This window comes from Vulpes lagopus, chromosome 7 (genome assembly GCF_018345385.1).
Source record: "Vulpes lagopus strain Blue_001 chromosome 7, ASM1834538v1, whole genome shotgun sequence".
In the NCBI taxonomy this organism is placed as follows: domain Eukaryota; kingdom Metazoa; phylum Chordata; class Mammalia; order Carnivora; family Canidae; genus Vulpes; species Vulpes lagopus.
This window is the reverse complement of record NC_054830.1, coordinates 38460744-38604922: the sequence shown is the minus strand read 5'-3', so window position 1 is coordinate 38604922 and position 144179 is coordinate 38460744. Positions and strand designations below refer to the sequence as shown.

The 144179-nt window shown below is 42.0% G+C and overlaps 1 protein-coding gene across 1 annotated transcript; it reads left to right on the top strand.

Annotated features, from left to right (window-relative positions):
- Positions 1–28601: 28601 nt before the first annotated feature.
- LOC121494852 (RING1 and YY1 binding protein) lies at positions 28602–107799 on the top strand. The gene is made up of 5 exons (XM_041761848.1): positions 28602–28817; positions 29676–29801; positions 102994–103170; positions 103261–103359; positions 103764–107799. The coding sequence occupies exons 1-5, from the start codon at positions 28786–28788 to the stop codon at positions 104014–104016; spliced, it is 687 nt and encodes a 228-aa protein (XP_041617782.1). The 5' UTR covers positions 28602–28785; the 3' UTR covers positions 104017–107799.
- The last annotated feature ends 36380 nt before the right edge of the window (positions 107800–144179 follow it).

Here is a 144179-nt window from a genome sequence, read left to right as displayed (position 1 = left end):
CAAGAATATAATGTGAAACTTAAAGATGTTGTTTTTTTTAAAGATTTTATTTTTTTATTCATGAGAAACCGAGAGAGAGAGGCAGAGACACAGGCAGAGGGAGAACCAGGCCTCCTGCAGGCAGCCCCATGTGGGTCTCCATCCCAGGTCCGGGGGATCATGCCCTAAGCAGAAGGCAGATGCTCAACCGCTGAGCCACCCAGACATCCTGAAACTTAAAGGTTTTAAATTATTCTCACTTTATAGACATGTAAGTCACCAGAATAGTGGTTGTGAACTCTGGTTATGCATCCAAATAACTTGGGGAGCTTTATTTAGGAGTTTTATTTTAGAAATAGGTAAGCCTGGGCTTGGCCCTTGATTCTATTTCTTGAGGTCTTGAGGGTCTGGGCTGGGCAATGGTTTATTTTTAAACACTCCCAGGTGATTCTAATACACAGTGAGCTTGGAGAACTACTGAAGTGGAAAGTTGTTATTTCCAGGTTTATAGTAAATGAATGTGAGTGAGCATTTTATCCATATTTATGATATGGCTAAAGTCCAAATTTTCTAATTTCTGAATCTTAATGATGATCAAATCACCAGGAGATAACTTACCCACCAAACTGAAATACTACTGGCTGCCAATTCCAAACAGTATTAACTTGGTAATGACAAGTTTGTTTGCCCTTCAGTCTCTTACCATTTAATGTGGGCCAGCTAACATTCATGGCACCAAGAACTGACCTAAATTCTGACAGCATATTTGTGTACAGGCTTGTACTTCAGTGTCAACACTGAATTCTCAAATTCCATATGGTTTTTACTCTGGTGATTAGACATCTTGACAACACGGGTTTGAAAGAATATTGATGAGGATCTAGCAGACTGAAGTTCTAGGCAATGTTCTTTCTTGGAGTTGTCTGATGTTGGGTCAGTTTCCTGCTGTGAAAAATGAGGGTGTTGGACCAGCAGTTATTGAATCTGGCTGACCGTCAGATTCACCTGGAGGGCTTTGCAAAACCACAGATTTCAAGGCCCCAGAGCTACCAGTTGAAACTTCTGGAGTGTTTGTATATGTCTGTGTGGGGAAGAGTGGGAGGCAGTGTTGGGAAGCAGGATTTTTTTTTTTTTTAAGATGTATTTATTTTAGAGGGGGGGGGGAGGAGCAGAGGGACAGAATCTTTAAGCAGATTCCACGCTGAGCTCGATGTAGGGATCCGGAAGCAGGGCTCAATGAGATCGTGAGACCATGACCTGAGCTGAAATCACAAGTCAGTCACTTAACTGACTGAGCCACACAGGTGCCCCTAGAAAGCAGGAGTTTTAAAAGAATCCTAAAATTGATTGGGAAATTAACTGTGTATGTGATCCATTGGACAAGATAAGCTCCTACATCCTTCTCCACTCTAGGAATCTATGACGTTAGACCTTGTTGGTTAAATTCCTTTCCTTTGTCAGGAGAAGCTGGTCTAGTGGCAGGGCCTGGCCAGAGGGCTGGGTCTACCGAAGGATAAAACAGAAAACAGAACACTCACAAAAGAACTGTCATCTTTGACTGCCTCCTGCACATGTCTCAAGATTCTGTGATCATATGGCCCCTGCTCGTTTTTTTGTCACTTATATTGCTAAATGTCGAATGGCCATCTTATCACATTACCTTTAAAAAAGGTTGAAAAGGTACTTTTGGGGACTAATGTTCTTAGAATAGTTTTCCTCACTTTTCCTACTACCTACCTCACCTCGCTGCTGCTCTGAGTTTTACTGTGCAAGAGAATTATTTCTGGGATACTTGTTTAAAATACAGGTTCCGGGGCCACCTGGGTGGCTCAGTAGGTAGAGCATGTGATTCTGTCTGATCTTGGAGTCATAAGTTCCAGCCCCACACTAGGCCTAGAGCTTACTTAAAAACAAAACAAAACAAAACAAAACAAAATGCAGCCTTTCTCAGGCTCTTTGATGATAAAGACATCCTGAATCCGTCAACAAATGAATGGATAAAATGTGATGTAGCCATACAATGCAATAATACTCAGCCATAAAAAGAAGTGAAGTACTGATAACATGCTGCAACATGGATAAGTCTTGAAAACATTTTACTAAGTGGAAGAATTCAGATACAAAAGGCCACATAGTGTACGATTCCATTAATACAAAATGTCCAGAATAGGGGAATCCATAGAGACAGAACCTTGATCAGTGGTTGCCAGGAGTTTGGAGGGAGAGAGGAATGTGGAATGAGTGCTAATGGATAGAGGTTTTTCTAAGAGTGATGAAATGTTCTCAGAAAGTGGTGATAGTTGTATAACTTTGTGAATATATAAAAATCATTAAATTATATACTTTAAAAGGGTGAGTTTTTTGGCATATGAATTATATCTTTAAGAAGAGAAACAGGGGCATCTGGCTGGCTCAATCCATAGAACATACAACTATTTATCTCAGGGTTGTGAGTTTGAGCCCCAGGTTGGGTGTAGAGATTACTTAAAAAACAAAATATTTTTTAAAAAATACAAAAAAAATAAGAAAAAGAAAGAAGAAAGAAAAGAAAAAAAGAAAGAGAAAGAAAGAAAGAAAGAAAGAAAGAAAGAAAGAAAGAAAGAAAGAAAAAACAAATAAAATAACCTAGGCAGTTGTTTAAAAAAGCAGATTCCTAAACCCTACCCAAGACTGATGAGTTAGCACCTCTAGGGAAGAACCTAAGAATCTGATTTTAATAAATGCCCTATGTGATCCTTATCATAAGGGAAGTTTAAGAAAAGTTCCTTGGTACACTGAAGGCCTGAGCCATCCTCTGCATGGACTCTTGGCACTCCATCTGTGGTTGGCAGCCTCTAAGATGGTCCTCATGATCCCTGCCTCCTAGTGTTCTGCTCCCCTTGAGTGTGGACTGGGTTTGTTGACTCACTTATAATGATTACAGTACAAAAGAAGTGATGGATATTACTTTCAATATTAGGTTTTGAAAAGATCATGGCTTCCATCCAAAGAATATATACAAATGGCCAATAGCATATGAAAAGACCCTTAATGTCACTCATCAGTAGAGAAATGCAAATCAAAACCATAGTGAGATAATCACCTCACACCCATTAGGATGGCCACTATAAAACAAAACAGAACAATGGAAAATAATGTGTTGGTGATGATATGGAGAAATTAGAACACATCTGCACTCAGATGTGCTGCTATGGAAAACAGTACGGAGGGTCCTCACATATTAAAAATAGAAATACCATCTGATCCAGCAATCCTACTTTTGAGTATATACCCAAAGGAATTGGAAGCAGGATCTTAAAGAGATATTTGCACACTCATGTTTACTGCAGCACTATTCACAATAGCTAAGGGGTGAAAGCAACTCAAATGCCCATTGACAGATGAATGGATAAAGAAAATGTGCTGTAATGCATATGATGGGATATTATTTGGCCTTAAAAAAGAAGGCAATCCTATTACATACTATAACATGGATGAACTGAAAGACATCATACTTCGTGAAATAACCCAGTCACCAAAAGAAAAATACCGTATGATTCCACTTAATGCGAGGCACATAGAGTAATCAGATTCACAGAGAGCGAAAGTTGAATGGGGGTTGCCATGAGTATAGAGTGCTGGTTTTGCAAGATGGAAAAGTTCTGGAAATCTGAGTACAATGTGAATATATTTAACCCTACGGAACTGTGCACTTAAAAATGGTTAAGATGGTTAAAAAAAAAATCATAGGGGTGCCTGGGTGACTCAATCAGTTAAGTGTCTTGACTCTTGATTTTGACTCAGCTCATGATCTTGGGGTTGTGGGATTGAGCCCTGCATCAGGTTCTGTCTTGGGTGTGGAGCCTGCTTAAGATTCTCTGTCTCCCTCTCCTTTTGCCCCTCCCACGCCCACACCTCACCACATGCTCTCTCTCTCAAAAAAAAAAAAAAAAATTGTGGCTTCCATTGTAGGCTCTTACTCTCTCTTGATACACCACCCCCTCTGTGGCCCTCCAGCGCATGCCATCTTTCAGATCCCCAGCTGTCATGCTGGAAGGACACTCAGGCAGACTATGGAGTGACCCATCAGGTGAAGAGCAGAGGCCTGCCAGTAATATCTCAGTGAACTTGGATGTGGGTCCTCTGAGGCCTGTCACCATGTGAATAAACTTGGAAGTGGATCTTTAACCCCCCCAGTTGAAACTTCAGATAAATTGTAGCCCTCACAAACGGCTTGACCTCACGATCAACTTTTGGGGTAGGGGCACTCAACTGAGCTGCATCTGAATTCTGACACACGGAAGCTGTGGCATCACGATGATTCATTGTTTTAAACTGCTAACTTTTGGGGTAATTTGCTATGCCGCAATAGATAATTCATACACTATCAAATGCATTTTGCTCAGTGAGATTGTAGTGTGTGCAGACCCCACTAGGGCACTGGCTGCAATCCCATTTTTCAGGATATAAAACTGTATATATATTTTGGTAAGCTAAATAATAGGTCCCCCAAAATGTCCACATCCTAATCCCTGCAATGTGTGAATACAGTATGTCCCATAGTAAAAGGGACTTTGCAGATGTAATTAAGATTACAAATTTTAGGGGTTCCTGGGTGTCTCAGTGGGCTAAACATGTGACTGCAGCTCAGGTCATGATCTCAGTGTCCTGGGATCAAGGCCCGAGTCAGGATCCCTGCTCAGCAGGGAATCTGCTTGTCCCTCTCCCTCTTCCACTGTCTCTACACATCCCTCTGCTCATGGTCTCTCTCTCTCTTTCAGAAAAAAAAAAAAAAAAAAGATTAAAAACTTTAAAATAGATTACCCTGCATGATCCAAGTGGTCCCAATCTAATCGTATGAACCCTTAAAAGCAGGGAACTTTCTCTGGCTGGAGGTAGAAGAGATTTGGCAGAAGTAGAAGTTGGTGAGATTCCAAGTATGAGAGGGACCCCACCAGTGACAAAGGCTTGGTGGGGAATGTGAAAAGCATGAGTTTGAATGTGGGCAGTCTCTAGGAGCAAAGACCAGCAATCAACTGAAGCCAGCAAGAAACTAGGGATGTCAACCCTACATCTGTAAGGAACTGAATTCAGCCAGAATTTGAATGGGCTTGGAAGTGATTCATCCCAAAGTCTCCAAAAAGGAATGCAGCCCTGCTGACACCTTGATTCTGGCCTTTGAAACCCAGAGCAGAGAAACCAATCCAGCCAGCTGGGATTTCAAATCTATAGAGGTGCAGGATAATAAATCTCTATTACTTTCAGTTACAAAGTTTGGGGTAATTTGTTATGGCAGCAATAGAAAATGAACATATTTATGTGTATGAGATATTTATTGGTTTTCAGTCCCTTCCCACCAGGTATCATAGCTATGCAGATGGTGCACGGTATTATTTATCATTTTCCACTTATCCTGCTGAAGCAGTCATTCACTATCTTAGTACCTCTCTGTATTGCAGGCTTGAGTGTCCCATGCATTGTTTTTCAGGGATCTCTGGGAAAGACACTCATTTTTCGGGAGCCTGGCATCTGGCTAGGGCAAGACTTCGTGCATGCTGCTTGTTTCTGAGGCTACTGATCAATACTTACCATTAGGACGACAACTCCATGCATCACTAAACTTTGACCTCAGTGCCCCAGAGCAGTCCCAAGATGCCAATTGATGTCCAGGCAATATACATATTCCTCAAACACAATATCCCTTTCATTGACTTCCCTGAATTAAATTTTAGAGGCTTCAGTGATGGCAAAATAATGTTGCTAATGTACCGGCAAGCCCAGAATATTCAGAAAGGATGCTTGGATAAAAGTAATTGTGTTTATGCTTTTTTTTTTTTTTTTTTGTGTTTATGCTTTTTAAAAAGATCTTTTGGATGGGCATTGTGTTTGGATTGTTGACCAGCTGTCCCTGCCATGTATACAGTGGGTGGTGTGGGCATAAAGTGTCCCTTAAGCCCATTGTGAAAATAAGTACACACCTAGAAGCCAAAGACCTCAAAACAAGTGGTTGGCTCCCCTGAGAAATCACAAGACAGGGCTACAAAGAATTGTGTTAATTGCATTTCTTTTTTATCTACAACTTTTGGAATTTTATTTCCCCAGAAGTATGTATTTTCTAGGGAATTCTTGAGAATGGTCTCCCATCATATAACATCCTGGTGCTCTGAGTAAAAGGAGATGATACTCCTGTTTTCCTGGATCTGTTCAAATGAGTTCAATTGCCAAACAGTTGTTTGGATTAAAACCAAACGGTTAATTTAATCAGGCTTTCAAGAGGCAGTTATTTTGATTAAAGGAATCGTATCTGAATGGCCTTTGGCAGCTTCTTATCTCCAGTCAGTGGGTCTCACACATATAGCTCTTCTGTGGAACCAGGGAGCATCAATTGCTTGAGTAAAAAGGGGTTTACTGGAAGAGAAGACTCATGAAACCCCATTGAAAAAAGTGTAGTTGAGCCTCATAAGAACTGAATAGCTATTAGGAACCAAAAGGCTATTCCCTCCATCTCTTTCGTGTCTTTCTAGAGCTACCTGGCCTCCCATCATTGCTTTGCTCTGAAATTCTCTGCTTACCCACTGGTGTGCTGAGAAATCTAGCAGTCTCGAGTTAATATTACCTTTGGTATTGTACTCACCACCATGATTAATTTCATCCTGAGTCTGATTTCTAAGACACTTTTAAATTCCCTGGAAAGAATTTTTGATTGGCTTGGTCTGGTCAGTGGTCTAGCTCTGGTCCAGTCAGCTGTCCCCAGGATGAGTCAGGTGTCATAAGACATGACAGAAGGGCTGGCCCCTCCAGGTAATGGATGAAGCAGGGAGGAAATAAATGAGAGATTCTTCCAGAATTTTTTCTGAACTGATAATAGCAGATGCCCCTTTGCCATGTCTTTTGTTACCAATCTGCAAACTCTTTAAGGGTGGAGGATGTTTTTTTTCCGTCTTTATCTTCACCACCATACTTAAGCCAATACCACATCTATAGATTCTCGATAAGTAAAAAAAAAAAAAAAAGATAAAGTTGGTCATGCTCACTTCCAGTCATACATACATGGCTCTTAACATGCTGACCACCTCAGCTGGGTGCTGGGGCAAGAAGAAAAGAGGTGTCACATGGGATGACTACTCTGGAGTTCTTTCTTCTAGCACTGCTTGGGTTAATAGTAACTATTATGTATTCTCCATTTTCCAAGGGGCAAGCATAATATAAAGTGCTTTAGGTGTCACTATCTCACTTATCCACTATGATAACCTGTGAGAAAATTGGAGTTCAGAGAAGTTAAGTAACTTGCCCAGGGTCACACAGCTCAAAAGTACTGTGGCCAATTCTAAACTGAGACCTCGAGCCCACCCTCCAAAGCCTTTCATTTCCCTTCTACCTCTGTTATGAGGAGTTGGGAATGAGGCTGAGAGATGAAGCTAAGAGGAGAGGTGTTGGCTGGGTCAATGCCAATTTTGTGAACTAAATAAAATTGTTCTGTGCTAACAGTTTTTGAAAGCTTTTTGAACACGGCCTTGGGCCTTTCATGGTTCTGAGGTTTTCCAACAACTCCTCTTAATTGAGTCTTCCTAAGCTGAGCTGCTGGATTTAAGTAATGCAACAAGAAAAGAGTTCTCAGATTCTTTCTTTCGCTTTAAGCTAGGTGAGAATGTGTTCCCCACCTTTCTGCTTTTAAACCCTAGAAAACATTCTGGGAATCTGAGACAAGACCTGAATCAGTGCTGCCATTTTTCCTTGTGCTTTGCACAGTGAGGGCTGAAATCCAGGCCGCCTTCACGCATTATGTATTATATCCTGGCACCAGGTTGTATTGCTCGGAGGAAGAGGTGCCATGTTCTAATTCACATCTTAGGCCACCCTTTGGGTGCACTGTGTGCTAGGGGAGGGTCAGACAGGTATAACGTTGTTTCAGATTCCCTCTGATTTAAGTTTTGATTATGACTTGTGATAATGCCATTTCTAGATCATACCTAGTGTCTAGCAAGAGGAATCTAAATCTTGTTAGCCATTTTCAAGGGAGGGAGGGGTTGACGTTGGTGCCAGAACTGGGTTCCCACCTATTGGTGGGTGGGTGGGGTCTTCTCGCTGCTACTTCTCAGCTGGTCCTCCGGCTCTGTAGACACAGCCCTTAACCCATACCACAGGGGACAATCTTAGCAGTCTTGGGAATGGTGGGGAATGAAACAGGAACGTGGTTAGCAAAACAACTTGGTGAAGGCCCAATCTAGAGCCTATATTAACGCAGAGAAAGGCTGGCTTGCCTTAGGGTTCTCTCTTTCTGAAAAATCTCAAAGCCCCTTCACCCAACCCCCAGGGCACTATAGGCCTAGCTAAGGGGTGATATAGTATTTATGGCCTCTTTACTTTTATTTGTGGTACTGTTAAAATGCTTTTCCAACAACATGCTGCCATGATTTAATATGTATGTGTGCTCATCCTGAAATATATGCACTTTGGAATGCATTTGGAACAGAAATAGGATTTTAAAGAAACAGAAGATGGTGAGTTCCAAGAACCCCTTCCTCCTGCCTTTACCCTGGGTTCACTCAGTACCGGGAGCTGTGTATTCAGGCAGTACCTAGGGAGTCCCGGGCAGTAAGACGTTGTGGTTAGAGATGATCAGTCTGGAGGGACAGATCTGGGTGGGTTCAATCTCATCTCTGCCACTCACTAGCTATATAGCCCTAAGTAAATTGCTTAAATGCTCCAAGCTTCCATTTCTTCATCTATAAAACAGAGATGATAAGTCTCTTCTCCATAACTTCACTGTGAGGTTCAGTGAGATGTTGCCCGTGGAATGCTGAGCACAGAGCGGAGAGCAATTAGCACTGTAAGCTCTCATTTCAAGATGTGAACCTAAATTTCCAGTTGAAAACCTGTTGAACAGCCGAGACTTCTGTCCTCTTTTATTGGTAGTCCTCCTTTACTCCATATGAATGCCCTCAGAATGTAATCCTAGTCCCCCCCAAAGTCATCTGCAACTTTGCTCCCACCAGGGAGACGTTCTGGTTGCCATGACAAGCACCTGCTCCGTGAGCACGCCTTGGCCTCTGGGACGTCCTGGAGGTGCAGTGGAAGACCAGTGAGCTGGTTAACGAGGGTGTGAAGCTGGAAGGAATGGGCTGTCTGCTGGATGTGCTTTAGTTGCGAAGCTGTGTGTAGAAAATGAAATGCTGAAATCTCAGGACACTGGTAAAGAGGAAAGTTCAGGGCAGCACATTTTCCATTCTCACATAGAACTGGTTCCATCTCAGGGGTGTAACGAAACCTCCCAGTGGCTTCTTTGCATCAGAGGCAGTGGTAGAGTGTCATCAATGTGGCCACTGACTTTGGGATGAGACAGTCCTGGGTTGGCGGCTACCAGCTGAGGGACTTCAGGCAAATCATCGGACCTCCACACATAGTTTTCTCCTCTGTAAAATGGGCACATTAGTAGCATCTGTCCATCTCACTCATGTTTCAAAAATCGAGAGAACGAATGTAAGGTGCCTGGCACAGAGTAAGCCCTCATTAAGTGTACTTCACTGCCAGCACTGTCATCGCAATTATTACCTACATCTTGATATTGCTGAGTATATAAGATCTGGGGAATAATCAGCCTTTAGGTAGTCAATAAGTGGTGGATATTATTATCATGTCTCAGCTGTGAATATTAATTATAAAAGCTAATCATTCTTTTCAAAGCTCCCTAAAGGGCTTGTCCCATTCTGTAAGGCGGCTGGTGTGTGCCCCTCACCCTATGAAAAGACACTACCAGTTGTCACCCCAACTACCAGTCCCCCTTCTTCCTTGTGAACAGAATACCAATTATATTCAAGCAACCATAGGCCTAACCCTAAGGAAAGAATAATGATTAGTGCAAGCCGCTTATGGCAGTCCAGTTTATCTTCATCTTAATTGGTTTAAGAGAAGGCAGGTGATAAGATAGAAGGGAAAGTCTCCCAATGAAAGGAGAGAGGAGTGTGATGTGATCCTCATTTTGGTCCCTGGCACCTTCTTCCTGCTTTAGGTAATGTCATGTGAGGATGTGATGCTTGGAGCTGCAGCTGCCATTTTGTGACCATGTGGTTACTAGAATGAGAGTGATAGAGCAAAAAAAATAGAGTCGAGATTCTTGAAGACATTGCTAAACTGCCAGATTGACTCCGAGGCTGCTTGCCTCCACACTTCTTTTCTGGTATACGATAACTGTTCTCATGGTTTGGCCTATTGTTAATCTGGCTTTCTGCTTAATTGAGTTTCTCCTTTTCTGTTTGCCAACCCTGCAGAATATCTGCTATTCAAATTCTTCCTCAGATATAAAGACATTCTGTTCCCATTTTCTTCTTCTACATTTGGGTAATCGAGTGTTTTTAAACAAATTCCACCCTCACCATTGTAGTGAAACTGCTCTTGAAAAGGTCACCAGTGACCTCTTGATTGACATGTCCAATGGCTTCATCTAATTTCACATCCTGCTTAACCTCTGCTGCAAAATAGTGAGATTTATAGGTAGAGGTGAAAAGCGACAGCTTGACCACTTTCTTATTCTTAAAGTGAGGCCTTCCCTCCGTGGGTGTCACTGCTCTTTCTATACCTCCAGTCCATCCTCTGTGGTTTCTTCTTTTTCTGCGCCTCAACTCTGTGTGAACCCCGACATTCTGCCCTTTGTCTTCTCATCTCTTACCAGGTACTTTCCCTGAGTGCCTTCTCCACATTTAAGACTTTGGTTACCATCCTTAGGCCCTCGTGATTCCCACATCTGTGTCTCCAGATCTGCTTTTCTCCCAGTGAACAGGATGTGTCCACTTGGGTGTCCCCACAGGACCATCGACACCGTATTTGTAAACTGAACTATGTCCCCTACAAATTACTTCTCCTCTGTCACACACCTCACCACTCACACTAGCCCTCAGCTAGAAACTTCAGTCATCCTAAGCAATTCCTTCTTTCCCAACACTCAATTAATCATCAAGAATAAAAATGTCTCTATTCTCAGGAGTCTGTTGCAGCTTCCCCATGTTCACTGCCATGGCCTCCAGTCATCATTTCTGTATTGCAAAAGTCTCTCACATGCCTCTAACCCACCCCCTCACCCCCTTTCTAATCATCTGCATTGCTGTTAGAGTGGATTTTCTAAAAACAAACAGAATCATGTCACCAGATCTAAAATTTTCCAAGGAGGCAGGGGGCGGGGGGGGGGGGGGGGGGCGGAGATTGTATTAGCCATCACACCTTCCAGATAAAGTCCACACTTCAAAACGGCACAAAAAACCTTCTAGTTACTCTGGGAACTGACTGGACTTTGTGTTCTATCTCCTACCAACTCCCCTCTACCTTTCCTGCATTCTCAGCTAGAGCTCCTGGGTGGGACTCTTTCTCCTCATTATTTCAAACTCTGATTAGATGCTGGACTCCTATTCCCCAGCATTCTGAACTTCTAGCATCCTCCAGCTCTCAATCAAGCTGTACTTCTTCCCCAAAGCATTCCTCGAGCCAAGGACTAAACCAGAGTTTCTCAGCCTCAGCGTTATTGACATTTCGGGCTGGATAATTTTCTGTTGTAGAGTCTGTTGTAGGATGTTTGGCAGCATTGCTGGCCTCTACCTGCTGGATGTGAGCAGTACCCGCCTCCCCCAGTTTCCACAGCCAAAAAAATGTGTCCAGACACTGTGAAATTTTCCCCAGAGGACAGAATCACCCCCTCCCCCGGTTGCAAGCCATTGAACTAAACCAAGTCCCCCCCTTATCATCCCTTAGCCTCCTGTCCTTCTCTGATCATAATACCCTTGGTATAGTCTTGAAGTGACTTGTCTGATTGTCTCATCTGTTCCAACAGAATGTTATCTCCAAAAGGGCATCTCCCAGGGCCTGGCACCCACTAGGCATATAGTATAGCTTCATGAAAGACTGAGCTCCCTGATGGGAGCAACCTTGTCTGTTCTCTGCATAGTGCCCAGTGTGGTGCTGGCACATACAGGGCTCAATAAACATTTGTTGAAGGAAGGAATGATTCAATCATCCCATTCAAATGCTTCTCTCTCTGTGAATCTTTTATTAGTATCCCAGTCAAGGTTAGAGTCTTTTTTTCTCGTAACTCCATAGTATTTTATGCATGCCCCTGCCCCCCCAGCACTTACTACTTTGGATATTAGAATCAATTTGGTAATATATACTTGTGGAAATGAAATCATGTTCCCTGGGAGTGCTGGGGTGGCTCAGTGGGTTAAGCATTCGACTCTTGATTTTGGCTCAGTTTGTGATCTCAGGGTGGCGAGACCAAGCCCTGCATTGGGCTCTGTGCTCAGCACGGAGTCTGCTTAAGATTCTCCGCCTTTCCCTGTGACCCTCCCCGACGGTTTGCTCACACATTCATACTCTGTCTCTAAAAATTAAAAAAAAAAAAAAATCGTGCTCTCTGTATCTTCGGGTCTCTCTCTAGAAACAGAAAAACTAGGGCCATTCCTGTGCCCAAGAATGTCATGATCTACCTTTTCCTTAAATGACTACACCTGTTCTGCCCCTGGCTGCTCTCAGCCACACCCACCACACACACACTCATCCATCTTCCTTAGCCGACTTCAAAGAGGAGGAAGAGCTCAGAGCTGCTGGGCATTGAGGACCCACACATCTGCTTCACGGCCCCGTTTTGCCTCTCTCTTCCCTGACTGTGCTCCCAGCAATGGCAATGAGTTCTGAGAGGTCTTAATAACATATGGTCCTTGCTCACAAGCCTCTTCCGGGGATGGGAAGCACCACATCTGCAACATGCCCACCACCCGATGGCTTGAAATGCAAGAGGCTATAGCAAACCCCATGGTGGAAAGGAGCCGGGATACTATTAAACAAATAAACATTCACAATGGTCAGAAAGGAGATCAGCCTTCTTTTGAGAGGAGGTCTGTACTCAGAGAAGAGTAGGGTAGCTTTTTGGGCACGTAGATGGTTCGTATGCATTCTTTAGTCACAAAGTCCGGTGGGGAGAAGATGCCGAAGTGAATATTTATATTTGGCATCCAAGCCTCCGCATAAATAACAGCATAGAACCTGGTGTTTGGTTTGAGGTCAGCTCCGTTTAAACAGCTAGGCCAGGTGCAGACACACATGCTGGACCTTTGAACTCCATGTGTTGCAATCCAGATGTGCGGCCGAGGTGATGAACTTGGGTCACTGATGGTGAGAGAGCGTATGCTCTCTTCTAGCATCTTCCACGGGGAGCCCTGGACAGTAGACTTGGCCCTAAGCCCACTTTCCTCGCCAGAGTCAAGAAACAGTAGCAGCTGCAGTTGTTGCTAGGGATAAGAGATCATCCACTGGGGAGTTGAGATAGCCAGGACAGGGGGTGGGTAGCACGAGGGAGGTCACGAAATTGACCGTGCTTAGCCTCTGCCCACGTCTGAATCACTTGGAGACATTCTGCAATGGGAAAAATATTAGGCTTTTAATGACAGCCCTGACAAACATGATCCGTATGACCAAACCGGTCTCAAAAGCAACTGCTAATCATTTCTTAAAGGGGGATTTGTCAAAGGGCGTGTTTCTCCTAGGGTTTTCCTAGTCCCACACTTTGCCTCAAATATGTGCACAGAGTGAGGGGTTTGAACTTTCTGAATTTAATGCAAAGCACATATGTTGTTTGGGTTTTGTTTGTTTTGTTTGTTTGTTTTTATGGTGCAAAATATGTTATATAAAAAAAGAACCATATAGCAATAAAATGGTAACGTAAACACAAATCCTCCAAAAGCATGCAACATATTTCTAATGAAAGGAAACAACCACCTTCGCTTTATCCACAAAAAAATTAAAAATGATGAAGAGGGGCCGTTTCGTTCACAGATTGTAGAATCCTACTGTTTACTGCTCTCCAAATGAGTATTTTTGAGGCATGACTTAAAATGGGAATTTTCAAAACGAAGCAGCTCCTGGCATCGTGAAGAGAACGCTGATGTTGGTTGGCAGCCAGGCAACTTGAATTCTGGTTTTGACTGCTGACCCCCCGCTTCCTGGCTCCCAACCCCAGCACTCCACTCCAAGTGCTCTTGTCAAGGGTACCAGTGACCTTCTAATTGCTAAATCCAAAGGGCATTTTGTAGTCCACTTTTGACCCGACCTCTCTTCAGCAGATGACATAATTGCCCACTCTTTCCTCCTTGAAACCCTCTTGCTCTGTGCCTTCCATGACCCCATCCCATCCTGGTTATCCTCCGGCTTCCCCCTTCACTCCTCAGACACTCTCCAGGCTTCACTTCTACACCAATGGCTAGGAGCAGCTGCTGTGGGCTGTGGTCATGCGGGGTTTTGTGGGCATTTTCTTATCAATTCTTCACAGCAGCTCTGGGAGGGGGTACTTACTGGTTCCCTTTTATAGACAAGAAAAAGTAAGGCTCAGAGTGATGAAGGTTCAGAGTGATCTTCACCTTTTAGGTCAATGGCTAATATAAGCAGCAGGACTGGACTTCCCATCTAGGTCTGTTTGAATCCAGAGTCAAGTTCTCAACCGTTAATGCTGCAATTTTTCTTCCTCGGGTAGCCCCTTAAATAGAGGTATTCTCTGGAGTTCTGTATTTGGCTCCTTGTTCTTTCTGCTGTGTGCCCACAGGAGCACATCCACAGGTTTCATCATAGCACCTCTATGCTATCTTCAGCCAAAATCTGTCCTCTGCTCCTCATTTCCAACCGTTTCCAACATATCTCCATTTGCATGTGCCACAGTCACTTGTAGGGGTGGTGGATGATTGGCTGAAGCCAATGATTGCTTAAGGAGTAGCATGTGACTCAGGCAAGGGAGATTTCTTTTTTCTTTCTTTCTTTTCTTTTCTTTTCTTTTTTTCTTTCTCTCTTTTTTTTTTTTTTTTTTTGCAGGGGAGATTTCTGCAAATGTCTAGGAAAAGTTTTTCTCTCTCTTAAATAGACACATGAATGATGGCTTCTTTTCTCCTAGATATTGCTGTTTCTTGTAATATTAGAGTCATGACTACCATCTGTAACCATGAGAAATAGGTCAAATTCAACAAGAGAAGATGGCACCTGGGTCCTTAATGACCAGCTGACTAAATCTCACCTAGGATAGGGGCTTCCAACTATATTATAAATAATACATTTCCTTATTGTGTGTATGGGTTTTTGTTTTGTTTTGTTGTTACTTGCTGCTAAAAGCTTCCTAAGTGGTACATCAAATTCATCATATCTACAGCTCAATTCAATATCCCCTCCTCCAAACAGCCTCCCTTCCTATTACTCTAGTTCTATTGATATCACCATGGTTGACTCATTCACCCATGTCAGAAACCTGGGCATCATCCTTGACTCCTCCCTGTGCCTCACCCCCAAAGTCCAATCATGAATTAAGTCCAGGAGATTTGCAGGTGGCTGAGGACCATATTGGGGTTGAGCACAGTTAACTGTCCTCCTCTGTATGTGCAGATCCCTGCTCAGGTAGTGGGAGACAGGGCTTGGCTGTTGCAGCTCCCCAGGAGCCAGGCCATGTGGACCAACAGCCAGGATCGTGCATTCTAGACCAAGGTACTTTGGGCTGCCATGGCCAAGCTGTGCCCCAGCACCATCATGGCCATCCCCACCAAAATACTGTATGGCTAGCACTGCATACCACCTAGAGAGCCACAGCAAGGCCAAGCCATTGGCCATCTGCCTGGGCTGAGTGGCCGACATCTTCAGGTTATGCTATGTGAGAGTACCTGAGGGGCTCCTGAAAGACTTTCTACCAAGACCAGTGGCCCTGGTGTTGCAATGTTTGCAGAAGCTCATTAAGGACCTGAACCCCTTTATTTCTCTTATGGGCATCTCGATTCCTGACCATTTCTTCATGTAGGATTTGGCCCAGATGTTTGGAGCACCATTTGCTATTATCAGTGCCAACCTCAGCTTTTAGGCCAGTTCTCAGAATGTCTTGGAATTCTTGTACTTCTGCCCTCACCTGTCCCTGATCATTGATAGGGGACTAATTGAGGATGGCCAGAGCCATGAGTATTGCTTGGACAAGTCAAGTTAACATGTCTATACCTGGCAAGTTTGATATCATTCGGCCTCAAACAGAAGTACGGGCTCCTCCCTAACAGGGATCCTGCTTGCGAATCCCGGTAAAAGGAAGGGCCCAAGGATTGAAGCTGGCTGCTGTGTGTCTGTCTGCTGGTGACTGGCAAGACCTCATTTACAGAGAACAGGAGGGCTGCAACATCACTAGTCCAACTCCTTAAGGCAACATATCTCTCTGAACATTGTAGGCCAGGCCCCAAGCTGGGGTTTAGTCTCACACCTGGTGGGGGAGGTCTTATGTGTTATCTATAATTTCATATATCAGCCAAAATCTCACTAGAGACTTTACTTGAGAATATTCCTAGGATGGCCTTATTTTTTTTTTTAAGATTTTATTTATTTATTAGAGAGAGCAGGCTTGAGAGCACAAGGAAGGGGTTGGAGGGAGAGGGAGAAGCAGCCTCCCCGCTGAGCAGGGAGCCTGCCACAGGGCTTGATCCCAGGACCCCAGGATCATGACCTGAACTGAGAGCAGATGCTTAACTGACTCGACCCAGGCACCCCCTAATACATTTCTTTTTAAAAAAATATTTTTGAAAAATAATTTAAAGAACAGATTTGGAATCTAGTCAGAGCCTCCTCTCTGATGGGTAGTGGCATTTAAGGTCCCAATCAGCTAGAGCACCAGCTGGTGCTGTTTAAAAGTCTCCAGTGACTAGAGAAGGCACATGTTTGTGCATCTGAAGCTGGGACCAGGTTAGGATAAAGACTGTTGAGCCTCAGGCCCAACAATATTTCCTCTGAACTGGGGGGGCAGGGTGGGGGCAGGTGGTAGATTGTGCTTTAATGCCCGGTGGAGAGAGTCCTCATTTTGGACTAATGGTAGAAGTGAGCTCAGTTGGAAGGGGTGGGAGTAGGGAGGTCCAAATCAAGAAAAATATTGGGGGGGCGCTTGGGTGGCTCGGTTAAGCCTCTAACTCTTGGTTTTGGCTCAGGACATATCTCAGGGTCATGAGATCAAGCCCTGCATCAGGCTCTGCGATGAGCATGGAATCTGCTTAATATTCTCTCCCTCCTTCTCCTTTTCTCCTTCTGCCCCTCCCCTGCTTGCAAGCATGCTCTCTCTCTCTTTCAAAAAAAAAAAAAAGGAAAACAAATCTCTTATTTTTCTTAAAAAAAAAAAAAAAAAAGTCCAAGAGATTCTGCTTGAAGATGTCTTATTCTTTCTTCCCATTAACCCTCTCCTTGTCCCTTCCAGTTCTTTGCCATCTTTGCTGTCCTTCTGCACCCTTTCTCATTTTGAGAGGTCACCACCGTCTATGTTGCTCCCAAGGAGATTTTTAAAACTCGGTACTAATCTTCTAGCTTCCTTAATTACAATGTGTCAATAGTCTACCCTTATCTTCAAGATAAACTCTGGCCAATGTGCAAGGTGTGTAAGCTGCATCAAGACAGGGCTCACCTCTCTGTACTGTCACCTCCTCTGCTCTGATCATTGTAGTTCCAACACACCGATTTCCTTGTGGTTCATGAGCCACTGCCCCTTAGTGTCATTGCAAGTATGGTTCCCTGGGCCTGGGATGCCCTCTCTGAGGCTTCCCTGGACTATCCTGACTGGCCAGCATGTTCTCGTGCACCTTGGTTTGCCTCTCCTACGACATAGCGGGCATACATTTCAGGCATATCTTTCCTTATTTTCATCTCTTTCATCTTGATTTGTATTTTAAACCCCATCCCAAGTCAGTCTCCATCAGTCTGGGGCTCCCCTTTCTCTAGGGGTGAATCTAAGTTCTAGATACTCTAGTGTCACAGTGCTGAGGGGAGGTGGGTTCCTGCCTGGTCTTGGGGCATCTGTTCATCACAGGTTGCCATAAAGACACTCCTGGTCTTCATGGTCCCTTCAAGTTGAGGAGTCATAGAGGCAATGCTTAGTCCATACTGGGTCCCTAGAATCTGCAAGGCAGCCTTGGCATTGTCCGCATGGATACTACCACCACTGCACCTGCTCTGGGGTCCTGCTGCCTTCTTGCCCACCCCCACCCTTTGCTCTCTGGCCCTCAGCTCTCTCCCTCTAATTAACTCCTTGTCTTCTCTCCCTCCACCAGCACCTGTGAAGAGTTTTCTTGTCTAGAAAAAAGCACTCCCCTCCACTTCCTTCTTCGGGACATTTGTTTATCCCCCTACCCACACTGGGGGGTACTTTGTGAGTTTAGAATTATGGAACACAAGAGGCCGAGACTGACAGGTCCTTTTTTCTTCTTCTCTGTCAGATTTCTTCCTTAAGAGAGCACAGGCCCAATAAACTGCTTGGGAAAGGAGAAAAAAAGAACACTGATAACTATGATCACCTGGCCATCAGGGTGCTTACCACCCTGGAAATGATCTGCATGTGTACCCATTTCTTCCAGATTGTGTGCTCCAGGGGCCAAGGCCTGCCATGTCCTTTATCCTGGTATTATCAGCCTCTGGTATCAGGCCCATAGGAGGTGCCTTGTAAATAGCTATCAAAGCTAAAAATGAAAGTAAGAGGGGGAGTGGTCTTGAAAGTCAAGGACACCTGAATGAATCCTGCCAGCTCCATATGCTTGCCTCAATAGGTGGCGTGGGGCAAAATCCTTTACTTCTCTGTGCATGGGCAGGAGCAACAGGGAGAGGGCATAGAGAGGGATTGGGGGACTCTGTGCTCCTCAAAGGTCTCTGATTTCTACATTCCCTTCTTCCCAGGCTTCCCAGGTTCTGGCTCCATGTTACCCTCTCCCCTCACCCTTCAGTTGGCCCAAACTTCTATTATCACATGCCTCTCCCCCGACAAATTCAGTTTGTGCATACATAGATTTTTTTGCTTGTGCTCTTTCAGGTCGGGTCCCTTCCCTTCCTCCATTGAATGACTTTCAGGATTCTTGAGTTCCAGGGATTCCATTTGTGATGAAATGCAAAGAACTTGGAATTCTGGTTCCACCATGCCCTGGCTCTGGGATGTTGGACAAGTATCTGAGTATCAGATTCCAGATTCCCATCTTCCAGATGGGAATGATGACTAACTCAACTAGATCCTTTAGGACAAGGGCTTGGGAGCCCAGACTGCCTGGATTTGAATCCTAGCCTTGCCACTTTACAGATGTGCAACTCAGGGCTGTGACTCTACTTTGTCTTACATTCCTTATTCATAAAAAGGGCACCTTCACAGAACCCACCTCATGGGGTTTTTGTTAGCATTCATTCATGAAAGCATCTGAAGCTTTCAGCAGCACACCTGAGCAAGCACTCCATACAGGTTGATTATCACTATCCCATGGGTGGCCTCTCTTTAGCCACCTACAAACTCATGACACGTGTCCTACTAGTGTGCATGGGGTACTGTAACAAAATACAACAGACTGGGTGACTTAACAGAAATTTTTCTCTCATTGTGGAGACTGGAAGTCTGAGATGATGGTCAGCAAGGTTGGTTTCACCAAGGGCCTCTGGTTGACTTGCAGACAGCCTCTATGTCACTAGGTCCTCATATGGCCTTTCCTCTGTGTGCATACATCCCTCATGTTTCTCCTGTCTTGTAAGTAAACCAGTCACATTGGATTAGGTCCCAGTGTAAAGGCCTCATTCTAACTTAATCACTGCTTTCAAGGCCCTGTCTCCAAATGCAGTCACATTCTGGGGTCCTGGGGGGTTAGGGTTTACTCTATGAATTTGAGGAAGAACACAATTCAGTCCATGACAATGTATCAACAGACCTCCAACATTAGATGTTCCTGTGGGTGAGTCTCGTTTTTTTTTTTTTTTTAATTTAATTTATTTATTCATGAGAGACACACACACACACACACACAGAGGCAGAGACACAGGCAGAGGGAGAAGTAGGCTCCATGCAGGGAGCCCGACGTGGGACTCGATGCCGGGTCTCCAGGATCAGGCCCTGGGCTGAAGGCGGCGCAAAACTCCTGAGCCACCCAGGCTGCCCAAAGCCTCGTTCTTAGTTCAATTCTTAATGAATTCCAGGATGTTTAGGTTCCATGGGTTCCCTCTGTGGGAAAGTGGAGGGAGTTTGCCATCAGAAAAGCAGGTTTTGAAAGTTAAAACCTGCTCGTTGGGGACACCTGGTTGGCTCAGCAGTTGAGCATCTGCCTTCAGTTCAGGGCATGATCCCGGAATCCCATTGGTTTCCCTGCAGGGAGCCTGCTTCTCCCTCTGCCTATGTCTCTGCCTATCTCTCTGTGTCTCTCATGAATAAAAAACAACAACAACAAAAAAACCTGCTCATGGGTCTATGGCCTTAGGCAAGTCATGTGTCCTGCATGAGCCTCAGTGTGCACATCTTCATTCTAAGATGAACGATGGTAACTCTCACGGAGGAGAGGCATGTGTGAAAGCCCTCTGTAATCTCAATACCCCCCACCCCTGCCCCAGGTTTTTTGCCTCTGAGCTAAAAGGACACAAGTAGCTAGATTGATTGTCTTGACTCTCCATTTTAGCCTCCAAATTCTGTGACTCTGATTCTAAAGGTAGAAAGTATCAAGGACAAGCTGCTAGGGAAGCAATTTCTGTGTCCAAGGCATCAATAGATATTGTCAAATCAATGAAGGAAATCACACTATCATAGGGAACCCTCACTCTGCATATTCCTAAGGCCCCAAATGGAGCAGTGCCAAAGTGCATCACTCATTCCCTGGGTTTTGGCACACATGTCTTGTCTGATTTGGCAAGAACTCACTATAATGTGGGCTCCTGAACCAGGCATACCAGAGCCAGAAAATCTCTCTGTCTTTAGGAGGACCCTGGGACCTTCTGTCAGAAAGGGTCGCTTGAACTTCACCTTCCTCAGGCAACCTCCTAAACTGGCTGGTTCTTTGTCAATGAAAGCTGTGTTTCAGAAGCAGCACAGTGAAGACAGAAATTAAGAGGTAGAGGTGGGGGTGCCTGGGTGGCTTAGTCAAGTGTCTGACTCTTGGTTTCAGCTCATGATCTTAAGGTCTTGGGATCCAGTCTGGTATCAGGCTCTGTGCTCAGTGCAGAATCTGTTTCAGATTATTTTCCCCTCTTCCTTTCTTTCTCTCTCTCTCTCTCTCTTTCTCTCTCTCTCTCTCTTTCTGTCTCTCAAATAAATAAATAAATAAATAAATAAAATCTTTTAAAAAAAGAAAAAAGAGGTGGAGCTGCAAAATCAGATGCTGAATTTGAACTCAAACCCTGTCCCTGACTCTAGGCAAATCACTTCCCTGACTCAGATTCTTCAACTGTCCAATAAGGCGATAACAATAGTTCTTACCTCACTGGGTCCTTTGGAGCTTCAAGGGGGTAATAGATGTAAAAGTGCTTCATTCATTCCACAATACTATGTGGAGGAACATTTTCTATACTGTTCTAGGCACTAGGGATACAGAATGAAACAAAGCAAATTCACTGTCCTGATAGAAATTAAACTCTAGTGAGAGAGTCAGGCAAAAACAAAGAATACAACATGTAATGCCAGGGCATAGCGATGATGGAAAGAACAATAAAGCAGGATATGGGGGAAACTGACTGGGGGTTCTGCTGTGTCCGCTATCTCAGTCAGGGAGGTCCTCTCTGAAGGGGGGACATTTATCAGACATCTAGACAATGAGAAAGATGGAGCCATGGCAATATGTGGGGCGAACAGATAGAAAGGCCCTAGGAGGTGGTTGGGCTTGGCAGGAGACCACAAGAGGCCAGTGTGCCTGGAGCTTGGTGGGAACTGGATGAAATCAGTAAAGCCTTGAAGGCCAGGATCAAGATTCTTGATTTTAATCTAAGTGTCAGGAGAAGTCCTTAGGGGATTTTGAGCAGGGGATTGCCTTTGTCATGGACAGACTTCTGACCACTGTTTGGAGAAGAGACTTTGAAGAAATATCGTTATCATGAAGCTGACAGACACATGCTTCCTGTTCTCCACCTCCTGGGCACGTGGTCGGCTGCACTTCTTGTCACTGAGTGGGGCCATGAGCTGTGACCAGGGAACAGAAGTCAGGAGTGTCACTTATTAATTAGGTGTCAGTACAATTCTCTCCAGAACTCCTTTCCCCGTTTCTGTGACCAGCACTGCTCAAGTACTGTTCCATCAGCCTGGGTTCTAGAAGGATGAGCTACAGGACAGAGCTGCAGCTGGCCTGTAGTGGGCATGCCACTTCTGGGCATAACGTAGCACATCCAGACAGGTGCAGGGAGCAAGAGGAGAGGTAGGGAGGTCATTTAGCTGACTGAAAGGTGATCCTAGCTTGGACTGAAGTGATAGCAACAGACACAATGAGAAGTGGTCAGATTCAGAATGTGTATTGAAGATCAAGTGTGTAAGATTTGCTGATGGGCTGAATGTTAGGTATAAAGTTAAGAGAGGAGTCAAGGATGATTCTAAGAATCAGGGCCTGACTAACTAGGTGAATGACTAAGGAGAACACTCAGGAAAGCACAGGATTACCCACAGTGCTAGGCACACAGCTCAACTACGAAATGCTACCTCCTGTGGTTAATATTCTTAATGGGGGCAAGCAATATGGAATGGAGAGGCTTGAGGAATTTTCCATTCTAGAATGACAGAGGGATCAAAAGTCAGATTTAGTCAGTGTAATTTATATATCATGAAACTTTTTTTGGTGTATACATCTGAGTTTTGACAGGTGCATTTTCTCTTGTAGCCACCTCCACAATCAAGATGTAAATTGCTTCCATCTTCTCCCCAAACCCCTTTTTGCCACTCTTTCCTTGGATCAAAACCTCCCTCCACCTCCAACTCCTGGCCACCACGGATCTGTTCCCCATCCCTAGACTTTTGCCTTTTCCAGAATGTCATATAAATAGAATCACCCGGTATGGCACCTCTTGAGACCGGCTTCTGTCACTTAGGATAACGTATTGGAGATTCATCTGTGTTGCTTATGTCAGTGGTTTGTTCCTTTTTCTCGCTGAGTAGTACTCCATGGTAGGGATGGAGCCACTCTTTGTTTCTCATTCACCAGCTGAAGGACATTTGGGTTGCTTCCAGATTTGGGTGATATGAATAAAGCTGCTATAAATATCTGAGTACAGGTTTCTGTGTGAACATATGTCTTTATTTCTTTTAGTAACTTTCTAGAAGTAGGATTGCTGGCTCATATGGTAAGTGTATGTTTAACTTTATAAGAAACTGCCAAACCGTCATCCCAGAGGAACTGTACCATATTGCACTCCCACTGGCATTGTGAGGGTCGCTGCACTTCCTCCCCAGCACTTGGGATTGTCAGGATTTTTTTTGATTTAAGCCATTCTAATGTGCAGTGGTATCTAATTGTGCTTTTAATGCGCATTTTCCTAATGAATAATGATGCTGAGTGTCTTTTCATGTGTTTATTAGCCAGACACATATCCTTCTCGGCAAAATGTCCATTCAAATCTTCTGCTCATGTTTTGTTAGGTTGCTTATCTTTTAGTGTATAGTAAAAGTTCTACATATATTTTTGCATATGATTCCTTTATCAGATACGTGCTTTGCAAATATTTTCCTCCAGTCTTTGACTTGGCATTTCATTTTCTTAACAGTATCTTTCTAAAAAGAACAGTTTTTAATTTTGATAAAGTCCGAACTATCAACTTTTTCTTCTATGGATCACATGTTATGTATCACGTCTAAGAAATCTCTGTCTATCCAAGGGCACAAAGGTTTTCTACTGTATTTTTCTCCCAGAAGTTTTATAGTTATAGGTTTTACACTTGGGTCTATGATCTATTTGGAATTAATTTTTATTAATGGCATGAGCTATAACCCAGGACAATTTTGACTGGTGATATTTCCTACTGTGCCAGAAGCAGATCAATAAAACTTCATAGCTCTGATAAGCACGTGCACAGGTGACACTGGCTGGTTGCAAAATCTGGTTAAGGTTCAAACACAGATGGTCAGAGGAGCTCCACCTCTCTCTGACTCCAGGGCTGTTTCTTCAGACATTAATCCTATCCTTAGTATCGCTCTGCAGATGTCCCCAGTGATACCAGCACAAGCCTGAGTCTTTCTGTGAAATAAACTAGGTTCTCCCCAGTTCCTGAAACACTATGTGCAGTTAGTTCCTTTGAGAAACAATGTTTTCTCTTAAGCACTGAAGAACATTGAGTGCAAAGTAGGGCATTAAATCTTAGCCACTAGGGTCGAAATCTTAACCTTCCTAGTTTCTATCCTGTTTGGGTGGCTTTGTTAGTCACCAAATCATGCTGTTTTCTCCTTCCTCTTCTCTGTAACACTCCCACTGAAAGTTTCATTAAAATCGTTTAGATTTTGGTATGCTTAAAATGTCAAGAATAAAATTGGTGAGGAGAGAAGGTTAGAAAGTCAACATAAGGGTGCCTGGCTGGCTCAGTCAGTAGAGCAGTCAGTAGCCACCTCCACAATCAAGATGTAAATTGCTTCCATCTTCTCCCCAAATTCCCTTTTGCTGTTCTTCTCTTGGATGAAACCCTCCCTTAAGCACATCCCTGGGGTTGTGAGTCTGAGCCCCACACTGGGTGTAGAGATTACTTAAAAAGAAAGAAGTCAACATAGAATTGTCACCTTGTGATGTGGCCAATTGAGAACATTTTAAGAAAGACAACTAATGTCTACTATTGCCTCTATTTTAAAAAAAAGGCATTTATTTATTACATCAAGAATGATGAAACAAAAAAGCAAGAGTATTTGAAGGGGTCTGGCACTATTTCTACAAGAGTATTATGTCTTTAGTTCAAGATAGAAATATCGAATTCTTTCTTACACTGGTCTAGTGCATGAATCTGATGCTCTCATTCAACTATAAACAAGCCAAAAAGTTAATAAACCTAGAAATATAAAAAAAAAAAAAAAAGAAAGAAAAGAAAAAAGGTGTGGGGGGAGGAAAGGGGGCATTACATTATTCAACCTTCCAAGAAAAGAAAAAAGTTGGAAGGACATGATCTCATTATAAAAAAATACTCTTTCCCAATAATCAATTGTTGATAATTTACTTGAATATAGGAAAGTATTCATACATTTGCCCTTAGTTTACTTATTTTCCCTCACTGCAGACCGGTGAAAACCTCACACGGAAACCCAGTTTGGGACTCAGACCAGAATGTGAAACATGGATGGGGTGGGATAAATCGGGAGATATTTAGAGAAAGACCTTTTTCTCTTATTTGTTTATAATAGCTTTACTGGATATTCCTAAGGTTCAAAGTCCTACACTTAGTGAGTATGTAGGTTTTCTGCCTAGAAGTAGCACTTGCAAATTTAAAGACAGAAGGCAGCAGAGTCGATAACATTCCAGACCCTTCTTTGGTGAGGACCAGTTATTTTTGCTTCTTTCTTGAGCAAAAGAAAGGAAGCTGTTGGAGCTGCCCTCCTGCTCCAACTATCAGGCCAATTTAAAGGTCCTTCACGACCTCCCCCTCCAGGGGGATGCTGCTTTCTCCGAGCATCTCATTTATTAAGGCAAACTACAAACAGTCTCAGGTGCAACAAATATTCTTGGTAAACTCGTCAGTGGCTTCCATGGCACTTGGGATAAAGGCCCTACTCCTTCAATGCCTGCTTACAAGGCACTCTTCAGGGCACTTATGTAGAATAGTGGGAAGGAGAAAAACAAACAAACAAACAAAAAAAACAAAAAGAAAAAAAATCCTTGCTGTTATGGAACTTATATTCTACTGGGCAAAGATCTGCTAAACAAGATAAGTACACTACATGGTACGTAGATGGTGGTAAGTGCTAAGGAGAAGAAAGTCAAGTAGTCAAGGGGGACAAAAGTAAAGTAGTTAAGGCTTCAGGTTATGGGTTGGCGTGTGATATGTTTAGATAGGGTGCGCAGGAAAAACCTCACAGAGAATGTGACTTTTGAACAAAAACCTGAAGGAAGTGAGGCAGCTAAGAATGTGGTTATCTAGGGAAAGAGCATTCCAAGTAGACAGAATAGCAGGTGCAAAGGCCCTGGGTTGGGGAACATGAGTGTTCCAGGAACAGCAAAAGAAGCCAGTGGTCTTTTCTCCTGTCTTGTGTATCTGTGGAATCATTTGCATCGGACACTTCTTGGGGAGTGCTTCTAACCAGTGTCTACTCTAAAGACCATGGATTTCAAATAGTTTTTAAAGCAGTAGAACCTTTCCTTCAAATGAAACTGGAAATGGAAGTTCAAAATAGGAAACAGAGGAGCAGGGGAGGTGCTGTCTGTCAAATCCCAGTCATCCCTACACCTCACAGGGGTTCAAGGCAACACCACAGAGGAAGATTTGTTCCCCACACAGAGTGGTAGTGGTGCTGCCTTGAGCCAAGGTATTTTATAGCACACTGCTCCAGTAGTCTTGTTTGGCTCTTGTACCTACAAGGAGACTTTCAGTAGATATTTACCTCCAACAAGGGAATGAAATTAGAGCCTCTACAGTTACAACCACATGGTGATGTGTGGGTCTGATATGTTCCTAGAAATTAGTTCTCTATTCTGGAGCTTCTTTTTTAAAGACAATTAAAAAAAAACAAAAAACCAAAACATTGTTTTTTGAAAAGGTGAAACAGGTCAAAGAATTTTAAAAATGCACTAGAAAAGTTAATCTCTTAGGGATAACTACATTGTTTGCAATGGAATTCCACATACTTAAGCAAGCAAATAAAAGGGAACTACTGATAATAGGCAACAAGATAGAGGAATATCTCAAATATTACGTTGAGTAGATACACGAATACCATATCATATAACTCATGTCTATGACACTCAAACAGGCAAAGCAGATCTTTGGTGACTGAAGTTGGAATAGAGGTTGCCTGAGGGGAGGGGGAATTACTGGGAGGATGAAAACGTTCTATATCTTGATCCGGATGGTGGATACAGAGGTATAGTAGGTATCTATAAAAATTCACGGAGCTGAAAAATGATGTATGCATTTTATTTCGTGTTTATAATAAAGTCAGTCTCCTTTCCACTATCTCAGCTCCCAGCTACCCAGTTCCCCTACACAGAGGCCACTCCTCTAGGGATTTCTTAATGCCCCCTTCCTTTCATTACCTTCATTCATACCAGGGGTGGAGTCCTGGGAGGAAGCCAGGCAGACACCAGAGGCCAAGGCTGTGGGCACTGGGCCACGGCTTGTGTGCATGCCCCCTGGCTTTTTCTGGCCCCTTTGGCCCTCTGTCTCCCTCCTCTTCCTCCTTTTCTCCCTCCTTTCCTCAGAAAGCAGGGGTGTGGAAGCCAGGGAGGCCCCCCGCAGGTTGCTGACCCTTGCTAAATCCTGCTGTCCCTCCTGGCTCTCCAGGGTGTGCCTGCCTGCAAAGGACAGCATGTGCTGATCTAGCTTATCGTTGACACATTCATTCCCTCCCTCTTTTATTCTCCTTTCTGTTCCCTGGAATGATCCTAGGACTTCCTGCTCCTTGGGTGATTCGGTCTCAGTGAGCTTCCCCGGGTCTGGTCTCGCGCCTCCCTCGGTGATGTTTCCCTTCCAGGGGGCAGTCCTGATAACCCACTTTGTGTTTGCATATAAATATATCTCAGTAGATGCCGTGGGCCTGTCTTATCTTCCCTCCACACCCCTATCCCCACCTCCCAACTTCTGGCATCATTCTTTGACCAGTTCCCTACCCCCTACCCGGAGCTTCCGCCCAGCCGAACCTTTTATCTAATCATCTAGGGTCCTGACTCCCTGAGGGCAAAGGGGCCTGAGTCACGTTCAAGGCAATTTGGCGAGCATTCCTGAAGCTGGGCAGAAGGCAAAGGGTACTTACTATGCTACCTGTTCCTTGCCTTCAGGAATCTTCTCAAGCTGGGGGAGCCGCTCGGTGCTCAACCCAGACCCACTTAACGATGGTTCTTAACTCAATACTTTGCACTGGTCCTTCCTCAACGCCAGGCACTGACTTGCGTGCTTTTGGTGGATTATACCCGAATTTCCCAAACGGTCCCGGGAGGAAGGTTGCTTAGCCTCACCTTGCAGGCAGGCGAAGGAGCTGAGGCACAAGGTTAGGCTGCTGGCACGTGGCCGCCGGGGATTTGAACAGCAACTTCCCTAGGGAAACGCCCTAGTTAGGCTCCGGCGGGCGGGGGGGGGAGTCTCAGCTCGGGTTTTGGGGGGACCCTTCGGCCGTGCCACACCCTTTCTGCACAGTTCTCCCCTGCGTCGGGGGCCGGGGAGGGGGCTCGGGGCTGGAGCGTCTGCAAGGAGGCCGGGGCTCTAGCAGAGGCGGATACAAAGCCCCGCGTGGCGGAGCAGCAGAAGGGCGCGGGGGCACGCGGGCCCAAAGAAAGAGGCCCTGCAAAGCTCCCGGGGCACGCACGGGCCTCGAGGCGGTGCAAGCCCCCGCGGCGTGCGCCAACTACTGCGCCCAACTACTTCCCCGGGGGCGGCTCGGCGGCCCGGGGTCCCCGCGACAGCCCCGCGGGGCGGGCGCGCCGGGGCTGCAGCCCCGCGCCGCTCCCCGGGCGCGGCCACGTGCGCCCCGCCGGGCTCGCACGCTCCGCCGCGCCGGGCCGCCGGGCCACCGGCAGGCACGCGCGCCCCCAGCGCGCACACACTCCCGGGCACGCACACCGACGGCCCGGCCCACGTCCGCCACGCCCCGCCCTCCCCCGCGCCCCGCCCCCGCCCTCGCGGCGCCGGCCGCCGCGCTCCCATTGGCCGCCCGGCGCGTGACGCGCGGCGCCCGGCCCCGCCCCTCGTCAGTCACTCGGCGGAGGCGGCGCTGGCGGGGACTAGTCTCGTCCGGAGACTGGCAGCGGCGGCGGCGGCGGCGGCCGGAGCTCGAGCCCCAGCGGCGGAGGGCGGGCGGGCGGGCGCGGGGGAGGGAGGGGGGCCGGTCCGCGACGACTCCCCGGACGGCGTTTCTCCTCCGAGCGGCGCCGGTTTCGGCTTTGGGGGGGGCGGGGGTACAGCCCATCCATGACCATGGGCGACAAGAAGAGCCCGACCAGGTACCTGCTCGGAGCGGAGGGGGCGGAAGGGGCGGGAGGGCTGGGGGCGGGCGGGGGCCGGCGACGACTAGGCCCCGGAGCCACCCGGGGCGGGGGGAGGCGCTGCTAAGATGGAGATCCGGGGGCGGGGGGAGGCGGCGGCGGCGGGCGGTGGCGGCGGCGGCGGCGGCGGCGGCGGCGGCGGCGGCGGGAGGCGGTGTCGCTCCGGCTCGGGGCCGGCGGCCGTGCGCGCCGCAGCCATGGCGGCTCCTCCTCGGCCGCCCTCCGCCGCCGCCGCCGCCGCCGCCGCCGCCACTCCTCCCAGACAAAGGGAGATTTAACCAGGTGGGGAGGGAGGGAGGGAGGGCGCGAGCAGGGGAGGGGAGAGCGAAGGAGCCGGCCCACTCCCCGCCGCCGGCCTCGGGCTGCCCCTGCGCGCCCCCTCCAGATCCGGCCCGCGGCTCCCCTGCCGGCCCCCCCAGCCCCACGCTCAAGTCCACAAGTCCGCCCGCTTCCTGCGCCCGCCGCGGCCCTTCCCGGGGCGCCGCCGCCGCCGCCGCCGCCGCCTGCCGAGCGAGGCAGCGCGGCCCCGGCCCCGGCCCCGGCCCCGGCCCGGAGGTTGCAGGGTGCCGGCGGCGGGGGCGCCCCCTGCCCTCCTCCCTCGGTCCCCGGAAAGGGAGGGAGGGAGGGAGGGTGGGTGGTCGCCCGAGCGAAGTTTCCAGCGCTGGATCCCTGCGGAATCGCGACGGCTCACCAGCGCCTGTGTTGTGTTTTTTTTCTTTCTTTTTTTTTTTTTTTTTTGCCGTTTCTCCACCCCCCCCCCCCGCGCTCCTCGTCTCTCTCGCCTCCCCTGTCCCCCCACTCCTCACCCCTTCGAAGGCCAAAAAGACAAGCGAAACCTGCCGCAGACGAAGGCTTTTGGGATTGTAGCGTCTGCACCTTCAGAAACAGCGCTGAAGCCTTTAAATGCAGCATCTGCGATGTGAGGAAAGGCACCTCCACCAGGTACTTGAGGATCTGTGTTAGCTTTTGTTGAAGGACTTTTCTTAATTTTTTTTTTTTTTGTTTTTTAAAGGTGGCAGAGAGGGTACAGAGCTATACTTGGTGCCCCCTTTCCAACTTGTTGATTATGGCTTTTTTTTTTTTTGCATTTGGGGGTGGGTCATGTGTGGTCTTGGTTGTGTGTATTTCGTGTTGGGTGCAAAGCCTCCTATGCACTGAATGATTTATGGGAGGGAATTTTTCCAGGTTTTCGTCTTATTTCAAACAGGCTGGATTTATTTGACACTTGTATCCATTGGCTTATTGGTATTGGCTCAAAAAGAGAGGAAGCAGTGCTTTTGCTATGGATTGTAGGACTTTAGACCTTTTATTTTTGCCATGTGTAGAATGTTTTTAATTTGCCTGAACTGAATTATTTTTTTCTTCTCTGAGCCATTTATAGTTATCTGAGGATGCTGGTTGTTGTGTGTGTGTGTGTGTGTGTGTTTTTTTTTTTTTTTTTCCTGCCTTGAGCTGCAAACGTCTGTTATTTTCTTGGGCTTGAAAATAAATGTTGGGGATTGATAAAGTGGATTTTTTTTTTTTTTTGGAAGGTCGAGCTGTCAATTTGTGTGGTTTTTTTTTTTCCCATTAGCTTATGCAGAATGGTGATGAAGGACGATTTTGCAAAATGGTGAAATGGATAGACTGTTTTGAAGTTTTTTTTGTGTGTGTGTTTTAAAGCTTTATTACGATGCAAAGAATGTTGAAAGAATTCTTTTTCCTTCTTGGGAAGGTAGTAAATCCCATCTGGTATCAAAACGAGTTGAACTGCTCCACATTTTAACATTTAGATATATTTGGGTAAAACGTCAAAGCTGGATTTTGTAGTCTTTGGGTCATCTTTTAAACTGAATCTGGAGTTTGTGTCAGTGATGTTAGAGTTTGAAGTTAAACTATTCTTGATATTCATTTAATGGGAAGGCATTGTGGTATATGTATGTGAAAGCTGGGGAGAAGGAATGAGTTCCTAGTGGATCCTTGAAGGCTTAAGTTGATTGCCAGAAGTCTCATTTCATCAGGTACTTGTTTCTGAGTTGGTGGTGTTCCAATATGACTGTGTAGTAGTACTCCATAGTTCTAACTGGATGTTATTCTTTGACTAAATGAAGGCGTCCTGTTAGGGTTTCCTTGCTTTATTTATGGATTACATAGGATATTGGGTCACCTGAAGAATTTAATTCCGGGATGAATTATATTGGTCCAATTACTTTACTGGTGGAGCAGTTCTGTGACTTCCACTACTTAAATAATGAGTGCTTTGAAAAAAAGTACTCAAGAACTAAAAATATTTCTCCAGAAGTTGTTTTTACAGCAAGTTCATGTCCATTTTTGTATTAACCATAGAACAAATTTAGCTAAAATAAAAAGCACTTATTGGGAGCTTAATAGATTTTGTTTTGCTCTCTGAAACAGGGAATTCCATCAAATGGCATGAAAGTTTAGAAATGTATTTATTATTTAAAGCAATAGTGATTGTATTATATTTATAAGTAATGTTTTTTTACATGTAGAATCCCTCAGGGGCCAAACCTCTTTATTGTGGTTTTGCTTTGAGTGTTACCGTAGATGATGTTCAAGTAAATGACTAGGAAACTCCTAAGAACTTGAGAACTTTACTGGTGAAGAGCAAAACCAAATTCAAGTTTACATCTGATGTATTGCTGGGAATGATTGTCTTATAATGAAATGCATTTCAGTTTCTACGTGTATTTAAAAAATCTGACTTATCAACTTTTTGGAAATATGTGGGAGGTTTTGATTTTAAAAGCAATAGAAATGTTTATAAAGTTTTTTTCAGAGTTACAGATGATGACAGTGAAATTCAGTTTTTTAACAAATTGAAGACGAAATATTTTAAAGTCTGTTCAGGAACAGGATACTTTTCTCTTTAAGGGTTTTCCTGTAGTTTTTTGAGGTCTCTTATTGAGTAGAATTTGAACACAGATTTCCAAGATCCAAGGACTTAAACGCTTATCAAATTGTGATACCTGTATGTGGCCTAAGTTTGTTTCATCTTGGTTATTATCAGTGTTTGGATGTTTAAGATCTATTCTTGAAGGCATCATTAAGTGAAAAGTAAACAATATTTTGGCTTTCTTACAGTATGAATGGGTTTCATGTAGAAAGGCGAATATCACAGGTCTTCCTTCAGGCTTATCAGGTGTAGAAAACTGTTGGTTAATTTCTCTGCCATACTAGTTACTGCTGTGTGATTTTTCCTGGGTCTTACTCTTGTACTGTATTTGGTACCTCAAAGACTTTTAACATTTTCTGCCTTGCATAGTTTTAACCAGACCTGGTATTGATGACAGTACAAAACTTGTTGGGTTTTGGATGCTGAGTAATAGGCAGAAATTTGTGATTTTAGAATAACTTTTAAAAATAATAAAAGGGCTTTGTTAACCTGTGTTGACTGGTATAGAAGTTGGGTTTTATTGCTCAGAGCTGGTGTTTGGTATTCGTCTTATACAGCCTAGCTGGTGGCCTCGCCAGTGGTCATTTGGAGTTTGTTCATCATTTTTGTCATTGTTGCCATTATCTACCAAGTCAACCAAGGAAGTCAGGTTTTAATTAGTAGGTCTGGTTGGACACAACTGTATGCACTCTTTGAGGATAGAATTGATGTTACTTAATTTGATGAGGAAAATATTGAGTGTTCTACAAAGAATGTTTATTAAGCTCCTAAGATGCGAAATACTGGTCAAGATAATTGGCGAGGGGTGGGAGGGTTGGTTGGACATGTACAAGGATGATCAGAATCCAAGCTATACAGGCTCTGAGAGATGTATGAGTGAAGTGCTATGGGAGATTGGAGCAGTCTGAGTTGGGGAATCAATTAGAAGGATTCCTTCTCCCCATTTCTTCTGAAAAGGGAATTGATTTCTAAAAAATCACCTGCCAAATTTTTATGGTTATTGTCACGTGTATGTTATATATTGAATTCTGCAGGTAGATTTGTGAAAGTGATGGATAAGGCCTTTTCTTCTTGCAGCAGCATAGAGCAGAATGAAAGTCGAGGGTCAGATGCTCCCAAGGAACATGTTAGGGGAAGGAGGAAGAGATACTTAATGAAAGGCTACTTGGAGGCTCAGGGGGCAATAGAGATCTGTATTTTGGATGTGTCAATTATATGGAGGGTCTCTGGGTCTTAGATACACTCCTTTTTCTACCTATATCATCCTGCTCTCTACCTTTTGCTGGTGATTTTTTTAATAGTTTCATTGAGTTTTATATACTATAGAATTCACTAATTTTAATGTATATATGATTCATTGAATTTTAGTTATCTTAAAGACTTGTCCAACCATCACCACAAACCAGTTTTAGAAGATTTCTTCATATCATATGGTTTTCTCCTGCCTGTTCTGTGATACAACTTAAGAGATTAGAGGGGTCACCTGCAGCCTCCTCCCCGTGCTGAGAGAACTCCAGAGTAAGCCGTTCAGTATAGGAAATAAAGGAGTGTGTATATAAGGTGGCTGTGGGTGGGGAGGAAACACTATCCCTTTCCTAGGTGATAAATTGAAGATAAAGTGGGATTTCCCAACCTTGTTTGCCAGTCTCATGAAAGATGATAACCACCAGTTTTCTGAAGGAAAAACGCCTGCAAATTAACAAATTTACTTAGCCATTTTGTTAAGTTGAAGCTCTTGAGTGTTGAGCAGAGTAACTTCCTATACTTGGTGATGAATAAAATATACTTAGCTTTGGTTTTGCTACTTTTATGAATCCAACCATGTTTTTGTTGGAGATACAGATTGCCAAGACCCTGCTGCAACTCTAGCTGATTGGTGAGTGGTTCTTTGATCATAGTGCTGCATTTTGACCTTCTGCTACCGCTTAAATGACATTCATTTGAAAATGGGTAGATTTTTGCTCTGGGTAGTTACCATAGATTTAGAACTTATCCAGTCTTTAGTGCCAGATTTTATCCTGATACTGGGTTCAAATCATGTTTATTTTGAATACCATCCCCCTGAAAAGTGTACTGTTTTTAGAGCTTTTGCAGACAAGTAGAAGTGAGGAATTTACTTTAGATATGTAATAATATCATGCCATTAAAAAAAAAAAAAAGTTGGTACTCCATTTGTAAAATGCTTTTTCCTTGTTCAAGAACTCGTATTTCAAAGTTGTAAATTTGGACGTTTTCTCTTCCTTAAGTTCAGATAGCCTAATAACTGAATATCCGTTGAATAGTCATGAAGTACTTCAGTTTTAGGGGAAAAAATACATGATTTGTGGCAGTTCCGATCTCGCTTCAAAAGTGCATCACCCTGAGTTACTTTTCAGATAGGAAAACTCCCAGAAAGCAGGGGTGGGGGTGTACCTAATCTGGAGCAGAGCCAAGCCACTTTCCTATGGTTTTGGATCATCCACCACAGTGGTTTTGCTCCTTAGGTCACATTGGTTTTACTGTAGTGTTTGTCTTTCACAGAATTTCTCCATAAAATACATGGAAAAATTACCTGTCTTCCGAACCATCAAACCTTACCAAACCTTTCGGCCTCAAAGCTGGTAGAGTTTTTAAAGATCACTCTTATCCAGAAACAGTGATAATTTATTTTGTATTTGCTATTACATTGGACTTACTGATTTATTGGTACTAACTTGATCTTATGTATACTTGGTGACCTTAAAGTAAATTACCTGGGTAGTTGTGGTTATTTGACAAGTTTTTATTGAGCTCACAGCTAAATGGGCTCTGGATATACAGTAGTGGAAAGACAGACAAGGTGCTTGTTCTCATAGAGTCTGAATTACTATGGAGAAGAAGAGAAATAAACAGAAAAATAAAGTAATTTTGGCCAGTGGCAAGTGTTTTGAGAAATTAGAGCAGAATGTGGAACTATAGAGTGATGAGAACTGGGGGAGTGACTGCTTTCTAGACAGTGTTAAGATACACATTTGCCTTTTTAGGCAGCATGCATGCTGCTTTCTTTTGGAACAAGGGGATAGTTATTTCTGTAGGTTATTTCTCTAGCCTGTGCCATCTAGCTCATTGGGTTGGGGACAGTTTAGAGTTGGAACCTTTGTGTACAGGCTACTCAGCTTTTCCTTAGTTGCATGCCCTATACTGAGGCCAGGCCAGCTAACTTGTCAGTATATCCTGTTAGTTACTGGGATGGGAGTTTTGAATGGATTATTCATGTGGCATACATTTATCCTGTGCTGTCAATGCTGAAGAAATGCCAAGATTAATAAAAACTATTTTGGTAAACAACAGCTACTTGAGGAAGTTGTCGGCACTAACTCAGTTCATTATTAGTACTTCAGGTAATAGTGGGTCTCTGTCTCCTTTGCAGTTTGAACTAAAACATTCTACAGTCTTTCTGGCTCTCATTTTCTCTTTGGCTCTGTCACCAGGGCCTTTTTTTGTTTGTGGCATCTTTTATCCTCCCCATCAGAAATGTTCCCTTCCTCTTTTTTAGGTAAAGAGGTTTTTTCTTTTTTCTTTTTTTTTTTTTGGGGGGGGGGGTTATTTATTATTTGAAAGATTTTATTTATTTTGAGAGAAAGTGGGGGGAAAAAAAAAGAAAGCAGAAGGAGAGAGAGAGCGCACTTGATTTAACGGAGTGGGATTAAGGGCTCAATCCCATGACCCTAAGATCATGATCTGAGCCACTCAAGAGATGGATGCTTAACTCACTGAGCCACCCAGGTGCCCCTTTAAGTAAACTTTTTGAACTGTAGCGTACATATGGAGAAGTGCACAAATCATAATTAAAAGGCTTGAGGAACCTTCATAGGATGAAGACACCATGTATCTTGTACCCAGGTTAAGAAAACATTACCAGGACCCCAGAGTCCATTGTACACTCTTAGGACGGTCACTTCAGCCACCGTCCTAACTTCTAACGCTGGAGAGGAGTTCTGCATGTTTCTGAACTTCGTATAAGTCATACAGTTATGTTCACTTCTGTGTCTGGCTTCTTGAGATTCATCCATGTTAGTGTATGTGGTTCTTGTTTTTTCAACCAGTGTTGCTGTTTTATCCTAAGAGTATCTTAGAGCTCAACTCTGCATGTAGACCCTTAAACATTCTAGAGATAGGATCTCTCCCTGATAGCTTTTTATTACCTATTTAGTTGAACACAGTTGTTTTCTTTCAGCTGTAGTGTAAATTCACACATCATTAGGTGTAAGGATAAAATCTGGTGTGTGGAACTTTCAACAGTACAGAAATGGAGTAAACTTTTGCTTCTCATCAGATGTGGTGTTTATCAGTCATTTATATTTCAAGTCATTGGTTAAGTAAACAGAAAATTCCTGCTTTCAGAAAACCTAACAAATATTGAAAAGGTAAGACGGTAAAAAGATGTTCAGTGATGTAAAGCACCCAGTGGTGATAGGCATGGAATGAATGAGCACATGGTAGAAAGGTCTGTATGGGTACATTGGGAAAGGCCTCACTGAATCTGGAATTTAAATGAGGCCTTTATGATTCTGTAGAGTTTGTTGTACTGGCTAACAGAAGTTGTTTGCTCCCTCCTACATCCTTTTCAGCTCTTCCTCATTTCAGATGTCATCCATACCTTTCCATTTCTCCCCACAGACTGGTAATTCTCATACACTATTAATCATCCATCACCACCCTTATGCATGCATGTTCATGGCTATCAAATCCAACTGGTTTTGGGGCCTCTCCACTTGGTCAACTTATATCAGCTCCTATTCTTATTGCCTTCAAGATACAAAGTCCAAATGCTGAGTGTCACAATAGTCCTTTCTTGTTCCTTTAGGATTTCTGGAAGCAGACTGCCACCACACCCCATCTGCCCTCCACATACAGCATGTGTGTGTTTCATGCCAAACTGCTTGTTTCCCAAGCATGGGCCTATCTCATTTCCATACCTTCACACCTTCCCTTCTCTTGATTTTCTCTGAAGTGCTTTCCCTTGCTTCTGTGTCCTGCCTAACTTCTATTTGTCCTTCTAGATGTTTCAGGAGGTCTTTCCATTGCCCTCCAACCAGGTGTACCTCATCGTAACACTTGAACAGAATTTTTATTTGATCACTTACTATGTTTTCACCTTTTTGGAGGGCAGGACCTCTCTTTCTTTAATTAATTAATTTTAATTTGAGAGAGAGACGGAGATTGAGAATCTAAGCAGTCAGTCTCTCCGCACAGCCTCAGAGACCCCTGTGGGACTCCATCCATCTCATGACCCCGAGGTCATGACCTGAGCGGAAACCAAGAGTCTGATACTTAAGTGGCTCAGTTAGGTGCCCCTTAAGGGCAGGACCTTTCGTTTCACAGCTTTATTTTTCTTGAAAATCTAGTACAGTGCCTGGCACTTGACAGGGGCTCAGTAAATGTATATAGAATAATGAAGACTAAGAGTTTAAATTGGAGTTCTCTTTAAAACTGTTCCAGTTTAAAAGTTTTATCTAGGGCAGCCAGGGTGGCTCAGCGGTTTAGTGCAGCCTTCAGCCCAGGGTGTGATCCTGGAGACCTGGGATCAAGTCCCACATCAGGCTCCCTCTGCCTGTGTCTGTGCCTCTCTCTCTAACTGTGTGTCTCATGAGTAAATAAATAAAATCTTTAAAAAAAAGTATTATCTAAGAAATATGCTTTCATACTAAGGCTTGGATCGTGTATGTGTAATGTTACTGGTTTAGGGGAAAGTTGTCTTTATGAAGTATGTCCTTAAAAGTGGTATTCCTGTTTTTCTGGTTTTGTTTTTGTAAACGTGTGCTGGAAATTAAACACGAACCTTCAGCGTTGGCCGCTGTAGGCAGTGCATTTTTTTTTTTTTTTTTTTAACTTTTACGCAGTGCATTTAAAGTACTTCCTGGAGTGGTTTGGAGCTTTATAGCATTAGCACATTTACCTAAATAAGAACTGTGACGATTCTTTTTGGGTGCCCATTTGGGAACTAGATGGGTGTGCTTGTTTGTAAGCTGGCATTTAAAGGCAGTTTAAAAATGGGCACAAAACGTTTTGGGTGTTATTATTATGCTGTCCATTGTAGAAGTTGTGTTAACGTACCTATAAGTTGGAAGTTGTACTTTGTACATGGAGAATATTACTATCCTGTTGAGTAATTTGGATTAATCACTTGTGTTAAATTGAAGTTTTGACTCATTCACTTCATTTATTTAGCATTAATTTCAATTCCATGCAGTGATTGACACAGACTGTTGTGTAAAAGAAGAAATCTCAGTTAAGGCAATGAATGTAGTAAACTGCAGTGTTAGAAATCATGAATAGTTGAAATCACAAGGTAAACAGGTGAAATTTTAATTTTTCAATAGCATTTGATACTACTGCTCTCCTTCCCTGCCTCCATCAATTTAGAAAAACTAAATTATCTTTTGGTTGGAAAAAGAAATGGTGGAAGGGATATGTAAAAAAAAAAAATCTTAAAACTTTATAATTTAAGAACATTAACAATATATATTAAGATGAAGTTCACTTTGAGAGGGACAAAAAATTAAAGGTGATGTAGGATGCTAATTTCATCAGCCTGTATTGGATCTAAAACCAGTACGTGGTGGTTAGTCATGGAGGAAACCAACTTTGTGACTGCTTTCTTTTTGTTTTTGTCTTTTGAAGACTTTATTCATGAGAGACACAGAGAGAGGGAGGCAGAGACACAGGCAGAGGGAGAAGCAGGCTCCATGCAGGGAGCCCGATGTGGGACTCGATCCCAGGACTCCAGGATCACGCCCTGGGCCAAAGGCAGGCACCCAACCGCTGAGCCACCCAGGTGTCCTGGTGACTGCTTTCTAAGAAGAGATCAGATTCCACACGTAGGTTATAAGGTTTATACTTGTTCATTCCTTTATATATATTTTTTATTTTTATTATTTATTTATGATAGTCATACAGAGAGAGAGAGAGGCAGAGACACAGGCAGAGGGAGAAGCAGGCTCCATGCACCGGGAGCCTGACGTGGGATTCGATCCCGGGTCTCCAGGATCGCGCCCTGGGCCAAAGGCAGGCGCCAAACCGCTGCGCCACCCAGGGATCCCTGTTCATTCCTTTATAGAACTAAGAGTTGTTTAGTATCATAAGTCTGCCAGAATATTCAGGGTTTCAAGAAATAATTCAGCTCAAACTATCTTAAGTCAAAATAAAACAATTTTGTTGTCTTCGGGCATCTGGGTGGCTTACATGTCGGTTACATGGTTGCCTTTGAGACTTAGGTAATGATCCTGGGGACCTGAGATCTAGCCCCCACATCAGGTTCCCTGCTCGCTGGAGTCTGCTTGTCCTCCCCCAGCCCACATTCTCTCACGCACACATGCTCACTTTGAAGGAAATAAAACAATAAGGTCTTAAAAAAATTGTTTTTGCTGTCTTAACATAACCAGTAATGAGAAGGATACCATTTAAACTCATAATCAACTGCAGGAATCAGGACTCCTGTTAACTTGCCCAATTCCTGGGCCATTCTTTGTTTCCTGGAGGTTGGGACGGTTGGATTGGCCAAGGCTAAGCAGTCTGCAGAGTCTTACTTGAAGAAAAATGGAACACTTAACCAAGTGGATAGGAAAATAGCTACCATAGTAACACACCTTTGTAACCGGGTAATACTCATATTCAGTTCAAGTTTCAAACTATAATAAACAGGGTGACTGGAACTCTGTTTACCTGGTACTTACACATTTTTATCATACAGATAAAGGAAAGATTATCAGTCCTTTGGTAAAATTTAAAAAATCTGTATATGTTATAGGTTAATTTCCTGTACTATTACCTATGATCATGGTTCTCTTTTATTTTAGTTCTGAAGATGGTAATACATGCTTATTATAAGAAGTTTGAGGACAAAAACATAAGCAAAGGCCACCTATATTCTGTCACGCAGAATTTTTTTTTATTTGTTAACCAATTTATTCATGCTCTGGACCACAAATATTTGAGTCACTATAGTTCTCCATGTGCTGTTTAATATGCTAGTTCATTGAATTTTCAGAGTACTATAGGTGGTAGTTCCATGTAGGAATAGGAATGTCAGGCAGCGTGTGATACAAAACATTTAATCTCTGGTTTGAAGGATATGCATTCTGACTTGTTAGTTTCATGTGGTTTATTTTGGGTTTTTCTTCTAAGGGAAATTTTTTTTGAACACTTAATGGTTTGGGGGATTCCTTTTTGTACGAAATAAAGATAACATCCAGTTTCCAGTTTTCTTTTTGAATTGTTTTAATTTGGGGGAGAATGAAAGTACATCATTGAATTCTTAATATCTGGTGTGATTAACTTTGCTGAAGTCTTTCATGCAAAGAATAACGAAGTATACAAAGCAATCCAGATTTAATGTTTTTATATTAAATTCATCTAGAGTGGTGATTCTCATACTTTGGCATGTATCAGAATCACCTGGAAGGCTTGTTGAAACACATTACTTGATTCCCTACTCTATCCTCCACTTTCTGGGTTTTTATTAAGTAGGTCCGAGTAGGGTCTGTGAATTTGCATTTCTTAAAAGTTTTAGGTGATGTTAGTGCTGCTGGTGCTGGTCTAGGGAGCACACTTTTCAGAACTATTGGTTGAATGACCTTAAATTCTCCTAAAGAAAAGCCAACTTCTCTTAATGAAACTGGAGATAGTTTTTGATATTTGTTTTGGAAAATTTATGTGTTGGCGTTTCACTGGGATTGTAAGAGAAGTGATCAACATTCGTGTTTTTAATGAAGAGCTGGCATTGGAGGTGATTTCTTAATAAATACGTTGTGTGTAATATAGGAATATTTATAAATTGCTACCATATCAACTAGTTTCTTTTTTACATTGGAAAATCAGATACTGTCTTGTGTTAATACGTCATTTGGATTTCAGATATATGGATTTTTAAAATCTTTGCAAAATATGCTAGAACCAACTTTTACAATCAGTAAACCAACATTTCAGTAAATAGTTGCCAAAGAACAGGAATAGGTAGTTAATAAAAGAACTACAAATTAAGTCAGTAAACATGAGAAATTTACAGCCTCCCCATTACTTAAATAAATACAAACCAACATTTTTGACAAGCCACACTTTAAAGATTAAAAATTTTTTAGTGAGTCTAGGAAGAAGTGGACATTCTTACAGACACTTGGTTGCTGGGTAAGTTGCTTTAAGTTTTCTGAAGGCCATTATGACAGTTGATATCAGTTCCTTTAAAAATGTTTGTACCTTGTGACCTAACAATTCAGTTTCTAGGAATTTAGGTGATCTGCATATAAAAATATCTGTGTATATATCCTAATTACATCATCATTATAACAAAATGACTGGCAGGCTGATGGACTCAACAAGTGTTGATAGTGTGCTACATGAGGGGCAGGTCTTTTGCTAACACCACAAGGTCTTTGGCCCAACAAGTGGAGTTTGATAGTAATTCTTGCTGCAAGTTAAAAAGAAAAAATTACCTGCATAGGAATCAGCAGGGAATTGTTAAAAACTATGGGCTAGCTCAAAATATTTTGCAGATCTAAAAAATGTTTTGAGTTCTTTCATACATTTGTGTTAGAAATGTAGAATGATAAAGCCACTCTGGAAAGTAGCTTGGCAGTTGCTTGCAAAATTAACCATATGCATACTGTATGACCTAGTAGTTGCATTCCTGCGCATTTATCCCAGAGAAAGGGAAACTTAGGTTCACAGAAAACCTGTTAACCAATACTCATGGCAGCTTTATTTGTAATGCCCTAAAACTGGAAATAACCCACATGTCCTTCAGTAGATGAGCGGTACGTTGATACCTCATGGAATACTACTTACTCAAGCAGTTGAGAAGAAACAAACTCTTGATACATACAGCAACTGGCATGGATTTCAAGGTGATGATGTTGAGTGAACAAAACCAGTCTCAAAAAAAAAAAAAAAAAAGAAAAGAAAAAACCAGTCTCTAAAGGTCACGCACTGTAGGTGACCATTAACATTTTTGTAGTAACAAAATTGGAACAGATTATCAGATTATTGGTGCCAAGGATTAGGGCTGTTGGGTTGGGAGGGAGATGGGTGTGACTCTAAAGGGATACCAAGAGGGAAAGTTTTATGTTGATGAAATCTAATCTTGATAGTGGTGGTGGTCACGTGAATCAACGCATGTGATGAGGTGACATAGAATGGTACACACACATCCCAATGTGAACTTCTTGGTGATGTACTATAATCCAGAGAATGCAACCCTGCCTGGGAAATGGGGTGCAAGTTATGTAGGACCTCGTACTACTTTTGCAGTGTCTTGTGAATCTGTATTTATTTCAAAATAAAAAGTTAAGTTTTAGAGTAATAGAGAAAATGTAAATGTAATGTAATAGAGGAAATGTTCATAATATTAGCAAAAAAACAGTTCAAAATGATATGACAGTGAGATCCCACTTTATATTTCATGCCACTGGGATCCCTGGGTGGCATAGCGGTTTGGCGCCTGCCTTTGGCCCAGGGCGCGATCCTGGAGATTCGGGATCGAATCCCACGTCGGGCTCCCTGCGTGGAGCCTGCTTCTCCCTCTGCCTGTGTCTCTGCCTCTCTCTCTCTCTGTGACTATCATGAATAAATAAATAAAATCTTTAAAAAATATATATTTCATGCCAGTTAATCTACTATATACCTGGAAATAATGAGTGATCAAAATATTAATTCTGAGCAATAGCACGATGGATTTTTCGTGTGTGTGCTTTTCTGTAATTTCTGCAGTGTAGATTAGTTGGTATCACTTTGTAGTTGGCAAAACCAATTTTCGTGATAGGAAGTTCAAAAAAATTAATTCTGGAATATTTAACATTTTACATTGAGATTGTAAAGTTTTGTTTATATTGGTTACACTAATTTAGCATTTAAATAGCTATTAACGGAGATTGGAAAATATATTTATACTCTAAAACATGTTGTGTTTGTAAATTTAAAGCTGTTTTGTGCTTGTGGTATTACAAAAACATACAGTATGATGTTCTAACATCATAACTTATGCTGTCCAACATAAGTATATGCATTGCAAACCACATGAAATTATAAACTTCATTAGCTACAGTGGGAAAGTAAAAAAGCAGGTGAATTATTTTGAAGAGTTTATTTTGTTTAATCCATTATATCCAGAATACTATCATTTCAATATATGATCAGCATAAAATTGCAACGAGATATTTTACATTCTTTTTATCGTACTAGGCCATCATACTTTGGTGTGCATTTTATAATCACAGTGCAACCAAGTTCAGACTAGCCACATTTCAAGTTCTCAGTAACACATGTGGCTACCATATTGAAAGTAGTAGTAGGAGTTGAGAGCCAGGGCTTTGGTGTCAGGCCTAAGTAACACCAACTCTTACTTGCTAACCTTGTGATCTTGGGCATGTTACTTAACCTTGTGCTTCAGTGTTTCATTTGTGAATAGTAACTTCTCCATGGTGGTATTATAAGGATTAAATGAGTGAATGTGTTTAGCAACTTGGCACAGGACCTAGCACAATAAATACTGTAAAAAATGATAAAGCTGTTGATGGATTGGATTGTATTGGATTGAATGACTAATCATTTTAAAGGCACAACTGGTTTCTTAATAATATTACCAGTGAAAATACATAAGTAGTACGTGAGACATGGGTTTTCTGGAATTCAACTTTTGGGACCTAAGTTTTAAATGATGATTGAATAAATGGACAAATATTTGAGCACTTATGTGCAATGTATTGCACTAGGCACTTGAACATTTAGACTGTAAATCTTAAGATGATATTCTCAAATATTATATATTTGCATAGCACTTTACATTTACCATACCAATTTTTTATCTGTTTTCCCAATGTAATACTCAAAGCAATCCTGAGATAGAGTTGTTATTCCCACTTTCACAGTTGAGGAAGTTGAAGCTCAGAAAAGTGAAGTAACTTAGTTGATTTCATACCTAGCTAGTAGAATAGAAGAAATAGAAAGTTGACATAATTAAATGGACAAATTAATATTGTACCGAAGTGTTTTAACTGGCTTCTTTTAATTCCTTCCTTTTCTCCTTTGCTGTCTCAAGAGAGAATACTTTTCCAGGGCCATTTAAATTAGATAAGGGCAATAATATAATGTTCACTTTATTGAGAATTATCCTGAGATTTATTAGCTTAACCTTATCTATGATGTAAAAGGCTAACATAAGTCTATATAGGTTAGGTGATTTATTTTGCTTATTGTGTTTTTTTTTTTGTTTTTTTTTTGTTTTTTGTTTTAGAACGTTGACTTTTTCTCATTCTGTCTCTTGGTGAAATATACTCCAAAAATGGGCTGAGAATATGCAGTATATACTGTCTGAAAAATAAACTTTGAAGTAGTTTGTCATGTGACTCATTCAGAAAATGACACAATTCTTTGAAAGAACCTGGCATGCCGCCATTTAAAATCAGTGGTCAGAGGCAGCAGTGGGAGGTACCTGCTCCTGGGCAGAGTCTCATGGAGCACATGTCATCAGGCATTAGGTATCTGTGTTCTCTAATATGTAGAATCTGCTTTCAGTGTATGCGTGGCTGTCTGTTTGTGGGATTTTTTTTCCTCCAGTTAAGAAAATTGAGGGAGTCACAGGAGGTCTAATTTGCTGTTGAGTACTCTGGGACAAAATGTATGACAGTGAACTTATCCTGACATGTACTTTTGGTGTGTATCATTGAAATGTATTTATAAGAAGGAGAATTAGATTTTGGTGCTCAAGACAAGAGTGATAATAGGGGGAGGTGGGAAGGTAGGTAGAGTGTTCTTTGTTCCCTTGGTTTTCTCTCTGCCTTTTCTTTTTTCTGGCTCAGCATAATGTGCCTGACAATGCGTCTCTTCTTGTCTATCTAAAAGAACCCCTCAGAATTCTATATGAAAAACTCACTTCTGATCTTTGTGAATTTTAGCAATGTGAAATTCTGCAATTAGAGTTTTCTTTCCCTTCATTGAAGGGTTGTGAGGCTTGTGGAATGTGGTTCTCCAGACAGACTGAAATTCGACGTAATAGGATTCAAAGATTTTTGTTTTTTTTCCGTGCTAAGGATGTCTTAAAAGCTTGACTGTACATAGTTCCTGTATATTGAAAATAATTGATTTGCAATGTCTCATTTCTTCACCCTCAAGATATGTTAGTAGATATTTATATATTTCAGAATCACTGAATGGGAAGGCTTTATCTTGCTAAAACTTTTTGGCAACAGAAGGTGTAGTTGAAATTTCCTTATTTAAGTTATAGTTAATGCATTTATTTTGAAATCCTTCATTTATGTACTTAAATATCTTTATCCCTCTCTTTCCCAGTCTAAGAAATTAAACTCATCACAGACTGACCAAAACAGTAGATTCAGTTAATCTCCTATTATGGATCTCTAAGATAAGGGCTTTCTGTCACAACACTTGATGTAGAAGGTATATTAACTACAGACAGGTGTACTACAGCCCTAAGGTTATTCTTAGTCTTTGTTATTTCATTTAATTAAAAGAAAACTCCAATGCTTCTCTTGGGGGGTGGGGGGCGGGAGTTTGTATTACTGAAAGAGTTAATATTGTGTCATGCCCCAAGGCAAAGCTTGTTTCTAATAGAACAGGTGTACATTTGTACTTTTTTTATGCTTAGCATTTATTGAACAGCCATTATTGAGTGAGTTAAGTACTATAACTGGAACACAGACCTAGGAATTTCATTGGTTAATAAGAAGAGTGGGACACAGCTCTTAAAAGGCTTCATCAGTGACCTGCAACTAACCCAATAATAATGCTGATAAGGGCCAGCATTTAATGGGCATTTGGCGAATAGCAGGCACTGTATTAAGCCTATTTATTTCATGGATTATCTCCTTAGTCTTTTTTTTTTTTAATAGATTTTAATTACTTATTCATGAGAGACACACAGAGAGGGGCAGAGACATAGGCAGAGAGAGAAGCAGACTCCCTACAGGGAGTTCAATTCGGGACTCAATCCCAGGACCCTGGGATCATGACCTGAGCCAAAGGCAGATGCTCAACCGCTGAGCCATTCAGGTGTCCCTCATTTAATTCTTTTAATGGTATGATATTGTATCTCCATTTCACAGATAACAAAATGAGGCTTAGAGTTTATATCCCCAGTCCGAGTTTATATAGCACAGTTGCACTTGACTCGGATCTTTTCCAGCTTCACATTAATATTATTTCTTATGGTGACACCCGGGTGGCTCAGTGGTTGAGCATCTGGCTTTGGTGTAGGTTGTGATCCCAGAGTTCCAGGATCGTGTTCCATATTGGGCTCCCTACAGGGAACCTGCTTCTCCCTCTGCCTATGTCTCTGCCTCTCTCTGTGTCTCTCACGAATAAATAAATAAAATCTTTTTTTTAAAAAAATTGTTTCTAATGAGTTTTTCTCTGAAAATGGCATTACCATCTATACATACACCAGTCTATGGACATCACTTTAGACACTCAGCCGTAGCAGTCAGATGTCAAATTCTGTGGCTTTATTCCTCTTGTATTCCTGTTATTACCGCCTTTAGGTCCTCAATATTTCATTTTTTATTTCAGTGTGAACTTCATTAATTGCAAGTCTCTATAGTTCAGGCCTGCTTCTGGACTATTGTAGTAGCTTTGGTCTGCCAGGTATTCAGTGATCTCTAGAAAACACATAGATCACGTAGCTTGTCTGTCTAGAATCCTTGGTTACTTACTGCCTGATTGCCCAAGGAGGTATTGCCTTGTCTCCTTACACGACCCGTGAGGCCTAGCGTGATCTGGCTCTGTCCTATGTACCAGCTCATCTTTGCCACTTCTTACCATGCACCTTCTGGTCAAACTTGTGTTCCATCAGCATGTTCTTTCATGTCACTGTGCTACCTGGAGACTTTTACCTCTTAGTATTACTTAGTAAATGCCACCCGTAGATGTAAGATACAGTCAACTCTTTTGGGAAACCTCTCTTGATTCTTTTTTTTCCTGTGATCATTGAAGAACTTTGTGCATTTCTTTAGCATAGCACGTCTTCATTTTGTAGTGAAATTTGTTTACATTCGTTGCCCCAAATTTAAATTCGAAGCCCTCATGGGCAAGGATAGTACCACTGACACATTGTTAAATCTTCAGAGGCAGTATCTTAATGCCTCTACTGCTTTGTACTTTTAGGGTGTACCATTCATTCATTCGTTTATTTATTTATTTTTAACTTTTTAAATTTATTTATGATAGTCACAGAGAGAGAGAGAGGCAGAGACACAGGCAGAGGGAGAAGCAGGCTCCATGCACCGGGAGCCCGACGTGGGACTCAATCCCGGGTCTCCAGGATCGCACCCTGTGCCAAAGGCAGGCGCAAAACCGCTGCGCCACCCAGGGATCCCTTTTAGGTGTACCTTTTAAAGGTTAATCCATTCTTCCAATCTCCAGTTTAAAATATTTCCTTTTTAAAATAATGTCATATTGGTTAACCCTTTCTGCAAATAGGTTATGTCCATTAAAAAAAAAAAAGCACTTGAATGACTTGGAAATACTGCCAACATTCATTTACTTCTTCTCTTTAGTTTCTAATTTTACTTTTTGCATAGTCTGTTAACATAGGTCCTTTTATTAGCTTCCTTTCAAGTTCATACCTGCTCCTCTGCTCACAGCTGAGACAACAGTTTATTGCAAAATCGAGTTCATCTGAACTAGTGTCTGTTTTAAAAAGGTTCACCTTCTCAGGAAAACTAAAAAATGCCTTTCTCTTAATGTTCTGTGCTTGCTGGCTTAAGGTTTTAGAAACAGAGCTATCTTGAAAGGTTTGTAGAAAAGTGACTAGAGTGGTCTAGATGCACTATGGCTTAAGGAGGAAGAGGGTTAAAATTGACAAGATGGTGAAGTCTGTCTTGGAATTTTGCAACTGAATAGGACTCAGAATGGCTGGAGTTTTTTTAGCAAAGGATTTTTGAGAGGTGGGCTGGAAAATTTTTTGAACTGATAAGTAATGTAGATACTGGTGTTTTATCTATTATTTTTCAGGATTGAAGTCCTAGATGCTCATTCCCTTTCAGTTGGTACTGTTTTGTAAATGAAGATCCTTAGTTATATATCAATATTTTTCAAAACTCATTGATCTGATAATTTCATGAAAGAAGATGCATCTGATGAATTGGAATCTTCTGGTAAAAAGAATTTGTTACATTTTAAATTAATCTGTTAATGGGGTGCCTGGGGTTAATCACTCCGTTAATCTGCCTTCCTTTTGCTCAGGTCATGATGCCAGAGCCCTGGGATTAAGTTCCATGTAGGGCTCCCTGCTCAGTGGGGAGTCTGCTTCTCCCTCTGCGTGTCCCCTACTTGTGCTCTGGTTCTCTCTTGCTCGCTCTCAAATAAATAAAATCTTTAATCCGTTAGCTATTAATAAGCATTTAATTACCAGAGCACAAACTTTGAGAATATATAAATTCTCAAAAATAGAGACTAATGCTGAACTGCAAAGTTGGCTTCTAAATAGATTTGCAGGCAAACTTTTGCAAAATCCATACTTAGTTTTAAAAACATTTGCATCAGGGAATGTCCTATACAAACATGAATAAATTTAGTACACAGCAACGATGTTGATCCCTAACTGGGGAACTTTTGCTAAATTTAGTATGGGGCTTAATCCTATTAGTTAAACCAGCTAATGGTAACTTGATGAATCATTGTGATCCTCTTGTGGTCTTGAAAGGTGTATTTTCAGAATTAATTTTATTCATAACACGCTTAGAAAATTGTATAAGGATATTGCTTTGTTTTTCTCTGTGACCAGTATAATCTTTACTTTTCAGTTTTGTTTTGCAATCACCAGAAGTTTGTTTTGTTTCCAGTTCATTGATTTTGTCAAGTAAATAGGCCCTAATTATCTTATCCCATTTCTCCTTCCTTTATCCAGGCCCTCTAGTTTTATATGATATAATGTTTTAGAAATGATAGTTGTATTTATAACTTATAGTTCTTAGAACTCTTTACTTTTTCAAGTGTCTTATCCATAAAGTGAAATTTAAATATTCAGTAGATGTCTCCAAAGTCTTAGTAATAGTGTGGTGAAGTGGAAAAATCTTTGAAATTCTAACATAATGACAAATATATCTTGGCTATTTTTGTCTCATTTTAACTTTTCTAACTTTAGTACTAACAAATCAGATTTTTGAGGAAAGACTTTGACTTCATGGTGGTGTCTGCTGCTACTTAGTCTTTCATTGTAAAACCCTTACCTTTATATAATTGAGTAAACATATCTAGATTGTAGAGAATAAATCACAGAATGCAGCCTTTTTTTTTTTTTTTCTTTAGTGAACAGCCTTTTGGGCTGATGGATTGTCCTTTAGAATAATAGTATTTGTAGTTTTCAGGTAAATCAGACTTCTTCTATAGGTCCATTTGTCCGAGAAGATTATAATTTGACCTTCAGGTTAGCAAATATTTGTATTAAAGTGTGGAATACTATTTATTATATACAAATGAATACGTTTTTAAATCTTGCCACTTGGCTGTATTCAAAATCAAGAAAACAATCTTGTCCTCCTGCCTCTGCTTTACAGCAAAGAGTGGCCTAAGAGTGATGAGTGCAGAGCAATTAGTGCCATTTTCCACTTGTTCTTTTATGATTTAGACTTTCTTCACATAACCTGAAAAATTCATTTTAATCATTAGTTTAAGCCTTTTCATCACCACCTGACCCCAGCCCCAAAAAACCAACCAACCAACCAACCAACCAACCAACCAACCCAAGTCCTGGAATTTAAAAAAGAAGGCTTCTGGCAAATTAAGAGTTTCTTCCCTTACCTCTGGCTTTTCAAGACTCAGGGATTCAAAAGTAGTGAAAGAATACCCACCTCTCCCTTTGTCCAGCCCCACAAAAACTTTGAGATGCTATGAAGCAAGAAAGAGGTAACTAGAATATCGACCTTTAAGTAAACTTAGCTTGGCTATGTTTTTTGCCTTTCCTGTCTTTTCACATGTTTTGGACATAAAAATCTTTGGACCAGATACTGGTATGGAGATCAGGAAGAGGATTTTACTCTATTATAGGGAATATAAGAAATAGCATAGTGACCCCGAAATTACATGAAGCTGTAAACAAGTTAGGTTAATGAACTATTCCAGCCATTAGGAAAATCACTTTATGCCTTGGTGAAACCCTGGTGGTACAGATTGTTTCTGAAGAGGTGCATGTTATAATTTATGGGGTGTGTTTTGTGTGTGTGTGTAATGGTAATGATGGTATTGATAGTAAATTTACAGCTAAAATGTTAGGTACTATTGCCAATTAAAATTACTAGAAATGAAGATAGAGCATTTTGAAAATACTTAAGAGCTAGTGAGAAAATACTTTGCTCTATAAAAAATGATGTATTTTTAGCATTTCTAGAATGCACTCTCAAATAGTACTAAACAAGTAGATTTGACCTCCTGATTTTAAAAAATGATGAATAACAAAACATAGATTAATTTATATAGTACTGGATAATTACTCTATTAAACTCTGTATTAGTCCTTTAAGAAAAACTAAAAAGTACTGTAATCAGGAGAAAAGGCATGGCACCTTGTTATCTGGGTTTAATTCTTTTTAGCTTTGTTAAAATGTAATTGGCCTATAAGAAACTTCACGTTTGAAGATTAACCTGGGAAAAGTACCACAAATAAGATAAATATTATATCTTTCCCCCGAAAAAATTTTCTCTTGCCCCTTGGTAGTTCCTCCTACCTTTCTGTTCCCAGTCAACCATTAATCTGCTTTCTACAATTACACATTAGTTTGCATTTTCTTGAATATTGTATAAATGTGATCCCATACTATGTACTTTTGGGTTTTTCTTTGGTCTCTTGCAGTCGGTGCGCCTATTTTGAGTTCATCCATATTTATTCCTTTTTATTGCTGAATACTATTTCATTGTATGCCTGTTTTGCTGTTTATCTGTTCACCTGTTGATGGTCATTTGAGTTTCCAGTTTCTGGCGAATAAAAATAAAGCTGCCTTCTACATTCCTGAACATATGTGTAGACATAGGCTTTTGTTTCACTTCGGTAAAGCAGTGGAGTCACTGGGTATGTTTAACCTTTTAACAAACTGCCAAACTTATTTTTTTTTTTTTTTTTACAGTGGTTGTATATTTTAAATTCCCAAAACAGTATGTGAGAGTTCCAGTTGCTCCACATTTTTGCCAGCCTTGATGTGTAGTCTTTTTAACTTTAAGCAAATAGAGGGAGCCTGATGGTATCTCATTGTGGTTTTGTACTTTTTCCTAATAACGATCATTGTTTTGTTTTCACGTGCTTATTTCCCATCTGTATATTTTAAGTTCTTTTTTCATATCTTTTACTCATTTTTAAATGATTGTTCGACTTACTGAGTTGAGTTCTTTGTTCTAGATTCCAATGTATATTTTAAAAGTGTTGAACACTAGGTTAGATGAAGTCCAATTTGTTATTTTTTTCTTTTATTATTTTTTACTTTATGTCATTTTTAAGAAGTCTTTGCCAAACCCAACATCACCAAGATTTTCTCAGATTTTTGCTTGTAGGAGTTTTATAGTTTTAACTCTTATATTGGGTCCTTAGTCTATTTTGAACTGATAATTGTATACAGGTTTATAAGGGTGAGTTAAATGGTTTTTTTATTTTAAACATACAGCCATCCTGTTATTCTGGATCATTTATTGAAAAGATTATTCTTTCTTCATTGAATTTCCTTGGCATTTTGTGGTGAAAATCAATGGGTGTATATATGATGCTGTTTCTGGACTCTCTTCCATCAATCTGCTTGTCTTTACATTGGTACTATGTTTCTGGACTCTGTTCCATCAGTTTACTGTCTTTTACATTGGTACTGTACTGTCTCAGTGTGTTTGTGTTTAAGGTCTTGACCGGGATTTTGGGACTTCTAATATTGTTCATTCTTAAAGTTATTTTGGCTTTTCTGGGTCCTTTGTATTTGCAAATAAATTTTAGAATCACCTTCTCAGTTTCTATTTAAAAAGCCTGCTGAGATTTTTATTGGAATGCATTGAATTTGTAGAAAACTGACATCTTAACCACATTAGATTCAGTATTCCAATCCCTGAAATCATGTAGGTCTCCTATTTAGATCTTCTCAACAATGCTTTGTGTGTTTTAGTCTATAAATCTTTTGCATATTCTGTGTCAAATTCATCACAAAGTGTTTCACATTTTTTGTGCTGTGTAAGTATTTTTACTTTAAAGATTTCAATTTTTGGTGGTTTTTAGATGATTTATACAAATAGTTATTTTTTAGTCTTGTACTGCATCTTTACTAAACTTTCCTATTCTACTAGCTTTTTTTGTGGATTTTGCGGTTTTTTTCCATAGATGATTTTATCTGAATTTTCAATGTTACTTTTCCAATTTGGATGCCTTTTATTTTTCTTGCAAACTAATTAAGCAGGTTAACTCTTCAGAACAGTGTTGACTAGAACTAGTAAAGAGTTGACATCCTTGCACTGTTCTTAAATTTTAAGGGAGTAAAGCATTCAGTCTTTTACTGTTAAGTATGGTATTAGCTGTAGTTTTTGGTAGGTTGAGGAAGTTGAAGTTCTTTTCTAGTTTGCTAAGGGTTTTTTGATTAAAGAATTGACAAGTACATTTCCCTGCTCTGTATCTCCTGCATCTATTAAGAGAGTCATACAGTTTTTCCATACTTAATGCTGAATTACATTGTACATAATCAGTTACATTGATTTTTTGGATTTTAAACCAACCTTGCATTTCTGGGAAAAATCCCACTTTGTCATGATGTATTCTTTTGGCAGTAATCCATGTTAGATTATTATTTTTTTTTAAGGATATTTGTATCTATACTCATGAAGGGCATTGGTCTAGTTTTCTTACCTTGTAATATATGTGGTTTTGTATTCAGATTGATGTGGGTCTCAGAAGGAATTGAAAACTCGATTTTTCTGGATGAGTTAGTATATAATTGGTATCATTTCTTCTTAAAGGTTTGTTAAAATTCACCAGTGAAGCCATCTGGGCCTAGAGTTTCTTTATGGAGGTTTTAACTACAAATTAAATTTCTGTAGGTATATAGGAATATTTAGATTATTTGTTTCCTTTTGGATGAGCTTTGGCAGTTTCTGCCTTTAAAGGAATGTCGGAATTTGCTCATTTTATTGAAGTAAAGCTGTTGATAATATTCCCATATCATCCTTTTTAATATCTGTAGCAGCTATGGAGATATCACCTTATTCCTCACTGGTGATTTGTGTCTTCTCTTTCTGATGAGTCTGGCTTATCAGAATTGTATTGATCTCAACAGGATTTTGATTTTACTGTTTTTTTTCTTTGTTTCTCTTGTTTTCCATTGATTTCTAATTTGATCTTTATTTTGCTTATTTTGAGTTTCATTTGCTCTTCCTAGTTTCCTTAAAGTATCAGTGGGGTCATCTATTTAAGAACTCTTTTTCATGTATGGGCCTTTTTTAAAAAAAAATATATTTATTCATGAGTGAGAGAGAGAGAGAGAGAGAGAGGCAGGGACCTAGAGGGAGAAAAGCAGGCTCCCTGTGGGGAGCCTGATGTGGGACTTGATCCCAGGATGCGGGGATCACATCCTGAGCCAAAGGCAGATGCTCAACCACTGAGCCACCCAGGAACCCCTAATGTATAGGCATTTGATGCTATAAATTTCCTTCTCAACTATGACTTTAGTTACAATCCATAAAATTTGATAATGTATTTCATCTTCATTTGGTTCAAAATATTTTCTGATTTTCCCTTTCTCTTTTGGCTAATGGATTATTTTCAGTTGTTGCTTCATTTCCAACTATGTGAGGATTTTCCAGTTATCCTTCTGTTTTTTTACTTCTAGTTTAATTTCTTATTATATGGATAAAAATCTAGAATTATCTTGAAGAATTGAACCCTGTGTCATTATGAAATCACCTGTGTCACTGGTAATTTTTTTTACTGTGATACTACTTTGTCCTATATTACATAGATTCAATAAATGAGTAGGGTTAGCATGGTATATCTTTTTCCATATTTGTATCTTTATATTTGACATGGATTTCTTATAGGCAGATATAATTGGGTTCTTTTTTGTAGTTAAACATCATAGTCTTTGCCCTTTTTAAGAGACCATTTACATTTAATGTGATTATTGATACGATTGGTTTTATTTTATTTTATTTTTTTTGATGCAATTGGTTTTAAATCTGTCTTGCTGTTTGTTTCTATTTTTCCCACTCATCCTCTTTCCCTTTACTTCTTGCTGTCTTTGGCTTAGTTGAGTGTTTTTTTAAAAATTCAGTTTATGTCCTTTCTTTTTAGCTATAACTCTTTGGTTTTAGTTGTTGCTTTAGTATACATTGTTAATACCACAGATTATCTTCAAGAGATAAACTTCTTTACATATCCAATTGACCTTTGAACACCCAGGGGGTCTCAGGGGTGCTGACCCCACATGTAGTTGAAATCTAGATATAACTCAGGAATCCCCCAAAACTTAAGTACTTAATAGGCTATTTACAGGAAGCCTGATCAATAACATAAACAGTCAAATTAGCACATATTTTATATGCGATATGTATTATACAGTGTATTTTTATAATAAAGCAAGTTAGAGAAAAGAAAAAGTTAAGAAAATTATTAGGAAGAGAAAATACATGTACAATATTGTGTTTTTCGAGGGAAAAAAAAAATCCACTTGTAATTGGACCCGCGCAGTTTAAACCTGTGTTGTTCAAGTGTCATCCGTAGTATAAGAACCTTAGGGTCATTCACTTCCACTTTCTCATACCTAGCCTTTATGCTGCTACTGCTGTTGCCATCCTCCATAACGTAATTTTTATGTAGTCAAACTTATCTTTTAATGAGATTGCAAAATATGACAGAAGAAATCTTTTATACTCTTCCACATATTTACAATTTCTGGTACTCTTCATTCCTTTGTGTGTGCAGATGTCCATGTGGTTATATTTCTTCTGCCTGAAGGACTTCCTTTTAATATTCCTTATGGTTAGGGTCTGCTGGTGATTCTTTGGTTTTCTACTTCTCAGAAGTTTTTCTTTCTTCTGATAACAGCTTTTTGCAGCTGCAATGCATATATTATACAGTTCATCTATTTAAAGTGTGTAGTTACTGGTGTGTAGTATATTCACAGAATCATGAACTGTGGCCTCATTTCATCACCCTCAAAAGAAATCCCGTACTTTCTAGTTGTCACCTTTCAGGGTGCCCCCGCTCCCCACCACACAGCCATCCCCACTCCTAGGGAACCACTGTTAAACTCTCTCTAAAGTTTTGCTGGTTCTGGGTATTTTGTGTTAAGTGGAATCATATGATAATGTGGTTTTTGTGACTGGATTCTTTCACTACCATAATGTTTCTAAGACTCACCTTGGAAACATGTATGTTGTAGCATGTGTCAATACCCATTCCTGTTAATAGCCAAATAATACCCCATTGTATACACCACATTTTGTTTATTCGGTTGGTGATTATTTTGAATTTTTCCACCTTTTGGCTATTAATAATTTTGCCATGAACATGAGTATACACATTTTTGTATTGATACGTGTTTTAATTTCTCTGAGGTATATACCTAGAATTGGAGTTGATGGGACAAATGATAACTCTTTAATTCTTTGAAGTCTACCACTCTTTTCCAGAATGGCTGCACCATTTTATATTAGACCAACAATGTATGAGGCTTCCAGTTTCTTGTTCTTGTTTTGAAAGTTGTTTTCAGTGGGTATAGAATTCTAGGTTCAGTGGACTCCTTTTACTAGTTTAAAGGTGTTATTCCATTATTTTTGGGTTTCATTATTTCTGACGAGTAATCTACTGTCATTCCCCTTTTTTCCTTTCTCTACGGAGTGTGTCTTTGGTTGTTGCTTTTTAAGATTTCTCTATGTCTCTGGCCTAGCAATTTGATTATGATGGCCTTGATATTGTTCTCTACGTGTTTTTCTGTGCTTAGGGCTTGTTGAGCAGCATTGTGCTTTCTACTTAAAGTCCATATGCAGTTGGGAAATAAATAATGTACAGTTTTATAAAACTAGCTATTGTTAAATCCACATTCATAATGGCTATAGTCCTATCTGGCCAAGAAGAGCTAGAATTCTTTGAATTGCCCTGGGCTACTGTTCCTCCTCCATGGAAAAATTTCTTTCTAATGGGCCTTTAGAGATATTTTTATCCAGCCATTCCATCTAGAAAAACTAGAATTCGGTGAGATTAAGTAAGTGACTGACCCCAACTCATGAAACAGGTTAGTAGTAATGGAACCTGGACTAGACTCCTGTACTAGCTTTGTCTTCTTGCCACCCAACTGTACCACCTTTCTGACAAACCATGCATTAGGAAGATGATTAGAGGTATTTCTCTGCACTCTATGCAGTATGAGTGTGACTGCCTTAGATTTTAGGGTTTTTAACATTTAAGATAAAGAACTATGGTAGGCACATGTGTCTTTCATAATGAAATAAGAATGGTTTCTTCTCAATTTCCAGCTCTCATTTTTCTCTCTTTAGGCACTTTTGTGAAATACTGTAGTAGCTCATAAACTGTTTTAACTATCTTAGACTTTCAGTGCTTGTATGTTGTCATAAGAAGTCTGTGATTAGGTTTGCATGACAGGGAAATTTGATATGAGGGGATTCAGGGTGTGAATTAGCTTTCTCTTGATACGTTTCTGTTCTGCTCACCTAATTTCTCCCAGTGGGAGGTATGTATGAGTGTGGGTTGGAGGTTTTTTGTTGTTACCATCACATGTGTAACACTCCCTTACCCTTTGTCAGATTTCCTTTGTTTTTAGAGACCTTTTATTTGATTATTCCTCTTGATGATTTTCTTCATAGATAATTATGGAGCACCTGTAGTACTTTGGCAGAGGTGGAATGTTTTACATGCCTTTATCCTTTTTGAAGCTTATCTGATTAGCTATACAATACTATGCATTGGAAACAGATTGTCTAGTCATATGGAACATTCGGTTGTCTTTTGGAGTTGGTTTGATCAAACTGGTTTGGTTATATGAGGTTTTAAGGGGGCCGTTTAGAAGTACATGATGAGAGGAGTTAGAAATGTTTGAATTGAATTTGGAAAACTGAAACGTTAAACAATTTGAAAGAAATATAAGAAAAATATGAGAATTTTTTTTTTAGGTCAGATGTATAGAGGTACTCATATACAGTAATATTAATCCTTTTTGGTTACAGGTCTGTCAATTTTATAAATTTAGCCTTGTAATTACAATCAAAACAATATTTGCATCATCTCCAAAAGTACCATTTTGGTTGTGATCAACAGTGTAGAAATCCCCGTCTCTATGTGTCCTCAGTATTTGACATTGCCAGTTGTTTGTTTGTTTTTAATAACCAATATATTAGATGTTAGTGGTACACCACTGTAGTTTTAATTTGTATTTCCTTAACAACTAATGAGAAGTCTTTTTTCATGTGTTTATGTAAGTCACCCATATATCTCTGGAGAAATTACTTCAGATTTTTTTTGCCCATTTTTAAATTGTGTTCAGCTTTTAGAAGTTTTCATATATTCTGAATAACAGTTTTATTAGATACGTATTTTGCATGTTTTTTCTCCTAGCCTGGGTTTTCATTTTCTTAATGATGTCTTTCGGGGGAGGGGAAGAGGGAATTTGAGGAAAGTGGTCAAAAGGCACAAATAACCAAGTTTTAAATAAATACTAAGGATGAAATGTACAGCATGATGACCATAATTCTGTTATGGTGTATAGGAAACTTGTTAAAACAAGTGAATTCTGAAGAATTCTTACCACAAGGAGAAACTTTTTTCTTTTTATTGTATTTATATGAGATGATGGGTGTTAACCGAACTCGTAGTCATTTTATGATATGTATAAATCAAACCATCATGCTCTGCACCTTAGACTTATACGGTAATGTGTGTCAGTTATTTCTCAGTAAAACTGGGGAAATGGTGTCTTTCAAAGAATGGAAATTGTTAGTTTTTTGAAACTCATATGTATTTCTTTTCTTCTGCAGTTTATGCTTTTAAGATCCAAGGAATCTTAGCATAGACTGGGGTCTTAAAGATTTTCCTTTGTTTTCTCAGAAGTTTTATAATAGCTTTGAAATTTTACATTTAGGTGTTTGATCCATTTTGAGCTAATTCTTAATATATGGATTAAGTATGGATTGAAGTTCTTAATTTTTACGTATGGACGTCCCAGCCTTTTCTATACCATTTCTTGAAAGACTTTCCCTTATCGAATTACATTGGTATCTTTGTTTAAAAATGATCATATATATGTTTGTATATATTTCTGGACTTTGTTGTCCTTTTGCCAATATCACACTGTCTTTAAATACTGTAAGAAGTCAGCATAAATCATGAAATCCAGTAACATCAGTCCTTCAGCTTGGTGCTTCTTTTTCAGAATTTGTTTTGAGTATATGAGGTCTTCCTGTTCCATACTTAACTCCTGTGAAATTTGGTGGGATTTTGACAGGATTGCATTGAATTTGTAGATCAGCACAGTCCAATAGCAATAGAACTTCCTGTAATGAGGGTAATGTCCCCCCTCCCAATTCTATACTCCTGGGCCACTAGTACAATATTGACTAGAAGGCTTAGTTTGCTGGCTTTTTAAAAGTTATGATTATGAATCATGTTGTTTTATTGATGCTTCATGTATTACTACGAGCATACAGTTTTTCTTTAATATATTAGCATAGTGAGTTATTTTTGTTTTTCAGATACTGAAACAATTTTGCACTTGTGTAATCTCACTTGTTCATCATGTATTATCCTTTTTAGATATTGCTGGATTCAATTTTCTAATTTCTTAAGAAGTTTTGGTTCCATGTTCTTGAGAGAGCTCTATAGTATTCTTGTGTTGTTATTTCTGGTGTTCTAGTAATGCTGGTTTTATGTCATTGAGTTGAAAAGTGTTCTTTTTCTTGTGGAAGAATTTGTAGAATTCTTAAATTTTTGGTAGAAATTCAATGAAAGTCGTCTTGGTTGGGGGTTATTTTGGTTTTATTGTTTTAATTGTTGAAGTTTTTAAGTACACAGCAGTTTTTAAAATATATGTAGGTTTATTTAATAGGTCTATTTATGTTACCTATTATATAAGCTTTGGTAATTCGGTAAAGTTTTATCAAACTTACACATTAATTGTTCATAAGTTTCCCTTATCCTTTTGATACCTATAAGACTTGTAATGTCTCTTGATTTCTGAGAGAACTTGTATCTCCTTTTTTTCTTGGACTTAATATACTATCCCCTTTTAAAACATTAGGAAAAAAAATCTTTTAAAATAATAGAAAAACACAAAAAGTAATATACACCTATCACCTAATTTTAATAAATGTTAACATTTTTCCTATATTTGATTTGTATAGTTTTTATTAAAATGTTTAGAGAACATCTAGCAGAAATTTAAATAGTGAGCACCTCTACTGACTTTTTTCCCTCAGTGCCTTCCCCAACAACTATTACTGAAGGAGATATATATTATTCTTGCATATTTGCCTGTTTTTTTGGTATGTGTTTGTATGAATTCATCATCAGTATAAACCTTTTTTTTCCCTCTAGTTTGGAAAGACTAAATGATGTACTGTGCATAACTTTTTGCACCGTGTGTGTGTGGGGGGGGGGGTTTCTTCCCAGTTAGCATTGTCATAGAACCATGTTGATAGGATCTAGCTTGCACATTTGAACTGTTACGTAGGGTTTCCTTGGATAAAATACAGGTTATCTGTTTAGGTAGCTTCTCCTTGTCCTTATTACGAATTCCACTGTTGTGAGCATCTTTGTACACATCTTGTGACAAATACAAGAGATCTTTAGGTTAGAGATCTTTAAGTGGAATTATTGGATTATAAGATATGGGCCTTTTCAGCATTAAGAATTATTAAATTGGCCTCTGAAGTGTTTTTGCGAGCAGCAGAGTTCCAGTTTTCCTATATAATACCAACAGTTGGGGTTATCAGATTTCAGATTTAGAAAAGAGAGTGGAAAATGTAGGGTGGGAAATGGTATTTTATTCTTTTAGTTTACATTTCCCTTATCCAGAAGTTTACTTTTTGTATGTTTGTTAGGTGTTTGAAATCCTTCTCTATTTGTTAACCATGTTGGAATGTTAAGAAGGTTTAATCTTCTAGATATTGTCCCCTGAGTTATAATTTGAATTCTGGTGTTCTTTTCTTTTGGTTCCTTTATAGTCTCTTCTCATGTTTTCTATCCTTTGTCTTTAGTTACCTGTTTATTTCAGGGTGCAAAAGGACTACAGTATGTGCCCACCTTGCTTTTCTTTCTGTTGTTATAAATATCAGGTAATGTTACAGTTTTCAAATGGCTCCTTACTCTTGCTCTTTACTTTGAAATGGAGAGGAAGGTTTCCCATCTTTACTGTCAGCCCTCCTTTTCCTGGCAGCTGTCCATTGCATTTGAAGACTTGCTGGGTGCCAACAGTTACTAGATTGAAGGGATATAGCTTTGCACACTTTATGTGGAGTTAAGAGATGAAGATGAAATTGAGCTCCTAGAAAACTAAAGTATAAGCAGAATGGCAGTTTATTGTGATACTTCTCTCCACTAACCAGGCATCTTAACAGATGGGAGTTTAAGGTGTTAAGGCACTAAGAACCCAGCTTAGTGATTTGAACTCACTTGATAAACTCGAAATTAATAATGAAAGGTGTGCCTTTTTGTGTGTCCTATAGTCTTGAAGGCATGGCTTCATCTATACCACACTGTAGAAAATACCTTTCTGAAGAAATTGTTCCTGGGTTTTTTTGGTAAAAGTTTAAATCTACCTCTAGAGATTGTTTTATGCAGCTTGGTGTAGAAGTTTTAAGTACTGAATTTCTTTCCTATCTTTGTTCTCTCGTGTTTAAAAATCAGTAGTTAATGATTGATTTGGTCTACTTCTGTTCAGAAGGTTTATACCCCATAAAAAAAAAAGAGTACTATATTGCAGCATTTAAATGTAATGCAGCTTTAGAATATGTGAGGTATAGGTATTCCAAGAAGTAGCAGTACAAATATACTATGTTGATTGTTTTATTTTTTTTTCTTAAAAAAAAAAAACTTTATCTTGAAATAATTGTAGATTTATATACAGTTGTAAGAAATTCTTTCAGAGACATTTCAGAGACCCTTTATCCTGTTTTTCCCAGTGATAACATCTTGAGTGACTGTAGAACACAATATTACATCCAGAAAATTTGACACTGACACAATCCAGACTTTATTTAGGTTTCTAAGTTTTACTTGGACCTATCTGTGGTGTTGTGAGATAGAGGAAGTGAGAGAGAATGAGAGTGCATGTGTGTATGCATATTTAGTTGTAGGTAATGTTACCATACATGTAGTATGATGGCCACCATCATAGTAAAGATACAGAATAAGCCCATCACAAGAAACCCCCATGCTACTCTGTCAGAGTTACAGTTCCCTCCTCTGCTCCCAGCCTCTCTGACAACCACTACTAACTGGTCTCTATCTCAATGATTTTGGCATTTTAAGAATATTTTGTAAATGGAATCATATATTACCCTCTAAGATTGGATTTTTTTCACTTATAGTCTGTTCATGTTGTATGTATAAGTAGTTCATCCCTCTTTATATTTAGTGGTATTCCATCATATGAATGTACCAGAGCTGTGACATCCACCCATTGAAGGACATTTGTGTTGTTTTCAGTTTTAGACTATGATCAAATAAAGCTGCTATAAACATTTATATACAGGTTTTCATGTAAACATAGGTCTTTCTCCAGAGTAAATGCCTAAGTGTATGAGCAATGTATTGATTGGGTTTTGTATAGATGAGAATGAAATATCTGCTGTGTTTGGCATTGCTAAACAATATGCCTTAAAAGGAAAACTATCATCTTGAATTCCTTTTAGTTCTACAATTTGTGTTTGAAAACACCTCATATCTTTGGTGAATATGAGAATATTTTGAAAATTAAATTAGCTTCTATATTAACTTGTTGGAGGGTTGGGTTAAATTTTTCACTTATAACATCTTTTTTTACATTATAATTTACTATACAATTCACCTGTCAATTTTAATGAATTTTAGCAAATTTATACAGTTGTACAGTCGAGTTCTAGAATACTTAGATCACCTCAGAAAGTTCCCATTTGCCTGTTTGCAGTCAGTCCTTACTCTCCAGGCAGCAACTGAGCTTTTAGTCTCTGTAGAAATAACTGGAATAGTTCTGTGTGTAGTCTTTGATAGCTCACTTCTCTGACTTAGCATAATGTTTTTTATATTTGTCCATCTTATTGCTGGGGAGTATTTCATTGAATGGATAAGCTACATTTTCATTACTCACCAGTTAATGGATCAGGATTGTTTGCAATTTCTGGCTGTTAAGAGTAAGAGTAGTGCTGCTATAAATATTTGCACAGACTTGGGTTTCTCTTGAGTAGATAACCTAGATAAACTGCTGACTTGTAATTTCATGTCTAACCTTTGAAGAAACTGTTGAACTGTTTTCTAAAGTGCTTGTACTATTTTATATTATACCAACAACATAGGAGGGTTCCAGTTTCTCCATGTCCTCACCAGCACTTCTGATTATAGCCTAATTTTTAGTGGATGTATTGTGGTTTTAATTGGTATTTTTCAAATGACTGATATTGAATATCTTTTCTTAATGCTTATTAGCCATTTGTATATGTTCTTTGGTCAGATGTCTATTCAGATATTTTGTCCATTTCTTGAACTGTGTTGTTCAGAGTTTGTAATACTTTTTTCTATATCCTGGATATACTGTGTCATCTATCAAGTATATAAAATATATATAATTTTTCATTTTCTTACCTGTGTCTTTTGAAGAGCAAAAGTTTTTAATTGTGATGAAGTCCAGTTATATTTTTTGTCTAATTAAAAGGTAATTTTGCCAGTGAAAGAACAATATATATTTATATTTACATCATGAACTTTTATTACTGTTTGTAAAATGATGTTGGGTTACTGCCTCGAGTCTTTTCTTGGTTTTTTTTTTTTTTTTTTTAGTTTTCTTACCCAGCAATGAAAAAAACAGCTTATAGTATCTATGTTTCTGCCCCAGAACCTTCTGAATGGATTCTAAATCATGTGTGAGCAGTTTTGTTTTCATCATTTGTTTACAGTGAAAAAGCAAGTAATACTTTCACCGTAGGCCTGTTCAGGACATTTTCTTGAAGAAAAATATCAGCCTAATTGAGATGCACTATATATATATATATATATAGTGTATATATATATATATACACATACATACATACATACATATGTATACACACACACACATTCTAGAATGAGTGCCACATGCCATCCGATTATTATTAGAAAAGCAGGCTAGTGGGGAACCAGTGTCTCTGTTTGAACTGTTTCTGTCTTCACTCTTTTTAGAACTCCTAGGAGAAGAAATAAAAAGGCTCTCATATTTCTCCTTTTTGAGGCTTTTTAATGTAGACTTTATTGTTGCAACAAGCTTTTTAAAAATTGCTATCTGAAAATAAATTGCAGTGTAATTGTGGCTTCAGAGGTATTTTTTTGTCATCTTTTTTCTTCCCTTCATACCTGAATGTCTCCATTTCATCTTAGTTTGCCATCATCAGTTTACTAGTAAAATTATCAATGCAGGGCAGATTTTTGAGTAAATATTGTTAAGGAAAATCTTTAAGGGAAAGAATGCAAATTATAACCTAATTATGGCATTAGGGTTGGACTTCTTACCCATTCATCATCTTAATACATAGAAGTTAGCACAGGGATGAAAATTAAAAGTAAACCTCTTGGGTGCATATCAAAATGGGTACAAGTTAAAAAGATACTTGAGTACTTCTTCCATATACTTAGCACTGCCTCGTATCAGCCATTTTTTATGAACTCTTCTGTGCCCAGAACAGTCCTGCTTTGGGATTGTATAAACATATACAGACTTACCCCGTTAAAGTGACTCTGAGAATGATCATGAGAAACTGGAGGGGTTCAGATCGCCTCTCAGGACAGGATGGACTGCGGAGTGTGCACTGCTGGCTTCACAGGCAGATTGTTGCTTGCAGAAATTACAGATTTTTCTTGGTACTAGGAAGCAAAACTACAGATCTCAAGTTTAATGAAAGGATAAGGGGAGGTTTATTTATTTATTTTTTTGATAAGGGGAGGTTTAGTAGGAATTTAGTAATTGCTTCGCTGAAAAGCTTCTTACATGAGAATTCTGTGTGAGAGAGAGAGAGCGCGGCATTTGGAGTAGTGTTGGGTGGAGTAACATGTTAAGCTCATGGGCAGAGTCATTCCCACCAGAGAACTAGATGTGCCTTTTTGCCAGGTGTCTCCTTTGCTGTATATTATACACGGCTGTGTGGAGGTTCATCTTGTAGATATGGAGGGTTGGCTTCTGTAGACCTATAACTTAGTTAACAGGTTTTTTTCCAACGTAATTGATGCACAGAAGTAAAAATATGGGAAGGTGTTTTAATAAGCATGCTATAATCTTTTAAACATCTGCTATCTTGGAGTTTGCCAGAAACATTTCAGGTAACAGTTTTGAGGCCTTCTATGGTTACGGGTCCTATTGCGTTAACCCCAAGCTTTTAGTTAGGCTGCAGCTAGCACAGCAGCACCTAGCTGTGTAGGCAGTCTGATTCTGTCCTCTTGCCACCTATTGTCTAGGAAACTGAGTGGATAGGGTCCTGCTCCCAGCTGACGTGGATGCTTTCCCCCAGTTATGAACCAGGAAGCATGTTTGTAGGCTGTTGAAGAAAGGTGGGTAGTGGAACAAGCAGGTGACTAGAATTAACTTCCTTGTTTTAATTTTTTTCCCCAAGCGCCATGGTTTTGCTCACTGGCTACATTTTCACTGTATGAGTTAAGTTTTTCTTCACAGCATTTAGTTGGAGTTGATGATGGATTTTGTTTTTCTGTTTTTGAAGAATATTCTCTAATAACACTTGTTTGTTGGTGTCTTTGGGAGTAGGAAGGGGAGGGTGTTTGGGCAAGGAAGGCTGCTGGACTACATTTAAGGATAAATGTGCTGTAAAAGGTAAACCTGCTAACAAATAATGGAATTTCTTTTGGTGCAATACAGGAAAAAATGTGTATTGTTTCTTATTCACAAGTTAGTATAGCTGCACAAGGATTGATTGGAATCCTGAATCTTCTGACAATGATAATAGTGAGCCAGCCTCATTTTTGTCTCCCTGTAGATCTTGGCCTTTAGCATTGCCAATGTGTGTGTATGTAGTAATGGTCACTTATGAAATGGTTTCATGGTATGTGGGAGAATCCTCTTTTAATGTTAGTTTCTAAAGATACCTATTAAGGAAGCTGCTCATCAGATTTATAATTGGCCGAATTATCCTTAATTTTTGTTATTCTAGAATTTTTCATCTGTGCTAGAGTTGATTAATCATTTTCCTTATATGTAAGTTGTTCTTAGGTTTGTGTTCTGAGGTGTCTGTGTAGTTTGGGATATACTTTAAAGTTTCTAAATACATCACAGCAACCACTAGGGTAGGTAACAACCACTAATAAATGAAATAATGACAATACTTTGACTTGCGTCAAGTAAATTCAGACTTGGATTATTCATTCTGGTAAAGCAAGTTAAATGAGACACAAGATGTTATTACAGTTGAACTTGTGAAACATCTTATAGAAACCATAACGATGTAGTGGGTTTTTTTTTTTTTTTTAATTTCTACAAAATTGGTATCTGTAAGTTCGATGTTCTTAGCATATTAGAAAATACTTCTGGTAGTAATCTGTTTCTCACTGATGAGGGCAACAATGTCAGTAATAGAGTAAACACATTAATAGTATTTTTAGACTAAACTAATAGCGAAATACAACCAGTTAAGCTTAGTTGTTGTAAAATGTGTTCATGTGAATGTAAATACTGTTTGGGGAGTGTTATAAAGTAATACTTTTTGTTCCTCATCATTGCTTTTGCTAATTATTGCTTTATTATAAAGTCTGTTTTTTGAAGTGGGGTATGTTTCCTAAAAAGAGGACAAGTCGTTACATGGAGAATGCCTGGGAAGTCTGGAGTTCAGTGTGAGGACTGCCTGAGCACCACCTGTGACTCTGGGCAAGTCACACCTTCTCTGGCTTTTGTTTTCTAATTTGTACAATGAGAGGCTTCTACTTATTAGAGCTCAGCAATGCTTTTCAGCTCTAAATCCTCCAATTTGCAGTCTGTAATTTTTTGTGTTTTTTTTTTTTTTTTTTTTACAAAGCTTTGTTTTAAATAAATACATCATCATCTGAGAGGCTTACTAATTGCATTATTTGCAGATATCTCAGGGACTATGGAAAATAGTGTATCTTACTGCTTTTTTCCCTCTCCCCTCTGAGAGAAAAACACAACAGCAATGGAAATTCCTCACCATTTACTAGCATTCAGATAAGAGTACAAACCTCAGGTTGAGTTATATATCCGTTCTGTGTTCGGTACTAAGATAAGTGCAAACACAGCGTTCTTAAGCCCAGCAGCCTTTCTTAATCGGTTCTGGAGAGAATTGGCTCCACTGCTGTAAGGCTTCCATTGGGTAGTGAATTACCTTCTCTGTGCATTTGGAATCATACTGGTTATTTGTATCCTTGGGAGAATTGAGGAAATAATCTCTGAAGTCATTTTTTGAGTTGTGTGGTTGAGGTGGAGACAGGCTATGGAGCTAGAAGAATACACCATGATAGAATCAGTAGTTCTCATGTGAATTTACCACTGCAAAACAAAGCTGGCAGCAGAGATGGTCTTTGTACTTGAGACATCACCACCAGGCATATGCTTGTAGTTTTCCAGTAAACCAAGTACTTAGCGCCTGCAGTCCTTTGTAATCTTCAGTGATAATGTGCTTTAGCTGTCCAAATGAGCGGGGGGTTTCCCACACTTACTTGTCTCTCTCCCCTTACATAGATATTTTTCCCTCCTCGGGATGTTCACTTGGTTCACTCATTGAAGATTCCCTCATCGTTTCCTTCCCTCATCTCCTAGGGCAAAGTTGGTATTCCCTCTTTTTTTTGTGCCACAGTACCTAGTATCCTCACCAGCATCTTTACATTTAAAATTAATGTTTTACAGAATTGGCCACCCCTGTTCCTATCCATCTCCAGAAGGCAGGTACTGTTCAACTTGTCAGCATTTAATGTGTGTTGGTTGACTTTTGGCTGAAGCATTCCAGTCTCTGGCTCTGGATGATGGTGGGCATTTATAGGAAGGTTTTGCAGCAGTAACAGCAGCAGCATATCTGGGCACCAAACAGCAGAACACCTTAGTCTACATTGAGATGGAAATGCAATCTTGGTTTCTGTAACACCACACTCAAACCACTCAAACCCAGAACTACTACTACTGCCTGAAAAGAGCACAAGAACATGAAACCATGTCCTTAGTGGTGTAAAACTATAATGCATCAAATGCAGGTATGTAGTTAGTGGCAGAGGATAAGCCAAGCAGGGTCTTCTAAAAATAAACAAATAGAGTATCAGAGGAGGGGTGTACCAAGAAGATTTAAATAAGGTTACCTGCATTGTCACTAGCTAGGTCTTAAAAAGGTCCATACCATTGGTGAATCGCTTATAGTTTTCTCATTTGTGAAATTGTTGTTTTGTGAGAATTATTTGAATGTATGAGCAACTATGTTGAAAGTACAAGTGTGAAGTGTAGCGAAACTGAAAATTCTAGGCTTGAATTGTGGAGAGGTTTCTAGCTGTCAGTTCCTTACTGTAAGAGGGGCTAATACATAGGTCCTTACATATAGTGGATATTCAGTAAATATTTGTCAAGTCAACAAAAGGAGTCTCAAGGTATAATTAATAAGAATGACCTCATGGGTTGAAGTGGGCAGCGGAAAGAGTCGTCTGGGAAAAGGGGACTACTGGAAAAAGTCTAGAAGTGCCAGTGCTACTGAGGAAGGATGGGTCGTGAAGTTAACAGCTTAGATCTAGCCCCATAATGTGTGTGGGGAAATCAGGCTCATGCTTTTTGAGTAAGGGAGTGGTATAATAATCAGTGACCATGAAAGAATGAACCTTGGAACCCTGTGATAAAAGAAAGGGATGTACTCTAGAGGTGAGGAGGTTTGTTTGTACTAAATAGCTCAGGTGAGCTGTAGTTTGGTCTATAGAGGGAGGTGGGATAATAACTATTGAGTGAACAATAAATCTCCAGTAAGTTTCCCAGGCCTGGGGAAAGGCATTTTTAGGTGACTCCTTTACAGTAGTCATGAAGGTCCCTGGTATCACTCTCATTTTATTTTTTTATTTTTAATTAATTAATTTATTTTTATTTTTTTTATGATAGTCACAGAGATAGAGAGAGGCAGAGACACAGGCAGAGGGAGAAGCAGGCTCCATGCACTGGGAGCCCGACGTGGGATTCGATCCCAGGTCTTCAGGATCGTACCCTGGGCCAAAGGCAGGCACCAAACCGCTGCGCCACCCAGGGATCCCTCACTCTCATTTTAAAGATAAGAATAGCCTTAACCCATCCAGAGCATACATATAGTCAGTATGATATACTGACTTGAGTTGCAGAGGAAGGAGCTACAATGAGAAAAGTGGGGAATGGTTGCAGTGTTGTTGTGGAGGATTGCCCTTAACTGCGGCCCCACCTCTTCAGGCTTTGCCTTTCCAAATATGGTGGAGAACGAAGGTGAAACTGATTTTGATGTCTTTGGAAACATTACTTGTTTTTACTCAAATTATTTAGTAGTTACTATCTCAATAAGTCAGACCTTTAAAAGTCTTTTTGTTACATTGAACATCAGTCTTACTATGAGGAAGGATCTTTACGTTGAAAATGCATAATAACCATTTTTAAAAGATCATCTGATATGATGGGTAAATGTTAAAAATTTGTGAATTTGGGGAGAAAAATAACAGCTACATACTTTTGAAAGTAAAACTAAGATCTCTGTCCAGTAATAAACTTCCCACTTTGAGTAACTTAAGCTATTTACATTAACCACCCAAAGAAGAAATGAGAATGCAATTTTTGCCATTCAGGTACTTGGCTGAGCACACACTGTCAGTTTTATATTCCAGAGCCCCCTTTCTTGAACAGATTAGTTTCTCCCTCTCAGGTCTTCACATTTCTTTGCCTTCTGTGGATGGTATAGATTTCTACACAGTAATCCACTTCATTTGTCTGCTATTCAAGCCTTCTTTCTAATTGCATTTATTTCTGGAATGTCTTTTATCAGCTTGTTGCCCTCCACCCTTTGTCACTAACCCCAGAGATTTGAGTCACATAGATTCCTATAAATACCAAGATGTGTTCAGCTACTCTGTAGGAAAATTTTTTTTTTTTGGTAGGAAATCTTTAGGATTTATGGCAACATATTGCTATTGCTAAGTATTACAATATACTTCGCATATTAATTGTTATTACAATATACTTTTGCCTGTATACTTACCAGTTCACTGAATGAACTATTTAGCTTGCACCAGATCTTGTGTGTGTGTGTGTGTTTTAACTTTGAATGCTCTGAATGTCTTGTGTTGTCTATTGGTTTAGAATATAATCTCCAAAACAGAATCAAAGTATCTTTCATTTGTTTGGCATTGAGCTTAATCCAGTGTAAGCAGGCTCATTACTTTAAAAATAGCTTTTAGTAAGAAGTAGTAGTTTAATGTTTGTGTGTTTTCACATACAGTTGGACGAAATACTAAAGGTAGAGGAAATGATTTGAGTAGTATGAAATTTCTGACTTTTCAGGGGCACCTGGGTGGATCAGTCTGTTAAGTGTCTGCCTTCGGCTCAGGTCATGATCTCAGGGTCCTGGGATCAAGCCCCATATGGGGCTGCCTACTCAGCGGGGAGCCTGCTTCTCCCTCTCCACTGCTACTATGCTCTCTCATGCTACTGTTCTCTCTCACTCTCTCTCAAATAAATAAAATCTTAAAAAAAATTAAATTACTGACTTTACAGAAATAATTTTTAAGTAACACACTAAGAGAAATGTACTTGAAAATGCTGCCTGAAGCATGATAGAGTAATTTTGCATTGTTTTGCCAGTCCTAAGATTTATATTAAATTAATATTTTAAATACAAAGACATACCATTGCCTTAATGGTGATGATGGGATAGAACATATTCCCAAGAATGCAGCCATTGTTAAAAGAAATACTTAACACAGAATGGTGTTTTTTCAGTCATCCTTTTTTTGAGAGTGTAATTATGTTTGGGGAAGGAAATAAAAATCTAATTGAAATGTGTTTTAAATTATGTCATCAAAAGGCAACCTGCCATGCCCTTGTTCTGGATTTAAAGAAAAAGAAACATCTCATGTATGTTTGAAATTTAGAAGTTTGTATGTGGGAGGTATTTGCTGAGCAGACATTGTTTATTTAGTTCATTCATTCAAGATTCTCCTTAAAACTATGTTAGACTGACAAATGTACATGTGCTACATATACATAGTTCAGATGCTTTGCCAAGTGTTCAGCCTTTTTAGCTAATAGGAAGTAAAGGCATTAAGAAGCCCAATAATGCATTCTCACTAAGCTCTATATACTCTGGTCAGTGGAACCCAAGAGAGATTGTGCACATTAAGTGGGATGGGTAATGAAAGGCACTTCTGCCATTGATGTGAGATTCCATAAATGAAAATGACTTGAAATAATGGTGCCAGGATGGTGTGATTTACAGTTGGCCCAGGTTCATCTTAGAACAGAAAGTTCTTGGAGAGAGCTAATTTTTCTCATTGTGTCACTTGTCATTGTTCTTAGAATGGGTTTAGTTTTAAAACAGAGAAGGTGAAAGTGGATTGCATAAATTTTATCAAACCCTGATTTTTTTATATGTAAAATTGCCTATATTGTGATTAAAATTTCTTTTGTGCTTTGCACTTCAACCCAATACTGGAAGACCTGTGCACAGATAATCCAGAGTAGCCAGTGCAATCTAAAACTGTTCATAACATGCACTTAATTTTGATTTATTTTAAATATTACCTTTGTATATAACCAGCATTAGGGATATAATCTTATTAATACAGTAACATTGATTAACAATTTTCTTCTATTACAAAACAAAAGCTATAGCCAAAATCTCTGTCCTTGAATTCAGGCAATTTTTAAATAGTTGAGGAGTCAACCTACATTTGACTTATATTTAAGGGTGGGTTTTTTTTTTTTTTTAATTTATTCATGAGAGACATAGAGGGAGAGAGACAGAGACAATAGGCAGAGGGGGAGAGAAGCAGGCTCCCCCAGGGGACCCCATTGTGGGAATCATCCCAGGATCTCAGGATCACACCCTGAGCCACCCAAACATCATCGCCATATTTGAGTTCTTGTAACTGTTATATGCCTACAACTTTGGGAGCAATTTTGAATGTACTCCTCTCTTTTGAATTTCTTGGGACTCTGCTGCCTATACTGTTCTTTTAGTTTCTCAAAGCTCTTTGCCTGGGAAACAAGCAAATATGAATCAAGTGTTTTCTCTTTTCTAGTTTTTTCCTTTTTTGCTAATGATGGGGCAGATTGTTTTGTCTTGGACAAAATACACTCATCTCATTTTGTCTGCCACCTTAAGGATTTTACCCCTTTTGCACAAATTAGAATTTTGACTAGGGTATTCAAGACTGAACTGGGTTACTTTAAGGGTGGTTTTTAAATTCCAGTTCAACACCTCCACCCGCTCTTCACTTTTTATAGCAACTTGCTTGTTTGCAAGGGTGTAAAAAGAATGAATATAGTTCCTGGAATGTAGGTACACAGATGTGTTTGGGAACACCAGCAGTTGGGTTAAACCTGGGGGGTGGAGAAGAGGGGAGGAGGGCATATGTCTAATGCCTTAAGGAAGAACTAGGAGAAACACAAAGCTATTTCTAAGAAGTTTGTTGGGAGAACTATCTCTAAGATAAATGGTTCTCTACCTAGACTTCACATTAGAGTCTCCTAGGAGTTATTTAAAATAATTTTGCTCTATAAAATACATAGGAATAAATTTTATTAATCCAGGAGGTGAAAAACCTCATATTTCCCCAAACTGTAAGGCATTGAAGTTGAAGACAACACATGGAACGGTATACCATGCTCATGAATTAGACGACTTAGTATGGTTAAAACATCCATGCTACCCAGTCTACAGATTCAGTACAATACCTATCAAAATACCAATAGTATTTTTTCACAGACCTAAAACAATTCCATAATTTGTATAGAAGTACAAAAGACCTCGACTAGCAAAATATTCTTGAGTAAGAACAAAACTGGGGGTATTATAATCCCAAAAAAGAATAAATAGTACAAAGTTACAGTAATCAGAACAATGTGGTACTGGCACAAAAATAGGCACAGAAATGGAACAGGATAATGTCTCCTCAGGCAGGGGATACAAAAGCAAAAGTAAACTACTGGGACTACACCAAAATATAAAGCTTCTGTAAAGCAAAGGAAACAATCAAAATAAAAAGGAAACCTAGTGAATAGAAGGTATTTACAAATCATATGTCTGCTAAGGGATTAATATCTAGAATATATAAAGGCTCATCACCAAAAAACATTCCAATTTAGGAATGAACAGAGGACCTGAGTAGACATTTTTCACAAGATTTACAGGTGGCCAACAGGCACATGAAAAGATGTTCTAACATCTTTTCTGACACGTAATCAGAGAAATGCAAATCAAAACCATAATGAGATATCACCTTTGCCTTTTTGAATGGCTAAAATCAAAGACAAGAAGTAACAAGTGTTGACAAAGGATATGGAGAAAAGGGAATCATCATTCATTATTAGTGAGAATATAAATTGGTGCAACCACTGACAGTATGGCAGTTCTTCAAAAATAAAAAATAGAAATACCAGAGGATCTAGTAACTCTACTGACTTTTTACCCAAAGAAGCAGAAACACTTAATTCAAAAGGATATATGCATGCCTATGTTTACTACAGCATTATTTACAGTAGCCAAATTAATGGAAGCAAGCCAAGTGTCCATCGATAGATGAATAGATGAGAAAGATAAGGTATGTTGACATTGAAGTGTTACTGAGCCATATAAAGGAATAAGATCTTACCATTTGCAGCAACATGAACAGACCTAGCAGGCATTATGCTAAGTAAAATAAGTTAGACCAAGAAAGACAAATACCATGTGATTTCACTTATGTGTATAATCTAAAAAACAAAAAGAACAGAAAAGGGAGACTTAAATAGAATAAATTGGTGGTTGCCAGAAGGGAGGTGGGTAGGGAGATTGAGCAAAATAGATGAAGAGGATTAAGAAGTACATACTTGAAGTTAGAAATCATCATGGGAATCCCTGGGTGGCGCAGCGGTTTCGCACCTGCCTTTGGCCCAGGGCGTGATCCTGGAGACCCGGGATCGAATCCCACGTCGGGCTCCCGGTGCATGGAGCCTGCTTCTCCCTCTGCCTGTGTCTCTGCCTCTCTCTCTCTGACTATCATAAACAAATAAAAAAAAAAAATTAAAAAAAAAAAAAAAAGAAATCATCAAGTCACAGAGATGAAAAGGACAGCGCAAGGAATATAGTCAGTAAACTGTTATAACATTGGTGACTACACTTATTGTGAGCATTGAGTAATGTATAGAATTGTCAAAATCAATATGTAATATGATACTGTAAGCCAATTATACCTCAGTTATAAATAAAAACAGAAGCATGTAAACCAGGAAAAATAGGTAAAATAAAATGCATTTGCCTAGGTGGCCCCCATCTTTGGCTCATTAAATTGGTGAGCCAGAGCATCATTGCTCTTTAAAGGCTGGCTCCCTGATTGATTCTAATGTGCAGGTAGATATGAGAATGCAGATCATGGTAAGCATGATTGGGAATCAGTGATACAAGTTTGATAGGATTGGCGCCCAGGCTGCTTATTTCTTTAACAACTTGAGTATTTTGTTTAATATTTCAGCACATTTCTGTTGATGTATTTAACTTCATTCAGCAAGTAGATTTTAAGTTTTTGACTATAATAGACAGAATGGGGAATTCATGGTGAGTGGAATATATGATCCCTAAATAATAGAGCCTATCTGGCTCCCTGCCTGCTCTTCTGGCCTCATTTTTTGCTGCCTGGTCTTTGCAAATCAGCTGCCTTGATCTTGGTATTACACAACACCAGAAGACTTTTTCTACCACAGTGCCATTTTCTGTGTTTCCCCTACCTGAGACTTCTGTCCTTGACTCTTTCCTCCTTATATCCCTCAATAACTCCCACACCTCAAGACTATGTTCTCTGAATATGCCATTGGTTGTTTCTTTGGAACATTTTCCTCCTTTGTAATTTTCTGTTTGTAATTATTTGCTGGATGACTCTATTTAGATGAAACTCTTTAAGAGCAGAAATCAGCCTGTTTTTAGTCACTGTTGTATTTGTAGAATCTAGCACAACGCTTGAGATACAGCATATGTTGAATGAATGAAAAATGCAAGTGCAGAGTAACTGGAAAAAAAATTCCACTAGTTATATGTGTCTATGGAATGAAATAAAGAGTAGGAGAGCTAATAGGAGCTGGAGGACTGCTGAGGCTGGAGATCGTATCATGAACAGGAGTAGTCAGGAAAAGCTTTGGAAAGGAGGTAGGAAAGGGAATGGTTGTCATTTTAGGGGGTGAACAGAGTCAGTAGCCAGACTTCAGTCGGTCAGGGGAAAGACAGGGTGTAGACTGATGTTCCATTGTGGGCTTTAGGATTGACTTTATAGATAGTTGAAAGGCAGTGAAGATCTTAGAGGAAGGATCATAGCCATATTTTAAAAGATGATTTTGGCATTAGTATAGAGACTAAAGTGGAAGAAAAAGAAGGAACTGGAAATACTAGGCATGGGAAAGAATAGACTGGGTTTTCTTTGACAACTTCTTGGAGTGTAGTTTTGAGGATTCTGAAGCCTTATCTGGTCTCTCTCATGTTTGCTCTGGATTTGGAAGAGAGAGAATGGGTGCTGGTTATGTGTCATTCCTATTTGTGGGATGAGTGGTAAGGAGGAGTCAGTGTGAGAAAACTTGTAGAGGAGAAATAATAAAGAGCAGTTATTTTGTAGTGGAACTGTTGTCAGATGGTAGCAGAATCTATTGACTTATGATATGTGTGACTTCATTGAGTGGGTTATTTTTGAGATGGAAATAATTTTAAGTCCAAAATTGGAAGGCAGACCAATTGTTAATTTTTTGATCCTTATTGATGGCAGGTGAGTCTTAATACAAATTTCTAATACGTAGGAATGTTAAATTCAGGATATTTATATGAAATTTTATAAGGAAGGCAGTGTTAGGCAATACTAAAAGGCATGACCACTGTACCCCCAGGAGTTAGGAGAGAGAGAATAACATTTGGAAAATCAGTAAGTATCTGCATTTCATTTTTGTCATCTGTAAAACAAAAGAAATTGGAGTAAATATTTTCTAATTGTGAAAGAACCAATAGAACATGGTTACCTGCTATTCTTTTTTTGTCTGGATTTACCTCACTGCTTTAAATAAGACACAGCCTAATAAACGAGGAAAAACTTATAATCATGGTTGGCTTTTTTTTTTTTTTTTTAAGTTCTTTCTGTTTTTAATTGTCCAGGGAATAAAATACACAAAGATTTATCAGTATTCTTTGCTAATGACTGGCCTTGCCGGAAGCTTATGCTTATTTAGTGGTTAAACTCACCGGAAAGCATTGGCAAAGCCGGGATATCCATGGCAGTATCCTGAAGACCTTTCTGTGATGCTGGTGGGCTCCTCTTCTGAAAATTTTCCAGGTGAGAATCACCTTAAATGGCCTATGATGCAAAACTCTTGTGAGGTCAGTTCAAGAACTTGTCCATGTGCTGAGATGGGCTCTCCAAATTAAAAACTGAGACACTGCCTATAGCTTTCTCTGCTGTTCACCCCACAAGTGGGTAGATGGCCTGGTTTTAAGTGCCTTAATTGTCATACCTCAGCACTTACCTTCTGTTTGATTGCTAGCCCTCATCAAAAATTTTCTGCTGTAATTGATTGATTAGTTTCTCCCCAAAATTGACAAAAACAAAAAATTCCTGAAATTAGAGGAATATTAAACCCCTTAGTCCATTTACTCTTAAACTCTTTTAACGATCAAGTGGCCCCAACCAGAATCTGTTACTCAGTGGGTTTCAGATGTACCCAGGAACCCTGGGAAACTCCAAGCCAAAATTTGAAGTTTGATGAAGTATAGCAACAGTTACGCATTCTTTGTCCTAGTCCTCATTTTCTGCTTTTGTTTTCATTTAATATTTTTTTATTTTTTTTTTTTATTTTTTTTTTAATATTTTTTTAATATACAAATAGTTAATCTGTGATTTAAAAAAAAAAATTGTAAGCCATCTCATCCTTTGTAGAACACAGAAGAAGGAAAATAATGGTCAGATTTTTTTAAGTCCCAAATCATTTAAACATTAGTTTCATTTCCACTTTACTTTGAAACATTTAAGTCTTTTCTATTCCTTTCTTCAACCCTCATTAATTTGTGGAATAGATTTTATTTGCAAAATGATGATTAAACATGGCACAGCACTAAATTTATTAAGAAATAAATTCAAGAAAATGTTTTTTTAAAACATTGAATTTTCCTAAAGCACTTAATATTTTCAGTTTAAAAAAAATTCAATATGGACTCTTAAGTACATTTACAACTTTATGCTAAGTATATCTAAAATATTGAAGACTTGAAACAGTTTCTCAATACATAGTATGCTTGGATTCAGACTAGATCCTTGTTGTCACCATTTGCCAAAGATAGGATAATGATGTCTTCTTCAAATGCTTTTGGTCACCAAGCAGGATACTGTATAGCCAAGTTAAGTGTAAGACTATATATAATTTCCCAATAACTTGATACTGTTATTTTCCTGTAGGCTTTTCAGGGTCTTTGATTGGCCCGCCAGACTGATTTCAAGTTCTTGAGTGATATTTTCCTTTAAGAGAGTGCATTTAGCAGGAAGCCTTTATGGGGTTGGGGGAGGGGTTGAGAATTCTGTGGAGATTACTGGGTCTGTAATGTTAGAGGCTGGGACAAAACATTGTCTTAAGGCAAATTAGTAAGGAATTAGACATTGCCTACGGAAAACGTTTCATTGACTTAGAGAACTCTCCTAGTATGAGCTCCTAAGCAAATGGAGTATTTTCTAGACCTTAATTTCTTTATATTTTCTTGCCTCTTTTTTAGTGTAACACTTGCTTACCACCTATTATCGCTTAAGGAGACAGAACTTTAGGCTTCTTACTTGTTTAAAATATATGTCAGTCATGGGTTTTTAACCACTCAGAAGATTCAGGTGTAATAAAGTTGTAGTTCTGTCACGTGGAATATGAATCCCAGAGAAATCAAACAGCTGGGCAAAGACTCAGCAGCTAGTCCAGAGTGTAAGGATTAGATGTTGGAGGTCTCCTGAGTCTTATATTTTGATGAGAGCTAATTTAATATGATTAACTGCATTCCAGGGACCCATTGGTGTAAATCAGTTGTGTTTACAGAGCTGTGTGCTATATATATATTATATAATATTAAAAATAATACAGAGCTGTGTGCTATATATTATATAATATTATATATTATATATATATCTCAATAAAACCTTAAAGGGAAAAAGAGTGTAAGATATACATTTAAGTTGCTATTTGGGGGATGATTTGTTACACAGCCATAGATGACTCATACATATACACACACACACACACACCTCTCCACATTTCCCAAATATACAATAATTATGTATGTACACAAAATATTGGCTAACCTGTATGTCATTTTTGTTACTCAGACCTTTTGTTTAATGATAAATTTATTTGCTGGGAATATTCCATTATTGTGCTCTTGTTCTTAATATTCTTACTGAAACAAGTTTGTATTTCTTCCAGTTTGACAGGAATGCTATCTTTATTCTTCTGACTTTCGTGTTGAGATATTGTTAACTTGGGAATGGCCTTACTGTCTTAGGAAAAAAACAGCCACTATAGTTTTATAAGGTTTTTTTTTTTTTTTTTTTTTTTACTAATATTTGCATAATGTGCAACCTGTGGGGAGGTCCTCTGAGAGACACTAAAAGTTTGGGATTGCTTTAACATGAAAGACCATCTACTTCTTGTAGTCTATGCTAACCACCTGTATTTAGAGGGCCTGGGATTTTAGAATGGTCTTTACATTTTTAAATGATGATTATATAAGCATGTCCATAATCTTTATTTTTGCCTCTTGGCCTACAGAACCAAAAATTGTTGCTATGTAGTTTACATCAAAAGTTGGGTGACTCCTTGTCTAAAGGAATACAGTAACTATTGTGACAGTATTTGATTAAATATCTGAAGAGTTGACTATGAGATCAGAGCTGGCTTACTTAAATTTAAGATTCACTTCTAGCTTCTTCAGATTAACCTTTATTCTCTCTAGAGCAGAAGTGATCAGGATGTTTAATCTTAAAGGTTTTATAGAAAATAGTAGATTTTTAAAGGCTTTTTTCCCCTTAACTTTATTTTTTAAATTACCATATATTTGGAAAATGTGGGAGGTATGTGGCTATATATGTATGTATGTATGAATGAATAAGTTAACTATGGCTGTGTAAGAAATTATTCTCCAGATAGTGACTTAAACATACTATCTTACACCCTTTTTTCCTTTAAAGTTTTATTGAGATATAATTGACATAACAGAACTAGTAAGTTTAAGGCATATAACATAATAGTTTGTGAAAGGATGACCACAGTAAATTTAGTTAACATCTGTCACCTCATATAGTTTAAAAGAAAATGAAGAGGGAAGATTTTTCCTTGTGATGAGAACTTTTAGGATTTATTCTTAGTGACTTTCAGATACATCATAAAGCAGTGTTAATATATTCATGTTGTACGTTACGTCCCCAGTACTTAACCTTATAAGTGGAAGTTTGTAGCTTTTAACCACCTTTTTAATTCTCACACGTTCTCCAAGAGTTAAGAATCTAGGAATGGTTTATCTGGTTCTGGCTCAGGGTCTCTAGGGACCTGGTAGCAGAATGTTGGGTTGGGTTGCAATCATCTGAAGGCTTGACTGAGGTTGGTGGTCAGCTTCTCAAAACGACTTTGTGTGACTTTGCTGAAGACCTCAGTTCCTTGCTGACTGTTGGTTGGCTTGGCAGGAGGTCTTGGTTGCTCACCATATGAACCTGCCCTTAAGGCTTTGTAAGTTTCCTATGACCATGACTGCTGGCTTCTCACAGTGGTCCAAGAGTGGAGCAAGGAGGAAGCCACAATGTTTATATTCTGAGCTCAGAAATATCTTAACTCATACTCTGTTAGATTCTTGTCACTAAGTGTAGTTCATGGTCAAAAAGAAGAGATAGTTAACAGTGGAGTACTGTTTTACCTGGAAGAAAGGCTGCTTGATGGGAAAGAGTAGGCTCTTATCAGGCATGTTGAGATTTCATTTGGAGGACATCAGGAGAGGCCATATCTCTGCTCTGGAAAGCTGCTTTACCCCGAACTGGGATTATCTTGCCTTTCTGTCTGTCTCTTTAGGAAATGTGGAGAGAGGTGTGTGTGTGTGTGTGTGTGTATGAGTCATCTATGGCTGTGTAACAAACCATCCCCCAAATAGCAACTTAAATGTATATCTTACACTCTTTTTCCCTTTAAGGTTTTATTGACATATATGTATAATATATATAATATATAATATTATATAATATATAGCACACAGCTCTGTATTATATATTATATAATAATATATTAATTATATATATTATATGAATACACAGGTCTGTAAATAAAAAAACTCTTTGGGAAATGTGGAGGGGTGTGTGTGTGTGTGTGTGTGTGTGTGTGTATGTATGAGTCATCTATGGCTGTGTAACAAACCATCCCCCAAATAGCAACTTAAATGTATATCTTACACTTTTTCCCTTTAAGGTTTTATTGATATATATGTATAGTATAATATATATTATTATATAATATATAATACAGAGCTGTGTGCTATATATTATATAATAATATATTAATTATATAGTATGAATACACAGGTCTGTAAATAAATTTTTTTAAAAAGGGCTTGTTAGAATATATTCCAAAATATCTCTATTTGAGAGGACTTTAGAGTATAGATTTTGAATTCAGGGCTAATGTTCAAGGTGTCATAGAAAAGAAACACAACTTCTCTCAATCCTGTGATACTAGATGTTGGTAATCCCCTTCATCTTCAAGGTAATATTTTACAGAGGCTCAGATTTCAAAAATAAATATATGAACTATTCTTGATCACAAAATAATTAGGGAAATTAAACACACAAGCAAAAACTCAATTTTAGAATATATAAGCAAGTTTAAAAATAAAAACTGTGCTAATTTCTTTGTAATAAAAGGCAATGACATGGCTGGGTGAAGAAGGAAAGATGGAATGATTCTTGGATGTGGATATTAAATTAGACCTTAGTGGAAATAATGTAGGTGACTTACAGAAAAAGGGTAGGATGGCATTTGTGTATGTATGGCTGTTCTCAATCATTTTAGTTTAGCTATATTTTTGGATACTATTCAAGGTATGATCCACCTTAAATGCTAAATTTGTAGTTCTCCTAGAGGATAAGAGAAGATCAGTGAGCTTGAACATTAACATTCTGAGATTCTGCAAGTTACAGATGGAATCTTAGCCAGTCCTCCCTATTCTTGTTTGTTTTTCTATAAATCGATATTTGTTGGACCAGTTGTAACAGTGGGACCTACAAATCTGAAATTGCACACAGATACTTACTTGTTTGTGCACTTTTTTTCTGAGTAGGTTAATAACTTTCCCAGATTCACAAAAGCTTCCATAAAAGACCCCACCCAACCATGCATGTTAAGTACTGAAGAATTTATTTAAGGTAGTATTCTTTATTTCTGTTTCCTAGACATTTAGCACAGTGAATAAATCTATCCCAGGGACACAAGTTTGGTATTTTTCTGGGAAAATTTATTACTGTAGATATCCCATAACTCCCTCTATTGATCCATGCTCTTGCTTTTCTCTTTGGACCCCAGAACAGCAGAATAAAACGCAGATCAGGTTTTTTTTTTTTAAGATTTTATTTATTTATTCATGAGACACACACACACACACAGGCAGAGACATAGGCAGAAGGAGAAACAGGCTCCATGCAGGGAGCCTGATGTGGGACTTGATCCCAGGACCCAAGGCAGAGGCTCACCCAGGCGTCCCAATGCAGATCAGTTTTAAGAATACTTTTGCTGGGTCATTTGGAAATTTTTAATTTTTTTAAGGTACTTTTTTAAAACAGTTGACAGGCATATGGTAACAGCTACTTCCCTGAAGCTTTAGGTTATGTATTAACTATTTTGGAAGGAGGGAGTCCAATCTGACTTTAGAACTAGAATATTGGAGTATTTTTAAGTTAATTCAGTTTTATTTTTAAGCACTATATCTATCACAGTGTTAACTATCCAAGGCAAGTGTTAAGTGATCCGTAGGAATAAATCAAATCATACCCTTGTTTTGCCTGTTCTGATACATCACTTTCTCATACTTTAATCTATCTGAAATAGTAACACATATTAAAATTGTTGACATTGCAGTTGGTGTTAGAAAGTGGGAAGTGTAAAAATTTCCCTTTGACACTTGGTAATATTAAGAAAACATGACATCACTTGGGCCTTGGAGTAGATGAGTAAGACTTGTTTTATTTAGCAGTGACCCTTCTATTATAAACTGAGAAAAACGTTTACTGGGAGGCTTGGTTAGGTACTTACTTACATGGTTGTTACTTTGTGTTAAATGAAACTCAGATTCTTGAGAAAATTACTAGTTACCTCTAAGCTTCGTTCATCAGTAAAATAAAGGAAATTATTACTATGAAAAAGAATAGATCTTTCTTGACTTACAGTGGGCTTCTATCCCAATAAATGCATTGGGGGTTGAAAATATCTTAAGTCTACAGTGCATGTAATAATAGCTAACCTGTGGAACATCACAGCTTTGCCTGGCCTACATCAAACATGTTCAGAACACTTAGATTAGCCTGCAGTTGAGCAAAATCCTCTCTAACAAAGCCTTTTTTTATAGGATATGCATGTTTTATAATAATACCTCCTGTAAAGGGTCCTGGGTGGCATAGTCAGTTAAGCATCTTGACTCTTGGTTTCAGCTCAGCTCATGATCTCAGGCTCGTGAGATTGAGTCCCATATCAGGCTCTGCACTGTGTGGAGCCTGCTTAAGATTCTCTCTCTCTCTCCCTTTCCATCTGCCCTGTCTCTTCAAAATAAAAATAAATAAAATAATGAGATATCTGGGTGGCTCAGCGGTTTGGTGCCTGCCTTCGGCCTGGGGTGTGATCCTGGGGTCCCAGGATCTAGTACGACGTCAGGCTCCCTGCATGGAGCCTGCTTCTCCCTCTGCCTGTGTCTCTGCCTCTCTCTCTGTGTCTCTCATGAATGGATAAAAAAAATCCTTAAAAATAATAATATCTCCTGTAATTTGCTGAATTCTGTCCTGAAAGCAAATAACAGAATGGTTGTCAGTGTATTGGTTGTTGACCCCTGCAGCTTCCTCGCATCACAAGAGAGGATCATACCAAATACCACTAGTCATGAAAAAGATAAACATTCAGAATTTGAAGAATGACCTCTACTGATTGTGTATTGCTTCCCCAACCATCAAGTCATACCACTGTAAGTCAGGGACCCTTTGCACTTTGAACAAAAGAGAGAGTATTGAACTTAATAGTGCAAGCTCTATGGGTATTCTCCTCTATTAACATTTTGGAAGGCATTTATAATCCTGTAACTACAATAAGATTACTCTGGGAATTGTAATGTATAAAATGTTGGCAATTGGCTAACTCAAACATAGGCAGAGGTAAAAGCAGGCTCCCTGAAGGGAGCCTGATGCTGTACGTAATCCCAGGACCCCAGGATCACTACCTGAGCCAAAGGCAGATGCTCAACCACTGAGCCACCCAGGTGTCCCTGTATACTTTTTTGGGTAGATATCCTATAGTACCTCATTCTGGTCCCTGTCATATTCACCCTCATTTTGTTGCAATATTTAGTATGAGACCTAGTTTGCATTAGTAGACCCTGAAAAATGTATAGACTTGAATTTCCATCCTCCCTCATAAGGAATTGAAGTATCTCTCATTTCTTTTTTTTTTCCCTAATAAGTGCTGTTGATTTCCTCTTAGTGGTGCAGCTGTGCATAGGCAGAATTGGGGCTTCAGGCAAGATCTTTTTGATCAAGAGATGGGCTTATCATGGGCTTGGGTGCTTGTGGAAGTTGGCAGTAGCCCAGCCCTCCTGTCCAGTCTAGTCATTGCAGACTGTGTGTGGAACTTGGAATGTAGATAACTACTCGCGACTCAGAAAATTAGGATTGGGGGAATTGCTGTATGCTGTGTCGTGTCCCCCCCCCACACACACACACACAGTTGAACCACTTGCTCTGCTTATTATTCTGTTCTAAGCATGTTCATATATTTCTTAACTCCATGAGATAGTTTGTTCAGTTTTGCCAAAAGCTGGTGAGCACAAGGGGCTTATCACATTCTTCAGCAGATGAAAAGATAGAATGATGCTAATTCTATTATTATGCACAACAAATAAGTTAAATTGATAATATTCATTACTATTTAATTTTGTGCTTTTCTAATAATTAAGAATTTGCTGATTCTTTCAAGAGAAGATGGGTCATGTGTTGGATAGAAAACACCTCTGTATGATTAGGATTTTAATGGTTAGTCCTGATAATGTCCTCACCCATTTCCCTACCAATTAAAACTATATTTGCTAGCTGCTGTTTGAAGGGAACAGATTTGGTCTTGATTTCCTGTATTTGTCATTCCTGTGAGGTATTTCCTACTTAAGAATAAAGATGACTATTTATGTGTTTGTTTTTTTCAAGTTTTCCTTACTAGATTTTAGATTTGGGGTGTGTATACATATTGAGATAACATGGCTGTGACTTATGACTAGAAGAGTTTATAATTTTTATTTTTTTGGAGATTTTATTTATTTATTCATGAGAGACACACGAGAGAGAGAGAGAGAGAGAGAGAGAGAGAGAGAGAGAGGCAGAGACATAGGCAGAGGGAGAAGCAGGCTTCGTGTAGGGAGCCTGATGTGGGACTCGATCCTGGGACTCCAGGATCACTTCCTGAGCCAAAGGCAGACGTTCAACCGCTGACCCACCCAAGCATCCCTTAAGTATAATTTTTAAATGTATGTTTAGTGTTTGATGGATTTAATGCAATAATAACTTACTTAGGAGAGCAAGTTTCTTGGAAAGTCCTTTGGGAAAGACGCTGGATTCATGGTCAAAAATTGAATGCATAGTAATCTGCTTCTGAAACAGTAGTATTCTCAATTCTAGCATGTTATTTTATAAATGCATTCCAGGTTCCGTGGGTGTGGATGGCTCCTTATTAACAGTAGGAATGATGGACAGCTGCTAAAGTAGCAGAGATGGCACTACTGTGGCACTATCATCAGCATATACCATGAAAACTGGCATGGACTGTAGGGGGGTGGAGCTGCTCTGCATACTTCTCCAGGGAATCTCACTGTAATCCACAAAAGGCTAAATTATTTCCCATGTAATGTTTAATAATATGAGAAATAAAATTTATAATTTTAAAAAGCTGATTTTATTATTATTATTTATTTAACACTGTTTGATTCTGGACAGATTTACTTACCTGGAAAATTGACTTATCACCAGTAGTATGCAATAAATGTAGTGTGGCAATGAAGGCTTGCCTTTTTTTCTTCTTGGGGTATTTATGTAGCATCAACCCTCTGAGGCATATATTGATGGTGAAACTTGGGGAAATATTCTTCCATTTTTACTAAAACCAAAGTTTTTAAAACTTGAATATGCAAAAATATGTGAATGTGAAAACCAAAATAGGTCTTCTATTCTTGTCTCCCCGAGTGTTTGTTTTGCTGGCCCAACATTTTATCCTCAGCCTATGAGAGGAATGTGGGACTGGTGTTTTCTCTTTAATTGAGGCTGAAGGCTGTCATTCTTCTAAGTTATTCTGCAAATTGATAAAAGAACCAGAGCTAAAATTCCATTTTCTTAACATCCAAGAATCTTTTCACTAAACCAGTTATGTTTAGATTAAGAAATACAAGAAGCAGATTTTCTCTATTAATAATCTATTGTGTGAAATCTTATTCCATCACTCCGGTGATGCCTAACCTCTTCAGAATTTCATTCTGTCATATAAACTGATAGCTCTTCTTTTCAGTCTTGTTACCTGTTGACTCTCTGCATCTTATTTACTGATTTTTACAAGCTGTGTACACTTTTACTCATCTGGGTCAAGTGGGTAATTTATAAGAGTTCGTTCATAATAGTTTCTTAAATGTCTAGTTCAGAGAGTCAAAATTGCTTTATTTCATTACTCTGACAAAAGCAGACAAGTGGTTGTCGTTACCTCATTCTCTTTGAGTTCTTGTATATCAATTAAAACATTAAGACATTTCTCTGGCATGCAACCCCAGCAGGTTTCTGGTTTATTTTTAACAAATGCAATTTAAACACAAAAGTAAAGACAGCATTCTCCCTACCTATCACCCAGCTTCAACAGTTAACATTGGCAAACTTCTTGATCTTCAAGAATATTATAAAATCTTACTGTTTCTGGTAAGCCATCAACTGCACTTGTATAAAAGTACATCCTAGGCAAAAAGTTGGCTGAACATTTTTAGTCTTTGGGGAATTGCATGTTAAAACCACATCGAGATACTACTGTACACCCACTAGAATGATTCAAAAAGACTGACAGTACCAAGAATTATTGAAAATGTGGAGCATTTGGAATGCCCATACTTTGCTAGAGGAAATGCAACACAGTGCAAACCCTTTGAAAAATAGTTTGGCAGTTTCTTATTAAGTAAAATATATGCTTGTCATAAAGTTTAAGTATGCATTTGCCATAGGAATTTTAGCCAAAAGAAATGAAAGAAATGTCCAAAGACTTGCACATGATTGTTCATAGCAACCTTATTCATGATAGCTAAAAATTGGCAACAGCCCAAATGTCCATCTTTAAGAGACTGAGCAAGCAAAACACAGCACCATGGGTGAATCTCAGAAATATTTTCAACAAAAATAGCTATACACAAATGAATATATGCCATGTGATTTCACATAAATTAATATGAAACTGACAGATTTATTTTTTTTTTAAGATTTTATTTATTCATGAGAGAGACAGAGAGAGGCAGAGACATAGGCAGAGAGAGAAGCAGGCTCCTTTCAGGGAGCCCGATGTGGGATTTGATCCCAGGACCCCCGGATCATGCCCTGCCTGAGCTGAAGGCAGCCGCTCAACTGCTGAGCCACCCAGGTGTCCCGAAACTGACAGATTTAATCCAAAGTGACAAAACAAATGGATAGCCTCCTGGAACTCAGAATGTGGGTTATCTGGAAGCGGTACACAAAGGAACCATGATTGGGGGTGATTACTGCTGTATACATTTGTAAATTACATTTTGTTTTATGTAAATTGTGCCTTCTTAAAATGCATTCTAGGCAAAAGTTGTTCCCCTTAGGTTCCACAGCACCTTTTACTCTTCTACTAGCTTCCCTTGATTTCTATTTGGATGGCAGGTGATTGTGCACCTATAAGCAATTGGGGAGTCATTTTGGAGATGCCACTAGTTGTTTTTTCTAAGGCTGTGGATAGAGCTGCACCGAGGGGACAGGAGGGGTTTCTTTGTTTCCCACACCACAAGCTGCTTATTCTTTGGAACATGCACTCAGCTTTGGCTTTTGTACCCTTTCCTATTTCCAGTTTCTTCCAGAGCCTGAAACCTGCCTTCCCTCCCCCAGTGCCAGAAAAAGAAGTTTTATGTTTTAGAGAACACTTTCTAACTAACTAGAATCCATCATCATTCCTCCTGACAATTTTACCTCTGGCCACAAAATGTTTGATGGTCAAGTGTGTCTTTAGAAATGCAGTAGTTTTCTGTTAGTAGAAGCATTAGATTAGTGAGTATATTTGGAGAAAATGTGCTCTCTAGCACTCCCATTTGCTCAGACATCAACCAATTTCTATTAATAGTTCTGTATGGAATATAACACTGATTGGTATAGGATGTAATGATTTATCTATCATTTTACGTGAGTGATAAATGAGAGTTGTTTATTTTCTAGCTGGGCTGAAATGGCTTTGGATACAGTGCTTAGGAATGTAAAATAGTCCTACAAACAGTTGATCCTAAAATCTGGATTTTAATGGCTCAGAAAAGGATAAGGGCATGTCCAGAGAACTGAACCTGAAGGAGCTACTGATAGCCAAAGCTAAGACAATTTGAGCAACAAAATAAATAATAGTTTTGGATTTTAACCTATAAAATAAAGTGTAAATATCCGTGAATTTCTACTGATATAAATAAGTGGAGAGGAGACAGCTCTAACCTATAGGAGAATTCCAGTTCATAAACATAAAAGACGGAACCAGAAACCACCATTAGGCAAAAACAAAACAAAATAGTAATTTTTGCATAATCCACGTTTAGACACGTTTAGATGCTGAAGTTAACGGGTGCAAGTTTGAGAAGAAACTGCATGCATACATATATACATATATACACACACACTCAAGATACCTCTTTTAGGATCTTTATTTGAAAGACAATACCTTTAGGGCACCTGGGTGGCTCTGGCTGAGCGGCTGCCTTCTGCTCAGGTCCTGATCCTGGGGTCCTGGGATCAGTCCTGCATCAGGCTCCCTGCAGGAAGCCTGCTTTTTCCTCTGCCTATGTCTCTGCCCCCTCTGTGTGTGTGTGTGTGTGTGTGTGTGTGTGTGTGTGTGATGAATGAGCGAATGAATGAATAAATACATAAATTAAAAAAAAAAGACAATGGCTTTAGAGAAACCTGATTGTCACCACCTCAGCCAAGTGTTTATACTAAGACATGTAAACACGAACCCTTTGATACAATGCATGCAGGAGGACACGATGCATGCAGAAAACACGTATCTTGGCTGTGGTGTAGTCAAAATGGGTAACCTCATTTTGATCATGAGAAAACATCAGACAACCAAAAATGAAATTACAACAAGATAAGTGACTGGTGTGCTTTTCAAAGTTATCAAGGCCATCAAAAACAAGGAGACCAAGTAGCTAATGAGAAGTAACAACAGAATGCAATGCGGGGAGCCTAAACAGGATGCTGAAAGAAAAAAGGGACATTGTTGAGACAAGTGTTGAGAATTAAAAAGGGTCCAGGAGCATCTGGGTGGGTAAGTGGATTGTGTCTGACTCTTGATTTTGGTTCAGGTCATGATCTCAGGGTTGGATCAAGCCCTGTGTTGGACTCTGTGCTGGGCTCGCACACCCTGCTTAAAATTCCCTGCCCCACCCCTCTCAACTCACGTGCATGCATGTGGGCTCACTCGCTCTTAAAAAAATGTCCAGTTCAGTTAACAGTATTGTACCGTGGTGTTAATTTTTTGGCTTTGATAGTCATGTTTATGGAAGAAGTAAACATTAGGAGAAAGAAGCTGGGTGAGAGGTATATGCTAACTTGGTACTATTTTTGCTACTCTAAATTAGTTAAAAGGGAAACATTTACATTTATTTTCAGACTTAAACAAAGCATTTGAAAAATCTGTTTTATCTTTCCAAGTTAGTGAATCAGATTTTGAGCAAATCTTTAAAGAAAGATTTACAGCAGTTTGGCTTAAGAGCGGGGAAAAAAGTCTTTCAGAGACACTTAAGAATCATTTTTGGAAATCTACAGGCTCTTTACCTCGTTGGAAACTTATTACAAGGTGTGCAGATTGACTTGCATTGATGCTGACGGCAGATACTTGATTTGGAGTAGAGTGCCAACCTGAACATTTTCTTTTATTGGAATAGTGTGGATATTTGGCATGTATGCACTATAACATCATCTCAAATTTGTACAAATACTTTTTTTTTATGTAAGCGAAGGATTTAGATAAATCTATGTAATTGGAGAGCTTGCCGGAAGTAGGAGACTCTCACTTGATGACATAGTACTTTTGTGATAATGTGGATCCTGTAAAGTTAAATAACCCAACTTATTAATTTTGCAATGCTTTGAGAAGTCATTTGTTACTACCTATAGATCTTACTTTGCTAAACAGAAAAGATCAAGAGTGTTCCTTGGGCTTGACTTCCTAAGAATTTTGTACCAATTCCTTGGCCCTAGATATTTAAAAATAACAGCCATTGTACAATAGAATGTCAGAGTCTGTCTTCTTCACACATATATAGTTGTGAGTGTAGGTTGGACATGTTGGAATAGTCGGGATATTTGAGGTAGGAAGACAGGTGAAGGGGTATATATGTAATGTAGTGAAGGAATGGAAGAGAAACATCTTTTGCAAATGCAGCTCCTTGATTAGCAGATTCATTCAGTCTTGGTTTGCTGCAGCTTTAAATATTATTGGCTCTTCTTTACTGGAATCAGTCTCGCTCTTGGTATACTATTCCCTTTTGTTATCCTCACTTTCATTGATTTGGGTTCACTTCAGCTTCCTAATCAAGGTTCACTGGGTGGGCAGTGTGGGTTAGAGGAAAGAGCATAAACTTGGATTAAACTCCACCAACTCTGGCCTTCTGTTTACTGTTGGACCTTCAGGCTTTGGTTCCCTCGATGACTTCAAAAAGTTGTGAGAATTGTGAAATGATACATGCAGGACATGCAACACAGTGCCTCTTTCCAGGATGCATCTCATTGCCAATTAATTTCCTTGCATCTTTTTTCCTCTCTTTTAAATTGGGAGCTATTCTGTCCTTTGGGGTAGGTATAAAAGATGGGTTGTACAAAATCCCTCAGTTCTGAGCCCCAGAGAGACTGTTAAGTACAGTGTTATAATACTAAAATCTTGTGTTACATGCTGATACAGCATCTCCTGTCTGCACCATGTTGTACAGAGGACATAGATTCCTGCAGCCAGCATTAACCAAGGTACCGTCAGGGAACAGGCAATTATTTTGAAGCAAGTTTGGGAACTATAACAACATTTAAAATATCAGTATTGCCTCAGAGATGTTCATAATCTAGTAAGAGACAGGTAAATAAAGTGGTATTATAATGTAGGGTATTTAGTAGTAGTGGTAGGTCAGGGCCATTTGGGTACCCTGAAAATCTGGCCATAGCCTGGAATTAGGGTTTTGTACATCAGATGTGGGGAAGGACATTTCAGAAGGTATGGGATCAGTAAGAAAAGCAAGCAGAGCAAGTGGTAAAAGGTATCTTCTGAAAAAGCTGAGCTAAAGTATGTGTGGCTTAAGCTCTTAGAACTCAGGAGGAAGCTGAGGTGGTGGTGAATGTGGAGGAATGGTGAGCTAGAGAGGAATGTTGGAACTGAATGTGGGGAGTCCTTCACGTCAAGTTAGGGAGTTAAGACTGACTTCTGTAAACCACAGGCAAGGGCAGAGCTTTTAGACCGAGAAATAAGCCATTGCATTTGTTTTTCAGACCCTTGGTCTCAATAGTGTCATGTGAGATTAGCTAGAGGGAAGACTGAAAGTTACCAGTAGGACCCTGAGGAGGAAGTGCTTAGGTGCTGAAGTAGAATGGAGAAAGACGTGAGAATGGAGAAGATAGATTAGGGTAGGGTGGATTGAGGCAAGTGGACAGTGTTCTGAGGTAATGATGAAAAATGAGGAGAAGGAGAATATATGAGTATTCCCAGGAAGGTGTTCTGAACACAGTAGTGTATGTTTGACACCGAAAACATCAGGCAGCACCCATTATAATAACATTTGTATGACATCGGTTCGCCACACTTTCTTGCTAGGAAAGTTCTGAGAATTTTGCTCGAGGAAAAAAAGTACTCATAGGAGGGTCTGTGAATAGACTAAACTTTTTATATCAAAATGTTTGTTACTGTAATGTCCTAAATACCCATTTTCTTTGGCCCTTCAGAATTCAAGGGATCCATTCTATAAAGAAGTGGCTTTCAGTGTTTTCCAACACATATTTTCTTTATCTGAAGCAGATTTTGATACTTGCCTGACTAATTTCTTAGGCACTGAGATAAGGTGCCTGCTTAGACTTGTTTGGGTGTGATATGTGACTGGTGACAGCCTATCTCAAAATATTCTTGTCTTTATGTAGGTTTCTATTCTTATTCAAATAATTCTCCTTATTTTCTAGTTAATTCAAGATCTGTTTCATTCATTGTAACAAATAGGACAGACATTTAATTCACAGGTTTATTGTACTGTTTAAGTTGATACCTGAATTCCCGTCTCCAGCCTGTGCTACACTATCCCACACTGCACCGGCAAAACAAAATTGTACTTACTGAGTTGAAGGAATTCGCAGACTCCATTGCTTGTTTCTCTGAGAGCTACCGGTGGTTTCAGAGTCTTCATCTTCTTTCACGTCTAATTTTTTATCTGTTTGAGGCAATGAAATACCCTAAAATTTCCCTTCGTTTATTGAAAATAAAAACTGTGATTCATCTAAAGTGCCTGAAATCTAGATGATCTTAGTAGTCAGAATTGAAATTGTATAGAGATCATCAAATAGCCTTTCCTCTGGCATCTCTTGGTGATGGATCAGACTGATCTCATGATTATTAGTATCAGTTGCTTTACAAAGCCCTTCAGATGCTTCTTCCTAAATCCCAATCTCTGATAACCCCCAACAATTAGAATAATGAACACATTACAGATGTTTTTGGTGGATATCTTTTGATAAAATTTTAAAGGAAGTGCTGTTGTTATCTGGGCTCCTTTCCCATGTTTATAAATATTTCTACTTTTCTATATTCTTGTACACACCAATGGTTTTCACCTGGGAATGAGTTTGCCTCCCAGAGAACATTTGACAGTGTCTGGAGAAATTTTTGCCTATCAAAATTTAAGGGTGGGGTGCTACTGGCATCTGGTAGGTAGAGGCTGGGGATGCTTCTAAATATTCCTCGGGGGATCCCTGGGTGGCGCAGCGGTTTGGCGCCTGCCTTTGGCCCAGGGCGCGATCCTGGAGACCTGGGATCGAATCCCACATCGGGCTCCTGGTGCATGGAGCCTGCTTCTCCCTCTGCCTGTGTCTCTGCCTCTCTCTCTCTCTCTGTATGACTATCATAAATAAATAAAAAAATTAAAAAAAAAATAAATAAATATTCCTCGGTACCTAAGCACAGCCCCGGCAGCAAAAAACTTTGAGGTCCAAAATAACAGTGCAGAAGCTGAGAAAACCATGCAGTAGACGGCCTTCCAGAGTGATGGTGGGCTTTATTGTTTTGATTACCAGTGATTTAAGAAACTCATTATAACATGATAATTTGACCAGGAACTAGCTTGTTAGTTAGAACTGTTATTTTCTAGTAATGTACGTTTTTTTTTGTTTTGTTTTTAAGGGTTAGAGTTGAAGGAATCCTTAAGGATTACCTTAATTAAGCCCAACCCTTTAATTTTACAAGTGAGGAGGCCAAGACCTGAAGGAAGGCTACTGACTTGTTAGACTTCAGATCCTTTGAATTATCTAATCCCTTTTTCCCCTTTGAAGATTTACTAATTCTTTTTGTATGCTTTGCAGGTCCCAGTTTTGTGACATGAGCTGTGATTTCAAAGTGGTTAAATATATTTTAAATGGGATCTTTGACAGCTATAAAGTAATGTGCAGAGTAGATTGGATTGCCTTAGTATAGTGTTTCTTGGAGAGAGAAAGACTTGGTTCATCATTGGGCTTATTTGCATCTGAAAATGTGGTTTGCTTAGAGATCTGTGATTTCTCTTAAATCATTGACATGATTTATAAGGTAATTTTTTGTGTGTCTTTTGCAGGAAGAAAGGTCTTATCAGAGTCACTAAACCAACGTATAGTTGGTAGGATGTACTTCATGATGTTTAATCCTGTCTTTTTTTTTGTTTTTGTTTTTTAAGAAAGAAGCTAAATGAGTTAGAGCATAAACTGAAAACTTGCCTCTACCTTGAGAACAAACATTCTCTTTAGTTGTCCTTATTAAATATTGAATACAGGTGTCTCAGTTAAAAGAGCCTTAAGAGATCACTGACCTTTAATCAAATCTCCTTTGCCAGTCAGGAAACTAAAGTTTAGAGAAGGTACTGAACTCATCCAAGGTCACTGAGTTAGGTTCCAAAATAAATACAGAAAGAAAAGAGGAGGAGAGCTTATGCATCTCACCTGTTAAGTCCTAAAATCCAGCTTGTGTGACAAGGATCACCCCATAAAACACAAAGGACCCTCACCAGTGATCTGGGCCACTGGAATCTATTATGTCATACCTTATCAATTCTTTGGAAAATGAGCATATATTTCCACACATCCTGAGTGCACAGCACCCTGACTTGACATATAGTAGGCAAAAAGAAAAACATGTTCAGTGAATTTGAAAACAAAAGCCAGAATACCAGAGGTGAAACTGGGAGAGAAGACAGCATAAGCAAGGCATGCCACATCTCTCCTCCTTTACTCAGATGGGGTTTGAGAGGTAGAAGATGCTAGCCCAGAAAATAGGGATTGGATTCCTGCGTGGCCTTATCCTCCTCTAAACAGGGCAGGTCTCCACCACACCTGTAGTCTCATGGATAGCAGCTCCAGTGATCCGCTACCTCCAGTGTGGCAGTGACCCTAAAATCCAAATCCTCAGCAAGTAAAAGACCCTTTTCAGACTGAACACTGAAGTCTTTTGTTATCGAATTAAATTTATATTGAAAATGATGGAGGTACCAAAAAAAATTCAGTTAGCCATCTTGAAGAAGGTCCAGTTTAAAAACAATTTAGGAAACAGTTTTCTTTACATAAAGTCAGCTAGTACATTCTTTATCAGTGAGTGGGCTTACTTTTGAGAAATGGCTGTGGGAGATCTAAAGGGCGTATTTATTATGGGACATTTACTTAAAATATTTGAATGACCACAGTAAAAATCTGTTATGTTAGGCACCACAAGGAGAGGAAATAGAAGGAAGCCAGATTTATAGTCTGTGGTTTAAATAGTTTAAGCCCACTTCTTAAAAGTTGTGCTGCTGTTTAGTAAGGTTGAAAATTTTTCTTTATTTTCATACCTTTTTTAACGTGAATCGGAGGTATTGTTGCTATTCTTTTCTTTTTTTAAAGTTTTGTTGAGGAAGAATTTAAGCTTGAGTTATTTTAGAAGCTGCCTTCTGAAGTGTCTTCTTTCTTTGCTTGTAATACACCAGACTTGCACAGTTAGAAAATCTGGCATGGTCCTAGGATAGCAGTTCTCAAGCTTTTTGGTCAGAAATTCCTTCAACTGTTGACACTGTTGATAAAATTATTATAGACCCCAAGAAGAAGCTTTTGCTCATATTGGTTGTATGTATAGATATTTTCCATATCAAAAATTAAAACTGAGAAATGTTTAAAACACAAAACACTACATACAGTTGACCTTTGAACAACATAGGAGTTGTAGGCACTGACCCCCCCCCACAATCAAATCTGCATATAACTTGACTCCCCTAAAACATAATTAACTGATTACTTATAGCCTACTGTTACCATTTCTCACTGATAACAGTTGATTAACACGTATTTTGTACATTATACGTATTACTGTATTCCTACAATAAACTAGTGAAAACGTTAAGAAAATCCTAAGGAAGAGAAAATACATTGACAGTACTGTACTGTATCAGAAAAGACCTGTGTATAAGCAGTCCTATTTAGTTCAAACCTCTGTTGTTCAAGGGTCTGCTATACAAACATATTTCATTAGGTGTCAGAGCAGTGATGTCAAATGTCATGTAATCTTTGGAAAGTGAAAAAGCAAAGTAATGTCTTAAAATTGTGGAAATAATTATTATGGGAAATAAAATTATTATGGAAATAGTTTTGGCCTTTGTAGTAGGTAGACCCTCCTTGAAAAGGTCTGGAGGACCGCCAGGAGTCTCGGGACCACACTTTGAGACCCATGAGGCGAAGACACTTATTGCTACCAGGTTGTTTTATAAACTAGGTATCTTCCTTTCAGGACTCCAACCTGTAGCTCCTTTTGCCAATTGAATGTGTTTCTAAGGTCTAGAAAAGTTATATAGTGCCTATACTTAGCGGTTATTTGTAAAGTAAGTGTGTTTTCAGGGCATAAGAGACATTTGAATATTCAGAATGACCATTTTGAATCTAGAATAGAACATTGCTGAATCTGCTGTTTATTAATGATGTTTATGTTAGTCTTTTGGAGCCAGTTGTTCCTAACCAAGTTGTATCTGGTGAGAGTTTATTTATGTAATACCGTAAGTATTGTGCAATTGAAGTCTGGTGGCTTCCCCTAAAAGCATCCTCTTTTAAAAGAAATATCTGCAAAACCAGAATTCTCTCTGACAGGGAGAAGTATTGGTAGCTATGTTGATGAAGGATCCTTAGTGCTGCTGTTGCTGCTAAGTAGCATAATTAACTTTAGGACACTAACATATGTGAAGGATTTATTTATGTCTTGAGCTATTTCCTAGGGCAAGGCTTACCAACTTTTTTGACTTGTAAATCTTGCCATTTGCTTCCCAGTTTCTGAGGAAGGGTGGTAGACACATCTGCAGCTGGAAAAGTAGTCCTTTGAAATGTATATATTACTTGTAAGGGGAATTATTTTGTTGAGTATCTATGCATTCTGTGTACATGTACTTTGATAAGCTAAGTGAACTTTGCCTCTTTTAGTCTTGACTTCAACTGTATTAAATTAGATATGGCCCTGTTTCCATTTTGAGTAACTATGACTACTGAGCTCTCAATAGTAGCAGGGCCTATTTAAAGTCCAAGAGCTGTCCTATCTATGTCTTAATCCCAGAGTCTGTGCTCTCCCTTTCAGTTGTGTGTTGAAGATGGCAGAAGGAAAAATATAGGAAATGAAGGGGATGGGTTTTGTTTTAACTGATAGTTGGAGTCAGATTTGAAAGTTTTAGTTTTTGGTACAGAGTAGAGTGGTTACCCTGAGTCAAGGATGTATACTGTTGGGAAGGAGTAACCTAGGTTGGTAACTAAGACCCCTTAGATCACTTACTTAATGGTTCATTCTAAAAGATGAGCCAAAGGATTTGAGAAATTTCATGAAGACAAGTGTTTACATGAGAGAGGAAAGAACACTTTCTGTACATTTAGAAGGAAAAGAACAGCAAGAAGAGATACTATTTGGGAAGCAGAGGTAAATTAATAATGCCATACTGTGTGTGATCCTAGCAAAGTTAGGTGATTCTTAAAGTTGTCCATACTATAATAGTTGGCTTTAGTGAAGGTCAGTAGGTCATGCAAGTTTCTTTTTACCCTGGTGCAGCATTGCCTGATGATGTGGCAAGCAGCTCTGGGGAAGGCCATGAGTACTGATCTTCCAGAGCAAAGCCCAGCTAGGTCCTAGTAATATTGACATGGACCCTAACTGGCAATCTTGAAAGGGCACCCTCATCATTGGGACTAACAACTGGTACCAACAAGGTCTTGTGTTTCCTGCATCAAGGAGGAATTAGGTTGGAGGAATTAGGTTTCATTTATATTCCCATAGCTAAATGTATGAATATTTGTTCAGTGGTCTGTTAAGATAATCAGTCCTTTGAAATAGCGGAAAGGAAAGCATGTACGTAGAAACTCCCTTGGGATTTAATTTTTTTTGGGGGGGGGGTTACTTTTAAACCAGATTATCTGCTGTATTTCTTCATCTGTTATTCTTCATTGGGCTAGTTGATCATGTTGGTGATTCTTAGTAGTTATACACTACCCTATAACACTGCAACAAATATTTAAAAGTACAGCAATTTTTAAGAGATTAAAATCCTTTATTTAAAAAAGTCTCAGCCTTACATGATATAGCTGAAAGAATGCCATGCTAACAGTCTGGAGATTCTCCTTCTCATTGTAGTTATTAGCCTTCTCATTTTTTAAAACTGAGACTCTTATTCTCTGACTTACTTTTTAGAATTGTTGAGGATAAAGTGAGGCAATAGTTGTTACAAATTTTTTTTAAAAAAAGCATATGTGGAGGGGGAAGAGCCCTAAAACTGGCCTTATAACCTTAAATCTATACATGTCTAGATTTTAAAAGTCTTACGTCACCTTTTAAGTTTTCACGGTCATTGATGTTGGAGCTGGAATTCTAACTTCTGTTTCTGTTTGCAGCATTTCTCCTCTGCATTATCTTTGGTATTTAAAAAAAAAAAACAATAGGTCAGGAGCTGGTGTCTATAATGAACAGAAAACAGGTTGTACTTGTAGGGCCTCTTTCTATACTAGTCATCAAAGCCAGGGCTATTAGTGTGTCTTGGACAGTGTTGTTGACCCAACATGCACATTGCCTTAGAAGTAAGTGCAGACCTTGCTGTGTTCCGAGCTGGTGTATTTTTGTTTGGGGGGAATCATTAATATAAAAATTCAGTCACTGTTGGGTGGGGTAGAATCTGAGCTGTCTCAGTACATATGTGTAGGATAACCTTTTGCACATGGGACAGGAGAATGGGTCATGTGAAGGTTCCTTTTATATTACCATGCTGATCCATCATAAAGAATCATGGGCTCCTGATAGGAATGAGCTAATAGTGGAAAGGTACTCTGAGAACTGTTAAATCCTTGATGTTGCTAGTTCTTCAACTAACACATTGCTAAGGAAAGTAAAGGATTGGGGGGGAGATGTAAATGTCCAGAGAACTTGAGAACATTATAAGCTGACTTAGTGATGATTTGTAAGTTTGTAAAGTACCTTTTTTTTCCTTAAAATGGATGAATTGGTTGTCTGATTCCAGAGCCTTGGGGGGGGGGGGGGGGTGCGGTATTTTAATTGAAAACACCAGATGGAATTCTCTAAGTTGGCAAAATGCACAAATGATAATTTAGGAAAAGCTGAACATAATCAAGGAAGATAGTTTGTTAGAGATTTCTTCTTGTTCTTTGTTGCCTGAACCACAAGAAATGGGTTTATCTTGTTGCTTGTTTGGTAGCTGAGATACAAAGAAGTGCAAGAGAGAGAAGTACATTTCTGAGTACACAAGCAGACACAGAAAAGGGTATATATGGTGGAAACACCTCTTAAAAATAGGTTTGACTAAAATTAAAAAAAAAAATTTGTGCTCCTCCAAAATGGCATGAGTACACAAACATAACAAAAACAATTCAGAAAGATAGTTTTGTGCTCATTCATTCATGTATATTCAGACTCTGAAATTTTTCATTGTCTAAAATTAAGGCTGTCCCTACATGAAGATTTGCTTCGCTTGTTATAGAATGGACAATTTTCTGAAATATTAGCTGTGTTAAATGTAAATAAATAGGCATACTTTTCTGATGTTTATTGAAATTTCACAGCAAATTTCCATTTGTATAGGTTATTGAAACAGCAACAATAAACCTATAAAATAATATTAAGAAGACTTTTTTCCATTAAAAAATCTTGAAGAAGATACAGATAACTTGGTTGGTGTCAACTTCACTCTGTAAGGAAAGTAGGCCCCGTGTTTATAGCACTTCTCAAATAGGGTTTTCCATTGTTTGTTAGTTGATTAGCTTTAAATCAAGGCTTAAGACATCTAAAGCTTAAGCCATGTGTTTTGATCTACTGCTTTCCACTGTATTGTGAAGGCTATTAATTGCTTATTTTAAATTTGTTAGTTGGGAAACAGGTAATTTTGAAGAACTCGGAGTGGCAGCTGCATATTGGAAGAATTGACTTTTTGCAACATGTTAGAAGTTTTGTTCGTTAAATGCACTTTTATAGGACACTTAGAAGACACATTACGCAGTATAAATCTGTGGGAGGTAATGATTTCTCACTGATCAGCACTATCCTCTTTCATGATAAAGGTTCACTCCTTCCTGGGAATGTTCTACAGACAGTGGAAAGCATTCTTGCCAGCCCCCGACCCAGCCCTCTTTAAGAACAACCCAAGTAGTCCTTGCCAGAACAAGGATGGTGAGGCTAATTAGGCTACTGGCATTCCCTTGTCTAGCAAAGCTGCAGCCTGGATTGACCTGGGTTTTTCATCTTTGGTACCCCAGACCCAGTGCATACACATAGACACACATTCTACACACACACACACACACACACACACGTCTGGGCTCTACAACAAGAGTCCAGATAGATTTGGGTTAAAAATCCCCCAGCTCAGCTACTTGTTAGCCTTAGATGAGTTTCTTTATCTTTCTGCTCCTCAGTCGTTGTAAGATGGAGACAGTCCATCTCTCCTGTAGAGGTGCTGTGCCCAATCTTACTGCATGCTGTGCCTCTGCCACTCCAGGCTGTTCTCAGTGTCTTGTCTGGAGAAGCTGGCATGGCCTCACTGGAGCAGAGTGTGCTGTTCTCACTGTAGATTGGACATTCTCCTGCCACATGCAGTCACAACACAAGCCTAGGAACAAGAAGAGGACAGGTGGCAGGAGCTGCTGGAACAGTTTTGACAGGGTGGCACTTTTATTTGGTAGGTTGACACTAATGGGCCTTCTAGTTTTCTTTACTTTGCCCTTCCAAAATGTTGGCTTCACTTTTTTGAACCAGTAACTATGCACTTCGTTCAGAAACACTGCACCTATTAAAAAATGGTTAGGGGGCAGCCCAGGTGGCTCAGTTTTTTAGCGCCGCCTTCAGCTCAGGATGTGATCCTGGAGATCTGAGTCCCACGTCGGGCTCCCTGCATAGAGCCTGCTTCTCCCTCTGCCTGCGTCTCTGCCTTCTCTCTCTGTGTCTCTCATGAATAAATAATATCTTTAAAAACAAAAAATTTAAAAATTGGTTAGGTGTGGGGCACCTGGCTGGCTCAGTCGGAAGAGCATGCGACTCTTGATTTAGGACTGTGAGTTCAAGCCCCAAGTTGGGTATAGAGATGACTTAAACATAAAATCTTTTTAAAAAGTGGCTAGGTTTATTTCCTACCTCATCCTCTGTGCTCTAATTCTAGAAGTTCTATAGGACATGTTGGTGGGGGACAGAGTTTGAAAAAGCTGCTTTGGTAATTTAATAAATGCTTATCTATCGTTGTGGAGGTTGTGTGTATGTGTAGGATGGAAGTAGTACCTGAGGAGTTAGGTTGTTAATTTAGAATATATATGACATAAAACAGCAATATTTTTGAGACGACACAGATGCTTTTAGCAGACACCTTATATTTCTTGATTATTTGCTTATTATTGGATCCCAAATAGCCTTGGGTCCTTTTCATTTATGATGATGTGGCTTGGTTGGCTTTTGGAGGAGAACAACACTTCACTATTCTAGTCAAATATTCATTTTCTTAGGAGCAAGTAAGAACAGTCCTATGGCTGTGTGTACATGTGCCGCATATTAAGAATTACAGCTGGATTTCACCTTAAGTACATGTAGGGTTTTTTCCTGTAGATACTGGATCATGGTGCATGTGCTGAAAAAGAAGTCTCACAGTGTATTTGAAGTGTTAGGGAATGATCACCAGGGGAAGAAACACACAGACATCTAAGCTGTTGTCCACAGTGTACCCAGAGTCTCGGCAGGCTGGCCTCATTTGCGGATACTCTGTCCTGGACAAGCATGATGTCTGGCTGGCTGAGACCTGGTTGATGGGCCCCTACACTCATGCCTTTAAGGGCAGTTTGTGATATACAAGTAACTTTTTGATGGAAGCTATACTTGAGGTGAGCATAACATATGGAATTGTTGAATTACCTGACAGTAATATAACATTGTATCTCAACTTTACTCACATTAAAAAATTAAAATGAGCAATTTCCTTTTCTCTCTGCTCAACATCAGCTCTCTTTTCTGCTGTTAGTGCCTTCTAGTCACTGAACCAGACACCACTTCTAATGTCCATGGTTTCTAAATCTCTTCTCTGACTTCTCACTTCTAATTTCTCTCTTCATAACCCCTCTTTATCTAGCATCCCTCTCCTGCCTCAGAAGAAAAGTGTCCCTATTCCTTTCTCAGGATTTTTCTCAATTGTAGTTTGTCTCTGTCCCATGAGTTAACTCCTCTCATTTGCCTGCCTTGAGACTCTTTCAGCATATACAACATGATTTAAATTTCCTTTTCCTATAGAACTGTGAAGTGTGGCCTACTGTTTTTGATATTGGCTAGAGCCACTCTCTCCCTCAGCAACATGATGCTCAGAGAAGGGTTCCAGTTTCCCACCTCTGTACTAGTCCTCGTGCAGCCTGTAGTCCATCAAGTCTTTGCAACCCTTAATCTCATGTGGCCTGCTCTCCTGGAAGTAGTCATTGATCTCCTTCTGATCACCAAAGCTTGGGCCCCTTTGTCCATACTCATTTTACTTTGTCTTTCTCTGCTATATTCATTTATTCTTCATTCATCCAGTAGATAATTTTATTGAATACCTGCCACTGCTGAACGACATGGTGACAAGAATGATTAAGATGTGATCTTACCACTGAGGAGTGTATGGTTGATTGGCAATTATAGTGTTGTAGGTTACAGAACTTTGTAGGGTATTCTAGAGTGAGACAGACATCTCTAACTCAGATTGGGTGGCCCTGTTGATGAGGCTGGCTGTGACCTTTGATTCTGTCTCCTTTGAAGGTTCTCATAGATTCCTGTCCAGGTGTCCCCTCTTGTTTTTGCACCTCAGAGTTCTCTGGAGTAAAGTACATATACTGGCTTAACTGAAATTCTCCCTCAAGGTGTAGTTTTTTATAAAGTTTTTATGGTTTATTCACAGTATTAACTCTGATCAAGTTATTTCATTTTGATGCCTGAGTATTTAGTATATGGCATTTTGTTCTAACTGATTTAAACTCCTCCTTAATCCCATTAGACAGCTGATCTGTTTGCGTCCCCGGTGAGTGCTTGTGAAATGTTTGGGTAGTGGTGATTATCTTCTTTGTAAGTATTAACACATTCATATTTAATCTTAGAGTAGCATGTGTTAGAATGGCTGCTGTTGCTGCTACCTTTCTCAGAACCTGTGGAAACAGACCTTTCACATGGTGTCCTGTGTGTGTTTAGGGACTGGGGGCTTAGAGTAAGTACATTCCTCCCTTTCCCTAGCGTACTTTACCTCTGTGTTTGAATCTCTTGCCCAGTGACAAGAGACTGTGGTCCAGGCTGAGGTGTACCTTTTGACTGGATTTCACAGTGTGCCTTTCCATGACCAAGGCAACATGCTCTGAGATTGTGCCTTTGTTTGGTCTGTTTTCAGACAAACCCATACTAGCCCCAAACAGGTACTGAAACACTCAGAGCAAACCCAGCACCCTCTGTGTTCAGGCTCACCTTGATGAACTCACAGGAGTTCAGGAGTAAGCCATTTATCTCTTTGTCCACACCACACTTGCTCTTGAGGAGCTCCAGGAACTTAAAGGTTAACTTAGGGGTTCAGCATGTCATGTATCTAGCAGGTGTGTGTTTTGTTTTTCCAAACTTGTTGGTGATGTGTCCTCCCTGCTCCCCCTGCAGTGTTCCACCACTGGCCTTCCCACAGATGAGCCAGACCTATGTTGTCTGGTTGGTTGTTTTTATTTCCCAGCCCACTTCTCTGTCCTGAAGGTGATGATTACATTGTGGCAGCCAGTCGTTCACCTCATTAGTGACGCATCTGGGTATTTGTTTCCTACCTTGTTTTTGGAGACATTATTCTATTATAAATGGCAAACTGGATGGGAATGTCTTTGGAAATGAATATTGTATAGAAATAATGCATAGGCTCCTCTTTCTCCCTTTCCTGTTTGAGTCTGAATGCTCATGCATTGTGCAGAGTGTTTGGCAGCACTTAGAATTTGTAAACAATAGTGTTAAGAGCCAGTGTCAGTTGGAGATTGGTGGGGACAGAATGGTTGATGGCACAATGAATGTATCACTTGTCTGAGGTTTGTTTTGTTTTTTTTTTTTTTTTTAAATAGTGACTCTCCATCTTTCACCCCCTTGGGAACTAGTATGAACCACAGTTACCTTTTATTGCTCTATGTGTGTTGTCCATGCCAATCACAGAGCTGCAGGGGAGCAGACCAAGTTGGAATAATTAGATTGAGGAGTGAATGTCACACTTCTAATTTCATTCTCCTTTCAAAGGATTACCAGTGTCCATTTAATAAAATGAGATTAACCCTCTGCAGCAGGAGTATTTGAAAGCTGTCACTCAGTATAATCTTGACAGCTCAAAAGAAGTCTGTTCTCAGCACTCTTAGAAACTGTAATGTTTTATGAGCTGAAAGACTTTTTTTTAACTGCAAAGGGATGTGTATGTTTGAGCACATGTGTATGTGTCATTAAAGGTAGATAAGTATATAGGAGGTGATTGAAAGGAAAAGTTTCATGGACTTACTCATACTGCACAAAAACGATAATGCAGAAATAACAAGTAATTTAGTTTTGAGGTCCCAGATACCAGTAATAAAATATCTAAAAATGATAAAATTTTTAAAAATGAGAGAAATAATTTATAAAGCAAAGAGTGATGTGTCTTTTCTTGAATGTTTTAGAAAACCTCGGATCAATTCTCAGCTGGTGGCACAACAAGTGGCACAACAGTATGCCACTCCACCACCCCCTAAAAAGGAGAAGAAGGAGAAAGTTGAAAAGCAAGACAAAGAGAAACCTGAGAAAGATAAGGAAATTAGTCCTAGTGTCACCAAGAAAAATACCAACAAGAAAACAAAGTAAGTTCCCAGCTAACTCAGCACACTATATTATTTTGCAGATGAATTTAAACTATGTTTTAAATGTCTCTTTTTGTGTCCCCACCTTAGACCAAAGTCTGATATTCTGAAAGATCCTCCCAGCGAAGCAAACAGTATACAGTCTGCAAATGCTACAACAAAGACCAGTGAAACGAATCACACCTCAAGGTATTTGAAACTAGAATGAAATATAGCATTGGTGCTCTGATTTATTCACTTTGCCTAGTCAATAACCCCTGGGGGTAGTTTTGTGCCTGTGGGTTTGCAGGCTGAGATGGGTGTTAGGAGGATGAGCTGGATGTGGGCTGTTAACTTTGAAGACACGCCTGTGTATATGCAGGCTACTTCTGTGTCACTGTGGCCACAATAGGAGAAAGATAAATTGATGATAATTGCTTTGGTGCAAAAGCTTTGCTTATTGGTGGTTTCTATTGCTAAAGTAGTAAGCTTTGGACATGCAGTGACAATTTAGATTCATCGCCACAGGGTCATGCAGTCTCTGTATATTGATGCAGAAGTCACTTGAATCCATAGCTTATTTAATCGGCTGTTCCCTGGGGTGTTGTTTTCAGGCCCCGGCTGAAAAACGTGGACAGGAGCACCGCACAGCAGTTGGCAGTGACTGTGGGCAACGTCACCGTCATTATCACAGACTTTAAGGAAAAGACTCGCTCCTCCTCGACGTCCTCATCCACAGTGACCTCCAGTGCAGGGTCAGAACAGCAGAACCAGAGCAGCTCGGGGTCGGAGAGCACAGACAAGGGCTCCTCCCGTTCCTCCACGCCAAAGGGCGACATGTCAGCAGTAAATGATGAATCTTTCTGAAATTGCACATGGAATTGTGAAAACTATGAATCAGGGTATGAAATTCAAATCCTCCACCTGCCCATGCTGCTTGCATCCCCTGGAGAATCTTCTGTGGACATCGGCCTCTTAGTGAAGCTGCCAGGATAATTTCTGCTTGCCATGGGCATCTGGCCACCAAGGAATTTCGCACCCTGACGATTACTCTTGACACTTTTATGTATTCCATTGTTTTATATGATTTTCCTAACAATCATTTATAATTGGATGTGCTCCTGAATCTACTTTTTATAAAAAAAAAAAAAATCTGCTGTGCACAATTTTCCATGTACATTACAACTGGTTTTTTGTTTTTGTTTTGTTGGGGGGGGGGTTGGGGAGGGGGAGGGAACTTTTATTTATTGTGTTCACAAATGCCATCTTTTCAGCATATCCTTTTAAGTTTAGTTCTTTCTTCCAGTTATACTATGTACTATCAGTTTTGATATAACTATATATATATAAATATAAAATTATATATAAAGGGTTATTTGAAACCAATCCATGGCAACGCTGGTGCTTGATACACTGTGAAGTGAATACAACATTGAACAGTTACAGATCTGGGACAGTCCCTTCTATGAAAGTGCTGAAATTAAATTAAAATCAGTCTTACATGAAGTATGTTCCAACCCACGTGGGAACTTGACTCTCTCATCTGTCTAAAGAGTACTGGACGATAGAAAAATATATATATTTTTTGAACAATGTGATCTCAAATTTAAAGACTGCTCCAGATAGCCTGCATTTGCAATGGAATAACTGACAAATCACAAATGGTTTAGTGGGGAGGGCTTTGATCATTCACAAGTAACTAAACTAGCTCCAGAATGCCAAGTATTCGTGTAAGTTCCGGTTCCATGTTAACATTGCTGTTCTTACATAGGCACTCATGAAAATACGGTATTCTGTAATGTAACTCGAATTCCATCCATTTTCCAGACCTCAACTCATGACTGAGGTAAATCTATAAATCGTCTCTTAGTTTTAGGATTAAAACCGTCTAAACTGTATTTTTGGTCCATACAAGAAGCAACTCCCTGTTTCCACTTGGCACGTGACATTGCAGTCATGGTTTTCGTAATTAAAATTGGTTTGCCTCGTGTCCCCCCTCCTACCAATTTAGTTATGAGAATTCTTTTTCTTTCTTAAAATCTCCTCTTGTTTGTTTTACTGAACAAAGGTTATCAACCGCACATCCAGTCCGGACATGGAGCTTTTCAGTGTTTGGAGACATTTCTCAATTCCCTGCTGTGGGAAGGAACTCAAGTGGTGAATGGTTTAAGCACTAGCAGCCAGAATTGCAGGGAAAGCTCATACTTCCTGCAAGCCTGTGATCTTTTTCTTTCTCATCATAAAGATAGCTTGAGCAAACTCAAAGTTTCTTTTCATTCATTTTTTTTACTGTCTTGCAAAAACAAACAACAAAGACCACTAATACGATTCCACTCCCTCCTTATTTTTCAACTGTTTTGTTTTGCTTTGTTTGGAATTAGCGTCTCTCTTCTGTTCGACTCTTTAAGGTTCATATCCACACAGTTTATAGGCTTCAGAGTCATTTCAGGCATGGGAACTTGGTGTTACCTTCCTTTATTTGATCATACTGAAGGACTCACGGGAGGGCAGCCGATTTGTGATGAAGCACCACCATTTTGGTGTGAAAAGCCTGGTTTGCTTAAGAGCAGAAGTACGTGTCTGGAGGCAACGAGTAAAAAAAAGAAACAATTAACAGCTTGATTTGAGTAGCCAACAGGAAAGGTTCCTTTCACATTTACATTAAAACTATTCTGTAGTCACTAATGTACCATAATTCAAATTCTGTTCTCAAAGGTATAGATAATAAAGCAGTGCCATTTGTTGCTGTGGTCCTATTCTCAAATGCATGGACAATTGTTCCCCTCTTTTTAAAATAACGCTTGTATCTGGGATGCAAGCTATGCTATCTTTTTAAATACATTTTTAAAGTATTTATTAATGAACCAAAGGAAATCAGATGCTTTCTGTAAGCATCAGAATATATAATACATAGTGATTTGACTATGAATTTTAAATCCACATTTTAATATTAGTGGGATATTGCAAAGACATTCCTTCTAAAGTTTTAATATTCCTTTTATTAAGGGTCTCAGGGAGGGTAAATTAGTCAGCCATATTTATTTTCCAGAGATGTAAGGAATTGCTACGTTTTTTAATTAACTTTTTAAAAAAATTTTAAATGCCACCAAACTCATGTGGGTTGCACTGCTTTTTGAACCAATAAGTGTTGGTATGCACTTTGTTCAGAAACACTGTGTACTTTTTCAAAATTAGTTTCATGTAAAGTGATTGGACCCCTAGATTAGTGGAAAAAGCTGATTAACCAGCTACTCATAGGCTGCTAATTAATTCATTGCCAATGTCTTGGTTTTTTCAGTTTTGCCTCCGTGATAAATCAGTAAATGAAAGAATGGGAAGGGGTGAAGGAAGGGAGGATTGCTTTAGAACAGGTGAGATGAAATTGGCATTCTGATAGAAACTGCAGCTAACAGTGGGACTTCTCTCAACAGATGTTATCAGGCCAGTCCTCTAGCTGCCGTTGTGTCTTCTGTTGAGGTAGTGAGGGTGGTAGGTACCTTAAACTTTTAATTTCCGAAATTGAAGACATCCCTCAGGCATGTATTCTGGAAATGGAATTCCTGTAACTTCCTGCATTTGCAGTTTGCCCTACAGTTAGTAGGCAGCGTGTAAAAACACTAGTGTAGATTATAAAGATATATATTAAAAGAGGACCAGAAATACTTGGTATTCAGTGGCACAGTAAGCAGGTTATAAAAACAAAACAAAACAAAAAAAAAACAAAAGCACAGTGTTAACGCTTGCAAGTTTCCATTTGTTTTAATACCACACGATCCTTCACACTCGTGCGTGCGCACACACACACAGAGCTTACCTGACTTGCTCTGCTTGAGTCATGCAGTTTTAAAAAAAGGTAAAGACGTCTTGACACCCACAAAATATTTTAATCAAAACCTTTCAGTTTCAATCTGGATCTTTAAAAACATTGGCAGAAGCTTCTGTGAGTTTAGTTCCACTAAGATGTTCCACCTGCCTTATCAAGACCATTCTCAGTCTACTTTTTTAAGCTACAGTATCTTAAATTATTGAAAATTTATTAATTGCTGAATATATAATAACCTTTGCTTGTATGTAACCGAAAATGGTTTAAGAGCCAACATTTAGAGTATGACAATGGAGCTGAACAGTTTTTAATGCGCAAGCAGTTCTGTTCTTGTGTATGACTTGTAACCTTAATTTACTGTGTAAAGATGGTTACATTATTTCCTTAGCTTTGTTTGTTGGAGACAAATAGAGAATGCTTGTTAAGTATGTCAAAACATAATCTTATCTTGTGAATTTTTGTTAATGTATTATACGAGCTATATTTTTCATTTGCCCAGAAAGACAGCTTGTATAACGCTTTGGGAAGTTTCTGCTCTGTAACGTCTTTAGAGCTGACAGTCTGTTAGGTTTGTTTTTTTCCTTCATGCTAAAGTGTCAGTTGGTGGTTTTGTGAACTGGTCAGAAATTCACAGGTCTTAAATGTTTTGGGAAAATTTATATTGGACACTGCTCTTTGTCTAGCAAATAAAAGATGTTAATATATTCCTGTTACTGGCATGTGCACGACTATGTTATTAGAAGCCACTTTATCATTTTCCTGCTTTAAATAGAAATGTCTATTTATGAATTCTGCTTGTAGTTTTTTCACAAATAAAATAGTAAAATTTACACGGAAATCTTTATTTTCTTGTGTATAGATTTTAGCCCTGAAGAAAATGACCACTTTTCGTACAGATTTTTAGCTTGTGGGATTTTTCCAATGGGAACAGGAGGCTAAGGAGGAAGACTCCTTGTTTATCAGAAGCGCAAAGTTGATTTGGGTGTCTCAGGACACGTCTCTAAGCGGCAGCAGCAAATGTAATTGAACAAAAGGATGTTGAGGTGAGGGGAAAAAAAAACCCACTAACCTGTGTATTGAGATTGGTGGCAGTAATTTAAAGCAGGAGACGGTGGCTGATGACAATTCAGTGGATGACTGGACACCCGGAAGACCCACCAGTTTCTGGCCAGGTGCAGTCAGCTACTCTGACTTGGATGTCAGCAAAACACAGCATCAGATCTAAAAGTCACACCAACAGAGCTGGGGGGCTGCTGCCCAGATGCCTCGGCAGTTGCTGAACCCTTCCAGAGAACTCGAAGCCACTCGAGACGCTTCAAGATCCGCCCCTACCCATCACTCTTTTCTGTCCAGAGTTTGCACTTGTACTGAAAGGAAGACCATGTAAAGTGCAGGATGCCGAGTTGGAAAGTGGTCCTGCCCTGGTGAAAGGAGACTTAGCAGACTATGCTCTCCTCTGTCCTAACCCAATCTGGCTCCCTAAAACTCTCAGAAAGGTCCTGGAAGGTTGGAAGGGCAGGGATCAGATGATGTCTCATGTTTCCCAAGGGGTCGAGGGCAGTGTGGGCATGGACAGGTGATGGCTATGGACTGTACCCCTCCTCCTTCAGCTTTCTCTACTGCCTCAGGAGTCCTGTGTGAGGGTCCCCGCTGCTGTTGGCACTGACTCCACCCTTTGGAGGAGGATGGAAACTGCCCTTCATCCTAGATAGAGGCCTACAGCAAGAGGTTGGCCCTTTCAGTGAAAGCGCAAGGACTTCTTTTAGGGAAAGAGTATGGATCCTTCCCAGTCAGGACAAGAGAGGAGGCAAAGGCTCCCTACCTCTTGCCCTCAGCTAAACCCCAGCGTTGACCCATGTCCAGGCTCCCCATTGAGGAACACTGTGGCTAGGGTGTGACAGCACGGTGAGAAGTGGCTAAATTCCTCTTGGTCAAGGATGGGATGATCTCTGAAGCTGGAAAGTGCCCAGGCTTGTGCTCCGCTTTCATAGTCCTGCGATAGGACAGCCAGCCAGGCCCAGCCTGGGGCAGCGAAGAGAAGATGAAGGGTTTCTCATCTTGGAGGCCCTAGGTCTGTCTCATCCCTGACCTCCCAGCAGGTCTGGAACCTTAAAGTCACAGGAAGGAAAGGCTCGGAACCACCATTGTATTAGAATGAAAAACTTGATCAAGATCCTACCAGAAAAAAAAAAAAAAAGATGCTACCAGAGATGCCAGGGTCTAATCTGGCTACTCCTAATGGTGTGTGTCGGGAAGGCACAACCTTTTCCCCAGCAGTCTGGGCTCTGCTAAGTGCAATAGAAATGGACCCTCGAAAACTGCAGGGAAAGCTCTGATTTTTCTATCAAAGGTCATTAAGTCATGTCTGAAAAGATGAAGGAAGGGCTCCGGTCTGGTCAGTCCCTGGAGTGATATCCAGGTGTTCTGTTCAGCCTGGTAAACCTGCCTTCCCTCCAGACGTCAGTCACAAACACAGCAAAGTGCGTGAGTGTGTGGATTCAGACTGAAATTGGCCCACTCCTGCAGGTGCTTTTGACCTGGCGTACCAGTGACAGCCCCCACCCCTGTTCTCCCCATCGCGAGCCTATGCCAGGTACCACGAATCAGTTATAGGACTTTTTTTTTTTTTTCCAGCTGAATTCAGACTCTGAATCTTCAACACAGCTCTACAAGCTTCATGACCCCATGTTCCTGTGTGGTAAAACTCATTTACCATTCCTGCCCTGGACCAAACCCACCCCAAGCAGTTGGGGGAACCCTACAAGGCTGATTTTCATCAATTCTTCATTTGTGGGGCACTCCTGGGGCCAGAGGAATTCCAAGCCGAAGGCCAGCTGAGAGGCTTGGAGGAGTTGAGGAAAGAAGAAAACTAAATATCCAACACCAATTCTTCAAAAGGCTCAGCTTTCCTGTTCAAAATGGGACCAGAGGAGGCGGCCAGTGCGGAGCACTGCAGCTTTAAATGCCAGATCCAGAGGCCTGCTGACAGTGATGGGTGTCACCATGTAGGCTAGACCGGGACCTGCCCAGGCTGTCACACCGGTTCGGCCAACCCCAGAGACTCAAATAACAGGGCAATATACCAAACGGATGTGATTCCTGGAAGCAGCAAGATACACCCTTGGAGTTAGAACTGTTCTACAGGCTCTCACCTCTACCTGACTGGGTGATCTTGGGCAAGTCAGCCTCTTAAAGCTCATTTTCCTCATCTCTGGAACAAACCCTCCTCCTCTGCCCTGTTCTGTTCCCAGGGACAATGGGCCAGTGCCCCTGTGGTGGTTTCTATTTTGTCTTTTTTTTTTTAACAACAGGGAGCAACATTCATCTTGGAACATTTACTAGAATGCTTCACTGATGTCAACACTGTGAATGAGTGAGAAAGGTCTGTTCCGTTTTGTGATTGTTTTGCCTTTTTATATTTTATATGTTACCCCCTGGCCCAGAGCAGTTGGGTGCAAGCCACATGTAAATCGATGCCGGTGGTATTTTTTGACAGCTGCTTGGTGTTTCTGTATCTACAGTGTTACAAGTATGGCTTTTCTTCATTAAAAGTTTGATTTTTTTAAAATGATGTTCACTGCTCTGTTATTCCCCAAAGAGAAAAAGTTTCAAGTCAGCGGGAGAATTTAAGATCCGCTTCATTATGGAGTGCCTGGCATCAGTACACCATAGGAGCAGCTAAACACTAGTTGTGGGTTGTGCATATGTATATACGTGCCTACGTATGTATATATGCACATGTGTATTGATGGAGAATGGGATTTTTCATTCATGCATAAATGTCACGAGCTCCTAGCATAGAGAAGTTTGAGCTACAGACCACTAGATCAGCCACAAATACACTCATGGAGAGTGAATTGTAGATGAGAACCATTTTTTCAGCCTGAGTGATTCAGCCATCAGAGCAGCCCCAGAAGGAGGAGAGCTCCGTGTATGGGAGCAAGGCAGATATATAAATTGTATTCATTGCCTCTTCACATTTAAAGGAATTTGTACCCGTTTGGAGAAGTCTACAGTAGAGTTATCTCATTGGCTGGAATTATAACAATCTGCCAGAGTGGAAAATGTGTGAATGTGAGGCATTCCCAAGAGGCAAGACCCTCTAATAAATTATACTGTAACGTTCGAAGTGACTCCTGCGTGCAGAGATCATCCTGACAATGCAGACGAAGGCAGCAAACAAATAGGCTAATAAGAGGGAGGATTGCGAGCACCTCCATTCATCTGGGAACAGTCAGCAGCCGCTGCTGGACAGATGGGCCAGCTCGTCTGTGTGCTTGGCAAGAGGTGGGGACCACTCTGGTGGCTGCTGAGCAGAGGCAGGGTGCCAACAACTGGCTGGGCTTGCTACTCTTCTGTAGAAGCCCGTAAATCCCAAGTGGGAACTTACGCTTCAATGGTACTGAGTGAGCTGGGAATGGTGGATGTGAGTGGCAGACTCTGGGAATGACACTTGCCTAGGACCCTTTTTTTTAAATCAATTATTCTCAGCTTTATGAAGATTCCTCATTTCATCCTGACTCTGAATCCATTCTACTCTATGTGCAAGGGCATTACTTCAGCAAACTTTAAGTAGCAAGGACAGCACACTTTCTTGGTACTGTTTTTAGGGCCTTACTTAATCCTCACTTAATATTACCTCCCTTAATCCTCACAGAAACCCTATGGAATTAGGGTGGGCAAGCTATAGCCTGTGGGCCAAATCTTTCCCCATTGCTTGTTTTTGTACAGCCCATGAGCAAAGAGTTAATTTTGCACTTTTAAATGATTGAAAAAAAATTTTAAAGAATAATATTTGTGATGTGAAAATGATATGAAATTCAAAGTTCAGTCTCTAAATGAAGTTTTATTGGAATACAGCCATGCCCATTCGTTCAGGTATTGTCTCTGGCTGCTTTCCTGCTACAAAGGCAGAGTGGGGTTGTTGCAATGGAGACCCTGGGCCCACAGAGCCTACAATATTTATTTTCTGGCCCCCTAGGGAAAAACCGGACTGCTCCCTGGAACATACACTGCCATCTGTCACATTCTATGAGGTAAGCACTGACATAGCCCTCAGAGTCTAGAAGGGTTCCTGGCAGAGTCCGTGCTGGATAAATGGCTGTGGAATGAAGGAATCGCTGCCCGCCTATTTTACAAATGAGGAAACTGGAGTGCTGAGACCTTAAGGAACTTGCCCAAGGCCACCCAGCTGGTAAGTGGAGGAACTGGGATTCGAATCAAGGCCGTCCTATCCAGAGTCCTGGCTTTTCGCTTTCAAGAGCCTGAATGGACAGCTTCCTCCAAAATATGTTCCTTGAACACAACTTAGGCCAGATGCCTCGCTGTGGCCAAATAAATTTGGTGGAAATCCTGTTTAATGTAGGAGCCCTCTTGCAGTTTCCCGATGGTCATTAGCATATGAAAGGCTCTGAGAAGTCATGCAGGAAACAAACCCATTTCACTTTCTTTAGTATGGTATTTTAAAAACTTATTCCAGCAACTAATATAACTCTGAGGGGGGAGCATTTGTGAAAAGGCTTGTAGTTCAGCCACGGATGGCCTGTGGCCGTGAGAAAATTATGGAGCCTCTTTGAACCTCTGTTTTATTTTCTCTCTGTACAATGGTAACAGGCATGATAAAGATTTAGTGAGGCTGGTAAGTTCCTGGGTCCTGGTAGACACCTACAAAATGTCACTTCCCCGTTCCGCAGGGTGACTCGGCTGTCCTGCACACCTGCCATTTCCTACCTTTGAGGCCCCACATGGAGCCACAGAAGCTTTCCAGAGGCATGGCTTGTGTCACCTGCAGGTGCCTATCCGAGGACCACTCCGGGCCCTAAAGCAGAACCCCCAGTGCAGGAGAGGGGAGGTCTGGCATCCTAACTGCGGACTTTCCAGCCAGTGCAGCCAGCAGCTGGCTCAGCCCCGCCAGCCTGCGCTGGCCTCGGGGGCTTCCCCTCAGTGCCTGTCCCCTTCTGGGGACATCTGACCGTGGGCTCCGGAATCTGCTCTCATCTCAGTCACACTCCTGCTGAAGTGAGTCCTTCTTGACTCCCTGGCCCCGGCCGCCCTTCTCCCTGACGGCAGGTGACGCACTGGCAGCCTCTCGACCTGGCCATCCACTTCAGTGCCTGCGAAAGCGCCCGCCGCCCGCCACCCAGGCATCTCAAGAGTTGGCTTGATAGAGTCGGCTGCGCCAAGGAGGGGTGTCGGGGCGCGGGGGGCGGGGAGCTGCTGCGTCTGGGTCCCCGCCCGTTGTTCCCTCACCTGGGCCGCCTGGGCCCGGCCGCGGAGGGGATGGGGATACAGGGACCCGGCCAGGGAAGAGGGCGGGGCCCGGGATGGGACCTGGGCCAGGTCCGGGGACAGGGCGGGGAGGAGGCCAGGGAAGGGGACCCGGAGGGGGGAGGGGGCAGGAGGGGGAGCCAGGTGGCAGCCCCCGGGCTGGCAGGAGGGGCTGCCCCGCTGTCGTCCTGCTGGCCGCGTGCGCTTGAAGGATGAAGCCGCAGACCTGGAAGCCCTGTCGCGTGCCACAGCACCGTCCTTCCAGCCTGCCGGCGCGTCCCTGCGGGCCGGGGGGGAAGGAGGGGGGAGTAGGAGGGGGGACCTCTGCCTGGCAGGTGGAGCCGGGGCCTCCTCCCAGGAGCGCCTCTGGCAGCCGGTGCTCGCAGGGAAGGCCGCGCTCCGGGGCCGGCGCTGACCTTGCAGCCGTTGGGGTCGAAGGGACAGAGCTCGGGCGCTGCAACCTGAGACCCTCCCTCCCTCCCCAGGCTTGGGGAACCGGCTCTCCCGTCGGGGTCACAGGAGCGCAGGGGCAGGCGTCCCAGGAGGCCGCAGCTCCTCTGGCGGAGACCCAGCTGGGGGCCAGCCCTCCGCCCCGACGCCCCCGGCTCCCGCGCCCCTCTCGGTCGGCCCGCCCCTAGGCCCCGCCCCCTCCAGAGCCCCGCCCCCTCTGTAGCCACGCCCCTCTCGCACGCCCCGCCCCTCGGTCCCGCCCCCTCTCGGTCGGCCCGCCCCTAGGCCCCGCCTCCTCCATAGCCCCGCCCCTCGCCCAGCCCCCTTGGTCCCGCCCCCTCTCGGTCTCCCCGCACCTAGGCCCCGCCCCTCTCGCTCGCCCCGCCCCCTCGGCCTCGCCCCGCCCCCTCCCCGCTCCGCGGGAGCTCCGACTTCCGAGGCCCACTTTTGCCTGCCTCTGCCTGGCTGCTCTCCGTCGGCCCCGCTCGCTCGAAGTGTTTGCCTGCAAGAGTCCACCCTGGAGCGAGTCCGACGGACTCGCGTGAAACGACCATCCCAGACCCAACAGGAACCCCAAGAGCCTCACACCCTGACAGCCCTTGCCGCGTGTGGCCCGGGGCACGGCCGGGTGCAATCAGTCCGATGAGAAGGGCCATATTTGAATATAAAAGCAGGGGCATCTTCCAATTTCGCAGTAGAGACCCCTAATGTCCTGGGATAATGGGGGGGGGGAGGCGAGCATACTCTAAGTTTGCGCGATTCCTCAGACTTGGGGCTTGGAACTTGAAGGTGATGGCGGGAACTCTCAGTCCTCACGGGTCGTGAGGTCAGCTTAAGGATGGAAGCTGCATAGTAAGAGTTAGAAGAGCTGAAAAATACAGTTCCGATAAGTCCATGGAGCTGTCTGTCGTCCCAGGGTGCCTGCCTAGCTCCCGACCCCTTATAGGTGAGGCATAAACTACTCTTTTACTTAAACCACTATGTATTAGTTGGGGCTCCCCAGGGAAAAAGAACCAACCAGTAGGAGATGTGAGTCTGCCTATCTATCAATCATCTATCATCTATCAATCATCTATCAATCATCTATCATATATCAATCATCTATCATCTAGCAATCATCTATCATCTATCATCTATCAATCTATCAATCATCTATCATCTATCAATCATCTATCATCTATCTATCATCTAGCAATCATCTGTCATCTAACATCTATCTATCATCTATCTATCATCTATCTATCTATCTATCTATCTATCTATCTATCTATCTATCATCTTCTATCTACCATCTATCTATCTCCACTGCAGGCCAAGAAGGATCCAGACAGTTTGGGCATGACTCTCACTTCCTATAAATGACTTTCTCCCTGAAGAACAAACGGTGTGTATTAGGCAGAAAACGTGGTGGGCACATGAGTTCAGGGGCAGCTATCAGGCAGCTTCAAGAGACAGAAATCCACACCCAAATCAGGCAGCTCAGGCCATGTTCTGGTGCTGTAACAAGACACCTCAACCCAGCGAAGCTTACAAGAGCAAAGGTTTGTTTCTCACCCAGGCTAAGAGTCTCTCTCAGCCCCATTTCCTGTCCCCTTTCCTCTGGAACAGGGCTCGCTGTAGGATGTGATTGTCTGTCTTGTGGCAGAAGGGATAGCAAAACATGCCTGGCTCCTTCTGGCCTCTGTTAGAAGTGACACACCTCACTTCCACTCACATTTTATTAGCCGGAGAATCACATGGCCACACAGGATAGGGATGTATAATCATCCTCCAGGCTGGATGCCACGGGGTGGGGCAGCAAATGTTTTGCGCATTAACTGGTCTACCACACCATCTTGCTGGACTACAAGAATATAAACAGAAATGGACCTAGAATTAGAAAAAACCAACTCCAACTTCACTTGCCCCATTCCAATGCCTTCACCCAACTGTAGCCAAGGAGAGACTCTGAACAGAAAAACCCAGTTTCCCATTCTGGCTGCATTGTTAACAGTGGGAGGCAAGTGAAGCCCGGTGGCAGCACGTGGAACTCTGGGAGAGCCAGGCTGAAGACTAATACGGCCCCATGTTCCCACTTACCTTTTGCTTCTAGTCCAATTCCTCTAAACTGAAAACTGGGAAATGTTCCTGAAGTGGGGGAATTCTGTGGTCTGAGGTTTGGGTTGGGGAAGAGATGAAATTTCAGTTACACATGTAATTGCTTCTGCTCTGGAAGATCTTTGTGTGAGTCTGGTCCATCTCTGGAGCCCTTGATGCTGAGTCTCTGGTGTGATCCAAAGACAGGACTCATGAGAAGCATATGTGTAACCGATGTCCACCCTTACCCATCTCTTTATGCCTCAGTCCTGGCCTTTATATAAAGATGCTTTAGCATATAGTGGATGCTCCCTAGGTACCCCTACTCCACAAGCCCATAGTCCAAAGAATCTCCTGGATCAGCAGGTCATGTTAAGTGTTATGGATTGAATTGTGTTCCCCAAAATTCATATGCTGAAGCTCTAACTCCCAATGTGACCTATTTGGAAATAGGGCCTTTCTTTCTTTCTTTCTTTCTTTCTTTCTTTCTTTCTTTCTTTCTTTCTTTCTTTCTTTCTTTCTTTCTTTCTTTCTTGAAATAGGGCCTTTAAAGACACATGTAGGGGCACCTGTGTGGGTCAGTTAAGTGTCTGCTTTCAGCTCAGGTCCTGGGATTCACAGGTATTGGGCTCCCTGATCAGTGGGGAGTCTGCTTCTCCCTCTGCTGTTCCCCTTGCTTGTGTGTGCTCTCTCCCTCTCTTTCTCCAATAAAGTTTTCTTTTTTTTAAAGACGTATGTAAAGTTAAGAGTGAGGTCCCTTAAGGGAACTGGTCCTTATAAGAAAGGTAGAGACACCAGAGACCCGTTGCTCTCTCATCACACACAGAGAAGAGGCCATGTGAGGCATAACAAGAAGGCAGCTGTACACAAGTCAGGGAGAGGGTCCTCACCAGAGACCATCCCTGCTGCTGTCTTGATCTTAGATTTCCAGCCTCCAGAACTGTGAAAATATAACTATCTGTTCTAAAGAAAAAGCCACCCAATCTGTGGTGTTTTGTTGTGCAGCCCTAGCTGACCAGTACTTTAAGAGTAACAGCAGCCCCAGCTTCCAGTCCAACTTTTCTTTTCTTCCATTTCCCCTTCTTCAGAGAAAACTCTTTTTTTATTCTTTATCACTATTACTTCGGCATTTCTTTCCATATGTCATAAGAATCATGCCCAGTGGGTTCCTTCCTGAATTTTCCATCTTCCATGGTACTTCTTTCTTGACTTCTGCTATGGCAAATGAGATTTTAGCTCTCTTTTTTTCTGCCCATTTTCACTCTACAATGCGGACTTCTCCCTGCCCCTGACCTGCTCTCTGTATTATTATGTCATATTTGATTAGATTAATAGCAGTACTTATATTATTTTGACTATATATGTAAGTGTACATCATGGTGGAGTTTTATGACAAAACTATGATTACTTTGTCTTTTTGGTTTGCTTTTCTGGAGGAATGATTTTTGTGTGTTTGCTTATTTCTCTATGCATTTATCACCAATTCAAAAACAAACATACACAGGCTTAGGTCCCTGGTCAGAAGGAGCCTGTCACCAACACATGGGCTTTCAATCCAAGGACTGTACACGAAAGGTCTATTCAGAGAGGTGTGGACAAGGATGGAAAGGCACCCCTAGACTTTAGCAACAGTAGGAAACCATTACCAGTGTCAGGCCTGAAGAGCAAAGGGGGAAATAGGGTTACTGGATCCCAGCAGATTTGGAGCTGTAGAGGAGGGGCAGCCTTGCAGGATTTGTGGTCAGGAAAGGATAATGTAGCCACTGCCAAGATGGTGGCATCAGAGCAGGAAGAGAGGGGCACGAAAGACACTTGACCTCCCTTGCTTCCTTGCCTCTCATCTTCTGCCAGTGTGGCTCATTAGCCAACCCAACAGGAAGCTGAGGACAAGGGAGCCCAGAGTTACAATCCACAGAGATGGCCTCCTGGAAGCCGCTGGTCAGGAAGGGGAGGAAATGCAGAGGGGACAGTGAAACTAAAGGCTAACTGGCCCGTCCTCTCATTTTTTGCCAAGGATTCATTGGCTTCAGGTGTCCTAGTTTTAGCTTCCTGGAGACATCTGTCCTAGAATCTCCTGACCTGTTCCCATCCATACTTTCACTGTGAGACCTCCCTTGACCATCATCCTGGCATGTCCTTCCTTCTCTGTTGTATCTCCCACCTTCTGTCACCCCAGTCTTCTTCTTTGTGGCTTTACTCCTTCATTTTAGGGGATCTCATCCTCCAGTAGCTTCCTGAGAAAGGATGTGCATGTGAGAACTTCATTCTTTGAGACCTTGCAAGACCAACAATGTCTTTATTCTTCCTTCACACCCACCTGGCATGATCCAATCTTGGAAGTAATTTTTCTTCCTCACATCTGGTAACGCTGATGAGAAGCCTAAAGCCCCCTGGTACCCAATCCGGTGCATTGGGCATATTTTTTTCTCTTTGTACATTTAAAGAAGCTTATTTGGGGGCACTTGGATGGCTCAGTTAGTAGAGCATGGGACTCTTGACTCAGGATTTGAGTTTGAGCCCCACACTGGGTGCAGAGAGTCCTTAAAAATAAAATCTTGGGAGGCCTGGATAGCTGAGTCGGTTAAGTGTCTGACTCTTGATTTTGGCTCAGCTCACAATATCAGGGTCGTGGAATTGAGCTGTAGGTCGAGCTCAGTGGGGAGTCTGCTTGGGATGCTCTCCCTCTCCTTCTGCCCCTCCCCCATCTCTTAAATAAAAAAGTAAATCCTTAAAAAAAAATAAAATAAAATCTAAAATAAAATAACAAAGATTTTCTGTGTCCCCAGTACACTGACATTTCATGACTATGCTCTTTGGTGTGGGTCTGTTTTCACAACTATGCCGAATGCCCAGTGGGTGCCTTCAATCCCTAAATTCAAATTATTCAGTGTTGGGGAATTCCCTTAAACTAGTTTGCTGATGACTTCATTTATCTTTTTGTTTCTAGAACTTCTGTTATCCAGATATTGTACCTCCTCTGATTTTCTTGTGATTTTTGTTTTGTGTTCATTTTATGCTTTTGTTCTTTTTAGAAAGAAACGACCTCATCCTATGAACTGCATTATGCCCTGCAAAAGATGCTGAAGTCCTAATCCCTAGAGTCTGTGAATGTGACCATATTTGGAAGTAGGGTCTTCACAGAGGTCATCAAGTGGAACTGAAGTCAATAAGGTGGGTCCTAATCCAATATGATGTCATTATTGCAGGGCCAGTTTGGACACAGGGATGGACCTGCATACAGATAGAATGCTGAGTGAAAATGAAAGCAGAGATTGGGGTGATGTTTCTAAGCTACAAGACACCAAGAATTGCCAGCAAACCACCAGAAGCGAGGAGAGAGGCAAGGAACAAATTCTCCTTATAGAGTCCTCACAAAGAACTGATCTCTGCCAATACCTTGATTTTGGGCTTTTGGCCTCCAGAACTGTGAGACAATAAATCTCTGTTGCTTTAAGCACCCAAGTCTGTGGAACTTGGTTAGAGTAGCCCTAGGAAACTGATACACCTCATCTTTGCCTTCCATTTCTTCTATTAAGTTCTTCATTTCTTCTGTCATGTTTCCAATTTCTAAGAGCTATTTTTTGTTGTTGTTCTGTGCATTTCCTTTTTGTCATTTCCACCTCTTATTTCATGCCTGCCATATATTTCCTCATCTGAGAAAATTAATGATGATTTAAAGCTTTCTTTTCTCAGACTAGGTTGCTGTTGTTAAGTTCCTTGTTTTATATCCTGGTAAAGGCTCTTCTCAGGTGTCTCTAAATCTCCTATTTAAGAGAGGAAGGCTAAGAGGCTAAAAACACCAAGCCAAGAGTAGAGCTTGTTAAATGTAGAGGAATGTGAAGGAATTCTTTTTTGGGGAGCCTGGAATGTAAATGTCTTTAGGTCTTTCATTTTGGGCTCATCAGATCCTTCCAAACTCCTGCCTGGAGGTAGAGATATACAGGAAGCAATCTAAGGCCTCAGTCTTTATCATGGACAGTCACACATCCTCTGCCTCACACTCTCCTGGGGGGGGAAAAAACCTCTTTTCTGGAGGGGGGTGGGGGAGGGGAGGGTCCCCTGCATCCTAGAGTGAGAGGTGAGCCCTGGGAGCAGATGTGAGAAGCCATCACTTTTTTTTTTTTTTTTAACTGGCTTTTAACCAATTCCCTTTATTCAGTTCTCCCCACCCTTCACCTCCACTTCTAGAATTACATGAGCAATGAATTCCCGACTTTTTGGAGGATTTGGTTGGTTGTTGGTTTTTGCAATTTGGCTTAGATTTGGTTTTCTGCAGGCAGTGGTTGCCTACCCATCTATTTTCCAGCTTAAAATATTTTCTTCTATTGTCTCCTCTTCATTCTCTCAGACCTGTGGTTTTTTGCAAAAAACAAAACAATATAAAAAACTTTTACTCCACTTTAGATGGTGTTCCAAGAGAGAACAAAATGATATGTGCGTTCAATGCTCTATCTTTATCTGAAAGTTTTGAGGTCTCTTTTTAAAACTAATTTTCACCTTTGTGATATAAAAACAATCAACAAACTAGGAATAGAAGAGAACTTTCTTGGGGCCCCTGGGTGGTTCAGTCAGTTAAGCATCTGCCTTCAGTTCAGGTCATGATCCCAGAGTCCTGGGATCAAGCCCCATGTTGGCTCCCTTTCAGCAAGGAGTCTGCTTCTCTCTCACCCTCTGCCCCTTCCCACTGCTTGTGCTCTCTCTCTCTCTCAAATAAATTTAAAAAATCTTAAAAAAAAAAAAAGAGAATTTCCTCAAACTGAATGAAAGACAACTATGAAAACCCCACAGCATACTACATGATGAAAGACTAAATACTTTCCCTTAGATCAGGAGAAAGGCAAAGATGTGTGCTCTTACCACTTTTATTCAACATTATACTGGAATTTCTAGCTAGGGTAATTAGGCAAGAAAATGAGATAAAAGGCACCCAAATTGGAAATTAATAAGTAAAATTATCTTTGCACCTGTCATGATCTTATTTGTAGAAAATCCCAAGGAATCCACTAATGAAGCTATTGCAACTAAGTTCAGCAAGACTGCAGGAAAAAAGAACAATATTCAAAAACCAATTGTATTTCTATATATCAACAATAATAATCTGAAAATAAAATTAAGGAAATTCCATTTTACAACAGCATTTAAAAAATAAAATACTTAGAATACTTTTAACAAAAGAAATGCAAAACCTATACTATGAAATGCAAAAACTATAAAAATTGTTGAAAGAGACAAAAAAAAAGACCTAAATAAATGGAAAGACATCCTATGTTCATGGATCAGAAATGTAATACTGTTAAAATGGCAGTACTCTTCCATAATCTACAACACAGTGCAAACCTATCAACATCCCGGTTGGCCTCTTTGAAGAAATTGACAAGCTCATCCTAAAATTCATATGGCAATGCAAAGGAACCAGAATAGTCCAATCTTTAAAAAAACAAACAAACAAACAAACAAACTTACAGGACTCACACTTCATACACTAAAAACTTATTACAAGGCAACAATAATCAAGATATTGTGAAACTGGCATAAGAATAGACATATAGAGCAATTGAGTAAAATTGGCAGTCTAGAAATAAACCTCACAGTCAATTGATTTTTGACAAGTGTACAAAACAACCGAACACAGAAAGAATAGTCTTTTTGACAAATGCTGCTAGGATAACTGGATGTCCACATACAAAAGAATGAAGCTGGATGCTCTACCTCACACCATATACATATTTAATTCAAAATAGATTGAAAACCTAAATGTAAGAATGAAAACTATAAAAGAAGAAAATACAGGAATAAATCTTCATGATCTTGGATCCAGCAGTAATTATTTACATATGATGTCAAAAGCACAATCAAACAATAAATTGGACTCCATAAAAACCAAAAACCTTTCATGCTTCAGAAGACGCCATCAAAAAAGTAAAAAGAAAGGGATGCCTGGGTGGCTTAATGGTTGAGCATCTGCCTTCGGCTCCGGGCATGATTCCTGGGTCCTGGGATTGAGTCCCTCATCGGGCTTCTCCCTCTGCCTATGTTTCTGCCTCTCTCTCTCTGTGTCTCTCCCAAATAAATAAATAAAATATTTTTTAAAAAAGTGAAAAGACATTGCATAGAATGGGAGGAAATATTCTCAAATCATACATTTGATAAGGGACTTTATACAATATATGAGGATCGCTTACAAGTCAATTGTAAAAAGATAATGTAATTAACAAGTGGGCAAAGGATCTAAATAGATGTTTCTCCAATATACATATACAAATGACCAATAAGCACATGAAAAAATGCTCAACATCATTAACCATGAGAGAAATGCAAATCAAAACCATGGTGAGATACACCCCTTACGATGGCTATAATAAAAAAGATGGATGATAAAAAATGTTGGTGAGGATGCGGAGAAATTTGAACCCTCATACAGTGTGGGTGAGAATGTAAAATGATGTAGCCATTTTGGAAAATAGTCTTGAAGTTCTTCAAAACGTTAAACATAGTTACCATACAGCCAGCAATTCCTGGTACTACCAAAGAAGTGAAAACAGGAAAACACATACCCATGATTATTTAGAATAGCCAAAAAAGTAAAACAAATAAATGAACAACCCCCCCACCCCAAATATCCATCAACTGATGAATGGGTAAATAAAATGCAGTATAACCATAGAATTTCCAATGTTAGCAATAAAAAGGAAATAAAAGTACTGATCCATACCACCACACAGATGAATCTTGAAAACATTATTCTGACTAAAAGGAGCCAGACACAAATTTTATATATTGTATGATTCTATTGATATGAAATGTCTAGAACAGGCAAATTTATAGGACATGTAAAGGGACTGCTCAAGGGTACAGGGTTTTTCTGGGGATGATGAAATGTTCTTTTTTTAAAATATTTTATTTATTTATTCATGAGAGACACAGAGAGAGAGAGGCAGAGACATAGAGAGAAGCAGGCTTCCCGCAAGGAGCCTGATGTGGGACTCAATTCCGGGACTCCAGGATCACGCCCTGGGCTGAAGGCTGGTGCTTAACCGCTGAGCCACCCAGGGTGTCCCAATGATGAAATGTTCTGAAATTGATTTTGGTGATGCCCACACAACTCTGTGAATATGGGAAAAGTCACTGAGTTGTGAATTTTAATGTTTGAATTCTGTAACATGGGAATTATATATAAATAAAATTGTCATTAAAAAACATCAAATTTAGGGGCACCTGGATGGCTCAGTCAGTAGAGTACATGATTCTTGATCTCGTGGTCATGAGTTCTAGCCCCATGTAGGAGGTAGAGACTATGTAAAAAAAATAATCTGCATTTCTGCTATGACCCTTTATGTTAATTTTGGCAGTGATTGGGCTATGCATTACAAATCAGCATAATGATGGGGTGCCTGGGTGGCTCAATTAAGCATCTGACTCTTGGTTTCAGTCCAGGTCCAGCTCTGGGACAGGCTCTGCATTCAGCATAAGTCAGCTTGAGATTCTCTCTTTCTCTCCCTCTGGCCCTCCCCGTCCCTGCTCACACTCTCATTCTCTAAAATCAATCAATCAATCAATCAATCAATCAATCAATCTTTTTTTTTTTCAATCAATCAATCTTAAAAGGAAAAATATCAATGTAATGACACCATGGATTTGGATGGAAGTAGTCGGGTCATGGACAAGGGGTCAGGCACACCTGTCACTTATTAGCCGTGTAGTCTTGGAGGACTGACTTAACCTCTCCTCTCCCAGCCTCGGTTCCATAGTCTGTGGAATAAGATTAATAATAGAAGCAGAAGAAGGGATTTTATGTTCATAGTCAGAACGCTGTTAAGTAGACTATAGGAAATTTGTTGAGATTCTTCTTGCCTGTCTTACACCCAAGCAGAATGTATGGAGGGACATATGAAGCAGGACTCCTTTCGTTGTGAAAGATAGACAACAAAACACAGTAACTTCAGCAAATAAAGGGAATGAATTGGTTTGTGATGCTGGGAAATGCAGGTTGTAGCTTCAGGCATGGCTAGATCCAGGGGCTTAACTGATGACATCTCTCCTTCTGTCCCTTGCTCACTCGATGGTAGCCTTAAGAGTGAAGACTCTGGAGCCAGATTGCCTGGATTTGAATCTCACTTGTTCTGTGACATGTGGCAAGTTACTAAACCTTCCTGTGCCTCAGTTTCCTCATCTATGTAAAATGGGGATATGATAAGAGTACTGACCTCAGAGGAGAGTTGTGGGGATTCCGGGAGGTAATATACATACAAAGTATGTTTAGAATACTGCTTGCCAGAGTCAACACTATATAAGGATTTAATATTATTATTATCATTGTAATTTATTTTGTGGTTCAGTTGCAGCCAGGATCACTCCATCAGGCAAGAACACTGGTTCCTAGAAGCTCAAGTGTATATCCCTACGGGGAAAAATATATATTTTTTTCTTTCCAAGAGGAGGGCCACCTTTACACACTAGGTACAAGTCCCAGGGACTTTGGGTCACATGCCCACCTCTGACCTGAACAGAGGGATGCAGTCCTCCAAATGGCCCAGCCATGATGCCCGGGGACTGGGTACCATAATGACCCCGTGGAGACATACGGAGCTGAAGAGACCAGAGGAAGCAAAAAGTGGCCAGGAAGACAAAAACCTGTCCACACCACACCTGCTGTAAGGAAGTTTCTAAACATGTTTGGAGAGAACAGAAGGCTTCTGGGAAGGCTGCATTGGGGCCACGGCAAGCAGGGAAGTTCCTGGCGCAGCTAACGGTGTGGAAGGTGCTCAGCCTTGGTGCTGGGGCCCTACTCTGTGCCACGCCACTGTAGTTATCACTAGAAAAATGAGGCCTCGCAGGCTTTCTTGAGGCTGAGGAATGCCATGTGGTATGCATTACCCGCCAAGTAATAGACCGTTTACCTTCTCCAGAGCTGGGAGCAAACAGACCTAATTGGTGTAGCCACTGGAATATTGTATGTCTCTCATTGTGGTCCTGGAACTTGAGACCCTCTTACTTTTGCAACCAGGACAACATGTTGAAAAGATGGTGGTCTTCAATCTAAATGGAAAAAGCACCACCACCACATTTTAGACGGGTTGGGGTGGTTTGAAGTGGTTTCTGGCCAGCCCAGCTCCATCAGGCCATCTGAGAGGTTTGCTGCATCTGGGGGCCGTGGAAGGAGGAAGTGATTTCGCTAAGCCAGCCCGAGTCTGCATTCCCAAATACGGAGATCAAGGACTCATCTTGAAGAAAATGAAACAGAAGCTTCCAACAAAGGGTTCTTAGAAGTCGGTTTATAATTAACCTTTCCGTGTAACATGAGATTTCTGAACTAAATGGAGGGGGAAAAATAGATTCAATTTTTACAATTAACAGATAACTCGTAAACAGCAATGTGCTCTACAGAGCATTGATTACCATATGCTGGGGATATTAGTCGACGGGCATGTCTAAACTAATCCAATGAACGTCTTCTTTTTGATTCGGGTTTTCCCCTATACTTGACAAACAGGCCGGGCCTTGTCAGGCTCTGCAGGGAGCCACTGCCCAACCTCTGGAGCCTGGGGTACAAGAGCCACAGGGAGGCCCTGGCTCCAGTACCTGCCCTCATTTAATCTGTGACCTCGAGGACTCATCTCCAAACCATAATTGAATTCCCATTTGATCTGCTTGACCTCCGCTTCCCGCAGAGCCAATTCCCAGTGGAGAGCATGTGGCCGGGACTGGGGAAGCACGGCACTGCCACCTGTGCCCTCTCCCCCAGGATGCAGCCTCCAGACGAATTTCATCTGGCCCACCAGGGTTGAAAAGTGGTTTTGGATGTAAATGCCTTCAGATGCCATCTAGTCTGCTCCTGCTGCTGTCACCAAGGACCATAGACTTGGGGTGGGGGGTGGCTTCAAGGACAGAAACTAATGGTTTCACAGTTTGGAGGGGGGGCTAGAGGTCCCAGATCGAGGTGTCGAGGTGTCGGCGGGGGCCTTCTGAGGGCTGTGGGGGCAGGATCTGTCCCAGGCCCCCTCTCCTTGGCTGTTTTCTGTCCGTGTGCCTGCACATCACCTTCCCTCTGTGTGTGTCTCTCTGTGTGACCACATTTCCTCTTTTGATAAGGACACCAGTGAGTCACATTGGATTCGGGCCCACACTAACAACTCTCATCTTAATTTAATCTGCAAAGACCCTCTCTCCTAAGAAGATCATATTCCGAGGTACTGGGAGTTAGGACTTCAACACAGGAATTGCCAGGGAATACAGCTCAACCTATAGTGGACACTGGGGCTTCATTTTGCCACCGTCTCTTTTATTCACTAGCTCCTGAAATTAGGTGCCTTTCACAAATTCTATTTCCTCCAGACCTCTGTATGCTTCTGGACTGTGGCTCTGCCCCTGTTGGGTCTTTCAGTCATTGATTCATTCATCAAACATAATAGTACCGACATTGCAAGATTGTTGAGAAAATGAGAAAACGTATTTACATTTTTAGCTTAACGTGTGGCATATGATAGTTATTCAACTGTGTTTATTCAACCATTCATTAGCCAATATTTATCAAGCACATCGAATGCCAGGAATGGGACTGCGCTTGCAAGGCCAGGCAGTGTCTCTGCCCCCAGAGTGTAAAGTGAGCTGGAGGATGCAGACATGCTCCAGGAGCCCCAGCAGATGCGTGTGAACAACTGTGGTAAGGTCTCTGTTAAGCTGGGAGCAGGAGTCTGGTGAACATAGTGGCTGGAGCAAAAAGAGAGGGGCAGGAGGAAGGCACATCGTGGGCTCCTGGGGGCAGGCCATGCAGAGCTGTGTCCTACAGAAAAGTGGTGAGCTTCCTCTGAGTGTTGGGAAGTCTTCTGATAGCTTCTCATTAGAGCAGTGCTGCAGGGATGAGGTTGGAGCGAGGTGAGAAGGGGCTCCAGGAGAGACCCCGGGGAAGCAGCAGCAGGAGCCCTGAGGGAGAGAGATAGCAGCTTGGCCTGGAGAAGGGGTGGTGGGGATGGGCAGAAGCCGTTGGCTTAGGGAGATTAAGGGGAGACTTGGCACGCCTAGGGAGTGGGTTGGTGGGAGGTGCCAGGGTTTACAAACCTGGCCAGGGGGTGTGGCTTCCAGCTGAGAAAAACAAGAGGGTCTGGTTTGCAGGGACATGGTGAATTTGAGGCAGAGGAATCTGGACTTGATAAAGCATGAAGAGTTATTGTCAACCATTTATTCATTTATTCCCCAAATATTTATGGAGCACTTGTGCACAGCGAGTAGAGTGTTGGGTGTCAGGGATGCCTCAGTGAGCAATTCAGAGTGCAATGGACAGTCTAACGGGGAGCTGGACAGCAAGCACGTGAGCACATGGATGATCTCACTGCGGACTATGGCCAGGACACATGGCCAGGTGAGAAAAAGGGAGCCACGGGCGCTACCTAAGTTAGAGGAGGAAAGGAAAAGCCTCTTTGAAGAGATGACAAATGAGCTGAAGCCCGAAGGGGAGGGTGAGCCAGATACAGATACAAAAGAGCTTGGGGCAGGGGTGGGGTGGGGTGGGGAAAACATCCTAGGTGGAGGGCACAGCATATGCAAAGGCCTGGATGAGAGAGAGGCAGGTTCTGGATGAGGGAGTGAGAACCAGGGGCCAGGTCACGCAGAGACCGAGAGGCTAAAGGAATGCATTCACATTTTCCCCGGGGCTGCAAAAGACCTTTCAGGGGGCCTTTAAGTAGGGGAGCACCAAGTCTGAAAAAAACTGCAGTGGAATTCTAGGGACTGGGCCCGTATATCCCTCCTTTTGGCTTAACTTGATTTGAATTGAGTTTTTGTCACTTGGAGCCCAAGGGTCTTGATGAATGCATTTGGGAAGAAAAGCTTTTCTGGGGAGCATTGTTGAGATCCAAGAATCACACAGAATGTTAGAGCTGGATGGGGCCTCAGGGATGAGCCAGGTTAGTAATGTTCTCACTTCTCCCTGTGAGGACTGAGCGTGCCAAGACCCAGACCTCTCTCGTGTGCAACAGCTGCTCGGTGGTTATACACATGGAAGCCTGCCTCTGCTCTCTCCAAGTGGTGTCCTCGCCTAAAATTGGAGACCTTTGAGCCAAATGTATGCTACTCCATTATAGATGGCCAAACGGAGGCCCAGGGAGATTTGTGAATGCCTGAGGCCATGCGACTGGGAAGAGGTCATGCCAAGACCAGGACGTGGGTCTGCAGCCCCCTTACAGTGTGCTTTGCAGCACAGCAATCTGCTCACCACCAAGGCCTGGACTGGGGATCTTGCTGCAGGGCCGGAAGGTTCAAAGTTCAAGGGTGCTCTTCCTAGATATGGCCAGTGATGGGCTTGAAGAGGCTGCAGCTTTGGATCATCCTTCCCTGGAGAGGGATGGAGCCATGGCCAGATTCAGAGACTGGGGCAAGAAGTACAGAATGAGGAGAAGGAAGGCCCTGATATTGAACTTCTTTCTGGGGTTCCATATAAGATGGAGGTGAGTCTTGCCGACCCGGCATCCTCTGGGGCTGACAGTGCCCAGGACTGGGCGGCACAGCCCAAATTAGGGATTTGGGGTGCAGGCTTTGTAATCAGAGCTGACTTCAGGTCCTGGATCTGCCCCCCCCAGATGTGGGGTGTGGGCACGTCACCTGAAGCCTCTGAGTCTGTTTTTCATCTGATGTAAAGCGTACAGCAGCCTCGCGGGGATGGGGTGAGCGCTAAGGAGATGCTGCACAACCAGTGTCTAACGCAGTGCCTGGTACCTGCTGAGCACCGGATTTGCTACTGCTTTGCCATGGTCATTGAGCAAAGGCCACGCTTTAACTCTGAGGTCCACACAGCAGGGCTAGGGAGAGGCAGAGCCGGATAAAGACTGGCCCAGTGGCTGCTCGGCCAATGGGCATCAAAGCCCCACCTCACAGGAAATTCCCAATGGAAATGAAAAATGGGAGTCGAGTGTCTTCCCAGTTAACGGAATTGAGACTTTTCATCCCGCCATGGTTCTTCCCCATGGGTTCAAGTTGTAGCAACTGCCAGCACTGTTCACATGTCTTTGTTTTATTTTTATTTGTGTGATGAACCGTCAAAGTAAATAAATCGGCTCTGTGATTTCAAGTAACCGAAACAAAACAAAACAAAACAGAAGAGAAAAACCTGCCTTGCCAAGTTCCAGATTCCTTTCCTCCCAGGTTCAGGCTCCCGGAGCTTCTTTGCTGTGGGATACACACATGCTTCCCGCAGGAATTTCCCAAGGCTCGGCGGAACAGACTGGACACATCTTTACTCCTCCAGGCATTTAAAAGATAGAAGACTGACATTTCACTACACCAGGCGCTGGAGTTGTGTCTTATGTATATTCTCTCAATTAGTTCCCCCCAAAGCCAAGGATTAGTATTATTCCCTCTTGCAGATGGGGAAACCGAGGCTCAGAGTGACTTGCTGGAGGCAACACAGCAACTAGAAAAGATCCTGAGAGGGATGCTTGGGTGGCTCAGTGGTTGAGCATCTGCCTTCAGCTCAGGGGTCCTGGGTTCGAGTCCCACATTGGGCTCCCCGCAGGGAGCTTGCTTCTCCCTCAGCCTATGTCTCTGCTTCTCTCTCTCTCTGTCTCTCCATGAATAAATAAATAAAATCTTAAAAAAAAAAATGAAGATCCTGAGAGACCCCAGATGGAGAGTAAGGCAAATTGCAGGACTCCAGAAAAGATGCTGAACCCCCTTTTGGCCTGGGGAGACTTTCTCGGGGAGGAGTTGGGGTATGACTGCTGTGTTAAACTACAGTGGCTTTCTGGGTTCCCAGGGGATGTTAGCAGAATACATACCAGCCACAGCTCACAGTAGTAACTTCCTGAAAGACTGTGGACTTCAAAGAATCGCGGTCTCCTCCTACGTAAAACCTCCTAAACTTTCAAAGTGCGTTCATCAAATTTTGCTGTCAAAATGCCAAACAACGAGCAACTCCCCCCAAATCTTAGGAGCCTAACAAAAACAATTTATATGTCCTGCTCTTGGGTCTGTGGATCATCTGGGGTAACTCTGCTTCAGGCTGGGTCTGTGATTGGGTATGTTCCATGTATTTCTTTGCTCTGCAATCTGGAGTTACCCTTTTCTGTCTTTCTTTTTTACAATTTTATTTATTTATTCATGAGAGACACAGAGAGAAGCAGAGACATAGGCAGAGGGAGAAGCAGGCTCCCTGCAGGAAGCCGGATGCAGGACTCGATCCCAGGACCTCGGGGTCATGCCCTGAGTTGAAGGCAGATGCTTAACCGCTGAACCACCCAGGCGTCCCCTTCCCAGAGGATTTCTTATGGTAAATGGCAGAAGCAGAGAAGACCGAATTAATGAAGCAAACACCTCTAAGACTTCTGTTCCCACACACTCACTTACACCCTGTGGACCAAAGGCAGTCGAATGGCCAAGCATACCATCAGTTCAGGGAGAGGTACAAGCCACTTGCTCGACAATCCAATCCACCACACAAAGGCAGCTCACCCCAAGGCCATCTTGCCTTGCTGCCCTGGGAGAAGGCTTTGCCTCCTTTTCTCATGAGGATGAGGCTGGAGATTATCCAGTGGAACTTGACCAAAGACTAAAGGGAGAAACAGGCAGTCATGGATGCCAATTGGTTCCACTTGCCAAGAACCTATTCTGCTAGTAAATGATTCCTGATTTCCCTGTGCTGAATCACCTCCTCCCAGAGGTTGCTCTCCTGACCCCCTCACTGTAGGGGTAGGTCCATTTCTGGCCAATGGGAATGAAGGCTGAAACCCCTTGATCAAATGATGGGTTCTGGGCTGGTCATGTGATTCCAGCTGGACCAATGGGAATGATACCCAGGACTTGTGCTAATTAGAATTATTAGAACAGAAGGTCTTGTTTCCAGTAAATTTGTAAAGCAGGGTAGAAACCTGGAGCCTCAGGTAGCCACCTTTGGACTTCTGGTACTGTAAAGTGAAGCGGATCCTGAGGAAAACAGAGCCAAGGGGTGAGTCAGAATTGTGAGAACAATGAGCAACTAGATCCAGCTGTGCCTGAAAGCCCAACACTCTTACAATAAATTCTTTTTGGGAAGAGAGGTGGGCTTAAGTTTGAATTGGATAATTGTTCCTTGCAATCAAAAACACCTTACCAACTCAGAAATAGAGCTAAAGGTAGTAGAGTGAGGTGGCTAGGGTGAGCCCTGGGTTCAAATCCTGACCTTATCACTTAGAGCCGTGTCAGCTCGTTGTGCCCCCGTCTCCTCATCTGTAAACCTGATGACCGTTGTGCTCGTAAACCATATAAAACGGGTCGTCTGGGTTTGACAAATTGTTGATCCTCAATGCATGATGTTTATTGCAACCAAAGGATTCAGAAGCAGGCTTCCTGTCCTCCCTGGGCGAGTATCCAGCTTCACGGTTTGTTTGCCCACAGATCCCACAAGTCACACGACACCCCTTCCTGTCGCCCGTGGGAGGCTGGGGTTGGCACAGGCTCTGAGCTCTGGCAGGCTGTCCCTTCTCTCCCGGAGCCTCTCTCTCGCCTGCCCTCCCAGCCAGCTGTGGGCACAGTGGACTCGGCACCTGGGACATGCAAGCCGGCCAGCCCCGGCCCCACCAAGTACCCCTGGGAGGAGGCCCCCCCCTTCTCCCCCAAAGCACAGGCTCTTGACCGCAGGGGACCAGGAGCACTGGGAACTGGATGCTTTCTGCTTTGGTGGGGCTCTCGGGGCCTTGAGCCAGGAAGTGGCACACCCAGAATTCAAACCCTGTCTCTGCCTCCACCCTGCTCCCCTGGGAGGGAAGGGCGGGGCTGTGTCAGCACTTCCCCACCTGGGGGTCACAGATGATTTTAGGGGACATGCCAATACACGTTGTGACTTTTAACAGCTTTGTATTTATTTGGGCAGTTATCCCCCAGCCTGTTCCACAGGAGGATGCCCGGCCCATGAGGATGGGGATTCACGTCTGCGTCACCCCGATTGCGTTTCCAGAGCCTTGAATGGCATCCAGGACGTAGTCAGTGGTTCACTAATGTTTCGGGTGGGGGTGGGGGAGCGGACGTGATGAATTACAAGTGGTACTGGTTTCCCCTACTCACAGGTGAGGTTCTCCCTGGAAAGACACTTGAGTAGGGGAGCAGGTTGGGTCCCCTGAACACACATCGAGGGAAGAAGAGCAGAGTGGCATGTGGAAGTGAGAACAGTGATCAGGTGGAGTTGGGGGGCCTGAATTCAGCAAATGTCAGGTGACTTGGGCCTGGTGCCCCTTCCAGCAGGCAGTTCTGTGGTTCTCAGAAGCCTGACCTTCACGGGCCGAAGCAGGCCGTGAGCCTGCCCCCCCAGGTGTATGGGTTTCCTGCGGCTGTCCCAACCAATTAGCCACACACTGGGCGGCCCGTAGCTCCAGAAATGTATTCTCTCAGGGTCCTGGGGCCGGGGCATCTGAGATCAAGGTGGCGGCAGGGCCGCACTGTCTCAGAGGGCTCTAGGAAAGGATCCTTCCTTGCCAGTTTCAGCTTCTGGGGGCTCCAGGTGTTGTGGGGCATGTGGCCGTGTCTCTGCCTCTATCTGTACATTGTTCTGTCTCTTAAAAGGACACTTGTCATTAGATTTAGAAGCTCCCTCAATAAGCCAGGATGATCCCACCTTGAGATCCTTAATTACATCTGAAAAGACCCTTTTCCAAATACAGTCACAATCACAGTTCACAAGCTCCAGGCCACAGGGGGCAGGGGGGAGGGTGTGTGTGTGTGGGGGGCTCGGACTTGTCTTTCTAGTGACCACCACTGAGCTCCCTTACACCTGGGATCTGGATCTGTCCAGCACCAAACCCAGTCCTGCAGTGTCATCGTCTCCAGGGGAGCCCAGCTATGTCCCAAAGCCTCTCAGGGACAGGGAGCTTGGGGGGTATTTGGTGGGGCCTGAGTGAGGAGCAGCCAAGTCCTCCCTGGGGAGGGGGCTGGTCTCGGGAACCCATCAAGGGGGAGTCTCTTCTCTGGCCAGTCATTTCCAAAGAAGGGAAGAGGTTCAGGTGCTAGAACCTGGTCCCTGGGGAATTCATTGAGGGCAGGGGCTGGCCTGTGCTCTTCTCAGGACTCATCTAGTCCCTCTGCAGACTTTTATGAATCTTGGTTCCTGAGTGCTTGTGGGAAGGACAAGGGGACAGGAGTATCTGCTTGAGGAGGTGGCTGGGAGTCCCGTAGGCCTGGATGCCAGCATGCGTGTGCTGAGGTCACTCAAATATTCATAGACCAATTCATAGATCATCTACTATGAGCCAGGCAGAAGATAAAGCACTCAACACAGCGACAGCCCTTGCCCTCGTGGGGCTTACAGCCTAGGGCAAAAGAGACATTAAAAGTGAAAATATAGATAAATTAATGACAAACTGTCATCACTCTAGAAAGGAAGCAGACCAGGTATGGGGATGCAGAATAACAGCAGGGGAGGCCTTTCAGAGGAAATAGTATTTAAGCTAAGACTTAAAGCCCAGGGTGGGGACACCTGGGTGGCTCAGCGGTTAAGCGGTTAAGCGTCAGCCTTCAGCTCAAGGCATGATCCCAGGGTCCCAGGATGGAGTCCCACATCAGGCTCCCTGCATGGAGCCTGCTTCTCCCTCTGCCTGTGTCTCTGCTTCTCTTTCTCTCTCTGTGTCTCTCATGAATAAATAAACAAAATCTTAAAAAAAAAAAAAAAAAGCTGAGGGTGGGGGATGGGGGCAAGCATTCCAGACATGGGAACAGCATGTGCAAGGGGCCTGAGGTTAGAAAGAGCCCAGTACATTAGGTAAATGGAAAAATGTCCTGTGTGCTGGAATGTAGTCAGTGGGAGTGAGGGTGGGAGAGGTTAGCAGCTACCAAATCCTGCTGATGCTGTGGGTTATGGGAAGAAATTTGGACCTTATTCAAAAGATTTTAAACAGTTTGCATCATGACTTGAATTAACATTTCAAAGGATCCCTTTGGGGAACAGGCAGAGAATAGATTATAGGGCAAGGGTTGTGATCTTTCTCTGCAAAAGTCCAGATAGTAAATATTTTTGGCCTGGGGGACTGTGTTGTCTCTGCTGTGACTAATCAGCACTGCACCAAGCAGCCAGAAGCAATCCATAAGTGACCAGGTATGGCAGTGTTCCAATTAAACTTTATGAAAAGAGCAGCTAGATTGTCCTCTGGACAGTGGTGTGCTGATTCCCCTTGCAGGAGGACAAAAGCGGAAATGAGAAGAACACTGTGGCCCTGAGCAAGTGACCTAACTTCTCCGAGCCTCAGTTTTCTCATCCATGGAATGGACACACCTTATTTCACAGGAATGTTGTGAAATTGCTGAGTCTTAACAGAGATAAAGTGCTCAGCACAGAGCCCTGGCTGGTGGTACGTACCGGCCATACCCTCGCGGCAGCTCTATTATTATAGTGATCCGGGGTGAGTGTGTTTGTAAAGCAAAGGCTTTAAAACATGGAGTTAGGGGCACCTGGGTGGCTCAGTGGTTGAGCATCTGCCTTTGGCTCAGGGTGTGATCCCGGGGTCCTGGGATCGAGTCCTGCATCAGGCTCCCTGCAGGGAGCCTGTGCTTCTCCCTCTGCCTGTGTCTCTGCCTCTCTCTCTGTGTCTCTCATGAATAAACAAATAAAATCTTAAAAAAAAAAAAAAAAAGACCATGGAGTTAGTAGAGTTAACCAAGTGCTGGTCCTAGGATGCTTTAGTGACTGAAATGTTTGTGTGCACAACTAAACAAATACTGCAGTGACAGTGATTGGGGCCTCCCCTAAGTAAAGCCAAAGGGCCTTCTGCAGATCCTGTCATCCTCTTCTTTGGGGAGACACCCTTGCAGCTGCCACTGCACTGCCCCTCTGGGCTGTAGGCGGGGCGGGGGGTGGGGTGGGGAGCGGTTAATTAACCCTTGATTACACCTTCCCATTGCTTTCTTCCCTTTCTCCCAACATAGGAGATTTGTAGGCTTCAATTTCTGGTAGCTTGGTAGGAAAGAAAGCACAGAGAGGGGCAAAAGGTATGTTTTTCTTGAGAAGTCCTGGCTGGGGACAGGAGAAGTAGGGACAGAAAAATTGGGAAAGGTCTGAGAGCACATTTGCCTTCATCTTCTGGCCAATGCTGAGGGTACGAGGCAGGAAGGCTAATGCAGAGCCTTTCCCACCACACTGTGGGGGTCACGGTCACAGGTATTAACCTTTGAGCGCAGGGACTTTGGGGGGGGGGGACCATTATGAAATCCGGAGATCCAGAAGCCAGAGGGATGTACAGAGAAGCAGGGGGGTGGCCGGGATCTCGGGGCAGAAAACTGGTGGTCCAGAGGCCAGAGAGGGGAACAGGGAAAGAGAGACAGAGAGAGCGAGAGAGCGAGGAAGCAGCAGGTCTTCGTCAACAAAGATTTCGTGAACTCCATTCATCCGTCAACAGAGATTTCATGAGCACCAACGATGTGCCAGGCATTTGTCTGGTGCTGATTACACAATGCCGAGTGAAATAGGCACACTCCTTGCTCTCACGGTGCCCTCATTCTGTTGTGAAATCTAATGCCCTGGGCCAACAGAAACTATTTTTATTCTGCTGGTTATTTCCTAGGGTGAGTCACACAGAAGCCCACAATTACCCCATCATCAAGCAGGAGAAGGCAGAGGGCAGGGCCTGAAGGCCTGGTACCCGCAGAAGTAAACTTTAAGAGGCTGATGGGTATCATTGAGCCAAACCATTAATGTAGCAGGGTCAGACCCACTCGGGTTCAGATCTCTCGCTTGGTCACTTACTGGCTGTGTGGCCCTGGGCAAGTCACTCTACTTTTCTGAACTTCAACCATTTTGTTGAATGTGCGTGTTGAGGATATGACAGTGAATGAGGTAGACAAAAATCCTGGACTTTGTGCAGTTTAAATTCTTGTCGGAGGAGACAGAAAATAAACAAACACACACCTCTCTAATATACCAGTTGGTGATGAGTGGAATGGAGAAAAATAAACCAGGATCAGAGGAATGAGGACTACCAGGACATGGATGAGGGGTTTCATCTGAGCAGACTCTTGAGGGAGGTGAAGGAAAGATCCATATGGATATTTGGGGGGAAACATGGGAAGCAATGAATAAAGCAAGTGCAAAGGCCCTGAGGTCAGAGGCACTTGGCAGGTGTGATTAACTGAAGGATCTTGAAATGGGGAGATTATTCTGGTGAATCCAAGGTAATCACAAAGGTCCTTATTAAGAGGGAGGTGGGAAGCTGGGGAGGCAGAGGCAATGTGCAAATGAAAGAAAGAGAGGGGAGTGATAAGAGGCAGAGACCACAAGTCAAGGAACACAGTTGGCCTCTGGAAACTGGAAAAGGCAAGGAACCAAGAAGAGTGCAGACCTGCCAATACCTTTGATTTCAGACTTCAGACCTCCAGGACTGCGAGAGAATACATTTGTGCTGTTTTAAGCCCTTAACTTTGCCGCAATTTCTAACAGCTGCAATAGAAAACCAATATAAATGTAGCTTCTTTCTTTCTCTTTCTTTCTTTCTTTCTTTCTTTCTTTCTTTCTTCTTCTTCTTTCTTTCTTTTTCTTTCTTTCTTTCTTTCTCTCTCTTTCTTTCTTTCTTTCTTTCTTTCTTTCTTTCTTTCTTTCTTTCTTTCTTTCTTTCTTTCTTTCTTTCTTTCTTTCTTTCTTTTTTTCCTTTTTGTAAAATGGGACAGTGATTGCCCCTGCCTGGAGCCCTGGAGTGTGAGGGGAGTGGGGAGCCCAGCTGGGACTGGCTGAGGGCCTGGCCAAAGCCTAAAGGATCATCCGCTTATATTCTGGGACTCAGGAATCAGGGTCTTTGTTCTGCCCGCATCCCACCCCAACCAGGGCTGAGGGCACCTTTTCCTGCCCCCCTGGGATCTGGGGTGCCCCCAGATGCCCATCCTGTCTAGCCTCCGGGTCTTTGCATGGGCTTTCCCCCTGTCAGGAGCCCCCCCAGCTGATGCTGTCTGCCCCTCTGCTTAGCGCTAGATGTCTCCAATGCCTTCTATCCCTTCCTCCTTCCTTCACTGTTTCTCCCATTAACGGAGGTTGCTTTCCTGCCTTCCCCCACACTTTCACTTAGCCCCTAGCACATCCTTCGTATTTAAATGCTTGTTTCCTTCTTTGCTTTGCCCATAAGAGTAAGACAAATAGTTCCTGTTTATTGAGCCTTTATTGTGTGCCAGACGGAGGCCCTATGAAGAGCTGTGGAGGAGGCCGTGACTGGTCACCTAGGACGTGAGTCGGGGCCGCCGGAGCGATGAGAGGTGGCTGCAACTATGCTAAGTGCCTGTTAACTCTTCCCGACAACCCTGTGACCTTATGGGTACTTACGTCCCATTTTGCGATGATGAAGCAGTTGTGGGGCCGAAGAGAGAAAACTCTCAGCTCCTCGAGTCTTACATTTTTTAAAGCGTTTAATGAGCATTTTGTCAAATCTTCACCATGACCCTGTGAGACTGGTGCTAGAGTCATCCCCGTTTTACCAAGGGGGAAATTGAGGCTCTGAGCCAAGAAGTCACTGGCCTAAGGTCACCGATCCAGTAACTGGCTGAGCTGGGATTCAAAGGCAGGCTTGTAGGAAATCTTAAGCCGCACGAAGGAATGAATGAGTTAGAGGGCAGCCTTCTGTTCCTTGGCTGTGCCGTTGGGGAGTCTTCATTACTTGGTTTTAATTTGCAGCTATGCGTAGCTGTGAAGGTCAAATGAGCTCACATCCTCAGCAGCTCTTTGAGAACAGGGTGACTGTGTTAGTGTGGGAGGGATTTTTTTCTGGGCTCATACCTGGGTTCTCAGCCTGCCCCGGTTCAGAGGAGAGCCTGGGCTTTCCTCCTGGCCCTGGAGGGCCCGAGACCGTGGGTCTTCCTGGAAGAAGCCCCATGCCCCACGAGGGCCTCCTTATGACAGGTAGGTCCTTGGCTCTTCCCAGGGGAACCCCAGAGAATTTCTTCCTGTTTTCACCTCCCCGTCCCTGGGGACCAGGCCCCAGTAGCTGTAGTGTCAGGAGCAGCCCAAGCCCCCAGAGAGTCTGTGGAGTCCTTTGAGGGGGAGGGGACAGGTGGCATTTCAGGGCGGCTGGGGACAGCCTCGCCAGGTTTAGGGAAGGAAGGAGCGGTTGCCAGGCTGCACAGCTGCCTTCCAGCACTTTGGGGCTGAGCTTCGTGGCTTCCCAGGTACATTCTCAGGGAGGATCTTCACGAATCCTTACATGTGCCCATGAGATGAGTATCCATAATCACGAATGCTCATATTCCTTGGTGGTTTACTAAGTGCCAGGCACTGAGGTGAAGTCTTTGGATTCTGTTTTCTCCTCTCTCGAGTTTATAGAGGAAGAGCCATTATTGATATAGTTCGCACTTGTGGGTGACAAAACCACGCATACGGCAGGTGGTAGAGGCATCTGAGTTCTGTCCAACACCTTCCTGTTAGAAATGTGTTTAACAGATGAGGAGACTGAGGCTCAGGAGGTGGAGCGTCTTGCCCAAAGTCCTCAACTCTGCCCCTGAAAACCAGCCCCCCAGCGCCTGCTGGGGCAGCTGAGGGAGGGCGGGAGTTCACTGTTATCCTGGGCTCAGATGGGGAGGCCCCAGGAGTGCGGGTTTTGGGAAATGCTGTGGGCCTCTGTTTCCTTAGCTATAAAATTGAGGAAGTAAGAGAGGTGTGCCTGACAGACACACTGCTCCTTCCCAAGGCTTCCCCAGCCCCACATTACAAGGCCTGAATTTTCCAGGGCAGAGTTTGGCCCCTGTCCAAGCCCCCTAACCAGCCGGCCCGCCCCCACCTGGCTTTCCTTCCTTCCCTCCCCGTCACCAGGCTCCTATAACGGAGCCCTGTCAGTGAGTTATTGGCTCAATATTTTTATAGGCTCCCCCAGCAACCTTCCTCCCCCTTCCGCCACCCCGTTGCCCCCAAATAAAGGAGCTATAAGACTAGAGCCAAAAACACAGCTCACCGAATGTGCGCCAGGGACCCAGCCCCTGCAAGGGTGAGGTGGAGAACTTTCCATCTGGGCCCAGCCCTGGGCAGGGCCTATTCCCGTTCTCCCTCTGGCGGCTCCTGCCTCCGTCTTCCTGCCCCAGCTGCTCCACAGAAGCCGCTCTGTCCCTCAGGCTGGGCTTACTCCCTGTAGGGCCTCTCACGGTTCTGGGACAGGTAGGGACTGTGTTTACAGGCCAACCCAGAGGCCGTCGGCCAGGAAAGCCCGTCAGTCAGCCCGTCACGGTCTCACAGTCAGACTCTGACCCGCACCCCGGGCCACACAGTGAGGCAGGGCCACTCGCGACACGAGTCGCAGCAGCTGCGGTCAGCCAGTCGTCAGGCCGGCCTCCACCAGTCAGCTAGTCAGGCAGTCAGCCACTGACTCACAGTTGGACTCAGTTACACCCAATCACAGCTGTTCACACCAGGGGTCACGGTCACAGCCAGCCGGTCAGCCAGCCAGCCCAGCTCAGCCAGTCAGTCAATCAATCGTTCGTTGTCTCAGAGGCAGACTCCGTTATACAGCCGGGGCTACATGGTCAGACGTGGCCTCTCACAGTCTGAGTCACAGCCGTGGTCAGCTGGCCTCCCCCTCCTCTGGTCAGACTCAATCTGTTGACCAACCGGCCAGTCAGCCAGTCGAGGCAAGGTCAGTCAGCCTCCCTCATACAGCCAACCAGGCCCCCAGTAGTCATCTGTCACCCAAAGGCCAATCAAAATCGGTCAGCCAGTCAGCACATTTAAAGCATGTCAGTTGGCAGGGTGCTGTCTCACAGCTAGGCTCTGTTCCCCTGGTCATCAGGTGGTCTATAGCAGTCAAGGCAGCCAGACACTCGATTTTCAAGGACTAAGGCAAATAGCCTTGTCACCCAGCCAGACCCATCCATTGGGCATAGTCAGTTTCTGCCTGTTGGTCAGTCACCAATAGTTATTGGCAGCTACAGTCCATAGCCTGGTCAGTCATGGCCATAAAGGAATAGCAGCCAGCCAGCCAGTTGAGAGTCAAGTGTGTTCTAAAGGGCGCCAGTCAAGGTTCTGGGGTCGTTGTCAGACATCCAGTCAGTCTGAAGAAGACAGCCACTCCCCCAGCCAGCTAACGTCACTCAGGCAAGATCATCACTCCATGCTACTGGGTAGATCACTGTTAGTCACCCAGTTTTCGAGTCAGTTTGAATTAGGAAGCCAACATGTCAACTACCCACCAAGTGTGTTGTTGTCAACCAGTCAATCAGACTTGGAGTCAGCAAGTCCATCTTCTGGTCAACCAGTCATCTAGCCAGTCAAGCCCGATCCATCCACCCAGTTCAGTTGTCCTAGTTAGTCACAGGCTCCCAGAGCCTGGGGCCTGGTCAATCCCAACGACAACCAGTCAGCTACCACCAGCCCGTCCCTCATCTCAACTCATCAACACCAAGACAGGCTGGCTTCTTACAGAACCAAATGAATCATTAGTGAATCACAGACAGAAACCCTAAGTGGAACCAGAAACATGCCCGAACCCCTTGCAGCAATGCCCAGAACTAGTGGTCCCAAATCAGCCTCTTGCTCTTGATTCATCAGGAAGGAGGGGTGTGGGGTGGGAAATAAGCCAACATGTAACTCCGATAAAACCCACTTGTCAGCCAGAGAGGCCACAGGCTGATGGCCAAGGAGATGGGGGAGACCTTGGCCAGCTTTCTACCCCCACCACCTGGATGATCCATGAGGCTTTCCTCAGAGCAGGGACCCCTGTGCTCTTCCAGTGGAAGGAGGCCGGGGACAGTGAGAGCATGAGATGCCCCTGAAATCCCTGGGGTCTTCCTTTTCCTCCCTCCCCTCCCCTTTCTCTCCTCTTTACTGCCCCCTCTATCCTCCATTATGAGCTCCCACCTGCCCTGCTCAGATAAATGCCTAACCCTCCCCATCTGTTCACATCCTGCCCTTGACATCCCATTGTGCCACTCACCTTCCCTACACACGCGCGCACACACACATATACACATGCGTACACACATGCACACACGCCTTGTTTCTTGGCTTGCCTCCTCATTTCAGAACATCCTGTTCCAAGCAGCCTGGGAGAAAACACTGGGGCCCCTCTCTGCCCCGGCCCCTCCCGTCTGCTCTCTGGAGCAGTGCAGGGGCCCCTGCTGGATCCCCATCCTGGCATGAGCATCCCTGACCTCGACCTGGATGCTGGACGTGGGCAGTTTTTTTCCTGCTGCAACCCCTCCTCCTCCAAGCCGGAGGAGAGGAATGTCAAGGAAAAGCCTGGGAGGGAGGTGTCTCACGCACTGAATTCCTGTGCTTGGGCCTGGGGCTTTCCCCGCAGCCAGGCAAGGGTTCCCCAGGCATTCTGGTACCTGCTGGCTGGTCCAGCCAGGATTTCTATGCCTAAGGGGAGAATGTTCATCTCAGAGAGACTAAAGCGGCTTTCTGCTGGAAAGGGGTGTGCTTTTGGCAGAGAGGACTCTCTGGACCCCTTCGAGCACCTGAGCTCAACTGCTTATTAGCCTTGTGACAACACTGGGCACGCTGGGTGTTTAGAGCCCGCGCACCCTCCTCATTCAGTTGGAGATGAGAACAGATCCCACCTCCTAGGCCCTGTGGGAGGATGAAATTGAAAAAGTGTGGAAAGGATTCAGGGCATTCTTGTGACTGCCAGCCTGCTGGGACTGGGTTTTTCCAAGCGGGCAAAATGATGGCCCAGGCCAAAGGGGCTCCTAGAGGCTTCCTCCCCTGCGGCTTCCCTCCGCCTGGTTCCACTCACCCCTGCTCTGTCAGAGCTTCTAGTGGCTGAGGGCTCCTTCTGGGTGCTGCACTGCTGTGTGTGCTGTTGACAGTTCACACCGCACCCTTACAGTAACCCAGGAAGTCCGTGCGCTGGCTATGCCCATTTCACGGAGGAAGAAACTGAGCTCCCAGGAGTTGGGAGCATTTGCCCAAAGCCACCGGTAATGAGGGGCAGAGCCAGAACCTGCTGACTCCTAAGGCCCACAGATGATATAGGGCACCCCCCCTTGTGCCGAAAGCCGCGTGTGTATCCTGCCCCTGCACCCCATGCCCTGCTCCCTGACATCTGACTCTGGTCTTTCTCCTTCAGAGATGCCTTACACCTTTAGCCCCCCTTTCCTCCTGGCTCCCCTATCGACATCGATCTCTTCTCCCTCTCTCTGGGAGCCTGATGCTCTCTGCTTAATGTCTGTCAATATTCTTCGTTCTTTAGAAATTGAACTTTCAAATGTTAGGGGGCACCAGGCCTCCTGAAATAAAGATGACGTTCCTCAGCTCTCCTTGCTGCCAAGTGTGGACAGATAGCTAAATGGTGGCTGATAGGGCCCAAATCGGGGCTGCTCTCTGCCTTTAGGATGTCCTTTTGGTGAACTGGAAAGAGCTCCTCCTCTGAGCAGCTGCGGCTCCTGGGCCCAGGGCTTGGTGAGTCTCTGCGGGATGGGGTCAGCAGGCGGAGGGTGCAGCCCCGCGTTGGGCACTCAGGTGAGGGGCAGGATGGAGACTGGCCTTTCTGTCTTCACTCCCCCAGCTGGGGTGCTGGGGTGGGGGCTCAGGGGGCTAGGTCCTCAGGACTGTCAGCTCTCGGGCTCTGCGCACTTCTCTGCAGAGGGCGGGCAGGGTGGCGGTGCAGTACTGCCCTGAGCTGTGTGGCCTGGGACCCCAAGGCTGCCTGTCCTGGGGCCTGCGACTGTCCCTCTGTCCCCGTGAAGCTTGCTTGCCTTCCACCCTCCTCTCCTCCTTCCATTCTTTCTCCCTCCTTTCCCCTCCTCTCACCTGCCCCCTTCTCTTCTCCCTTCTTCCCAGTTGGCCTGTTCTCGGTCCTCCGCCTCCCCTGACTCTCCTCCTCCTCCCTCCACCCTCTGTCTCTTCTTCTCCCTGTCTCTTTCTGTAGATCTCTAATCTTCTCATCATCTTTCCCTCAAGTGCTCTCTTCTTCTCTCCCTAATTCTGTCTGTAGGTTCCTTTTGTCTGTTTCTGAGTCTCCTTTGGTTTTCTTTTTCCTCCGCTGGGGAATCTGCATGCTTCTGTGAATTCAGTTTTGCAAGAGCTGCCGGGGCCTGTATATTCCCCCAGGTAACCCGGGCCTGACTCTGAGCTCCTGTCCCAGGGCTGGTGGGACTGGCCCCATGGAGCCACCCCACCTCTTCACTGCAGGGTTGGCCTACAGAACAGAACTTCCAGGCCCTTCTGGCCTTTCCCCACACCTCGGTCCTTAAACATCTCGGGGCTGCTCCTCATCCATCACCATCTGCCCCAGCCTGACCGCCCCCCTACTGGTGCCCTGAGCATCTTCTGACTCCCCCTTCCTAGGAAATCATTCCTCTTTATTCCCCCTGGAAACCCAGCCTAATCTAGATTTCACGGCAGCGTGGGGACAGGCTGTCTCCAAGCCCTGCGGCCACCCCAGAGGGCCTGGCTACCTCCTGGGGCCTGCTGAGAACAAGCCCCAGACAGGCTCTGTCCTGATTCTTTCCCAGCAGCAAAGACAAAACAAACACACACAGACTGAGGTCTGAGTTAAACACCTCACACACCGCTCCCCCCTCGCCTTCCTTCTTGACCTACTCTTGACCTCTCTTGTGCCATGCAGGATGCCTGGGAGGGGGCGGTGCAGCAGGACCCCCTGGGGAGAACCCAGTCAACCAGGCCAGCGGGGCTGGCTCCTGTCAGGTCGACCACTCAGTCTTCTAGGCTCCACCAAGGAGAATCTTAGGGCTTAAAAGACCCCCTAAGCTTCTTGGAAAGATTGCTAGGGCCCCCAGGGAGTGGCTGGGTGCTGTTTCCTTGGCTCCTGGCACACCCCTGCACTCCGCTCCTCTCTCCCAGCCTCTGCTCCATCTTTCAGTTCCCTGACAAGGTGCTCGTAGACACAACATCTATTCGTCTAGGACTGGTGAAAAACCGAGTGGGTACTGGTGGAGGCAGGAGGGGAGGTGGCGGCCTGGGGACACCTCAGAAACTCCCATTTGGGATCTGAAAGGAATGTAGGGGAGGACTCTGGGAGAACTAAAGAGGATTTTGGGATGTCATGGTGTTGCTAGGAGAAAGGCTTGTGGCATCCAAATTGCCTCAACCTGTGGGGCCCTGCTTAGATAACAGGGATCTTAATGACTCCACCTGACAGCTCCTTGCGGGTGGGAGGGGACATCTGAAGCTAGAAACCTTCCCATTCCCAGTGAGGACCTGAGGTTCACCCTTGGGCCTCCTGAGACGGGGCCACCCTGTAGGGGAGCTTTCAGTAAGCCACCCTCTGAGGGCCCTCCAAACCACCCCATCCCCCACCCCCAGCAGCTCAGTGGAGGCCTTTCTTTATTTGGATTTGCACTTGGCAGTGAGGACACTTTTTGAGGGGCCTGTGGGGTGGAAGTCAGCCGCAGTAGAAGCCCTTCCTTCCCAGACCCGAGGGGGCTTTGCGAAGACAGCGCCTCTCCCGCTGAGCACAAACCCACCATTTCCCTCACTTCCAGGCTCCAAGGGGGAGGGCCGGGGCCCAGTGTGAAATGCTCTTAGAGGAATCCCGCTGGGGTG

Coding starts and splice junctions, on each gene's coding strand:
- LOC121494852 (XM_041761848.1), top strand. CDS start 28,786: ATGACCATGGGCGACAAGAAGAGCCCGACCAG. Junction 29,802..102,993: donor AGGAAAGGCACCTCCACCAG/GTACTTGAGGAT, acceptor TGAATGTTTTAG/AAAACCTCGGATCAATTCTC. Junction 103,360..103,763: donor GAAACGAATCACACCTCAAG/GTATTTGAAACT, acceptor TGTTGTTTTCAG/GCCCCGGCTGAAAAACGTGG.